Consider the following 118,599-nt stretch of genomic DNA (forward strand, 5'->3'; position numbering starts at 1 on the left):
ACAAACATGGAAATGGTCTTCTGTTACAGTCTGGTAAATTGTTGAGCAACATTCACAGTAGACTATTTTATAAAATGGATTGTCGGCCATCTATCATCGGTATTGTGAAGAGCAAACATCAACTTGCTGCTTGTTATTCAGAGGCCTCCAAACATTTGCTGTGACTGCAGACTCCATCTGTCAGTACAATGTAACACCTGGTATGAGATTAGAAAGAGAGATGGGGTGGTCAGTCACATGAACGCTCTGAAATGAAAGCCTCTGCAAAGAGCCTGTTCTCGTCTCATGGTGCACTAAACTTGCCTGCAAACCTGAGATGGCAGCTATATTTGAGGGCAAACAGTGACTGAAATTATTCTGAAGAGAAAGGCTGCTCTTGCCCAGCTTGAAAGTGCTAATAACCCTCATAACAATGACTGCGAAATGGGGTTCCTGAATGTCTTAGTGGGAAAAGTGCTTGCTCCAAGCAAAGGATTAGCTTTATAGCCCAGATATTACTTGTTAGAGTCTGAACTATGCCAATATTCAACTATGAATATAATGGAGGTGAATGGGGGCTTCCATTAACTAGGTTATTAAGATCACTGGCCAGCTGGTGAGGTGCCTACAAGTTATTAAGATTGTTGTCAGTCAGAGATGTTCTGCTACTCCCATAGATGCTAGCTCTCCTGCAATACAGCCACTGGCATCATGGCTGAGAGTACTAAAGGAGTGAACACACTTTGCTTTGGTGTTTCCTACGTAGGTGTGAAAAGTGTTGCTGTGAATTAAAAGGTTCATCATCAATCATGATTTCAGAGTTGTGGGGAAAGCACCACAAAAATATTGACTGACAAATACATCTTAGAGGTAAATCCTCCTGGGCGAACTGAAACATTTGTGCTGCTTCCAGTTCATAAATCGATTTGCACTGTGAGTAAGTGCCCAGGTACTGCGTAAATAAAGTTCAACTAATTCGGAGAAAGTAAAAATGTGCAGGGCTTATCCAGAGAGCATGTCCTTCATCTGACTTCATGGTTTTTTAACTAAACTTCCAAACCACTTCTTTGTTTCACAGACCCATACATGACACTGATCTCATATCAGGGCTCAACAAGGAAGCACAGGTGTTCAGCTGCAGAGCACTGATCAGAGATCAGTGGTCCTGAGAGAATTGAGAGGCAAGAAGGGGTTTGCAGAATTTAGCCTGATTCTCTCTGTATCAATGACTTGGTGGATGGTTTACCTGCCATCCCAATCTCATTCTCTGGCTGATTTTTTAGCCAGATATTTCAGGAAGATAGGCTTCCAGGTATGACACACAGAGACAAAATGTCAAATACGGAACTTAATAGCTGCCTCCCAACAATCTTCTGAAATACAGATTGTATTACACACAAAATGTGACAGAGCACTGAGGACAAAATTACAACGGTCCAAAGAAGTATCACTCAGATCCTTGCTGTAGCTCAAACTCATGAATTGCATTTGTGCATTACATGAGAGACTCTGACAAGCATAAAACAAGCAAAATATATCCTCAAAGGATACTTTTACTTGTTACTACTAACATAAGAGGCATACAAGGGGATCAATGCAAAAAAAAAAAAAAAAAAAAAAAACCCAAAACATCTGTGTTTACTGGTAATGAAACGAAAAAACCACTGGCCATCAAGTCACACCCTAATAAATCTTTCAAAGAAGTGCGTTAAATCGACAAAATCGGAATACTCCTCTGACACATAATTTGATACTCGGGACACAATAAAACGAATCTACAAAGAGTAGCGCATCCTTTTTGTTTATAGGAAATACGCATAATTCTTATTTTTCACATATTTTGAGCAGAGATCATGCCGTTTGCGATACACGATCCCTTCATGAGCGGAAAAAATACAAATCGGTGCACGTATCCAGATGCAAGCAGAAAATGCGTTGTGGCTCAGTCGCCGAGTGGAATTGGATATCTCGGAGCTTCCTTGTAAACGCTTTTTGGGGCTGGAGATGCCATGTCAGCAATGCATCACGTGTCCAGCTCTCTCTAAGCTCTAGCGCCGGTGTTTGCGAAAGCCTGCCTCTATGGTGAGCTCCAGTTTCACCATAGACTAGTTTACGTGAGCCGCATCCCCACCCTACTCGCACAGCCGCTCGTGTTACCAGAAGCGCTCTGGCAGGGATGCTGAGAAGAATAGCAGTAACCATGCATCAAAGACAGCGATGGTTTTGAAGCATTTTATCCGAAACCTTAGGTGTTCATCGCTCCGTCGTGTATATTTTGCGTTTCTGCTCCGGTGAAATCACAAGAAAGCTCCTCAGGTGTTTCGCTTTATTTTATTTTATTTTGCTTCGCGTTTGCGACTTCCAGATGCCGTTATTTTGACACCCTTTCCTCAAAAGAGATGACATGAAGAGGATATGTTTGTTGTCACATGAATATTGTGGCACTGTTTCGACATGGACATGGAATGTCAAACAATGCAATCGTTGCGCGGTGAGATTAGACAGAGTACCTGATATGTAACCGCATTTTTCAGATAATTTTGTGTTCGTTATGTTATGATGATTCGTTGACGCCTTTCTTGCGGGGGTCATGATAGACACCAGATACAGTCGTTGACACTCTTGGACGTGTGTAGTCGAGTCCGAATTTTACAGAGAGCGGAGTGATTTGGTAGGCACTACAAAGTGAGCAAGGTGCTCGCGTTTCAGTGACAGATCTTGCTATGTTTTCTATTCAGCCAGACTGAGGAGCGCCTCCCTTCGCTTGAGACCCGATCCTTAAATGACCCATTGCTGAAGGCATTGTGATCTATTGCCCAGATCATGGCATGTGGCTCATTCCATATTTCTGCAAGCGCGGCGCTGACGATCAGTAGAGAAAATGGGGATCAGGTCCAGAAATGTTGGTAACGGTTCGGAAGAACAGCGAGAGAAGAAGGCAGGCTTGCCCGGGGACTTGGACCAAGGGGCTGGGGCAGATAAAGATGGAGCCCTACTGCTTGTGGGACCTGGCAGAGACGATTTCAAAAGAGGGTCTCAGAGTATTGGACTCTTAGCTAAAACTCCCCTGGGCTACACGAGACCCGTAAAGAGGAATAACATCAGAAAACGAAGAATTCAGAATCTGATATACGACGCGCTCGAGAGACCCAGAGGATGGGCGCTTCTGTACCACGCATTTGTGTAAGTAACCATGATTCCAGTTCGCCTTTCCAAGATCTCGGACGCTTTACGCTGCAGATTTTAACTTCTTACAGTGCAAAAGTAGGTGTACGATGCCTTCGGCTCAAAAGCAAAACTCTTCGCAGATATTCACGATTTCATACACAGGACATAGCCTTATTATGCACTATGAATAAACGCCCGAACTCTATATTGAAAAGAAGTTTGAACTCTACCTGAAATGTACTCAACTCAGTCCACGGTCGTTATGTAAACACAACAACAAGTGACAAATCCTTTAGCTAACACAACAGCACAAATCGTTTACAAACATGTCAGGTTGTTAAACAATAAGTGCTTTCTTGTTTTGAATTTTATCTATAATTGCATTTCCACGTCGCGGGGTAGCAAGTAAAAACAGTGGCTCCAGTTTGTTATGTAATATTAGAGACTTTGCTGGTCTTGCATTTGCGAATGACCCCTTTTCCATGTTTACCTACAGTATACCTGAAGTGAGCCCGGGATTGTCACGCACTTGGTTGCCCTTCTCACAAACAAAAGGTTATTTGGGCAAAACGGAGAGTTTATATACTGTGCGTTGTTTCATAAGCATCTGCTTGTTAACCCATTCTGTGAGTGAAATGTTCAAATAGTACAACGTGTGCTCTTAGGGTGGTAAACCCTTTCCCTCTATCCAATAAGAGAACTGTAACACTAAGGTGCGTCTTATCGGACGTATACTGGAAAACCTGGAACTGGATCTGAAGATTTATCAATTTTAAAAATTTTATCATATGTGAAGCGCAACACAGAAAGGTGGAAACACAATGATTTAGTTGGCTATGATGGCTACAAATTTGGACTGATTATCTTTTTTGTTGTATCCATTTGTAGCCCTGTTTCCCTGTTTTTTTTTTTTTGGAAAGTTGCTAATAATGTGTTTTCATGGGTAGGACAGAGTATGACAAAACAAATCTTTTTGTTTGAATGGATTCGTGTATTGTGACTACGCATCTATTCCTCAATACACAACACTCAATTAGTGCACAAGTATAAAATTATCAACATCTAAGTCACAGCAAACTTTGAGATGGACTGTATTTAATATCAGGGCTGGGTATTATGGTGCCCATAGCCCACTATGTCATTTTGGGGAATTCGCACGGGACAGACTTAGGTTAACAAACTGCCCCTAGAGAAAACAAAATACTCTGTTGCTCTCTTGTCAGAGAACTTGGAAGCGTTCATAACGGACTGAAAGAGAAACAGAGAGAGAGAGAGAGAGAGAGAGAAAGAGGGGAGCTCATTTGAGAAGGATGAGTAGAGGCGGCGTGTGGCACTTTGAGAAACCAATCCTAACTCTTGGGAAGGATACGGAGATCGCCCGTGTGAATCCCATGTGCTGCCGGAATACCGGGGGGACTGGAAACGCAGACAGTCTGAGCTCTCTTTCTCTCTCTCTCTCTTTCTCTCTCCCTCTCTCTCTCTCTAGGATCATGTTACAGAGCTAGGGAGCATGGATTTCTGCGAGTGCCCTCACCGAGAGTAGTCATGCATCAGCAGTTTTGTGTTGGGTTAAGAACGATCTGCAGCTTCCTCCTGGTGTCCAGGCAAATTGTCTTCATTTGCAGACAGGAGGTCTGGTGCGCCACAGATTGCAGCGCAGACAGCTTTCTGATATCTGAATGGCTCTTTAAAAGGGTGATTACCACCTTCTGCTTCCAAAGGCCAATTTATTGTTCATCTTATTTTACTTATTACACAAAGAGGTTTTAGAGGCAGTATATCTTTACCGTATCTCTCATATATAACATTCAGGCCAGCTAATTTGTCCTGGTTATTAATTATTTATAATTCCTCTCAACTGAATAAACATCACTTAATGGTAGGTATATAAATAATGCATTTGAAAAAATAGGTTGTATATATAAATAATCATTAATTATAATAATTTTTCCTGGCACTTTGAAAAACCAATCCCAACTCTTGGGAATGGTATGGAGATGGCTCTTACCTACTCCCATAATTGCCAAAAGTATATTTTCCTAACAGATCCCGGAAATTACCCAATTGGAATGAGTTTGTTTTCACCGTAAACAGGGCTAATCCATAGTGCATGAATTATTTAAGAAGAGGTTCTACCTTCCAAAACTAAGATTATTGCTAGTTCTTTGTCGGTTCAAAATGTTTTAGGTGATACATTTCCTGTGCTGCTGTCTGATTATGAATACATGGAGGACCACAATGGAAATAACAGTTAATGCTTTATTCCATTACCGCCTGTCATGTTCTTCTATGTATTTTTAATGTAAATTCATCCAAATCCGATCAAACCAAAAGCTCATGTGAGGATTTTATGGCATGGCCACAACTGTGTAAGAGCCGCATTGGATGATCTATGAACATGAGGAAGAGGAGTTGTATTTTGGTGAACCCAGCTCTTCTCTCAGCCTTTAGCTTTGTACTCATTTCAACACCATGCTACTTTTTGCCCAGTGACAGCTGCATTCGCAGCTGGATTTAGAAAAGCCTGTGACTCCTGGTGGTGTTCGGTTGCCTCGGTTGATGCTGTCTGAAGGTGTGAGGTCATACGTTACAGGTGTTTTCCTGGGTCAGCTTACACAGATACTGCCCTCCATAGGATCAGGTTACTTTTTCCTGTGATGAGGTTAGAGGAAAGGTTCATTAGAGGCCAGCTGAAAAATCAATGGGAAGATTTAGTATGTTTCGCACCATCCATGACTGTGTGTTTGTCCTCCGCTGGCATGTTTTGACAACTCCTGGTGTTTGCAGGGATGGTGATGTGATGGAGCTTTTTCCAAATTGTAATGGTATGGTGAATTTCACACAAATGCTTTGCACTGATACAGTGTTATACCTACTCAGACTCATGTAAGAGACTACAGCCTTTCCCAATGCATCCCTAATGTAATCTTGAATCTATCACCACCACCACTTTTCCTTCGTATGGAGAAGTAAGGTCAGAAAATGAAATATTTGTTGATGTGAACTTCTAAATATCTGCTGTTAATAGCAAGCAAATGCCTTTTGACTGTACATCTTAGATACATTCTCATGAGGTTGTATTTTACTGAAATTAAGTATGCATGAACGCGCACCTCTGAATCGAGTGCTAAATCAATTGTGTGCTCAATCAACCAAATGTACATATCAATTAAACAGCATGCAGCTACTTTTCGGGCATGTTGTATGGGTCTGTCAAGTTATGTCTTTACAATGATGTCACACATCTTATTCGGTCCATACATGAACTCCTAATATGCGGATGCATATGCCTTCATTAGCTGGTTATGATGATGCAAGTGAATGGAGAAATACAAACCCCTGTCAAAATGTTTTTTCTCTCATGGACAGCTGGGAAGACTTAGAAACACTGATAATTATGTAGAAAAAAATGTAAAAAAAAAAGATTCTTTGCATACAGGAAGGCATTCAGAACGTATTTTCTTACATGCGCAAAGCCATTAGCAATGTAGGTCAGCACAGAAAAATTGTGAGGAAAACCATTCCATTCAGAATGGCAAAGTAACTGGTAGAGGTTTTCTTTGTCTTAGCCTTTCAAGCACTCAGCTACCTGTAAGCGGGTGCCCAACAGGGAAAATTATGACCTTCATTAGCATTTTATGGGTCTCTGAGTTCTGTAAGCATCCATTCCCTCACTTCCCTGTATCTCCTGATTGGACAGGCACTCTTGAGCAAACTTGTCTCTGATTCAGCAAGGACAGTGTGCTGAGCTTATAGTCTGAAGTGCTCTTTCCTTTACCAATTTACAATAAGCAGTAATGTCATGTCTACTAATCTGATATCGTCATTTGCTCTTTGTTTTATTATGGTCAAGGAACATTTGTGTGTGTGTGTGTGTGTGTGTGTGTGTGTGTGTTTGTAGGTACACTGTGCATCCCAAGAGGATTGCATCAGAAATTGAAACACTGGGGTGTATTGCCAATTCAGAAATGAAAAACAAGTGAGCAAAACATTTCAAGCAAAAAAAAAAAAAAAAAAAAACATTGTATTGAGAGGGAGAACAGGCAGACACTGCTTTTTACCTCTCTGATAAGCTCATGTGTTGACTCAATTTTAATTTGTTTTGGATTGAAATAGTGATGGAGCAGATGTATTGCATTCATACTGATTTGCACCTTTATACTTCTGTTCTGAATTTAAATGTGAACTTTATAGATAATGACAAGTTCCTTTGGGCCTCAACATTTCTAACAACTCTTGCGTAAATTTGACAAGGAGACCAGCTCTATGATAAGGTCAGTGGTGTTTCAAGTGACAGCAAATTAGGATTTCATCACAGTAGTTTTTGAAACATTTACTCTGTGTCTAAAATGAGAAGGAGATCATGACTGAGGGGATTCTGGCATCTGTATGTTGATCACAGATGCAAGCAATTGCATGTTCAGTTCAGTTTGTGCATGTGTACACATGGAGACCAACTGCATATAGAGTATCCTCACAAACAGACACACATGCATGCTCACATGCACGCACACACACACACACACACACACACACACACACACGTCTCCATTTCACAGCAATGAAGTCTCAGACACCAGTGCTAACTGAATCTCAATATATTATGAGCCATCAGTAGTCGCCTTCCTTGGTTATGTGTCCAAGCTGCCAAAACCCCATAGGCTCCACCCAGGTCCCCAGCAATCCTGGAGGCTTGGCAGTTGGGGGCGGAGGCATGCTATTTAGACATGTCCATGCAGTGAAGGGACCCCTTCTATATTGTGCCAGTCAAACTGTCTAATTTCTGTTTTCTATGATACCACCCTCCATTTACCCTGGGAATGTTTATAACAACACATAAACACAGTCATGGAAAATTCCCAGATATTTATCCTCTAGCGTGTGAAGCACATGCAACATCTCTGTTTTGGCTCTGTGAGACCAGCTGTAGCTGAGATGTAAAATAGGATACTCCTAAAAGGGGCGGTTTGATTTGTACAACAGGAGGCCTTGATTGCCCAAGCTCTTCGGCCTGGTAGCCCGCTGTGAGGAAGTGAGTGACAATCAGTCCAGAGCTCTACTGGAAGCAAGGCATGATTCCCCCTCCGGTCCATCAAGAGCTGCGAGTTGCTACGGACAGAACTAAGGAGGCGTGAGCTCAGACTGACAGTTTTAGCACTAAATCAGAAGATTGCTGTGTGTAGAGTTCTGCTGCAGTTTGCAAGCACTGCGCTCGCACCAGTGTTACGAAAGAGGAGCACATGCAGTATGTAAACCCATACAGAGAAATGGACTTCATTCCCTAGAAAGCACTGCTCAGGCCCATCTTCTGCCATCTTCATACTAATGCTTGCAAAAATGTCTTTTAAGGCAGGCCGATGCAACATATTACTATACAATTAGCTTGCCTCAAATAACTTATTTCCAAGAGGATAGGCTATACAGACAGCCTATTTGTACTAATTTGGCTTATTTGGGAAATAATTAATGCTCATATATGATGTGTATAATATATTCATATAATATTATTTGACAGTGTGAAGGATTGCCTTAATTGCTTTTCCAATTTTTTTTGTACTGACAAAGACAATTCACCATATGGCTGTTTTTATCAGGCCATGACAAATGCTCTGTACATATAGTTTTCATTTGAGTCAGACCTTTATTGAGCTCCACAATAGAGATGTACAGCCCCATATTTCATCCCAATTTATAATTACACCTAAAGAAGAAAAATCAATAGCAAGCAGCATCTTTCCACCTGCATATATTAAGTTATGCCGTGGTACACTTATACATGGCTTTATATATTTTTTTTCTGAAGCACAGCTTTATCAGCAGAATCCAGCTGAAGTAACATTAGAGACCTAAGCAGTTTTATGTCTTTAGAAGGACACCTGTGATGGATTGTGAGAGAGTGGTCTCTTCCTGTAAGTTTCCCTTTATGTAATAATGGCTACCTGCTGTTTGTGGTCAGTGCCAACCACCCTGGTATTGTTAGATCATTTGCACATGCAGTTTGAGGTATCGACACCTAAAGAAACTGTCTCCTTTGATAGACTGTGTCTCGGCGTATCCACCTCCCTCCTTTCTCGGCTACTCTGTGTCTGCAGGAGGAGAGCCAAATTGGGGCAGGCACGGGGAGACTCCCAACCCAGTGAGCTGTCACCGATTACACCTGCCGTCTCCCCCCACCAGATCAGACTGTGCCCGGCAAAACAAAAGAGGCTGCCCTGTTTTTCCCTTCATCAGGAAAAGACTCAGTTTGCCTACGCCCCACCTCAGCCACGGCGTGAAACAAAATCCTCTCCCCCCCCATCCCATGGTGCATTGCACTGTTTTTCAAATCACGCTTGTGCGCCGAGGGGGAACAAAGAACATGCGATGGTGTCTCATTATGCTGGTGTGTGCTGCAGACCAGGCAGTAACAGAAGAAACCCATAGGGATGTGCAGTCTGCCTGATAATGGTATCAGGATGGGGGGTAGTAGGGGGGGTTGGCTTTGTACCTGCGAGGTTAATTGCCATGTTTGCCTTATATAATTGGGGTGTTTAATTACGCAGACTGGGTGTGCAGATGGTGGCGTTCACCTCAGTGCCAAGCACCCAGGACACCCAGGCCAAAGTGAGAGAAAAGAACTGAGTGCACTGGACCCGGAAGCCTCTGTGGTGCTGTCCACAGAGCTGAAACAGATGCAGAGCAAATGGTGGGCCTTTAGATCGCTGTCCGTGGTCCTGGAACAGCCGCAAACCAAACAATAGATGTTTATGTCCCTCTCCTTGGTGCTGAAACTGCTACAAATGAAAATGGTGGGCGTTAATGTCCCTGTCCGTGGTTCTGGAATAGCTACAAACAACTGAGCACTGCTACACTCTCCACTGCTGTTCAGAATCAGAATCAGAATCAGAATCAGAATCAGAATCAGATTTTATTGGCCAAGCACTCTTTTACACATACAATTTAACTCCGGTTCCAGAGTCTGTCGTAGTGCTTTCATATAAAGTCAAGGTGACAACGACAAATACCAAACGACAGTAGTGATAGAGTAAACAATAACAGTACTGCAGGACACATACATGCAATAAGGATTCCCCAATTGTTGTTATTCATGGTTCTAAAATGTCTGCATACAGTATGAGAGGTGTATCTGACACTCTTCTTGGTGTGCAACCTCAGGAGTGTCAGCGTGGACCCATATCCAGTTAGAATCATGAAGTGGCTTTAGAATGATGCATATTATCAATGCTCTTTTCACTGAAACCAGTGCACTGCAGCTGAATGCAAGCTCTGAATGGTAAATTTTACCCGCTATTAAATTTAATTCCTAATGTTGCCAACAGCCACTGGAATCCTTTTACGGCTTCTGTGTTTTGGGTTAAATGAAATCCATGGGCTGAAAATTGCTTTATGAATCATCCCGCAGTTGCTATTATTCTTTTTTGTGGGGTTTGTTCAGGACCAAGGACAGCACCACACTCTCCCCTAAGCCTCTGCCACAATTCCCAGGCTCCTTTTCTGTAATTGAGTTCCATTTGTTTAAAACCACCAAAAGCAGACTGACAACTAACAAACGCACTATCTGCCTCAGGCGTACCATGTGACTCGGTTTGGCCTTTAATCTCCATTGTGGTGTTTATAATGGAACAATGCAATCTCCTCAGAATATATTTTTCTCTCTCTCATTTCGCCACATCTGCTCATGAAAGAAAATTGTTTGTTAAAGCATCTGTTTAAATATTTAACAATAGTGTTCTTTTTGTAATTTGCCATTATTTGGCCAGTCATCTCAGAAAACAAATCTCAGAAACATTTGATCATTATTTTCCACTAACACGCATATCTTTTTCTGTGTCATGTTTGCTGATAGCGGGAAATATGTGAGCCAGCGTAGTCTGTCCTGACACAGAAACCTTATTCAGAAGAGCTACTGTGAGAGCACAGATCTGCAGTGTTATGTGGGACAGGGCGGGGCGCGCGTGCCTGCATGTACCAGGGAACTCGCTCCTAACCCCGCCCATCCAAAACTGGTCCAGCTGTCTGTCAGCAAAACCAGAAGGTAAGGGTTGCCAAGTGTGTGAGCTTTCACACCTCAGTGTGGATTTCCACATCTGCAGGCTGTGTCTGGTGCCCTGCCTTCATGGATCGGCAGCAGTCTAGACTAGATTGCCCTTTAACAACGCTAGGGGGTGGGGGTGGTGCCTTTGTTCGTGAGAAGCTGTGGATTGGTGCAGTGGAGCGGAGTCAGCCTTATCCGGCTGGAAAGGGGATGGGTGGACAGGGAGGCTGGAGTCACTCATGGCAGGCTGGAGTCGCCCCCCGTCCTCCAGGCACTCTCCTTCCCCCACACATCCTGCTCTCTAGTGTCCCCGCGAGTCCCATCCCACCGTCCCCCTCTGAGCAGGAGGGAGAGATCGATAGTGTGGGGTGCGGGAGAGAGAGGGGCAACAGAGGCCCTCTCACCCTGAGGAGGATGTGTTTACAGGGAGGAGAAAGGGGATATGTCTTTGTAAGGGGAAGCCCTCTCCTTTTCACCAGAAAACAGCGCCACAACATGGGGCAGGAGGCAGCCTGGAGTGAGACACAGCACACAAAAAGCCTCTGGTAAATGGTGGCACAGGCTATAAAGGATCCATTACTCAGTTTTTATATTTTATACTTATACCAAGGAATCGCTGTGGTAGTGCATTTAAATCCAGTTGTGAATCTAAATGGCCAAACCCAGGGAAGGCTTTCTGTACATTCCTGGTGGAAATAAAAGGCTTCAGTACTGAAATGTCCCAGCTTGTGTTGACACACCTCATTTGCAGGAGCTGCTAGACTCATTCCTCATTCTGACCGACTGGATCAGATGATTCTCGCACCCCTCCTGTCTTTTGAATTTCATCTCTGAGAAGTTTGTTGTTCCTCGGCGCTGCCCTTAGGTGTTCCCAGTTCTTTCTGACCTTTTTTAAACCATCACAGTCTTTGACAACACAAATTCTAGTGCTTCCACAGAAATGACTCTGGATAATATAACTGTGCTGACCGACCCCCACAAATCTTCCCATGGTCACACCCAGCGTTTGAATAGCGTCACGCTTAGTGCGATGCAGAGCATCCACCAAAAAATGTTGATGCCAGTCCTCTGTTATGTTATGCCCCTTTTCATAGTCATAACCTTGCTGTGGCTCTGAGAAGTGGGACGCATGCAGCAAAAGGCTGATAAGAATTCCTACAATACCCTGGAACCTCCGCAGCCAAAATACAGTTACTGTGCAGTCAACGGGTAGTGGATAAGATCAGGCCTGGAAAAAATTCCTGCTGTAATTTGGAAGGTCATGGATACTCTGCGCAGGGGTCATTTACTAAGTGGGGGAACAAAATAAAAATACTGGCTTCCTGAAAGTCAGCTGCAACGTGACTCGATTGTGTTTTGAGGCAGGGCCATCACATGATGGAATAAAATGAAATAATGGAAATGTCGAGAAATGTGAACAGAAAAGACTGTAGAAGTGAATTGGCTTCACCTTCACCGTACTTTCTTATGCATTCTAACATGAGCTTTGAAGGCTAGATGGGTCTGTCGCACACCTCCCCGTCTAGCCTTCCTGGATCCACGGATATAGGATTACTAGATTACTATGCCATTAAAAGCTATAGCTGGACAGCAGTTTAATTGAATCTTCATGAGATTTAAATGGAAAACCAGATCTCTGGCAGTGTAATTCTATCTGTGCCACTAGATGCTTCTGTGATTTGAGAACATCAGGCACCTGTTTCCGGAGAGTGTGTCCTCTCAGGATGTCATCACTGATAAAAACACTGTAGTGCAGTATCAACCTGAACATCGGTACAAATCTGGCAGTTCTACATCTACGATGCTGTCAGCTGAGTGTGTGCCTTTCAACTATCCTTACCCGGCAGTGAACCTTTGCCTCCCCCCCATTGTGTGACTCCATGCTGTGGGCTCGTAGCTGTTTTCGCATTCAGACTGCCTCTCCGGCTTTGCGCGGAGGCTACGATCCCGCCTGAGCGAGCGTTTTAATTGCGGCTCTTCAGCGTGATCCTGGCGCAGTGCCAGGGCCCGGCATTTTCGAGCAGAGAAACGCATTATTATCTGTTAAAATTCCGATTAGCATCAGGCAATCCCCCTGTAGTTTTTTTTTTTTCTTTCTCCTTCTTCTACTGCAGCGACCCTCATTATGAAGCGCTCTGAATTATTCATAGCCTACGAGGGACTTGTTGGAGCGGGGGTGATAAGAAGCTTCACGCCGCGATGTATGGGGGAAGGGGGGTGGGTGGGTGGAGTACCGCACTTGGGTAGAGCCAGCATGAGTCCTCTAAGCCAAGTGTGCTGCTCCTTTGGACAAACTGGACAGTGCCAGGCCCAGTTCGAAGATAATTAACCCCCTGCAATCGCTCAAACAGGGCTGGGAAACGTGTCGCTTGTTCCGTTAGCGGTGATTTAACTCCCCCTGTCACATATTCAAATTCGGCAGCCACGGGCAATCTCCCTGTGTCACTTACTCAGTAGCCCCTGAGCAGCTCAGAGCCGCGCAGCACAGAACCCTGTGGTACTGCATCCTGCCGTGTAAGGGAAGTGCTTGAGAGTGTGTCGCCATGGTGATTGATCTGGTGATCATGCGCATTAGCCTTAGCTGAATCTGTGTACAGTATACCGCTACACAGAGTATTCCACATACAGGGGAAAAAAAGCTCTCCAAAACACTTCTGAACAAATTACAGAACAGATTACAGAACCATGTGCAGGGGTCACATTTCCTGAACAGACTCTGACATATTAATGTTTCAAAAGGAGTGTTTTTTTAGATTGATGCTGAGCTCAGGTAGGATGTGTCAACCCATCGCCTGGGACATCCCGATCCAGGATAACGGAGCAGCAGATGCACCCCGTTCCCTGTTTGACGGAGCCTGCTTTGCCAGACATGGGCCTCTGCGCGGACAGTAATTTGCTCCCGATTTGTGCACCGGTTCCCCCCCCTGAGATCCTGGCACTCGGTAATACATCAAATTAAGGGCACACACAGACAGGCAGTGGAAGGAAGGCTTTGTCACTCCCGCAGTGCCTCCATCCGCCGTGCCGCTCTCTGCTGAAGGACAGCACAGTCCCCGACCTCCTGTTCTCCGGGCAAATTCCACATCAGGGATTGATGTAGGTGCCCTTCCCCCCCCCCCCACGCACATTGCCATGATTCCTATGTGCAGCGGCATGGCTAATTGAAATTTAAAGAACTCCTCTAATGGGCCAATAAGGGTCTTTGCCAGTAGTTTAATTTCAGTCGTCATTTGGATGAGGAGCGTGTATCGCGATTAAAAGATGAGGGACAGATGATGGATCTTGCGCTTGGTGTAATCTACCCCCTAATAAAGTTACTTCTGCAGAGCCACACTGTTCCTAACTGTTGGGATCTGTTGGAGGCTCTGCTCCAAATGTCTCCGTGCGACTTATGGAACTCGAGACATGGATGGTTTTGTGCTGGCAGCACTGGGAGACAGCTTCACGTAGATTTTCGATGCCTTGACAGAGTGTGTGCTTTGCTAATTAGCATGCAGCTCCCATGATGTCCTGTGAAAGTCTCTGTCTATAAAACCTCTGCTTACAGATATTAAAACACACGCAGTGCTATTGTGCTATTTTGACACTGGTGACCGAAATCTGCCTGAGTCCAGTCTATTGGGCAGCTGCAGGATTGATCGCCAGCGAGAGGATCCACGCTGTCTCCTCTCATACACGTTGGCTGAGTGCATTTTACATGCGTCAGCCTGGAGTCACGCAGCACAGAAGCGGCTCCATGCCCTGGACCTTGTCTGTACGATGGCGGGCAACTGCAGACGATGATGGATGTCTTTCATGCTCCGGCCTGCGCCCGCTAGATCGGAGCCTCGCTTACTGAGGTAATAAACCCGCTTCAGGCTCCTCCCCTTTGAACCGTATCCACAGGCAGCCACATCTGTTCTTTCTCTCTCTCCCTTTCTCTCTTTCGCATTCTCCTCCTCAGTGCTCTTAACAGCTCCCTCTGCACTGCCTGTTCCCCAGGATCTGCTTTAGTAGAGATGCTTGCCCCCCCCCCCCCCCCCCAATCTCCTGTTTGCCTCTTAATTCCATTCAGTAATTAACCTGGCAGTTTCAGGCAAATGTACTCGATTGCCTGCTTCCCTTGCAATGGTGCTCAGCACCAGCGTCCAATCAGTGGGATAGGCGATTGACAGAGTGTCCCTTGATAATGGGGCAGGTGATTGTGCACTTTCCTTGGCTGCCCCAGTGGGAGCTTCTCTAGCTGCTTGTCCTTCCTCAGGTCACCACTTCCCCTGTGGGCTGAGATGTGATGTGTGTGGGGGGTTGGGGGAGTGGTCAGATCGTATGCGTGTACCAAACCAACAGCCGTACATAAAGCATTTACGAAAACTGGAACTTTGTTAAACCACATTACATTACATTATTGTCATTTAGCAGACACTCTTATCTAGAATGGCTTACTTGGGTTACAGCTGTTACATGTTATCCATTGATATTTGCTGAGGCAACTTTGTGTTAACTACCTTGCCCTGCTAGGGTTAGGCACCTTGCCTGCTAGTACATGTTAGGTACGTTACCTTTGCCCTGCTCACTTAAATGGAGGTTTAATGTTTGCTTTTCCCCCTGATGTCATGTGAAGCTCAGAACAGAAGGAGTATCGCTTTGGGCCTGCCAAGTGCTCACCCAGGTGATCAGCGCTGACTCAACCTGGCTAACTGCGGCTGGGGTGTGGAAGATGTGTTTGGGAGGCGGCTGTGAGAGGCAAACGCCAAACGCCTGGGATTCACCAGCATCCCGGTTAACATGCTCTTTGCTTTCGCGGGCCCTTTTCCCAGCCCAAATGAGGAAGGAACAATGCTGATGCTCCCTCCAAAAACGCTGCTCATCACCACATAAAAAACAGGCCTGTCATGTACTGCGGACTTCCTCCTGTTTACGCCTACCAGTGCTGTCTGGAGTCCTGTTTAGGTGGATGTTGGACAGCACCAGCACTGCGGCAGAGGATCTCTTCCTCAAAGGAGGACAAGCTTTGAGGCGGTGTCAGCTTTGCCACCAAACGGTCACCTTGTTTCGGAAAGAGCGGTGACGCAGAGAGGCGCGTTGACGCCTGCTTTTGGAGATAGGCCGGCTCACTCTGCCATGGCCCGCCACCAGGGCTTCCCGCATTCCAGGAAAGTTCAGCCATTTCTGAGGGCCGCTGATGCAGCCTGATGCCTCATTAAGTGCTCCCGGAGATCCACCTGGCTGCTTTCATAAAAGCCTGGGTGATGTAATATTGCCAACAAAAGGTCGTCTTCATTCCAGGAAAGATAAATAAGAAAACACACACACACACACACACACACACACACACACACACACAAAACAGCCGCGTTCAAGTCTGAACGCCTGCAATTCATTACAGCTCAATAAGGAAAATTAAATCTTTTTTTTTGACTGGAAACTGAGCAAAAGGGCTTTGTTGGTTGCTTGTAATATACGCAGTACCAAAGTCAGTATAGCAACAGCGTCAGAATGGTCACTTATTGCAGGGCGTTGTCCTCAAATGCTTTAAATAGCATTGTAAGGTCAGTGATTGCAGCATTGTTAGTAACGCTTAAGAAAAAAAAAATAGGTACACTTAAGACTCTTCCTGTTGTTAGTCATCTTCTGATATATAGAAGTAAATGTACCTGGTTTCAAAGGGCAGGGTGGTTGGCATTTACTTACGAGCCTGGTAAATGAATATGTTTACCCCATGAGTTGTCCTTGTGGATACTTAGTGTTGCTTTTTAAAAATGATCAATAGATACATGTTATCATGTTGCATATGTTATCAGCTAGAACTTCGAATTCATATGAAATTTTCTTGGTAAGGTCAATATGGGGAATTCTGGGAAATAATTACATGGATATGCACAGCGCTCCCTACGTTAATGGCCCTTTCGGTGTTGTTTCATAACTTAATCTATCCAACCTTCACTCCTCCATCTGCTCTTATTTATTTGTTTGTCCTGATTTACTGTATGCAAATTATTTAATTAATTTATTTATTATTTATGTATTATGCTTTATGAACCCTACTCTGACTACCCTTTTTCCAAAGAGGCTCTTGAAAGTGAAGGTGAGCCACTGGTCCTCCACATGAGAAAGGTAAGACAATATTTCAGAGTGTTCACTGACACCGTCTGCGCAAAAAATGAAATAAAATAAAAGGAGTGTATTTTAAGAATGAAATTAATGGTTGAAACTGGATCGGGCTTCGGGACGGTCCAACGTGAGGTGTTGACAGATGGCAGAGAGTCCGCGGAGTCCCAGGTCGGCGTTTTTCGGCAGAAAGGCGAGAGGACACAGCCTGAAAGGGGGTGTGTGGGGGGGGCTGAGAATCTAGGGGCGCTGAGCCGACACTTTTTTCCCCAGCACCTCACGACAGGGAAGTGGTGTTTAGCGGGTGTGGTGGTGGTGTGAAACGATTTGGAAATGAGCATTAATTAGATTGCATGAGCAGGAGCAGAACAGGATGCATTGTGGGTTCATGCATGGTGAGCTTTGACCGTTTTAACTTTGGTGGCCTGCATTCATTCACGTGCAGTTGCCATTATATGACAGCAGAGTTCCAAATTACAAACTTTGGGCTGTGCAAATTTTTATTATCTTTACATAAAAAGCACCTGCCGGAGCGGCTCTTGACCTTGCAAGATTTTTACCAAAGAGAAAATCTACCCACATTTGTGGGCTGCCGGGTGTTAATTGCAGACTCTGGGACAGTAATTCCCATTGAGCCATCTCCAAAGTAGGGTATGTGTATTTTATAGAATGTTCCACATGCATTAGTGTGGCATCTCCATGCTGACTCATGCAGCGTTCCTAATGCTGCAGTGACGTTACAGCTGTGAGAATGCTGTGGGTTGTCAGCTGCTTGACCCTGCACCGCAACACAGCACTCTTGGGACAAGATGCATGCAAAGGAAATGGCAAAGAGGACATTCTACGGAGGCTGGAGAGTGTTATTTGCAACAGTTTATGAGGTGTCCATCACTCTGATGATGTCAGGGTCTCAGAGCATATGATGAAAATAACCTCTCTAGCGAGCCAGTGTAACTCGTTACAATTAGAGTCATCTAGTTTTGTGCTCCATTTTACCACTCTGTACTTGGTGCTTTTGATATGACAATTTCCTAAGCTGTAATTGGACTGGTTTGATTCCTCTACAGCTACACAGTAGAGACATTAGTCAGCGGTAACTGTGCTGCCTTCATGGTAATTAAACATGCATGCACACGCACACACGCAAGCACATGTGCACAGAAAGTGAGGTCCTCGCACCATTGAAATCCCCTGTTGCGAAACGTAATGGGATCGAAATCAGCCACAATCCTACAGACTACATATGCTGCCATCTCCACCCCACCCCCCCAGCCCTACCCCCACCCCCAGCGGGGAAGGTTTTCCCGACAGGCTCTTCAACTCCTCTTCATTCCCTGCAGAACAGCTGTCACATCTCTGGGTCTGCCGTGGACACCCCCGCCAGCCGGGTTGTGGTCTCTCCTGGCACCCCATGGCCCGCAGCCCTCACGACGTGGAGCGGTCCACAGCAGGGGCCACACCCAGCGGCCGAGGGCTAGTTTCGTGGAGGAATCGACATGCCGTGGGCTGGCCCGCTGTGTTTGTTTTCGGCAGCTTCAAACATCATTCATCATTCAAGAGCGCGAAGAATCATCTGACATTTCAAGAGCTGGGCCGGGCCTGTAAATTATTGATCAAAGGTGCGGCTCTTGAGGCTCCCTCTGTCTGGTATCGCCACTGCCACTCTGATCCCAGGTCAGTTGCTGAGCTTAATTACAGGGAGTGGGTGTGTGTTTGCTCCTTTTCTCGCCCAGAGTCAATAAAATCCTGCCCCCCCCCCCCACCCCACGTCGGTCCTCATCTACCACCCACAGTAAGGAGGGCAGGGAAGTGTCCTGATTCCACAGGGTGCCTGGACAGTTGTGATCATCACTGAAAGAGCCAAGAGAATGAGTCTGGTAAACCCTTCAGCTGTGCCCGACTCTGAGTCCAAACCCTGCGATTCTGTCATCTGTGAGGACCGTGGGTGTTTGTTCTCGCCTCTGAATCTGGGCAAGTGGCTGCCTCTTCGTTGCATTATATATGCAGCCATTGCACTTCAGTCTTGGCTGAAGACACTGAAGGTATTTCTTGTTATTCAGGCTGTGGCCATATTCATCGAGATTGCTTTGTCTTTGTCTGTGGCTCTTACAGTGGGATAATGGTCCAAGAGCCAGACACCGTGTTTTTCCTACCGGAATGGAAAAATACAGATAATTTAATTCATTTTGATGAGAGAGTCAAAACACCCCAGCAAACAGCTTGAGTCAAAATGAAAATAAGAATGAAGAAACGCAGAAAACAGAAAAGGATGAGAAATCAAAACAAGAAAGCAAAGAATGCTTTGATAGACCTGAATTCATCCAATGCTTTACAGTACACTCTACTTGCAATGTACAGGATGAAAACATTTTCCACCGCCGGGCAGGTCCTAATGTTAATGAGGATTCGGACTGAGAAAATACCCCAGAAAGCTGACACTAAGTCTGATTTATGTTGACTCTGGTATTTGCTATACATTGGTATAAACTCTAGCATTAGCAAAACCCTTGTCAGTTGTTATTCTTGCATTCATTAAAGTATCTGTTTATTTCTTCAGAAAGCTCCTTAAATCGCTAAGGTCAAATCATCACTGTCAACATTTAACATCTTACACAATTAAAACAGCAAAACCCTCCACAGAAGCAGCTTGGGTTAAGTGCTGTAGATTTCCCAAGGCTCCAATAGCAGCTGTGCCTGCTAAGCTGGCCACTGTTATTGTTTATGGTAATTATTATTAATATTACTCTCATCGTGAGCATGATCATCATCACAATCATCATCGTCATCATCATCATCGTTATGTCATTTAGCGCACTGTAGTTTGGATAACCCTGACTCATTTGACCGGCTGGGGCTCCTGTTGTCTGCTCGGTAAGAATTACATTTTCTCCTCATCTCAGATAATTGGCTTGGAAACAAGCTCTGGGGAGTGGATTAATTGCGCGGCACATTACGGAGACAGACAGTGCTTTTTCCGCCGTCACCTTATTACACAGCGCCGGAGACGCCTGGCGAGAGAGGCAGGCGCCAGCGACAAGTCCCCGCGACACCGGGGGGAGCTGAAAGGGAGCAGCCCTGACCTTTGACCCAATCCACCACCCATGCCTCCACCCCCCACCTTTCCAGCCAACCCCCCCCCCCCCTTTTAGCTGCGTACAGTGTTTGTCTCCGAAGCCTCCCCTGGCGTCCGAGGCGGAGATGGTGCCGCGTTGCCATGGCAACGCCTACATGGAGCGAGCCCGTTGGCGGCCTGCTCCCACACAGAGCTCGTTCTGGGGCTTTGCAGCTTGTCGATCCCCCCCGCGCTGTTCACCCGGGTGCCGTCTCCTCGCACGTGCTCACCGCTGGGCTGGGGCTGGGGATGACGGCTCGCTGTGAACCTGCACACAGTCACGCCGTTGCACGCTCCCTCCCTGCTCGGGCGTCTGGGATGCCGGGGAGGCGGACCCACTCGCTCAGCACTTGGGAAAAACACGTTGGCTGGATGATTTTTGTATCCATGGCAACATAAAATGTATGTGACCATATTAGAACATAAGAAGAGGAGATCATAAGTTCATGTGTTCTTGTCCTCATATATGTTACATGTTTTTACATACTCAAATATGATACATTGACAACATATTCAACATCTTTAATAAATTCTTCATTTTCAAAAAGAAGGCTTTTACTGGTACAGTTTTGGCCAGGATTGGGGTGTTTCTACATTTATTTTTATCACTCTTTAATATTGTAATTCATTGATTTGGCACATGCCAGATGGTGAATGGATTTAACAGGACCAACAAGACCAGCAGGTACAGAGGAACAGAACAGCCAGTTACACAGTGATTGAGCACTGAGGCGAGAAACACTTCTGTAATATAAGCATAGGGCAGTAAATGGTTTTGCACTGTACACATGGTGCCACAGGCAAGGAATACATCCAGGTGCTGGAAACCAAGGTGAAGTTCAAACAGGTGGGTGTGCACTTGACGCTGTGAGACAGTGAACAAGTAGTTCTTGTTTTCATTTCTGGAGTGGGTAAAAAAAAAAGCAACTGCCGGCTGACCGGAAGTTGCCAAGCAGAAAGCTCTTGAAGGAGTTTAAAGTCTGATGATGGATTAAAGGTCTTAGGGAGCTGTGCAATTAATTGCCTGTGTAGAGAGGGAAGGAGAGGGAATATTTGGGGAACTTGAGGATCAGCCTAGCAGCTGTGTTGGGAGTGAGCTGAGCCACTCTAGTGACTCAGGTAGGGAGCCTGGCCAACCGAGGTCTTGCAGTAATCCAAGCTGGTCCAGGCACTGGTGATGAGAAGAGGATGGATTCTAATGTTGGAAAGCAACCTGTGGAAGTGAAGGGAAGAGAATGTAGACTCCTTAGGGGAAAGGAATGTGAACTCATGGAGTTGTGAAGAGGCCTTGGATATGTGTGGTTTCAGTCAGCAAGCAGAGAAGATCTGTCTTGGAGAGACTGAGTGCCAGATGTGATATGACGTCCAAGCAGAGATCTCTGTATGGCTTGTGATAACGCATGCAGAGACCTAAGGGAGGGGGGAGAAAGTGTTGAGTGTCATAATGGGCAGAAATAACAGCTTCAAAGGAGAATAGAAGAGGGCAAAGAACTGAGCCTCATATAATGCTGACCAAAGGCAGAGTAATGAACTGTGCATTAGTGACACACAGTCACAGTCAGATCTGCTCTTGCAGACGGCGAGGTCCTTGCACTTAAGTTATTTAGCAGCATTGCAGTGACAGAATATTCCAAAAAAAAAACAAACAACCAACTCAGAGAGTGTTTTTGCATTATATGCTCTTTTAAAGATTTAAAGATACAATTCATTTTCCCATTATTTACCTTTTAAAGGTATGGTCTGTATTTGGTCCATTTGCAGTTAAGGAAGCATCAAGAATTGCCTGTGTTAACTTGAAATGTGTTAACCAGAAATAACAGCTAAAATCCTGCAAACCTATTTAAAGCATTCAAGTAGTCCAAATAATAAGCACAGTCTCGTGCCACTTAAGGTGAAAAACTTCAGACCATTAATCTGTAAAGGAGATTATTTTGATGAATATGTTCAAGCTTATACTAAGCTTCTGAACCAACATTAAGTTAATGCTTAAATATGAAAGGGTACCTTTAAAATTAGCATGCATCATGTATGAACATGTGTTGCATTTATTACTCCCCACCCTCCACCTTCGCTCCCCTCCCATCCTGTGTACGGGTAACTGTATTTGGAAAATTTTCGTGTCTCTGTCAGCTTTCTGAATATCTGTTTAAAAAAAAGCAGCTTTCTCTGGAACTGAGCGGCACAGGAAAGGTCGAGGACGAGGGTATTTTTAAGGATCAATTTGTCAATAACACAAAAGGAAAGATGACACTGAACACACGGTGGCTGTCGTGCTTTTCAGCCATGTCATTTTTCTTTCTTTTTCTTTTTTTGCTGAATTCACCCCCTTAGGTTTGATACACAAAGCTCCACCAACGATGGCTGTTACCTTGGCAACAAATGGAGCCAGAGTGCCAGATTTGTCAGCCAGCTCTAATCTTACTATAAGGGGAAGCAGGATTTTTCACAGTCTATCATAGGCTGGTGTGGGTGGCAAGGCGTCCGCTCTGAAGGCGTGTTTTCAGCCTTGTTGAAAAGCATTTATGGTTGCATATTTGCACATGCATTTAAGACGTTGGGTTAAACTAGCACACCAATCATAACTGAAGCCTTTACCTTTATGATTAAGGATGGAGGTATTATGAGTTGGTTGATGCCTGTGCCATTTCATTCCATGTAATCATTTTTTAAAACTCTTGTGGTGCAAGAGGGAGACTGAACTATATTTTACTTTGATATTACATGTTTTTATTGAAATTAATGTTGTTTATATTAAAATTTGCACTACACAAATGCTATAAAGCCATCAGTAATGAAACTAGGATGTACAGTAATGCCGTGTGTTTTCTGTAAATTTCCACATTCATCAGCACATTGTAGTCATTATATTAAATCATGTCTGCAGTGCAGTACTCGCAGTCATTAGTCTGCACACTAACAGGCAGATTCATAATGAACAAGCCCCCCTCTGGAGAGCTGGAAATTAGATTTCTGTGTTCAAATATACCTTCGGAGAGTAATAACCCGAATATTGTCAAACATGAAAGTGAATTGATGCACTGCTGCAATATTCATTATGGAGGGGGAGGAGAGATTATAAAAAAATAATACCCAGGGTAGCCAATTTTGACCAGCTCTCGAAATCCGGGTGTATAACCTTCAAATATGCTGATTGGCCCCAGCAGAGGAGTTGGAGTTCACAAGGCATCAGATCCAGTTGGCATCGGGACAGTGCAAACTCGCGTAGCCAAGGACCTCTCCGCTGTCAAATTTAATCGTGCGAACTGTAATATAATTTCACAGAGTTTAAGCTTCTGGGTTATCTAATAAGGGCCGAATATGTTTGTTTTGAGACCTGAAACCAAAACAGAATTAGCGGCAGTTAACGTAGCAGTAAGACAGAGTCAGCTTCTCATCGGGCGTGTCCACTTTCGTGCGAGAGAGGAAGGGACAGCCTGAATCAGTGTGTCATCGCATCACTGCGTCACAGAGGCACGGGGAACATTTAAAGCTGTGTTATGACAGGCCATGATTAAATAGTTTGTAAATGAGATTTGTGTTTGTTGCGGCAGCGGTGATCAATGGCTCCCTGGCACCAGCTCGTTGTGCAGGTTACCACCGTATCCTGTTCCAAAGCGCCCTCCCCTTCCTGCCGGGAGCTGAGTCCACCTGCGAAGCCCGCTGTGTATTTCCTGCGTGGCTTCACAGTGGTCGTCATTACCTTAGCTTGGTGAAACGTCACACATTTTCATACATGCTCGCTGCATGTTTGTTATTGTTAGAGACGACCGTCACTCCTGATAGGTTGTATGCAGATTTACACTGTACATTACAAGCATTTATCCGATGCTCTTATCCAGAGCAACTTACATAGGTTACAATTTTCAAATGCTATCCATTTACACAGCTGGATATTTACTGAGGCATTTCTGGCCCAAGGGAACAGCGGCAGTGCCCCAGCAGGCAATTGAACCAGCAACCTTTTGGTTATGAGTTGTGCTCCTTACCACTATGCTACACTGCCACCTCAAAATCATATTCATCACCTGCCCCTTTTCAATGCTCTCTTACCTCCTTTCCTGATAGCTGCCTCTAACTTAAAAAACAACAGGAATGACATAGAGTTAGGCTGACAGACTTCCTAAAATTCCTGTACTGAAACATAAACACATAAACACATAAAACCCCAGGAACAGAACCATGTTGTAATACACAGTGCGGTGGTTCAAACATAGCAGTAGGATCAAAAGAAAGACGAACTGAGAACATTGGCAGTTTTGGATTAATGCAATGGGCGAATACTGTGCAGATGGCAACCATTTAACTTCTCCCAGGTTTCCTGGTCTGGAGCCAGAGGAAAACCCGCTCCAAGCAATGGGTGCCCTATGAGCAAAAGTGAAGGAAGGGCACAGCTTCGATTTAATCAGGTTCATAAACTAAGCCACCGAGTCCTATCGAAACGCGGCGTTCATTAACTGTCTCTTTTTTTATCCCCCAGAGATTTAGTGACTCGCATGGAAGCGCAACACTTAGTCATGTCTGACATCTTAATTTTCCATGCATTTCCTTCTATAAAGCAGTTTCTGTTGTAAACAACTCGGCGGCGAAAGGATTACCAGGTGTATTGGTAGCCCTGTGTACAGGAAATTTGCCATAATGAAAAAGAGCGTTCTTTATAAGTGATGGGAGATTGCTACGCAGTAGGGCAAGTGAGACCGTGGGAGAAAGCTGTTATTTATCGCTGCCCCTCTGAATTTCACGGTGTGCGTTAGGCATTACGCCTGATTTTTCTCCCCGTCCCTTTGCTCAAACCTCCCCTGTTGCCGTGGCAGGTGAACCATACTCTGAGCAGATTGCAGATGATGTTTAAGTCTTTATTCCCTTACAAGGGCGCACATGTTTTGTTCGCCTGGGAATACTGTGGTTAAAACTGTCCTCCTTTGACAAGCCTCTGAGACATACATAAAGATACTGTTAAGAAGATATTGGACTATGTTTAAAACCGAAAGTTTCTGCCATGCATATGGACATCCTGAAACAAATAAACAGCAACCAAAACTCCTAAAACAGCCCAGGAGGTAACCGGAATACTGTTGTCTCCCCCAATGATTAATAATCTCTGGTACTACACTGGTTACATTACTAGCTACTTTCAGTGTTGTTGGATGTCCATACATTACTACTGTGTAACAAGATGTATGAACATTCTACCTGTATATGTAATTGCACAGGTACAATATCACAAAAATCTGGTTACCCTTGTATCATGAGTTAAAAAAAATGAAGGTTTCATTGTAAGAGGATGACAAAAGAGATGCAGTGCTGAACAGGGAGGGGTTTACAGGCATATTGCATTGTTGTCATCAATATTTTTACTCCTTTCCAATTTTCCAGGGCTTCTTCTTTTTTTTCCATAGATAGAGATAAATTGCACACATGCTGTCAACAATGTTCGCTATGCAAGGAGTTCAAGTATCAGTATTGATGGGATGGGGAGTGCCGTGTGCTGTGCGTTTCTGTGTGAAAAAAAAATCATAAAGCGCTGATTTATTTACAGAGTCTGGATTGCAGTGTCTCCTGCCGGCATCAATTCTGTGACCCGGGTGCTGCATAATTCACCAGGCTGTCTCATACATACTTTGCTTTCTCCGCTCAGATATGGATTGGCAGAGGTGGATACCCCGGCTTCAGAAAGTAAAAGTCCTACCATGTATTTGTTCTACCCATTGACTAAACAGCTCCTCTACCTGGCTGACGAGTTGTGCTAATTTAATTCAGCTGGTGTAGCACATGGGTGGAACAAATACGCGGCAGGACTTTTACTTTCTGAAGCCAGGGTTGTCCACCTCTGCGGAGTGGCTAAGGCAGCACTATCTGGACGTTTTCACCTTTTTCCTGTGTGAAAATGCAAGGAACTGTGGGCTCTCTCTTTGTAAGTGTTAGATTGTTCCCTCCACGAGCTCTGATGGCGATATGTGACCTGAGGCACAGGAAGTGAAAAGCCTTCCCTTTTGTTCATGAAGGCAGATTCTAAATGCTCACCCTTCAAGGTTTGCCTTAGCTGATGAAGGCCTGATTACACTGAACTAAAATAGGACAATGTCCATTTTGTTCCAAAGAGATACTGAACCGTATTGCAATTTGTGTTACTTCTAAAATGAAAATGAAGGTTTTTTCTTTATTTTATTTGCTTCTGTTTTTTAACAAGAGGTGCAGAGGACCTCCAAACTCTTAGCACTCAAGATGTGCCCTGTTGGATAAGGGCATTGTAACAACTCACCAGGGGGTATATCAAAAGACCCATTCCCCTTTTTGTCAGACCTCGCTGAGGCTCATGACAAGGTTCATATATAAAGGTCTGTCTAATTGACTGTGATGTGGGCTGGCCTGTCTCTCTTTTGTGAGGACTTGCATGTCGGTGGGTTTGAGGGGGAGACTTGGAAAGCTGATCAGGGAAGGTGAGCACTTTATGTCTTGAAGCGTTTTAAATGTCTCAGTTGAATCGCTTGGCCACCTCACTCCAAATTGGCCACCTCACTCCACTGAAATTGGCATTCAGATCGATTTCCCACCTTCTTCGGTCTCTGTGATGCAGTCATGACACCTCTTAAAAGCCGGCTGGACAGTAAAAGCATGTTGCCGTACTAGCAGTTAGCAGCCCCCAGCTCCCGTTGCTGTTAATCTACTCTGATTGGCCAAGATAAAGGGAGGAGAGGAAAAAAAAAAAACACAGGTAATGCCATGGTGACCTTGAGGCTGCCACACCTGTTTTAATTCACTCTCACCTTGTTTGTGGGTAAGCAAGTAAAAACCTTCCTCTCCCTCCACTGCAGCTGTACCCCCCTCCCCTGAGAGACTGTCCTCATAAATAAGTCATGGTGCGGTCCGCTCCCTCTGTTAGCCAGAGTAGATTTTAAGCTCTTGAAGAGATGGGAAATGATCCTGAAGTGATCTAGCTTGACCATAGCGTTGGGTGGAGGAGCTAAGCTTAGGCACTGGCTCCCAGGGCACTGTGGTGGCCGAGGGGTATTAGTGGGATATCGGTGGTTTGAGGAGAGGCTGCTAATGGAATGGTCATGTTCTAATTCCGGCAGGGTTAAATTGTTGACCAAGGCAATGACCCTGAATGGCTACAGCTGACAACCAGCTGTACATCAATGGGGAAGTGTATATAAATGTAACCATATATAAATGTGAAGTCTCTGTTATGAGTTTGGCCAAGATTGGGAAAACTGAACATGTTAGCAGTTTTTCTGCTATGTATGTGTTTTTTAATCATCTGAAAAACAATGCCAACCTCCAGAAATCCCCTTTGCTGACAACAGAGTCTGTCATGCTAAGACTTTGTAAAGATTGGTATGAGTTTCGGCATCATGCTTGGGTTTACACAAACATGGAAGTGTGTACACTTCCTGGGGTAGATTGCTGCACCAGCTGCCAGAGTTGATGGATGAGTGGGTTCTTTTCAATCTCCAAGAGGGTGACTGGATCCATTTTTTGATCCAGGCAGTAATTGGGGGTTTTATTCCAACCAGTTCCCCTCTAATCTCTAAACAGTGCTCAATGAGTAAACATCTAATACGATTAGATATGAGAGTGGAAGAGGGTGTAAGGGAATAGGGAGTGAGGGAGAGGGTTGGAATAAAAGCAACCCTTGTACACTTGATTTAGTGCAGAGCACTCTAATGATGGGTTGGGAGACCTATTAGTAATACCACCACTGTGACTGTATAATCATTGGATAGCCAAAATGAAATTTAACGTCAGTTATGATTTCATCTCAGATATGAGTGAACACTTAAAGAAATAGATGGCAGGAGGGAGACTTCCCCATTCACTCATCTGTGAGGCTTTTTCAAACTCCTTTTCGATCAGTACCATTGTGGTTCTTCAAAAGCCTTCCTCTGTAACTGATCCCAATCCCCTCTCTTATTGCAAGAGGTCCTTATATCATTATCTGCATCAGTGTACAATTTTAGCTGTCGGGGGTAAAAAAAAAAAAAAAAGTTCTATAAAGAGTGTCAGAGAGGAATACACAGTGTCATGTAGATAAATGCAGCAGCTAAACCCCAGATGTGGCTTTTCATCTGATCTCTGTACATGTATAACACGTCACATCCTTTTATATCTCACATATACAGTTTATATCTGCATCTACCCCTGCTGCCCAACTATTGCCTTTCATCCATTCCATAACCATATCCATTTCAAAGGCATTTAGTCAGTCTGTTCATCAAAACAAGCTTTTTATTTCGCAGCTGTATAGTTAAGAGTACTGTGTTCTCATCTTTTTAGGTCTTCTACTGTGTTCTGTTCGCACTGCATATTGCAGGGCAGGTTTGGTTTTATCGTGGTGAAAGGACTGACAAATGGCAGTATGCTTCTGGGCAAACTGGACAGCCATACTGCCATAGCCAAAGAAACAGAGAGGCCACATACAAGTCCCTCTGAGTCCTGTACCACAATAGAAATGATCGCATTTGCATCCTGTATGAGACACGGCACTTACTGGTACCATGGGCCTACATTCCTCCCAGGGAGCAGACTGTAAATATGTTGTTGCGGTGAAGCATACTGCCGCAGTGTCTTTTCTAAATCGGCACTGACGCCCCCTCTCTGGTGTCAGTGAGGGATGTGGGGGGGGGGGGGGGGATTTTTCAGGCCGCAGAGAATGCTTGCTAACGGACAGTTCCACGTGCAGCCCATTTGGAAGAAACAGCTTTCGAATATGAAGCCCCGAGGCTGTGGCTATGGCCGGCTCCCCGCCTGGTATGGCTGCTAAGAGGTCAGACCGAGAAATTGGCAATGCTTCGGTCAGTTGGACCTGAAGACCAAGGGGCCTTTTGCGCCCTGTTAAGCACACACTTGCAGGAGGGAAAGGTTCCTTGGATGAGTGGGCCACTTGATTTGCTCCACATTGGTGTGCGGCTTTGGGTAGTTTTCAAAGTGTTTTGTTTTTTCTTCTTTTTTTTTTAACCTTTGTTGGCAAACGGTTATGAGAATCAAGATTTTATAATCCTTCTTGAAAACTAATTGCAGTCCACTATCAGGAACAGAACATCTTTGACCCCAACTTTGGGGACACACTGAACTTCCTCACAGGGGATAATGGCTTGCTTGAATATCGCTGCATTCATGCTTTTTAATCCAGTTGCTTGTAGATGTGATGTGGAGAGAAGGTGCAGAGACTCCATCTCCCTGTTGTAGCTTAAGGTAGAGCTTAAGCTCATAGATTTATTCATAGATGCCATTTGAATCAGCGGGCCTCAAAACCTCACCAGGCGGGGCGCTGAGTCCATCTCATCACTGAATGAGTTGAGAGTGAGTCTTTGACGTTGACGGAGTGATGGGTGGAGGTAAAATCAAGGACGTTTCACGTCTGCTGCGATAACAAGCTCCGGCATAATAAGCCTCTCTCTATGCCCCCTTTTGTCAGCATTTTATTAATGACCCAGATTCTCTATTTCAGCCCATTATTAATGCGCCCCCGAGAATGGATATCCATTAAAGCCAAAAAAAGCCAATTATAGCGTATGTGTCTTAGCTAACGATGGTCTTATGGAAGCACACTCGAAACATTTCTTTTTTTGTCTTTTTGTGTCTTTATAGTGGTTAAAAAAATAGATAAATGAAATAGGACAAGTAATTCCTGGAAGAAAGCACCATAATTAAGTTATCCTACAGCTGCTTGGGAAGGGCTGAGTGTCATAATACAAAGCGCATCCAGGAAAACAAGATGTCAAACGTATTAAATACAGATCAAATGATCAAAATGCACCCTCGAGTTGTATTTGAAGCCCTTTTCTGAAAACATAAACTTGTAAAACCTCAACTTTTGCCTGAAGTACTTTAACACTTAAAGAGAACTCAGAGCCCATAGCATCAATTAAATAAAAGAAACCATAAGAAGAGAATGAAGCTGGGTTATTATGAAGCTTCTACCATCCATTTGCCTGCACTTAAAAATTACACAGGAAAACTAACAGGAAGTTGGAATAAATTAATACAGGTGGTAAATTGGAACACATTCCACATTAATCAAATAAAGGCTGAATTCATCACCTGTTCAACCGGACATTTAAAATCTTTTAAAAGTAAAAGCTAAATAATGAGCACCAATGTTCCATGTTCAGTTACCACATTAGAGCACCCAGCAACAACCCATACAGGCATCATTTATGGATAATTTAATAAAATATCTTGCAGCATTGTGCCCTCTCTAGCTGGCTGACATTCATATTCATTAAGTCTGAACCTATTTTTCACACTGTTGGCAGTGACAGCATTGGATCTTCACAGTATCTCAAACGGGAAGTGTGCTGTAATGCTGAAATGGTTATTATTAAAATGGCTGCAACTGAAAAATTTTTACCATTATTGTCATTACTGTTGTCAGTGGATATTTCATGCTAGATTCACATTAAGCCTCCCTTACTCTATGGAACCCAAAAAGTTTTAAATTAGCTTCAGTCTTGCATATTGCAGCATAACGATAAGTGAATGCAGCCACTGTGGATCAAGAGTTTATGATTTACCCCTTTACACATTATTGTTCATTCCAGTTACTCCGTCCACAATGTTCGCAGAAGATGTGGTGCATGTCTGTCATTACTTTATGTTTACAGAGCACTCGCTGGTTGTGCTGTGTAATGTATGACCTTTATTTGACCTAACCTGTTTCATCAGAGTCTGAGTATGGAAAAGTTTCTCTGCAGCAGATGCTCGGCCGGGCACATTATCAGATCCAGGGGTCACTCGGTGGTTCCGACAGCTGCTGCGCTTTGAAGGAGAGCCAAGAATCTGCGCACCCTGAAACAAAAATCACCTTGGTGCATCCGTGCAGAACAGGCCACACTTGTAGCACGCCCACTCAAGGATTGATCTGAATGACGGGTTGTTTTTTTTTTTCCTTTTGCATGAACTCCCTTTTTCTGCAAAAGCTGACAGCTCGCACGCCATCACCTAGCCTCAGCAACTGTAGATTTTTATAAACACTGGCTTGTTCTGGATTTTACTGTGTTTCTGCTCCTCTGAAATTGTAAGATATCTCTATACATGCATGACATATGTAAAAAGTATATAGAGTAGTTTTCTATTGCATACATATGCATCAACTCTCGACACTATCAGATGTTTATTTATATGCATGTGATGTCAGTTTATTGGAAAATTAGTACATATTCTACAATGCGTGCATAAAAGTGCCAGTGATTTATACATTTCAGTTTATATAGCAGATACTTAGAAAGTGGAGCTGGAAGTTGTCTACAGTTGCAAGTAAGCAAAAATGATCAACTGAGTACAGCTGGATAGAAGCACAGTGTTCCTCTAGTGTTGCTGTGATGTGGAATAGTCATCATTGTGCATCTCGACAAAAATGTCTGAAGAGCATTATAGGCTCGTGAATGAACAATGCGAGCATGTCAGTCATCGTGCTAAACCGGTAAAGCCACATCATCGTTGGGTGTCCACAGAGCGGTGGAGGAACCTGAGCGGTAATCCCCCTCGGAAGCCCTCACGCTGCTGAAGCAGCCGTTGTGAGAAAGAGATCTGCCGAGATCTGCTAACCGAGAGATCTGCCACGCCAGCAGCGGACTGTCGGCTGGGCTAATCCCTCCCCTGGACTGATGCGCTGGCCGGGCCGCGATCGCTGCCGAGCGAGCGGAACCGTCTCCAGCGATTTCTCCTCTCCCCGTGCGCTTTTCTTCTCTCGTCATGAATGATGCACGTCTGGCCTGTTACTGGCGTGTGACTGCGTGCGCGGGCGTTGCGTTTGTTCCATGGTTGTTCCTCGGTGCTTTGGATCCCGAGTGATTTGCCCTCGGTTCGCGTCTTTGACCATAATCTTGTTTCATTCATCTTGGCAGTGGGGAATTCTGGGATTGTTTTCCATTCCCTTGAACGTGGATGGGGCCTACAGGGTAAACGCAATCATTTCCGTAGTCACTCCCAGCCGCCCTCTCTCATTTCCAAGGGGTTTTCTTTTTATATTTCAGATAGTTTGCCCCCTTTTTCCTTCTTGTATCATTACAGAAATTACCCTGGAAGCCTATTGTTTCTGTATGTTTCCAATGGTTTTTTTCCCTGCCTGTTTTTCCTTCATGCAGTAATTCAACTCGCATGACAAAATTAGAGGTCAGAATGCTGAACTGTTCGGTATATGCGTTGTTCAGTACTTTTTGCCGGTGGCCAAAAAGCAAAAAGTCAGATATGATAGTGTTTGGTCATTTGACCTGTGACTTGTGACAAGCATCCTCAAATGTCTCAAGCGGGTTCAGAATGCAATAATCTGTAGGTAAAGGAATTGAAAGTGGTTGAGTCAGATGGCTCGGTTGCCACATTATGCCTCTTTTCATTACGGCGTATGACAGTGAATAGAAGTTTATGTGACTATGGCCATCTCCCCTTCTGCCACTCACATAACCATCAGATATTACAAATAGTCTTCTAATGTGACATCAGTGCCTTCTAATCTTGCATACTGTATAGGTTTGTAGTTTGCCATCCCTTAGATACTGTATGTACAGCAGACATACATTGCTGGTAGGTGATACATGTGCACAGACACACGCACGCACGCACGCACACGCACACGCACACACACACACACACACACACAGAATATGTGTATAAATAAAAACAAAACAAAACAAAATAAAAGAATAAGTGCTCCAGGGATTTATTTGACACTGCCATGTCTTCAGAGAAATACAGTATGTTATAATGATCAGACTCATGCCCAACTCAAACAGCATTAATTGCTGATGAAGCACTTAACAGACAGGGTTGTTTGTTCTTAATTGGCCAGAGTAATGAAAATGAAAGGAGAGTATATTTCTGGAGGTCTGGGAGAAACAGATCAGAGATTTCCACAGGGAAATCGGTAGGTGATAAACATGCATTCAAGTTACTAAGCTGGCGGCAGTATCATTGTGCGTAATGAATTTGTTTGTTGTGTGAAAGTGATAAATTTGTTGAGATGTGTTTAAATGATGACAATTACAGGAATTACAGTGTTCAGTGGCAGATGATACATGTTTCTTTGTAATAATGAAAACTGCCATCACAGTTTTGTTTCCCATATTCATATGAATATGATGCTAACATTATGAGAATTGAATTGCAAAGGCTTTACTTACTAGAGAAAAATATTAAATGGAAAATACGCATGTCAGAGTTTTATTCTGCATCAAAAGCTGCATTGTCATTTCACAGACTATGGTATTGAATTGGCTGTCTTAACTCACCAAGTATGAGTGTACCTAGCCAATGAGGCCAGCCATAGTGGAGTTCTGGTCTGATTTGGACAGTCAGAGATGATTATTCACTTGTGTGGAGGAGTTCCTGAGTTGTGAAATATAAGACTTATGGCTTGTGAAAATTTAGAGAATTGATGAGAAATTGTTATTAGATACATTTAAATGCTAACAGTGTCCAGTTTCCAAAAAAAAAAAAAAAAAAAATTCACATTTAAACAAATACTTATATAAATTTCTTAAGATATACAGAATCTACCATTTGGTCTGCATAGTCTGATGATAGAATAATTTCTTTTTGCTTCTCACTCACAAAACCATATTGCCACTTAATAGTTACACCCATTACACTGCAGATATTAGCGAAACATAGGCCGGTTTTAGCCAACTGTATTTTTATCCATATGGAACTCCACTGAAATATGATACGTCGTTTGCTCTGAAAGTGTGACTCCCATAGCGGAAAATGTGGTCTTGTGTTGCATTGCAGTTTCCTGCAGCTTGCCATTTTCTTCTTAGTGCTGGTTAGGAATAATTTATTTGTTCTACACGCGTGTCCACTGGACATACACGTGCGTGCCCCCGCTTTCGTCGCAAGGCTAATCATGCTTGGGGCTTCCGCGCCACGGCTATTTCCCGGCGCATCTCGCCTTGCCCTTTGACGTCAAAAGATTTCCTTAAAAGCTCTTCAGATTGATTAATTGCCATTTTTTCTATCGCTGGATTCAGTGTCACGCCGCCCTGAAATTACGGAATAAAGCCGCTCCTGTTCGCGGCAGCGATAATCAAGAGCTAATAAGTAAAGTGAATGATAAAACGTCTCTGGCAGTAGGCTGCTGCCGCCGATGCTCTTCAGTAGATATGCCCGTCACTGTACCCGTTTGGGAGACCAGGGTAGCAACACATGTACTGTTATCTTCCGCTACATACTTGCAATATGTATAAACTGTACATCAGTTTACAGAATATTGCATTATTGCATCCCATGAAGATTTACAAAGCAGGCTACATTCCCAGGCTACACTGAGTCACAGCAGTGTGAGTCCTGCTTGCCAGGAGGGCAGAGAAAAATTCAATGCTCTCCTGTCAGACAGCATTTACGTGTAGAGAACTGAACAGCAAAATATTGTGATGTGCGCTAACTGTTCTTTTAACGATGCTGGATTTAACTTGGGGGTTGCCTTGCCCCTTATGCTGTATAGTAATAGTTTCATGTAAAAGGTTTCTACTGTAACTCAGTACAAGTTTCTGCTAAAATTCTGCTTTAGTTTTAGGCAGTGTGTTTTCTTCACAACTCATGCCAAACCCATTTCCATCACGTTTCACAATCAAAAGGAATATGACATGCTGGCTGGAAGAATAACATGGCTAGATGTTCAGCCGAGCAGGAGAGAGGTGACAGGAATCAGGATCAATGGACCAAATTAGTGAAGTCTGTGAAGGTCAGTGCCCCCCAGCACAAAAATTGGTAGCAGCTATACTGGTTTCTATTTGACTTTTTATTACATTTTTATTTATCCAGTCTGGTTGCTATGATTCATATAAAAATTTGCATTTGCATAAGAATTTGAAAGCCCGGGGGTAAATCTTTTGTTTCTATATTGGTAATTCTCTTGTGAGGTTTCTGTAGTTTAGTGTGTGTGTCAGGGAGAGTGAGGGTCGGTACATTCTCAGTGTCACTTTCCCACTGCTCTTTTTGTTGTTAGCTTGCATGGACTTGTCCCCTCAGCTGTACTTGCTGGTAACACTGTAGCTGGGGAATGGGTGGAAGGAGGGGAGGGGAGAGCAGTAATACATATTGATGAGGTCAGAGTTCATGACAGGACATGGATGAAGGAAAAAGAATAGGAGGTGGTGGTGGTGTGGTGCCTAAGCAAGTGGCATTACGCAACATTGTCGATTTTGCTTTGGGCTTAAAATCTTTTTCATCTTAAGTGTGCCGTTGACACCCTCCACTCTCTGCTCATGGGTTTTAGCATGGTAAGTGCTACAGTCTGCCTTGCCCTCTGCAGGGACCTAGATGCTGTGGCAGAGAAGAACAAACCGCCTTATATACCATGGGGAAAGTCAATGGACGAACACTGAGTGGAAGAGATTAAGTGTATTTTAGGTGGTTCATCATGCTCTGGCTGTTTTTTTAGCCTTCATTTCTTTTGTTCTTTAATACAAATCCAGGAGATCTGTAGATCTGAAGAATTCCTGTTTTTTTCTTGTTGCGGTCCCAAAGATCATTTCCGCTGACATCTATTCCTCCACTTGCTGCAGGAGTGCTGCTGTTTGTTGTGTAAAATTTGGCAGGCTCTGAGGGATTAGTTAGGATAATGTAGTTCCAGGTTTGCCTTGAATCAGTTAGGTGTGACCTGCCTGCAAAGTGGAGGAAGTGTCAAGGAGGTGGTGGTGTTGTATGTGTGTGTGTGTGTGTGTGTGTGTAGGGGTCCCCCAGGACCCCTGATCTCTGTTTCTCACAATCCCTTATTAGCACCTACACTGCTCCCCTTTTAAGGAGATTCTGTAATTGTGGGCTTTAGTATTACAGGCTGTCGGTGGGTATGGCAAACCATTTCCACAGTGAGATAAAAAGGTTTAATCACCAGCATCCTGGAACATCTGTGCTGCTTTAAAGCACTGTAGCTTAGCTACATGGCTCTCCTGGGTATTCGAGGAAACTCAGGCGGTTCCTAGAGCCTCCAGCCACGGCACCCAGTTGTTGGCACATCTATATTGCACGATGGCGGCCCCCTGGGATAGAGTCTGCACAACACAATCCATCCCTGTTCCTGGGCCAACATGCTGATAAATGACCTGCCTCCTGTGCCAATTCCCCTTGGCTCACTTTAGGCAACAGGACTGGCAGCACGGGTAAGGTAAGATGAGGTCAGGTGAGATAACATTAATGCAGTCTGTAAGTGCTGAACATGTTGGCAGTGTTAAGCTCGCATGTACATTACAACTCATCCTTCAAGTGCTGTTTGCTACAGTTGCTCTGAATATAACCAAATCACATCTGAATTCATGCCCACGCTAATCACAGCAACGCTCCACTAAATTATGTTACGGCTGGGTGTCTTAGGCAGGTAACTTTACAGCTGACATTGAATGTTCTCACAACATTAGAATGACATGTGAGCAGTATTGCTGTAGCATTGGATATATTTTGAGAGTGATTTCGTGCCACCTGGGTGGGTTTAGTCTTAACTGACAGGCATGTGTAATCTTGGTAATAACAGTGAAACTTTGTGCTCAGTGTTGATTGATGTTGCAAAGTTTCCTCATTATTTTTTTTGCTCACACCAGCTATTAATTTCAAAGCTGCATAAGGGAAAACATGAGGAAGGCTTTAGAATCCCACAAAGGAATTCATTTCATTTGCTTCCTGTAATCACTCTGTGCAAAAGCTTCCACTCAGGAAATAACAGGTGCTGTTTTGTAATTGACAATTATCTTCCGCCTGTAGTGCCGTTCACTGTCAGAATATTAGTCAATGACCCAAAACGCGTCTCACTTTCTCTTTGAGAATTGATTCCCACAAGGTGCAAGACTGGGATGACACGCAGTTGTCAAGACTCAGGTATACGGCACAGGTACTGATAAGTATAATTGCCTCACGCCTTTACCCAGTATGAATTTAGCGTGCCAGCCGTCTGCCCAAAATGTGATGTGGATTGATAGCGCCCACCAAATTTGCCCCTGGAATCAGGAATTAGGGTTTGGGAAAATGGATTCTGAAGCAATAATTGGGCACAGGGTTTATGTAATGCTTTTTCTCTGTTCCATTCTGTGGTCTGTTCAGTTCATTCTCCCTCAGACGCACAACCAGTTTATCATTATGCTGCAGCATTTTTCCAGAAATTCTGTTGCGCACTCCTATGTCATCTAATAATATTTCAAAGGATGCATGTTTGTGAGACACAGCTGAGCTTCTGTAATCCATTGGCTTTGTTTTTTTAAGAAGACAGGTCAACACAATAATCAGCTCTGGGTATGTAGGTTTTAACCTACACTGTTACACTGTTATGGCTATGAGCAGTAGGTGTGCAGTGCCTAAAGCTTATTGGTAATAATTTATTTCACTGCAACTTGGTGATTATTAGTGAATTTCATTGGTTTTCAGTGACAATATTTACCAATGCACCCGATGATAGCCTTGTGGTTCATTAGCTCAAGATTCTGTTGCTTCAGCAGGTCTTGCTAATGGCAGGATGAATAGAGCAGAAAGCAAAATGAAAGGGGTGGTGGAAAATCCCTAGTTTTTGTCAGGCAGGCCAGATACAATATAAAAAAAATACAAATGGAAACCCATCACAGTCGGAGGGCTTGCTCAGCTACATGTTACATCTCAAAGGTATCATGCTCTGCTCAAGACTCAAGTCTTGTCACCTCCAGCAACATTGATTTGAATAGGATAAAAACCGCAACATTGATTTGAATATGAGCTTTTACTTTGTGGTTTGTTTATTACTCACTGGCCTTGTTATGGTGTATATCCGAGCGTCTCCAATCGGGTTCACCCAGGAAGGCCTGAAGGCCTATATTATATTGATACAATACATATATAAAGCATATGCCTAAGATACTCTTAGAAATGACATTTTCAAAAAAATCTTTGATGTCACATTTTTTTTCTCTTGACTTTTTCCAGCTGTATGTTGGAAATAATAATAAAAAAAAAAAACGTTGGTATCATGGTGATCTTGAAATGTGTTTTTGCTGCATTTATGATGTAATGTCCTGAAGGTTAAATGAAGTGTGTGCTGTTGGAGGGTGTAGCATGTGGTGATTGTCTTCAACAAAATAATTCTCATAGACCTATTCGGCATAGAGCGGAAGCCTGTGACATTACATAGACGGGCTTTCAGGAAAACAAATTGAAGCTTATTGAGCGCTTGTTTAACAGGCTTAGACAAACTTTGGGGTTTGCACTGCTCCACAATGCTAGAGGGCATTCAGTCCCTGTCCCTGAAATTGACAGGATGACTGCAGTCACAACGGAGGGTGGACCTCAGCAGGAAATGGGGCTGCTTCCTCCAGGCTCTTTGGTGTGGCTCATGTCAGTCTGTGGAGTTACTATTTATAATGGAAGAAACATGGATAAAGAGCCATATACATTCTGAGCCTCAGCATAAGCAGCAGACATCTCTCTGGACTCTGAGGATGCAGCCTATATATACCTCCAGCTAGTCAGAGTCAGCTTGGAAACACCTGCAGGACTGGGGCGTGGCCAGGTGTTTCTTTAGTTCAGCGGTGAACAGCTCCCTCTTGGTGTAGTGGACAGCTGAGGTCTGCTGGTCATGCACTGGCTTTGTGCAACACCTGCACCCTTGCCGCACCGCTATACCGATTCATTGTACTCTTGATATAAAAAGCATTCTTTGCTGGGTATTTATTGAGTGATTTATGAACTACTCATAATGTGACCAGGGCAGCACACAAGCACGGGCATCACATAACAGACATTCATACATTTCCGACATTGTACCGCTGAAGTGTATGTATGAATTTATTTTTACACACAGTCATAAAAATGGAATCCACATGTAAAGATTGTCCTCATTTATTTCAATTTAACCCTTTATATTAGAAATGTAAAGTGTTTGAAGTCACAGTATCTAATTTAGTGTTTTGTGTGTCTCAGACAGCACAGTTAATCATGTGGGAGAATTTAATTCACATAAATGGGAGCTGTCTCCATGTTGCTTTAAAGGCAGAAGGGATCGTATATCATATGCCTACCTCCGAGGTGAAATTCCCCATAAAACTGTAGCCATAGCGGAGGACGCATTTGGAAAAAAGGAGAAGGAGCTGGTCGTGAATGCGGGGGGAATGGTGGAGTTGCTCTGGAGGGCAGGTATTTTTATTGGAAGTGACAGAAAAATTTAAGGGCATCATGGGGGATTTTCTCGAGGAGTCATGTCCCAGGCCGGGGGGAAGTGGAGGTTTCTCTGAGTTACAGAGGCGACGGTAATGAACCGGACGATTTACGCCAGACGCCCTTGCGATCTTGCAGCGAGGATTTACGGCACGTAACTTCCCGGCAGCCTCGATTGTGCATGCCAGCTTTGATAGAGCTCCGGGGGATGGACAGACGAGCCGAAGACGAGGGCCCCGAGTCATGCCATGACCTGTCACCGGGGGCGACGGACGGAAACGGAAGGAACAAATGAATGTAATCTCTCAGGAGCATGCCCCGGCATGGGTTTCTTTTCTTTAAAAGCTCCCAGCCACACCAGCAGTGATGGATAGCCTGTCAATACTGACTCCTCTGTTATAAAAGACTCCCAAGCAACAGGTCCGGGATTCATTTGGAAAATTCCATGTCATTGGGCGAAGACTGTTAAAAAATAATCCAGTGTTCCCGCAATAGTGTTATTGGTATTGACGCTTGCATTACAGACAATGAGAGGGCCATCGATTCGGCAGCGCCATGTAAGAACACCAGTGCATCAACTCCCAGAAGCCGGGTGTTATTTACTCTGTTTACATGGTGAGACAGTGGTGGCCTACTTCAGGCCTGAACTTGCTGTCACGAGGCGGTGAAATATGAGGCTGGTTCCTGCAGAAAGATTAAGCCAGGCCCGTGACCTCTTGCAAGAGCTTTCTTTTTCAGATCGACCTGGCTGTCAATGAGGCGTAACATTGGTTTCCATCTTCAATGTCTGACCGTATAATATTCCACAGTTCAGACACAGTCACGGTTGCCATTATTAAATCACCGCGCAGATGATGCAACATGTCCAGGGCAAAATCTCTGGTAATAATGGCACCAGTTGACAACCATCTGCATTATGGGATGGAAAGAATGCTTTACCTCTTTGTGAAAAGAAATACCAGCCAACGGCATCGCTCTGCTTGATTGACAGGTCATCAGCTTTGTACATGTGGGCGTGTTGGTGAAAAGTCGCTTTCGTGGACGACAGTAGGAACAGGGTTCACCTGCCTGTACTAGTTCATGTATTCCAAGAAATAACTCCCGAGGCTCCACTGACCCTCTGAATCTGCAGTTACTGATGTAATTATCATGGAAAACAAAATAAGAGCAAAAATAATAACAGAGGCTGCCTAAATCTCAGGCCACAAAGAGCGTTCTTCTCTCTCCATATCTCTCTTTTTTTCTGCACCCCTCCCACATGTCTGCCATGTTTGATCTTGCCGCTGGCTAATGGAAATAATTTGCGCTGCAGCACGACACCAAACCTCTCCAACAGAAGCAGAGTTTACCGATAAGACTGAAATGTAGGTGCGTTCGCTCTTCTACGGTGCGTTATCTCGATACTGCCGGTCACAAACGATTCCTCACCCGTTTTCCTTGATAAGGAGGGGAATGCCTGTAAATCCCTCACGTGTGACAGACGGGATGGATGTCTGACACATGATGAGGAGCAGGACTGACAGTGACAGATGGCATGATACTGACTCAGGGTGTGTGTGTGTGTGTGTGTGTAAGGCTGTCTGGAGTGACAGTCCATGAATTACGTGTCCCGTTGAGATGCTGTGTGTATGCAGTCAGGGCCCTCTTTTGCTGTTTGCTCACTGAAAACGAATGGTCCTGTTACATTAGTGGGATTCACATGTCAGCAACCGGAGGTGCTTTGTTCTATGACAGCCTTGTTTAGACATCTTGACACAATTGAAGAGGGACCATAGACAGTTAATAGAAGGGGGTCATACTGGTTTAGGCTAAATTTAATTAATTAAGTGTTTTCATTTCCTACAAAAACACTGCGGTACAAGGTACATTTAAATACTTAGTAGGTTTGTGATCATCTGCTATATCATAAAACAATTATACGTAGAGTATATTTTAATGATTAAAATATGATCAGAGGATGGAGCAAACACAGCGCTTACACAGTTTGGACCCTCATGCTAAACTTAATGATTCATTCTTCATTTCACAGGCGTGTGAATTACTGCATACAGTTCCCTAAATGTACATTTATTTCATTATGAGGATCTAAGGAGCACCACCATGATAATGAAACAAGACTCATTTTACAGTTTTAGGTTAAAATAGATCATATGAGTGACGGATGAAAAGCTCATACTGGTTGGAGATTAATATTGAGGTATGCCCCCTGGACAGGAAACCAGGCCACGCAAAGAATGATCATTCTTGAACATATACATCTGCAGTGTCCATTGCGAAAAATGACAACACTTATGACACCTCTTGTGCTAGGAGTTCCGGGATTATATTTTGCTAAAAAAAAAAAAAATCCATCTTGCCAGACCATGGCCACCTGGCAGTGACAGTGACACTGCCTCCGTGTTTTATTAATGGCATCTTCGCCCTGTGACATCTGTGTGCCATCGACATTGGAGGCTTTTCCGTGTGGGTGAGCAGAAGGGATCTCCAAGGGGAACAGATGCTTGAGTGTGTCTCACCCCCATTTCCTAATGGACCCCCCTATAACAGTGAGGAAAGTCGTTTATAAACAGGAAAATCCATCCGGGCCAAGAATATAGTGAGAAAAGTTTGGCGCTTGATGCAGTGGAAAAAAAAATGTGCATAGAGAGAGAGGGGCTGTAAATTTTAATCTCTCGTGATGCCTTTTGGAGCTGTAACCACCCAGGACCACTTTTTGCCCTCTCATCCCGAGCTGCACATATTTCGGCTCCATTTCGATGACGTGAACAGCAGGTGCTCGTATACGATGCAGATGTGCCATGGGAAAGGGATTGTGGGAGTGGAGGGAAGCACAATGAGGTGACATCGTTAAGGGAGGGCAGGTAAAAAGGTAGAGCATTCGTCCTCTTTTGCAGAGAAAGACCCTCAGGGTGCCCTTTCGGGACTGCTCCTCTCCCTCCATTTGAGGCCCACACAGATGTCCTGTGATTCACCGGACACCCCTGTCGGATGCAAGCTGCTGTGATTAATGTTCATGCTCTGAGTGGCCTCCCATCAGAGAGGGTGAAGATAATTATGAGTCCTGGTACCTGTGGACATGTGTTGCCCCCGGGACCTCTGAATAGTCATAGTATACCCTTTCTTGTAGCTTGCCAAGAGTCAGTTTCTCACAAGGTAGTTATTTCAACATGAGATCATACGTTTGTCTGCCCTTTAGTGAATTTAAAAGCAGGATCGAGCCCCATCTGTTGAATAATGCTCCTCTTTGATTAAAATGAGAGTATTAGAGGCTTAAGTCTGAAATTTTATCCAGGCTTGTTAAATAGGCATGGAGGTTTCTGTAGAGGTTTTTAAAGGACAGCTTTCATAACTATGTCAAGAGCTGCTCCTTGCTACAGCTCTACAAGCAGCTTTGTATAATTTCTCCCGTTTGTGTGCCTTGATTCTGAGTATTGTCTGATGTGTGCTCATGTTGATTGAACCATTTCACTCCATGTTTAGAAGGCCTTGATGCCTCATCTTATTGAGATCAGCTTGGCAGTGGCGACATACGTCCGCAATCATGCTCGCTCCTGAAGTGATACACTGTCTGACAAATAGCTCTGCGTGTTTGAGTGCACGCTGTACTGGCAGGCACTGAGAAATAGATGGGACAACTTTGCCTTTTCTTCAGGGAAATTTACAGTACAGCTACGTGGAGTGGCCTGTGTTGACTTTACATTAGGATCAGAAGTGTCTGAAAGTGTCATCACTTGTGGAAACCACGAACCACAGGTCCAGTGGGGGATCAAGCCATGACAGCTCCAAGTGTTTGTGACTTTTATCAGCTTCATTTATTGTTTTGCTCAGGTTGGATAGTCTAAGGACTCTTGATAATGTTCAGCTCTGGCCTACCAGCCTGTGGACCCAGCTAAAGGCATATCTCGAGCGATTTCAGGATGCTGCTAATTGGTTTGTTCTAGAAAAGATCAAAGGAATTATTACAATCTGGCTGTGATTAAATTTAAGATTAAAAACAGAAAAAAATTCGATCAGATAAATTAATTCTGTGCTGAATTTCATCATTTTTCACAACCACTACCATGATAACTTTACTTTGTTATGAGGGCAACCTTAATGGTGAGGCCATCCAGGGTGCATGTAGACTTGAATAGATAGCCAAAAAGGAACTTCTCAGCTTGTATTTTGCTGGGAATTTTGTATCACGGTGTAATAAATGACGTAATTTGTCAGCCATGGACCATGAAGGAATGACTTGAGATTTGCAAATTGCATTTTCTAAGGCATCAGCAATTTTCTTTTTTTCAGTTTTGTGTTCAGAAAACCTGGCTGTGTGACTCACACAGGTGTTATGATCCATATCTGCATTTGCCAGGATTTGATATTTTAGGTATAAATGCAGGTGCAAGGCTAATTTTAATGCTAACTTCAAAAGATAATTGACTAACCATAGCACATACATCTTGAAAAGTCCTATATTACAGGAAAGCTATTAGAGTGTAAAATCAGTGCATCTCATGATTGGTCCACTGAAATTGTGAGTTGAATGAGAGCATGATTATGGTCCAAAAGGAATACTTATTTAAATATACCATGTGAAATTAACAGATAAACCAGAAGTCATTCCACAGGAAGAGCCTAACTGAGCTGAGGTCATATCTGTAAATCACAGTATTAATGATCATTAAAGCAATGCTCTTCGGTCAACTTAGTCACAGTTCTGCTTTATTTAAATTATGACTTTTACTTCCTGTGTGGCACCTTTCATTAGAGCATTTCTCCCTGATCAACCAAATGCGTCTCTGTGCCGGATGCCATAAAAATTACTCTCTAGCCTCCCCTTCTATGTCTGCCTTTTGTCTCTGTGAGTTTGCGTAATTTCCTTTGTCTTTGTCTTTCACTGTGTTTTATAGTGGCCTGATATAACTGTATTAGCTGGTATGACATTTTGGTGCAGGCATACCAAATTGAATCAAATTCTTTCCCTCCCAAGTGCGTTCTGGCTGTGATCGAACATTAATGGGAAAGAGTCTGGACCGTGCTGAGTAAGCTGCAATTTATAGCCTATTATATTTACAGTTTGCTCAAGGAAGCTCCCAAGAACTCCAACAGAGCTTCATATTGTGATTTAACATGTAAGGCCTTGTCTTTCAAAGACATGCTGCTAATGCATAGATGTTCTGAAATGCCACATCTGATGTTTTATTTCATTGAAATGTATTGTCAAAAAGCTTAATTCTTTAGCTATAAAAAGTGGTTCTGTTTTGAGATGGGATGGAAAGTTTTATTTTGTCATGTTTGCTAAGAAACCTCTTTGCTAAGAACAAATTCCCACTGGAAAGTCCTTTCATAAAACGTGTGTTCTCTGTTCAAACCTTTTCAACTTTAGGTTTTCTGAAGAAACTGAAGAAAGATAAGCTTTCAACTCTCTGAATCCAAACAGTTTTAATTTGAGAGACAGGAGAACCCTACCCTGAGTGGCAACAAAGCTGAGTGGCTAACATGATCATTTTAGATTTTGACAAGAAGGATGTGGACCAGCAATGTCAGGCAATGTGGTCAAGCAATGAAAAATTATGAAATGCCAGCGTAGCAATTATTTCAACAAAAGAAATATCTGGTTGACGTTGGTGTGCAGCCTGTGACAGACAGCAGCCATGCTCCCATTTGGACACATGCATTCCTTGTGCTGCCAGTCAAGTTAATGGTGGAAGCAGACTCACCGATTGCATCAGGCGTCATTCCACTGAAAGCACCTCTGCACAAACAAGCAGACACGTGCAAACACATCTGCAAAAGGGCTGCCCGCTGCATATTTGTGAGCCCAAGCCAGATTGCTTGTAACGCCTTTGCTACAATAGATTAGAATTGAGGCTATTATCCTTGCTTCCTCTGGGACCATGTTAGTGTCACAGGAAAAGACAGGAGGAACAGAGACGGAGGTTGTTGTTGTGTTTTTTTTTCCATTAAATGATTTCAATCCTAATTAGACACATGGAGCAGTCCAGCATTACAGTGATAAACAAGACTGTGATTATGTTTCACAGGTGAATGTTGTCATTGTGCCAGTATTTATTTGTAATTATTTTATCATTGCAACTGCCGTCTCAGGAGACAGTGCTGAAATCAGTGCACTGTCTGGTGCCTACACTTTTCCAGTCCCTGTGACTCTGCGATTGATTTCTTGTTAGAACAGATGAGCTGTAGACATTTTAACTGGTCATCTTATACATGTGCTTCATCCATTTATGTCGCTAGACTTTCACTGCAGCAATTGAGGTGAAGAAGTGGTCACCTCCAAGGACTCGGACCCAGCACCCTAACTATGATTCCGCACAGTTGCCATGGAAACTGTCTTCTCAGATGTGGTGTCAGTGAGTGGCCCTCATGTCCAGTGGCAGGTCCTCACCCAAATGGACACTTGAATCTCTCAGCACATGGCGCTGATTACTTCTTGTCCCGCTTGGCTGTCTCGTTGGTGATTTGTGGAAGCGTGGCGCGGCTGCCTGCGCTCTCTTAACAAACGGCATTCTGGGAAATGTTGCCGCAGAACTGCGGCCCGAGCAATAGCTCATCCGCAACCGAGGAATCGGAAGGACAGTTTGGCTCACCGGAGCTTCACCTGAAGTCATTTACAGCCCAGGGCAAGCAAAGCATTCGGAAATAAGAATCACCTGATGCAGAAACTTTACTCGACACACCCTTAATCCCCCCTGGAAGCATCCTCCAGCGAGTGACGTGATGTCACCTTCTCCCCCGGTCCTGTGACGCAAAGCCGCGACGCTCTTTCTTTTTTTAAAGAACAGAGATTAATGGAGCTCAGGCCTTTAAGTTAAGCCTGTAGGTAAATCACATTGTGAGCACTGTCAAATCAGTTCAGTGGGGATCGGCATCACCAGTACCATCTCCTTGTAGCTTTCCTCCCAATTCATTATGAAAATGGGGACTTTGGAAGCCCATTACCAAACTCATTTCTTGAAAATGACCCTAATTATACACGAAGGTAATTTCAGATAATTAATTCCAAGCCTCTGAGCAGATTTGTAACCCCCAAAAAATAGGTCAATGTAAAAAGAAGTTTCATTTTTTTTTTCCTCTCAGTAGTTTTTTGGAAACGCTTGCCAGAACTTAAAATATCACACGGCACTGCCAAATGCTTGCTGGATCTTTCAGCCTCCAGAGGAATAAATCCTGGTAGACGACACCTCTTCCTCCCACTCTCCAGCTGTGAATAACTCACTTATTCTGATCCTTTCCCAGCTCTGAATTTCCCCCAGATCTACAAAATTCTAATTCAGAGCATGCTTCTTTCTACAGTTTTATGTAAAGGATAGAATTGGATTTGGTATTGTTTCCACATGGAGATGAGAAGATGAAAATTTTAGGCTGTTAACATATTCTTGTGTCCTGTGGACCAGGGCCAACCTGGGAACCAAATGGAGAATTGTCACACAATGTATTTGCGAGTTCCAGGTTCAAATCCTGAGTAGGGCACTGCTGTTTTAAATTGAAAGAAAACTGTGTGAGTGTCAAGCTGCGTAAATGAACACTAAGTCATGTACATCGATAGTGATATGGAGGTGAGCTAGCACAAGTTAACGAGTTAACTTTGGACTGAGGAGACATACAGTAGTAAGAAAGTGGCTATGAATACAAATGGCACCATTTTCCTGGAACCCACAAAGCAGTGCTGTGACACAGATCTGTTCAAATCGACTTTTTGTTGACTTTTCCATCCACTTTTACACTGACTTCTCCCGTCGGCATCACCATTCTAAGCACGCTCGGTGCCGAACCTCACAGTGAAGCATATCGACTGTCAACCTGACGCAACATCAATGTTAATGTTCAGTCGCAAAGAGCGTGGAGTTAGAGTGTCTCGCTCGTCTAGTCCCGACACAATTGATTTGTTAGGAAATCAAACCGAATCCCTCCCAAGTATGGCACGTATGTACCCCCCTGTGTGCCTTTTTCGGATGACATTCAGCAGCTAATATGTACATGCCTGGAAATAGAGGTGCAATGGGACCCATGTTTACTGCTTTCATTTCATTACCTGGCAGGTCACGGCGGCGGGAAAAAATCAATCTGTTACCATGAACCACGGCAGGGTAATGAAAAAAAACATGATTTATTTTTATAGTGTTTTATGGTATGGGATTTTAATGACATGTTTGTGGAAGTTGACATTAGCGTTTACAGTGTAAGTGTGCTCAATTATCAGAGGAAATAAGGTCTGTAGTCTATTGGTTCTTCCACTTTATATCAATAAACGTGACACCATCTGTATTTCTAACCATGACCACACCCCTAACCAAATACCAACCACGACCATATGCACCTACTGGTCATTAATGCAGTTATCTGCCAGCAGGCAGGCTGATGTAAGGCATTATATCACCTTTACATCCTCTTGTACTAGTCAGACACTTGTCGCCATTTGGGAGATTGCTATTGAATGCAATGTGAAGCAAATCCACTCCTCCAAACCAGTGGCATATTTTTACCTGCCACTAGGGGGCACCATGGTTAGTGAAGAGACTATGCTGCTGATTTTGTCATCTGCGAATGCAGAGTCAGTATTGCCTTGGCATGGGCACTGCATCTCTGCCACTGACACCCGCCTATCTCTGAGCTGCGCCAGCAAAGTGAGATGGTTCCCATTGGGTGCGGCTCCTGCAGCGACCCACATTATTTCCACAAAGCTGTCAGCTGTCGTGTCCTATCTGGCGCGGGGGAGCCCTGCAGCTCTGCCGCGCTCCGATGTCACTGGGGTCACGCCGTTCCCTGCCGCTCGGGCGGTTTTGCACTGTCAGCAAACTCAGTCGCGGGCGGGTCTTGCTTTCCCGCCCGGCGGCCAGGGCCCTCACGTGTAACAACACGGTGGCGTAAATCAGCAGCGCGCCGGGGCCCTGGGGGACCTGTGGGGCGTCACCGCTCCGCCCCTGTGTCACATTCTCGCTCACGACGGCCTCAGCTCACCGATTTGGGAGGAAGGGGGGTGCTAGCCCCGCGAGAATGCACTTGTCCCATTTCGAAAGCATCAGTAAAACAGCATTCAAAGTCAAATTCAAATTCAAATTTCTGTTCCACTTGTCCTTGGCAGTAAGAGAAAGAACAGATGAATTGTCTACATTTGGAATATTCAGCATGTGCGTGCATGCGCACATGTGTGAGAATATTTGTGTGTGTGTCAGAGAGTGCCCTATGCATGGTTATATACCACGGTTTTAAATGTTTCTCCTCTTTGCATGTCACAAAGCACTTAACAGACTCAGTAGTGATCCTTATTGTCTAAATAAAACTGAATTGATTAATTGATTGAATGCTGTGTCTTATTAGTCAAGCACACTTTGTTCACAACTGACATATAAGTAAGTAGAGGCCATTAAATTTAGATGAAGAAATGCTTGAAGGGCTGATGGCACCACAGAAGTGCTGTAGTACTGTTCTCATTGTTACCTAATTGCATTTATCTTGAATGTCTTTGAGCAAAGACAGTATTCTTTTAAAGATATCCACAGACACACCCAGAAATGTCAATTTTCCCTTTCCCCCACATCTTTCTCTGACATCAGTTCAGTTAGAGATGAAGGTAATGAGGCGATTGCCCGGGGTCTTCTTGTCTGTGTGGTCTCACATTTGACAGCTTCATCTCTGGCAGATGGTAATATCTACTTCGTCTGACTTCTAAACTCCCAGTGCCCAGAAAAAAATAATTTCTTGTTCCTCCTGAATCTAATTGACAGAAAGTACCTCCTTTCACCTTTCATAGGATTATTGACCGAACTAAATCTCTGTGTTTGGCAGATGCAATTTACCATCCTTTTTTTTTGTTCCACAAACAGTTTTGACTCAAAAAGGACACCGCTCCCCAGGCACCTACTTGAAAGATGCCTTAGTTGGCGGAAAAGGAAAAAGCATATCACTTAGTCATGAAGGGAATTGGAAAAGACATGAGGAGAGCGAAAATTATGATCAAGAGCTTTTGATAAATAACCTTACGTGACCCTTAAAGTGTCCAGACATTCAGTTGCTACTCTTCTTAAAAAGTAATGAAAGTCAATATGGTGAGAGATATTAAGGAATAAAATAGGACTACATATGTAACACCAAGAGGCAGGTACACAGTATTGTACATTCTGAATACATATTTGTGGAGAACAAGAAATCTCTTGTGGTTGCCTACAACAAAGGCTATTTTTAAAGGATGGACATTCTGGTCCTGCTTATCAGAGTGATTACTCTGGGGCGGCTGAACTCCACTCTTGTCATTCAAGAGCCATCAGTGGCACAAGAGGACCAATTTTTCTCTCTTTTTTTCTCCCTCCTCTGTGGCTACTGGAAAATATCTACTAAGGGGAATCATAATTATGTGTTTCTGTTTTTAGAAGATAAATCCTCCTTTATACAAATAATAAGAACCCCACTTACACATATAGCACACATAATCTATATAATACATGTAATCGTATGCATGCTACTGATCATATCTTTATTTGCTTATACAATAAACCAGCATTGTGATTCCTTTCCTCTGTTAATCAAAATGATTTTCTCATTAGTTGAGGTAGTTGGGTAGTCAGACTTCTGAAAAGTCAGCCATTTATTACCGGATATCACAGGACATGTACGCTGAATTTCCTAATCAGGGTACAGGCTCCCTCAAGAGACTGAGATTTTTCTGGATGGCTTCAAAGAGGGTCGACTCGTTAAATGTTCAGGAATAAGCTATGTGGGATGTGACTGCGTCATGTGTTCTACCGCAATGTAAAAATCTAAACCAAGTTGCAGTCTGCGCCTATCTGCAATGGGAAGAAAAAAAAAGAGAAAAGGGAATGAGTGAAGGAGAGCCACAGCCCACGCACTGCTGCTTCAGAGCGCAGAGCCAGGAGATCGACAGGCCCCTCTGAGTCAGCTCTCCGAAACACGCGCCAGGCGACCGGGCCGCCCTCACACTTCCTCGCTTGTCCGTGTATCACACGGCCCTGCGTGCTCCCTCTCTGCCTGGTGTTGTCACGTGGTTTCCATCGCCGCATTCCATTGGACGAGCTCTACGATGTGCTATGACAGAAGAGGCTGATGGGTGCTGAAGTCCAGAGCACGAGTAGGCAGTGTGCTTTATATAGAATATGGACTTCATTTTCCATCAGACTTTCAGTGAAATATTGTGGGGCTCTTCCTATTGGACTCTGGTTATAGCCTTTGCCCATTACTGTCAAAATGTAGCACTGATGTGACAGAATCTTGTGTCTTAATTGGCCCACACTTCTATACGGGTATATCAAATGACTTCTGTGGCTTGCTTGTCTTACAGGACAATGTGGAATGTGAACTGCGAGGTCACAGCGTAGAGCGGTACAAGCCATTAATTTGTCAAGCTTCAATATAAAACGAGCAACTCTACACTTTCAGTTCACTGTCAAGACACATTACTGCCAGAAAATTGTCAGTTTCCCCAAAAGCTGTTATGCCCACCCGTTTGCCGCTAGTAGCACTTGCCCTAGGCAAGAAAACAGTAATCTTACATAAGCATGGTAATAAGTTATCTGAGCTACGATTTTAGACAAATGTCTTGTCATGAACTGGTTGTATGGCATCACTGAACCTCTCCCCCTCCTGGGTGACAAAACACTACCCAAAATGTAGACCTACATTTAATTTCACCACTTGTCCAGTCATTGTCGGTCTTTAGTGTTCCCTCCATCGAAGTGCCTCTCAGCAAAGGAGCATTATGTCAGTTGTATGTGACGTAATCGCTCTACCTGAGGGTCTGCATCGACGCCCGTCTCAAAGGCTTCTGGCTGTGGTGATTTGTTTGCACACTTGTTTGTTTTTCATTAGCGCGCTAATGCAGGAGATGCAAATCAAGGTGTGTTCTCAGCCTGTGCTTGTTCTGCCATGTCTCACTGTTGTTGAGCTGTTTTGTCTCTTGAAATTACAAGCCCGATGTGCATTGATGGGAAAGAGCCCCAAGAGATCACATGCTAAACCCCGGATTCAGTCAATATTTGTCCTCAGCTTTGACTCGCAATTTAGTGCAAGTGTTTTTTCCCTTCTCAAGCAGTTTAGTGAGTGCAGCAGTCATCATAACTGATAGAATAAAAATGTGTTTGTACTCTTATCAGTGAAAGGTGTTGATTGAATCCAGGGCTTACTGTTATTATTGGATATTTTTGACAGCACTGCCTCACTTTCAGTATATCAGCAGGATACAGGAATTATTGATGTAAAAATAATTTTTCTTTCTATAAGCTGTATATCTGGAGCCATAATTTATGCACCTACCACAATGACCTATACCTGCTATGGTAAACAATGAAATATTGATTTGAGTTTTTGAATGTGAATTCTATAGAATATTGTCTGAGATAATGTAATATGCTGGCAGTATTATTTTGGGTATGAATAAAGCTATGAGAAACTGGTTTCAAATTGGATAAATGCTATACATTTTCTGTCCTTGAAATACAACATAGTTTCCATCTATCTATATTTCCGAGCTTTGAAATACACAGCTAAGAATCAATTCCTATGTTGGGACAGCTCACTTGTTTTACTAAAAAACAGCACCGCCAAAATTCAGAAGACTAGAGAAATCACAGCCAGTTTATACTTTCTACAGGCTCTTTATTTGTGTAAGTCCCTGTGATGCTACTAGGTCATATTACAACCCTCTGCAGCTAGTTCTAAATTTCAGCAACTAAGCTAGTTTCTGTGAGTCAGATTACAAATTTCTGCATACCCTTTATAAATAGTGTGGAGAAGCTGGCTAATGCTTCCCTCATAAATGGTTTTCCTTGGAAAAAAAAAAAATAATAATAATGGAGACAAAAACTAAATGCATAATTCATTATAAATAAAGAGGACAGGTTAAAACAACAAAAAACAGGGTAATGTAGAAGGGATGTAATGTTTAAAACAAGAACTAAAACATACAAAACCAACCCCCTAAAACAAAACCCAACCCTTCCTAATTCTGTCCTTGCTTTTCTTTTCCGCTCTTGCAATCATCCTCTCATATACACGTCACCTGATTGGAGGTGTGGCCAATCATTTAAGAATGATTGTCATTTGAGAATGACAAGAATAACAATTTAACCAATTATCCAATGCCTTCCCAGCTACGAACACACATTCTCATGCTTCGAAATTGATTGGGGTTGAAGCATAAGAAAGAACTGTTACTGCAAGGTTTGATTAGTTGAAATCACAGGGCCCTGAACTCAGACATTCATAAATACAATCAGAATGAAATATATCAGTGGTGAAGACTGGGACATCTTCAGAAATTGTCACATATTATAGAAAGTAATTAGTATACTCGCACAGGAATCAGTATATGTAATTAGTATAATTATGTAGCACTACATGTAATTATTCAAGTATACTAGCAAACATTCTTGCCATTATATATTTTTTGTACACAAAATCTCCTGTTTTTACGGTAACACAGTGGTATTGGATGGAATTGTGGAAATGTGTGAAAATGCACTACATTTTTTTTTTTACCAGTGAGTTTATTGGTGGATCTCGAGTGTACATTGCCACCTACCATGAAGATTGTGACCCGAAGATTGTGAACCGCATTACTTTCTACCCAGAATTCATTTGCTACCAATTGCCAATCAGGCATAGTGGGAGAGGACTGGAATTCAAATGTCCCTGGTATGCTTGAGTTTCACATGAGCCCCCGTATTTGCATTCTGAGAGCAAACGAAGGACCATTCGAAGGACCAACCCATACAGTAGAATTGCAGATTCCTCTTAAAGTATACAGGGAAAGGTAGTGTGTTACTGAGTTGTACGTCTTATTTGGTGGCAGAGTGGGATGTTCAGGAGCTGAAAGTATCAATAAGGGAGGCGGAGGAATGTTTAAACAATGAAGAAAATAAAGTAATTATATTGTATATTATTATATATATATATATAAATAAAAAAAAAAACAGGAACACAATGAGGTTTACTCAGTGGAGAAGTGTGGGGAAACAGCTTTTGCTTTGGCAAAAAAGCAAAGTTAGAAGGATCACATTAACATATGAAAGCTTTTCAGCCTAAGAGTCTCTTTTTTTCCTTGTGACATTACAAAAGCCCTCAAGTAAAAAAGAACAAGAATGTTTTTTTTCCCTCCCATCAGTCAAGCAAAGGGGTTATACTTCTGTGTCACAGCTCCCTTTCACAGTTGATGCAGTGATAAGTTTTGAAATGTTTAAATGTTACTCTATTAAGTTCTGACATGAAAAGAATATGGAGGTGGAATTAATGGAAGGAATACAGGAATGGTGTGGGGAGAAGGGGGAGTTGGGATGTCGCTTTAGCTATTTAATGACAGGTACTCCTATGTGAAAATGATGGAAGATCCAAATATTACAGTAGGTATTCTTTATTAATTAGAAATTGAAAATATGTAGCTCAATTTATTAGGCAGGACATTTTACTAAAGATCTGAAGTACCAGTGTCCCATGTAGGATTCAAACCAATATGCAAGTGTCCTAACCACCACTCTACGGTTCAGATCGACTTATGCTGTGGTTTGTGTCTGTTTAAATATTTTATGTGGGGATACTTTCCTTCTGGCCAGTACCACATGCTGTTTTTGTTTCATTTTTCATTCAAACAATTGACTTAACTGAGCTGTGGTCCTCTGTTAAATTAGCCAGCATTACTATTTGTCTAGGGCCTTGAGCAATTGCAGACTTATACAGACTAATAAAGTGAGGATTTCTACATTTTAAAGTGTTGGCTGTGTGCATTTGTTAGAATCAGAGTTTGTGCACAGAGTGATTAGGAAAAGATTAGGAGCCTAATGCCTTAATGCTAACCCTGTTACCATGTTCTAGCAAGGTCGTACTGGTGATGTCCTCTAGCCCAGTATTTGCTTACTGCACTGCAGCTTCATCGCTGGAGTGGCATGTGGTGCACTCCTTCAATCCTTTATTGAATCTACAGTGCAAAGTGGCTGTCAGGAATTCCCAGGGGTGATATAACAGCAAAGAAAAAAAAAAAAAGAAAAACAGCGAGGAGCTTCTGTGTGTAAACACGTCAATACTCACAGGCTGCGTGTGAATGTATGACATGCACAAAGAGGGAGCAAGGAGGCAAGCTGGGTGTTTTATTTCATGTAGCTTGTTAAGAGTTGGCTTTTAGCTTTTACTTTCTTTTCATGCTACTGAATTTATAGAACCAATTCAATGGGAGATTGAGGGTACAAGTCATTTGTAACCTCACTTAGCGCTCTCCTGGTCTTTTCCTAGCCCTTATTTTGTTGCCCTTTATTAGGAGTGGGATTCCAACTTTTAATTTCCTTATACTACAGAATTCATAGAACAAATGTGGTGGAAGTCATTCGTATCTCTTGTTCATTTCTTAACCATTATTATCTTGCCTTTATACCTGAAGTTAGCGCATTTAAATGCAAATTCATCTTCCAAAGGGGTCATTGTGGTCAAACTTGTTTTACAATGGTAAACTTAAAGGCAGTTGTGAAAGCCTGGGAACACTGCATATTATTGCTTATGTTCAAAGAATGATTAATAATGAGAATTGTCAGTAAGCTGCAAACTGATGATGAAATGATTTTTGCTGACTGAAGTGTTCTTGCTTTTCTTACTGAATGGATGACAGGTCAATCTCTCTAATCAAAGCTGTTTGGAAGGATCTTTGCCACATGTTGGAGCACCCTGACATTTCAACTGTTTATTTCTGATCCATTACCAAGTGGAATGCTAATTGCTTGTTGCCTTTGGCTTTTTATTTGTTCAATATTTCATTAAATGCTTATGATTATGATCTTGGAGGAAAACGATTTTAATATCCTTAGATTAAATTAAGTTTTCTCTCTGAATTATGTCTATATTTATTTTTGATATGAATATTGGTCCACTGGCAAGCTTTGAAGTTAATAATAAGCCAATAACAAAGGCTACACAATGTTCAACTGAAAGCCACCACACTGGAGTATTTATATTTTTCATTACAAATGCAATGCTTTGAGTTTGGGAGGAAATGAAGGCCAGGTATTTTCTTTATTAAAGAAAAACATCAGGCATTCATATCCCTAAAGACATCTTAATGCTTTAGTACTGAGATGAGGCCTTCTGGACTGTTTATACATAGATTTGTTGCTCTCTTAAATGAAGTGTTATCACAGATCTATCGCTTTCTTCACTGAAATGGTACCACAGGCTGTCTTAACTGGAGCAGCACAGCTTTAATAGCAAAGGGCTCCCACTGAATCGACAGGTCTTTCCCAGCAAACCGATATCAGCATGTTCTGCTCACCATGGAAACATGGAACTGTTTTCCCTCTCTTGCGGCATGCCTTGTTTAACGGTGTGGCGGGGAGGAAATGGAACATAAATGCACAGTGGCTCTGGACGAAAATCCATCAATAATCCCTCATTGCCTTTTTCCCATCTGCCCAGAGCTCGGCCGCTGTGAAAAAATGTCACGGGGGGAATATAAAGACTGATTCCCAATAACCGGCTGTTCTTCTTAGTAGGAGGGGAACAGGCTCTTCTTAGCGTGGCTGGTTATCGCTGCTCTCCTTTGGGGGGAGAGTGTGTGTGTGTGTGTGTGTGTATGTGTGTGTGTGTGGGTGTTATTGCTGGCCATAAAAATTCACTGTCCATTGAGAGTCTGGCATGGTCAGTGTGGCTGGGAGTCTGCATTAATGCTTCTGGGAGATAGTGGTCGTGTGACACAGTGGAGTGGTGCACAGCGGTGGAGTTCTGCTCACAGGGGCTGAACGTCAGGTGAAACGTTGCAGTTGTACTTTGCTTAACTCTGTCTCCACTGTACTAGTAAACACCTACCTGTATAAACTGGCTACAGAATGCATAAGATGTACAATTCCAATGATCTAAGAAAGGATAAAGACATCTACAAATGTAAATAGCATAATGCAATGATGCAGAGCATTTTTGAGGCAGATACAGAGCTGGCAGCAGGGACAGAGAAAGAGAGAGAGAGAGAAACAACGAGAAAAAACAGAGAGAGAGAACAAATCACAGGCAGGCTTTGATGAGGGCAGACAATAGCTGTGATCCATGGGCCCCGCCGATGTTGTGGAAATGCGGCCGCCGTCGATCATCAAACGCCCGCCGTGGCCATGGTGAAAGCCTTGAGGGGCAGCTGCATGAACACGCGGGAGGAGAGCGGCCTCCTAACAAACAGCCCCCCCCCCCCATCATCTGCCCTCCTCCAGCGCTGACAGGCTGAAAAGAGCGCGTAGGCGAGCGGGTGGGCGGGAGAGCGCCGTGTTTTTTGGGAAGATGCTAACACTCACACTCCTACGCCCACTCCCACCCTGCCCGCCCCGCTGCTCCGACACCAGCACACGGATGGCCGTGATGCACTGCTGCACGGATTCCTCGCTCCCCGGTCTGCCGACTGTCCTCACCTCTTGCACGTCACACCTTGCATCAGTCTGGAGGCCTCGTTTCGTAACTCCGCCTCGTACAGCTGGAAAGAGCGCGCAGTTACGTCTGCACAGAAGTACACAGGAGCGATTAAAACCAAGCGCTCCAGCAAAGAAATCGAAGCTCTTGCGTCTCTGCTGAGTTATACAACACAGACATAACAGTTGCCTTGACACAAAGGGGGATTATCTCTTATGTAAAAGTGTACACATTGAAAGTTGCTTTGAACAAGGCTGTATGCTAACCAATTAAATAATGAAACATAAGGGACAAACAGTCAATTCTGTTTCTTAGACTCTGGGTCACACAGTATTTGTTATTAGTGCAGTTATCATAATCCGTTGTTCTTGGTGTCTTAGTCTGGCGTCTTCTTGTTGTTCTGCTACATGAGGCAGTTTCTACACAGCGTAGGTGAGAAGTGTAGGTGTGTGTAGCTTCTGAGGCACCAGAAATGAGCATCAATCAACACATGCAGAGGAAGATTGACTACACACTGCAACTGAAGCGCAAATGCTGTTGCCCTATGTGTCTGTCTGCTCACGAGCCACAGTTTCACGAGCAGACTAGCCTTAGATAGTGACCTAAACGCAGACGTGTGTCACCCAGCGGATGTTCGTATATTTGGTGCCACAGTGGATCCATGTGCTGTGTGACTGGTCTCACTGAAAATAGCACGCTCCGCTACAAAGCGTTTCCCTCATTGCCTCTGACCACTGACTCAGATAGTTTAACCCTCCCTGTTCAGTTCCTGCAGGGTCCACAGGTCTGTTTGAGACCTATTCTTTGTGAGGCCGCTCACAGAAGTGCTTTAGAAATCCTATGAACAGACAGTCTTTGTGTTCGCTGTGGTTTGCCGTGTGGCTAAGGAGTCCCAGACGAAAGAGGTGCAGGGATATTACTGTTGGCTTTGTGAGGCTGTGACACTGTCTGACATCCTGTCTAATCTGTTTCAAATGTAACTGTTGTTTGTCCTTCAAAATTAAACATTCCTGCATTGTATGACTAACCCTTTAAAACAATGTGTCTGCTAGGGTCAGATGGTGTACTATTAAATTTCACAGCATTTCGGTAGTGTCATTCTAAGTCATATGTTGTACAAATATGAGTATAGTGCCGTGTTTTCACAGGATGGTTTTTACTTCTGACAAGCAACCACGAGCACATCAGAGCAGCAAATGCTTGTGAACAAGTAGCCTTTTGGCACCAGTTTATTTTCTCTTTGAATTTCCATTCAGTGGTGATCATACTTCCAAGCTCTGGAGGTGGTGAATAGTGGCCAGTCCTCAGTCTGTATTGCAGAGAATGCTTCACAGAGACATGCAGCATATTGCCTCTGACCTTTAATAGATGTCTCTATTGTGGAAGACAGCAGTCATTTCTTCTTTGCCATGGTACTGTTTGGATAAAGTGATGGGAGCACGCTAAAGTCAATTTTTCCTGTGATGAGACAGTATGGGGGCGACCCTGTTCCCTCTCACTCTGTAAGTTTGGCTTTTTTGACGATAAAATCTGAACCTATCTCTGAAGGGCCATTTACTTTGAGTGAGATAGCAGCGATGCAAACCATTTTCTCCCATTGTCCAACAGATCCATACACCCTCCTGCTCCCTGAATGGGACTTTTCCATATGTTTGTACACACAGGATGTCCCCCCCTTTTAAGGAACTGTGAGTGACAATCTCTTCTGAAATTGGATTGCAGGCCTCATTAGTTCTGCTAACGCAACATGAAATTGACTATGACAGCAGGAACATCCAGGACACAGTGTTTACGTGACAATTTCTTTTTTTGTGTTTTGAAAGTAATCCTTCAGAAACCACTATCATGAAGAGCCACTTTGAGAGTGCATTTCAGGTTTCCATGAATTGCGTCTGTTGCGTGACCCCTATGGGCGATGCACACCAACTTGGTTGCCGAGCAACTGTAAGCATCCAGCTATTCTAAAGACAATTTAATATCTCTGTTGAATGTTGGAAATTCCCAGTTGGACTGTAGCCTGTTCCCTTTCAGGATAAGCTTGAATCGTGACATACTGTATGTTGAGATGGCGTTAATCATCTCCTCTTGTAAATCAAAACCTCAGACACTTCATTTGTTAGGCATCTGATGTGCAAAATCCAGTGGCAATGTTGTTGGAAATCTGGACCCTACTTTGAGGCGCATGTTGACCAAGAACATCATTGTCTCTCTCTGATCCTACATTATTGCTGTGGTTTTTTCATATCTCAGCATCAGAGCTCACACGTCTGGCTCAGGAACATCAGTGCCTTTTGTGTCCAGGTGGGCAGGAAGATGCCTGTTTCTATCTCCGCTAGCAAAAGCTTGGATTACGGCTACCACCTAGCCTGCCACCCATAGCATTTATGTGTCTCCCTACCGCTTCTTTGTGTTCTACAGAGGATGAGGTAAAGTATGACTTACTGAATCATGTTGGCGTGGAGGATCTTTATCGCAGAGAAGACAGGTACTGGTTTCTCCATCTAGCACATTCCTTACCACCACAGACCATGATTGTGAGCAGCTGAATCTTAACTTAATTTGAAACTGAAAAGCATGTATTGGGGTTTTAAACTGGAAGAAGCACTCTATTTTAAGCAAGTACTGTAAGCCGCACATACAGAATAATTACTTTGCAGTTTCACATGTAGTCACCCTGGAGATCTGTGACCAAAATTAGAAAATATTGGGAAGAAGGCTAATGTTTGGGATGCATGGTCTGTGATCCACTTGGGGTTCATATCTTTAAAAAAAAAACAAAAAAAAAAAAAAACAGCTGCTGTGCCCTTGAGAAGGTTACATCACCTGATTTGCTCCAATAAAATGGCAGCTGTGAGGAGATTACACCAAATGATTCTGATTGCTTGTTTGCATACAACGTTCAGATTAAAGCCAGCCACTATCTGATGTATTAATTTTGTGCAGAGGAAGGTGTGAGAATTTTAATGGGGTTGATATTGGTTAAATGCTGTCCATTTATAGATATACTGTATGACATAGTCTCCAGTATTGGACTGTAGGTTCAAACACAAGGATACGGTTCTCAGAATCACACGATTCCTACAGGTGCTTAGTGTGCTCAAGACAAATTGCCTATTTAGAGGAATCACACCCAAAATCCTGCTTGCTTGCTCTCTTCCATATGAGACCAGGCATGATATTAGTTCACATTATGACCCTGCACAGCTAATGCTAAATATCAGGAGCTGTAGGATATCTCAGTACTGTGTAATTAAAGATGTCCTTGTGCCTATTTGCTTATTTTTGACCTCAAAAGCATGGCTTGTCTCAGTGAGGTGCTTTCTCATCAGGGATGCTGAGCAACTAACTAACTAACTATCTATAGGATCTATTGCCATCGGTCACAAGCAGGCATTTTGTTGTGTGTGTGTGTGTGTGTGTGTGTTGGGGGGTGGGTGGGGGGCGCCGGCAAGAATCAAAGAGGAATTGAGGGAGCAAGACAGAAGTAGAGGTGGCTTCAAATGAATATTTAACCCCCATATTTAAATCTTTTTCATTTATTTCTGGCCTTGAACACAGACTAGCATTACATTATGCATTTCCTTATGATGATAGTCTTCAGTATTTTTAATCAAACGGGATGGTGTTGCCACCGTATTGTACTGCCATGCATTAAACGGTGACACATAATACATAATTAATGAGGATGTGATAGAATACAGTGTGGAAACAGGGAACTACCAGCCAGAAGAGGTTTCAGCAGGCAGATTACAGCAGTACAATTCAGCAAACTCCCAGGATTCTCCTCGGGGTTGATTTCATCGACATCACAATGGGTTTTCAGTCAAGCTATCTAGTACAGCTCCTTTTTAAGCAATGAGCTTGGGAGATTTATATTCTTCTCTGACACCTGCCCATGAAAATATGTAGTACACAATGTTTTGGAACAGGAGGACAATTGAGTGGCTCTGAACAACCAGTGCAGTGCTTTCACTACCAGTATGACTTTGCTCATCCTGTCTGACTGTTCGGCAACTGAAACACAGTCCTAATGCAAAGAATTGTGGGCAGTTTGCTTTGGTGCATGCAGCCTCTGTGCCGGCTTCCTTGAAGGATACACTTGTCATGTACTTATCCCAAAACCTCCAAGGCATCAGCAAAGTATTAATTCAAAACAAAACCAAAGCAAGCCTTCCCAGATTAATGTGGTGTCACATTGCAGCAAAGGGACCTTTTTGCTTGCAATGGCTTGGTGGTGTTGATTTAATCCAGATGTCACTTCATTGTCATATTTAGTGCTGGCTTATTCTGGTAATGTGTGCAATTTCACTGTTTGAAAACAAGCAGCACTTTCCTGATTACTTAATGGTATTGGATTAGATTCTGGGTTGTCCTGTTATGAATCCAGGCCTCAATATTTATTTTTCTGCCAGCTGCATGTTCACACTTTAGCCTGCCTGCCCAGCCTCATCCTCTCCTTTATAACACCATCTCAAGTGCATGAATTACTTGTACAGGCTTCTCTGTGCATTAATCAGCAAGAAGTTACTTGATTGCAGTTGACGACTGTTACTAGGCAACAATAGAGAAGGTGGGATTGAAAAATGACCTATATATGTTTCCTTTTTTTTGAGGAGGCTGCAGGAATAGTCGGCATGTTCGTGCTGAAACCAACCACAAGCTAATCGGATTTTGTTTCGTGCATACAACGAACAACGATGAAAATGTTTTCTGTGCCTGCGAGCCTCCTCCCCCCCCCTTCACCGAAATATGAATTTGGCAATACATATTACTGTGGCAAACTGGAAATGAAATATGAGATGAGACAGGAGCCTCAATTCAATTTGGCCTTCAGCTCCACAGGTGCCCGTCACGTAACGCTGCACAAATGCTGTTCCCTTGGTAATAGGCTCGTATTGAAAATAACATGCGCTATAATTTGCCTGGGGCTATCTCTGGGTATAGACTGCTTGTGTACCTTTTAAGAATATATCAAAGAAGTCACTCTAAACGTACAGTGGGTGCTTTGGATAGGGAGTCTCACAAAATTGCTTTTCAGTATGTAGCAAGGACACAAGTTCATTAGAAGTCTGTCCTCCTGTTTCTCATGCTTTTGTAAACTAAACTCAGTAAGGATCGGAGATGCAATAGTTTGCGCACTCTTTGTTCATAACCTAGCTCAAACATGCTTGGATTTTATTGCATTATCCAAGCAAACATGCTTGGATTTTATTGCATTATGAAGATACTAATGTCTAGGAGCCACAATGCTCATTTCCAGGAACCATGCAGAGAAAATGGTTTAAAATTGTATCCACAGAGTAACGTTAAAGATGTGAGGCAGAAAACAAAATGGCTTCTCAGGGAGAAATCTGCCAAGTTAGTGGGGCTGCCCGATGGCTTGGTTTTTAAGCCGAAATAAAATACCAGAAAAAGAGACAAGGAGAGAGGAAAAAGAGTAGAGATAAATAAGCATTCATAAAAAATTAAGGGCTAAGGACAACTGACATTTCACTCAAGTGATTCTGGTTGTCTCCAGCAATTATGAATGTCATGTGATCTGAACAGGTTATATGACTACCTCTTCCAGTTTACAAATTTGCACACTTAAAGCAATCTCTTCTCTCAAGAGATTTAGGTGTTGCCACTACAACTGATTTGATTGCCTTGTGAAGCATGCCTCCCTCTCTGGATTTTTTATTAAAGGCTACAGTTTCCTCAGATTTGACTATGGAGCATGCTTACTCTGTCTCTGAAGCCCTCCTCTCAAGACCAAAAGAGTGGCAGGTTGTTTCTGTGTAATAGCTACGTGTTTAATGGGTCTTCGCATTGTTCTGATTGTTTCCGCATGATTTGCTATTGGCCAGTTGGGGTCGATCTTTAACTTAGGAGGCATCTATTAGTGTATTCAAACAGAATATAACTCGGGTCAGAGGTTCATTACAATTAATTGCTGATTTGATCCTGGTGTCTTGGCTTGTTTAGCACCTGTGGCTCCAAACCACATGGACTTGTACAGCTTCAGGCATACTTTAGTGGTGTCACAGACAACAAAACCCACAGGTGCCACAATGAGTAAAAAACAAAACAAAGCAAAAACATTATTAGTACTTAATTAGAGCCAATGATTGGCTATCGGCTTGAATTGTGTGCTGTTCCAGGGGTTGATCACACACAGTTTGTGAGGCGTCTGTAAGACTCTCAAGACTGCGGATGAGTAAACCCAGGAATGAACACTGCTACTTTGGAGCATGATCTTAGGAACAGGATTTTAATGACATTAAAATACTGTGGAATAGAACAGGTTTTCAGTATTGTGAGTGAATTTAGTGCATACTACGTATATTGCATGTACCGAGGCTAACCCATAAAAAAAAGGACATCCAAATGTGCTTTACCCAGTACTCTCTAGTCTTGTTCCAGGGACCCCTTTGTTTGGTTTTCATTTCACCCGAGCTCAATTTATCAGGTTTTATTGAGTTTAATTCAATCTGGGTTTAATCTGATCTGGATCTTACTTGATGTGGTAATTATTGACATTTATTTAGTATTTTCAGGATGTAAGAAGTAGCTGGAGATGTTTTTTGCTTTAATTGGAATTAATTAATTGATTAATTAATTAATTGTTAAATGGTCATGAAGAATTAAACTATTTGCCATCATGGAGTGAACAGTCTTTCTAAATGTCTTTGGGAAGTGGAGAGACGTCTGTTGAAGGACCTTTTTATTGAACCTGGATCCATTCGATTCCCGTGTGTGTGTGTGTGTGTCCAAAAGTGTCCTTTTGATGGAGATTTTTTTGCTCTGTGACTATTTGATATGGTGACCCTTTGATTCAGTCCATTGATGATGTGCCGTGAGCACACTAGGTGCGGCGCGTATTGAACAGATTGTTTGAAGCCTGAAGGATTTCACCTCCTCTGTCCTGACCCTCTTAATCAGCCAATCCCTTTGTCAGCAGATGCAGTCTATAGATCGAATTTCACTCCATAAGTGGGCAAATTTCTTTTGATTGAAAGGTATAGGACTTCCATTTTTTTCTTATCCTGCACACTTATACAAGGGAACCCCTGATTCCCCACAAGTTGGCCAAAGCAGAGACAACCATGAGGAGGATTGGGAAGAGAAAAGACACTCACCCAAAGTTGCCACTGCCACAGACGTGACGTTATCTTTCTCTGGCGTTCGTCTTCAGAAGACGGGCTGCGCAAATGACCTCAGCTCAGCGATCCTTGGCTGTAACGCTCTGTGAAATATTTATTATGTTTTGGTGTTCTGCTGGGAAGGTTATTAGACGCGCTGCCTTTGCATAATGGCAGCACAACAAGCGCATGAATTATTTACCCCACTAACAGTTATTGAAAGTGCTGAGCGTTTAAAAATTAAGTGGAATTCAGCGCCACGAGGCATCTCTGTGTTGCAGAGATCACCGTCAGAATGCCATAGATCGACACATATCCTGGGAGACGTTAAACAGGCGTGTGGTAACATATGTACACACTGCATAGCTGAAAGCGTGCTGCATTCTATATGAATGTGATTTCATCCAGAGACAGCCTGTGAGCAAGTATTAGAGGAAGCAGAGAAGAAGGTGATAATTGTCCTGAACCAGATTTTGGGCGTTTTTCATAATTAACAAGTTTGCCAGTTTACTGAAGTTCAGTAAACAAAGCTGTCTGCCCATCAGCAGTTTATTCCTTCTTACTTAATTGGGCCTAATGTTGTACTGTAGTGTTACAGCATGCGCTAACATCATTAGAAAATATTCTAAATGAAAACAATGAGATAGGGATACACAGAGTAATTTAGTTTATTGTCGAAAATTTGGGGTTTGGTTCAAATGAAAGGATTTCATGTGAAGAGTATAAAATAACGCCATGGCAAATGCAATCAAGTGGAAAGGACTCAGCATCTGATAGGTGAACAGATCTGCAGGCCCGGAGGTTGTGCAAAACAGTCAAAAGCACATTCAGCATAATCTTCCTCTCTGGGTAAGCATAAGCAGCCCCACCACACTTACTGGTGTAAGCTACTTTTCAGGCATAATTGTATGCAAATATACTGCATATTTAGTTGTCATAGGTGATGGCAAGACTGCATATACAGCCCAGCTCAAGCTTAAAAGTACTTAACTTGAATGTTATTATTTGGAATACATTGGTTTTAAAGAAAGCATGTCCTTAAAGAGATAAATCAACAATATTAGAAAGATAGCCATGACACTACATTACATTATGAATAATATAGTATTAAAGAAATCGAATAATTTCAACACTTGATGAGAGCAATAATAGGAATGCAAAGGTGGTTAATTTTGAGCGTTTTTCCTTCATTAATTCCAGCAATAGTAATATTATTGTAAATTTAAAGAAAAATAAGCGTTTACATATGGCATTCTAATTACAAGGGCAGCTCGCAAAGGAGGAGGATACCATTACAGGCCCATAGCTATCAAGTGTATTGTATCTATCAAGTTTGCTTACTATAAGATGGTCTTTATTTTGCTGAGGTTCAGTGAAATTCCCCAGAAATAATAATCCTTCACAGTGAATGCTCACTTAAAACTTCATGTGAATACAGACGGCTTCCCCTGTTTATGGTTTAGCTGTTGTGCGGTTTAATATCACGGTCTACCGTCAGACGGGACTGCTTTGAATTCTCGTACCATGAACATTCGGAGGGCTTTTTTTAATTTATTTTTTGAAGGCTTGGGTTTATTTTCTGGCCCAGAGCAGCTGTATCTTTTTCATCTCACATCTGCTCGTGTTATTCTGCTGGGCAAAATATCCAGTGGGCCCTTTGACTCGGTCATCTGTGATCAAAGCGTTTATTCTTGTCTGTCGTGTTTCTTTGCCTATCAGTCGGTTATTAAAGCCCTGAAATTTAAGCGCAAGGCTTTTCGTGTTGGTGGCTCAGTGACCCAAAATAACCCCCCCCCCCCCCCCCCATGCTGTTTTTCATTATTGGGTGGATCACAGCTGCCTCTGAGGAGGGTAGGCAAACAAAGCCGTTATGTAAAATTTCACCCAGAAAGACTGGAGCGTGCCGCTGGGTCGTTTTTCTTGAGGCTCTATTAATTATGGGACATAAACACGTGCCGCATGGTGACATACTCGTATGCTTCACTGTCACCTCTGAGTTTAATCAGTGTGGAGAAACAGGCTGCAATAAGGACACTGTTGCTTTAAAAGACAGGTCCTGCCACCAAAAATGTGTTTTCAGTGGTAGTTCTTTGGTTAGTGTAGCTTTGCACCATGACTTCTTGGTTTCTCGCTCCACACTGACCCCAGTGCAGTGATTTGGTGAGGGTCTAGACAACGACAAATGAGCATTTTGGTTTCATTCAGCATGGAAATATTGCATCTACCGCCCCGCCGGGTCCTTCCACTTAGTCTGTGCAGGGAGAATGAAATTAGCTGTTCGAAAAAGTAAGATTGATTTTTAATATTAGCTGCTTGGTTGCCTCCTGTCATTTTTTTTACATTTTGCAGGTCTTTCTAAATAACAGTTGTTTTTTATGGGTTTTCCTGTGCAAGGTCCAAGTCCTCCTCTGTTTTCCTAGAAGGAGGGAACGCCCAGCTACAGAGCTGTTGTGTGTTCAGCTGTTAAGGACCTCCCTTGGAAGTTAAAATGGTTTCCCTGCCACCTGCAAGATACACATCACTGTTTCCCAGTGTGTCCCTTGCATTTCTGATGGGATCAGGACTGCCAACTGAGTGCCCTGGATTTCAAATTGAGAATGCCGGCAAAGTGTAATCAGGTGTTTCCCATTCACCTGCAACTATTTTATTACACTGACTGGTAGCCGGGACATGATGATTTGATGTAATAGGAGCTTGAGGTAGTGGGGGAGTAGGAAGCTTGGATGCCCCACCCTTGTATTGTAGCAACCTGCCTCTCTAGCCTACAGTTTAAACAACACCCTTGCTGAAATGATTCCTGCTCTGTTAGTCTGTCTCCTATCTCGTAACAGCCAGTAAAGCAGGGTGTTCTGATGCACAGACGGCTGAGTCCCTCCGACGTTGGAGATTCTGTGGGGAGCGATGCAGCCGTCTTCCCAAAGATTAATCTTGACTGTCTGACTCTGCCTGGCTCCCTCGGTATATGAATAATTCTGAGGGGCGCGAGGCGGCCGCATGAATACAGTCATCAGGCAGCTCGCATCAATCTGAGAGGCCGCCAGCTTTCGCGGATGTTTAATTGATAAGCTCCCCCTAACTGTTGACATTACACCCCGCGTTAAAACTTCACTTTCTGGGGCAAATGGGGGTACGCAAGAGGGATGCAGTGATACCTCAGGCCCCGGCTGCTGCCTCTGTGCAGGTGTTGCCCGGGAGATAGGACTGACGAATGGGGCGAGTGGGAGTCACGGTCAATTCGGCCCTTTACCGGCAACGCGGCCGACGTGGCGGAAAATTGCCGGGCAGACGCTCTGTTGAGTGCCGTTTCCTGAATAGGTTCTTAAACGTCAGTAGGACCTCTGCTGCTCTCTCATAGCCTGCTTGCACTGTCTTTAATAGGTCAGGCGTGAACCCAGGTGGAAAAAAACCCAGCCCCTGCAAACGGAGGCGCAGGTCTGAACCAGACGTGGAGCATCGCACACTGACAAACCATCTCTCGCCCGACACCATCCATCAAGCATGGCAGCCGTTAGCCGGCGGGGGGTTGATGAAACGGCGCGGAAATGGCGGGGCGAGCCATCTGCCCACAACTGATAATGCTCTGGAGACGTCCAGCCAGCGGGGGGAGGGGATGGGAGCTGGATTCGCACCGTTCCTCGGGTCCCTTCTCAATAATCGTGAGGGTGTCCAGAAATGTGACGGGAGAATGAGGCCCAGGCCCTGCATTGCCGCACCGCTGCGCTACCCTTCAGCTTGGTACTTCATCCAAAATCCTCCCACTGAGAACCAGCCTGAGCATGCTGCGTAATGGTCTCCTTTATTGCACACATTTACAACAGTGACTGCTGGCCTTGGCCTCCCAATTCACTACATTACAGCCCATATTGTGCGGAAAGAAGTACCTTTTTTGTGATCGGGCTGTCTGGGTGAAGGAGGAGCAGTGCATTGCGGACACGGTCTGTTTGAAAGATGACACACATTCACTCCAGGTGATTATTGTGTGTTAGGATTGATTTGGATTCAGCCAGCCCCGGGCTGCGTCTAAAGCCTTAAGCCTACCCTAATGGAAAAAGTTGGTAACCGTGGGAAGACAAGGGTGTCTCTGTAAGCAGTGGATTATGTAATACAAGATCGACACAAAATCTAAATTATGTAAGTTAAAAATCATGGCCCATCGTCACAGAAATCTCTCAGATGAGGCACTAAATGTTGCAGTAAAAAAAGGTTTCTGACAACACAGAGCCACTAAATTTTAATGTTAATAAAAATGTATTGTATGATAATGTATTGTATACACAACACATTTATTGTTTTCTAGCAGAAACTGTGGTATTTTGAAATGTGTTGAATATGTTGAAAACATAACCATTATGTGGTTACTACTCAGATACTTAAAGGCCACTTTTTTCTGAAAACATGTCAGTAGGATGTCTCACACCTGCATTACATATGCATGAAATTTGCTTTTGATTACCTGGAAAACGGTGACATTTATTTGAGAACGAACCCCAGGGGGCCAGTGTCTGTACCTACCAAGCATGTACCAGTTAAATAGCCCTTCCAAGGCCTAGATTTACATATGCTTATACCAATACTTCACACAGCTGTCATGGTCTCACAGACCCAACCTGCCCTAGGTGCGTGTTGCTGTATATTCACCTAACTGGGACTGTCCAGAAGGCTTGCTTGATACAGGTTTGCTGAAGCACTGGTGCTGACCACAGCACAGCTGGGTGTTGAAACAGAGAGCATAGACGTGGTTCATCCAGCTGTTGTGAAATTTGCAATGACATGAAATACACTGACTCGAGCCTGTTCGAGGCAGACGAGTCATCGGGGGAGACCCACAGCCTCTCTCAGCAAGGGTGTCCCTGATTCCAACGTCTCTGCTCTGTTAGCTTGGTGCGCTTTAGTCCTGAGTTCCTGCACGCTTTATGTTTCCTTGGCAAAGTGCCCCTGGGGGGACTTTGACAGGCTGTCAACTTCCTGTGTGTGAAGCGCAGGGGTTCCAGTGGATGTATCCTTTTCCTCTGTGGCAGCAACTCCAACGAGATGTCAAATCAAGCAGCGTTAGGATGAAGCGTGGCAGCCAGATGTGCCTGTTCCCTGGCGCCATCTTGTGGGACAAAATTGTAAACGCTGCCTTCAGAAGTGGGAGTGTTTACTGTATGTGATTATATGAATCATGTATGTATGACTATATGACTATATGTGACTATATGAATCATACCTATATATTATATGAATATATAGGTATGATTCAGAGTAGGTCTGAATAGGTTAATGCATTCAACCTCAGTCTCGTTTAGATCACAGAAAATTCCTTGATTTTCATTGATAGTAATTTGTGGTTTAGTGAGGAAACCAGAAACAAATGTCAATATTTTTATCTAGTTGTGATCCTGGCAGCTTAGTCAATGTGCATTCAGGATTGCAAAAGTATGGGATAATCATTGCCAGAGATGCGGTTCTTGACTGTCCAAGAGAGCAGGGCACTCCACTGGAAATAGCCAAGGAGCAAACATGAAAGAGCCAATGGCTTCAGGTGACTAGAAGAGGAATCACAAAGAAATGGTAGTGTTAAAATATTATGAGCACAGCATTCTGGGATATCTCCTGCTGTAGCATGTACCATAGCTGATACCTGTCACACCTACACTGCCTTTGTATCAATGGGCAAGGTGCCTGAACTGCTCCCCAGTAAATTTAAGCCCTGTCATTTGACATTGACAAGGATTTCAGTTAAGCAAATCAGTCATGAAAGCCAGAATTTAGTTTGATTGTCTGAAAGAAATTGAATTTGTTCATAAAGTTTGAGCTTCATATTGTGTGCAGATCATGCCAATCTCAAGTAAAGGTCTTAAGCTGGCTCAAGGTCCCAGTTTTAGATGACTCATATTTCATAAACATAATCTTTCAGCTCGATTGCACTTTTTGCATGATGGCAGTTGACGGCAGCAAAATTTCAGTTCATCCCCCCCCCCCCCCCCCCCCCCCTTCCCCCTTGCTCATTAAAGAGCAGGTATTCTTAGAATTGAGAACATTGAGGTATCTAAGTGAAGCACTGAGCAGTAGAACCTTTTTCTCCCACAATGCCTTGGTTTTGAGACGGCAATGCGTCTGGCACGCACCTACCCTCTCTCCTCTCTGCCTGCCGGACAGTGAAGCATCCGCAGTGTCGGCTGACAGCTGAGCTGGCCCTGGTGCCGGCCAGTGCCGTGTCCTGCGGTCGAGATCGCTGAGTGCGGGCAGCTGGCTGCGCCCAAGTCCTGCCAAAGCTGTCACATCCGAAACTGTCCCCTGTCAAGAGGCTTTTGCAAGCGCGCTGTACCTCTCTCTCTTCTTCTCACGCAGAACTGTAACCCTCTGCACTGTAAGATTTAGACGGTTTCTTACAGGATGTTCAGCTCTGTAGTACAATATGGAGTTATGTGTTGTACTGTGGGCCATGTTTGTAATAGCCCTTTACACAATGTGTTTTGGATTCTGTGATATAGTGACTGATGTGTAGTAGTATGCTTGGCTTCCCTTGTCTAGTCAGGTTGCAGAAGTTAACTTGTGGTAGGGCTTGAATAGTGTTCTGCTCATACTCACTGGTCTGGGAGTGTTGTTAGCCTGGTCTGACACTTTTTCCTCATTCAACTTGAATGGATACATTTGTGTTCTATTGTGCTGAAGGTCACTCTGGATAAGAGCATCTCCTAAATAAATGTAATGTAATGTACACTTCATTCCAAAAGTAGTGTACTTATCTATGTAAATATGTGTGTACACTTACAGCTCCTCAGTGCTGTATTTAGTGATCAACTGCATAATACAATCTTCAAAAGTGACTCTCTTGATTTTGTTGTGAATCAGTTTTAGGTTTGCAACACTTCTACTTGGAGATAAAGTAGCTGCATATTTATACCTGCAGGTGAATACAGATTCTGCTTTAGAGCAGAATAGTTTGTATCTGCCTGGCCAGATGCTGGACATTTGGATCTTTGGGTGAATAACGGCATAGTATTCAAAGCCAGCCAATAATGGATTGAGATCTTTAAAACTGTCAGTTTACTTGATTAGAAAGGGGCTTATTACATAGGATATCACATGTCACATGGTACTGTTTACTTCATTTACTTTACACAGAAATGTGATCTTTGCAGCATATTTTACAATCAACATATTAGAATAATCCAATCTGAAAATTCAGAATTGAAGAGAATGATCCCCCTCTTGTGGTAGGATAGAGCGATGACATTAGATACAGCAATTGCTGTGTGCAATGTTTGTAAGCAATAGAAAAACAGGGTTTCAGACATCATATGAAGATACCATATGACTCAAATCCATTTACGGTTCATAATTCCCTGATTAGAGGTACATTAAACCTGATGATGCAATTTAGTGTCATAAACAGTGAAGATAATATACTACTTAATTAACAACAATCATGTTTTTCTTTTACAGATTTTTGGTTGTGCTGGGGTGTTTGATTCTGGCCATATTAACCACTTTCAAAGAACTTGAAAAAGTGTCAGCTCACTGGCTTGTGATATTGGTAAGTTGTCTTTTTTAATATGAACTACAAATGTAGTTTAGAAATTCATTTTTGTTGTAGTTATGTTGCTGTTGTTTCCACTTTTTTACTGAAAATGATCTTGAAAACTTCTCCAGTGACATCTGCTACTTTGCTAATTTGTCCAGGGATGTTTGTTAAATAGATATGTCAGTGGAAATTGCGTGTGTGTTGAAATACTGTCTTTAAGTGTGTTTCCATTGGTGGCTCTGACATCTCTCAGGAAACCTTCACGATATTCATCTTCGGGGCAGAGTTTGGATTAAGAATATGGGCTGCTGGCTGCTGCTGCCGGTACAAAGGATGGAGGGGGCGCCTCAAGTTCGCCCGGAAGCCCCTCTGCATTTTAGGCAAGTGTATCCAACGGGACGTGGGCCGTACAGCCGCAGCATGGAGTGATGCATTGTGGCCAGGATTGTTGCGCTTTCCGCATGCTCGATTGTGGTAGCTCACCATCCCCGCATTCTCTGTAAATAAGCTCTTTGAAACGGTGGCTGAGTCATTGGGTTGGGAAGGGCTGTCTTGTTACAACTATTCATTTGGCAGCTTCCCTTATCCAAGGTGACTTATAACGCTGACGGCTCTTACGTCTTGCATATTCGTAATCCTATCTATAAGCCTGAAGCTGTTACTGGAGCGGTTCATCTGAAGCATCTTGCTAAAGGGTGCACCTTTTGGGATTTGAATCCGCTACCTCCAAGGCCAAAAGCCACGTAATGGTAATATTAAACATTCAATCAAATGAAGTGATTATACACACAGTATTACTAATATGGGTGTGTGTGTGTGTGTGTGCAGCACAGGGGACAGTAATGATATTCAGTTGAGACACTGAATGGTGAGACACATCATGCTGAGATCATAGATGAAAGGCTTATGGAGACCGCAGAGTGAGACGGTGTGAGATCTGTGTGTGTGATGACTGTTTAGGTGTGATATCACATTGCAATACAGTGTGATAGGCTCTAAAATGGCAGTGTGATTCTGTCTCATAAGGTGTGATGCTGTGGTGCGGTACAGTGCGATAGGGGTGCAAAACGGTGCTGGTAACTCTCGCGTGCGGTCGCGGTTCTCTCTCTCTCTCTGGCAGACATCTTTGTGCTGATCGCCTCGGTGCCGGTGGTGGCGGTGCGGAACCAGGGCAATGTGCTGGCCACCTCGCTGCGCAGCCTGCGCTTCCTGCAGATCCTGCGCATGTTGCGCATGGACCGGCGTGGCGGCACCTGGAAGCTGCTGGGCTCGGCCATCTACGCCCACAGCAAGGTACCGCCGCCCTGAGTGCAGCCCCCTGCCCTCCCACTCTCACTCCATTCACACTCCCATTGGCCAGACACTTGGCCATCTATGCCCACAGCAAGGTACTGCCGCCCTGAATACGGCCCCCTGCCCTCCCCCTGCCCTCCCACTGGCCAAACACTCAGCCATCCAAGCCCACAGCAAGGTACCGCTGCCCTGAGTACCACCTCCTGCCCACCCACTGGATATTTACTGAAGCAGTTCAGGTATCTAGCTTAAACATACAACAGCATGGTCACAGTAGGGATTTGAACCCATAACCCTAAGGTGTAGAGTTCAGTGCTCTAACATCTGCATAATGTACAGCTGCTAAGTGCTGGGTCTATATCAAGAGAACAATGGAAGGGAGTGACCTTCATAAGGGCAGCATAACTCCACATTAAGGCAACCTGTAGCAGCAGTATTTGTCATGGTGCATATTGTTACGTGGCAGAACATGAAAAGCCAAACAACACCAGAGTGATTATTGTATGCAAGCTGAAAGGAAAAGACATACAGCTGGCACTCGGTGGGATGAACCCTGATAAGCTAGTCAACACCCAAAGCTAAACCTCCTCTGCCTCCTCCAGGAGCTCATCACTGCCTGGTACATCGGCTTCCTGTCCCTGATCCTGGCCTCCTTCCTGGTGTACCTGGTGGAGAAAGACGACATCTCCGTGGAGGTGGGGGAAGGCGAGAACCCCACGGGCCAGCCCACGCCCCAGGACTTTGACACTTACGCCGACGCCCTGTGGTGGGGCCTGGTAAGGAGGGAGCCCGTCCCACACACCTGCTCCGTTTCCTCTGAACCGTCCTGTGATAGGTTCATTGGGGAGGTGAAAAAGTAGAGGTGTAAGAACGCTGGTACAGCACGTGGGCAAGACACTTAACCCAGAATTGTGGATAACATGTAAAAATGTAACCTATGTAAGTCACTTATTTTTAAATGACAATGTAATAATCTGACAATAGCCTGCATGTAGTGCTGTATACTGACCGAACACTTCTCCTCTACACAGATTACTCTGACTACCATTGGCTACGGGGACAAGACCCCGAAAACCTGGGCTGGCCGGCTTCTAGCTGGCACCTTCGCCCTCATCGGAGTGTCCTTCTTTGCACTGCCAGCAGTGAGTGAGATTCTGTCTGTCCTGCCCCATTTCCAAAAGACAGGGTACGAAAAAACTGAATCAATGTTACTGTTCTGCAGTACATACTGGAGAGGCAACCAAGTAAATGCTTGCTGGGACTGTTGTGAATACTAATACTAACACTAATATTAATTGGTAGTACTATAGATCAGAAAAGTAATATAGCAACAATAAAATAAAGAAGAATAAAAGTTCTTTTGGTCTAGTTCTCAGGACTCAGGACACATTCTGTAATTTCATACACATTATGCCTGTCACGCAGGGATGTGGGTATGGGAATGCAACAGGAAGTGGATCAAGTGTGTCTCTTTGCCAGGGTATTCTAGGCTCAGGGCTGGCTTTGAAGGTCCAGGAGCAGCACAGGCAGAAGCACTTTGAGAAGCGCAGGCACCCTGCAGCCGGGCTCATTCAGGTCAGAGTTCACCTCCTCCGCTACCTTTCCACCTTTTCAGACTACTCTCAAGCTTCATTATTGATCCAGTTTTATACACACTAAGCCCTGCTAACTGCAGACCTGGCAAACAAATTGGGTGCTATTCATAAACCAATACACACATAATACACGTATATTAAAATTACCTCCTGATATGGCAAGAGGTGCTTTATGAATAAAACCTATCACATCCTTTCACAAAGCAGCTAATACAGTAAAGGGAATTTACATAATACATCAAAGGTGAATTTGCTTTTGCTGTTTTGAAACTACTAAATAAGACAACTGAAGTGGCAGGAAATAAAATTTAAATAAAGTTAACACACACAGCTTGCATTCATTTTGAGTTTTGTTAGCTAAAATTGATGGCATCTTTAAGAAAACAACACTTTATAAGTCATGGCCAAGGTTTTAAATATGAGAAACAATGTTTGTGTGCTGTGTTGCCTCACAGAAGTAATTTGACGCAAAGCGTTCATGTGTTTATTTCTGTAATAAGCACCAATAACCATAATATCGTTACATGTGGTAGAAAACTAAACGATGATGGTGACGGTCAAAATCGGAAAGTGCAATTCTTTTCCATGGCTGCCTGCAGGCGGCATGGCGATATTATGCCACCAATCCCATGAGGGAGGACCTCATTGCCACCTGGAGATTCTACGAGACTGTCATCTCGCTTCCCTGCTTCAGGTGAGTAATTAGCACCCCTTCAGGGGGGTAGAGTAAATGGCGAGCCCCACGGTTCTTATCAATTATTCATGTTTTGATTGGCGGAATGGAAAAACGCTGAACCGAGGCATTGCAGACAACATGGCTGATCGCAGTGGTTTAAAATTACACTGTAGGTTTTTTCACTTTTTTTTTGTTTTTTTTAGGAATGCCAGCATTCTGTTGCCATCTAGATCATGCATTTGTAATCGTGTCATGTGCTGTTTTTATCATCCGTTTACCATTCGTGCCTCCATCCTCCTTGTGGATATTTGTTTTTTGCATGAGCTGAATTTAGCTGAAGTCAGAACTGTTGTTTCCATAGCAACACGGTTTCCAGCCACAAAACCAGACCTAAACTGCTTGAAAGGCTTTGAAAATTGTATTATTTATTCATTTATTTATGTTTTTTTTTTTTTTTTTACCCGTGATATTGATTGGCGTTGCTGCCGTTTTATCATTTCTTCATTTTTTTTTGTTCAGTTTGCATGCGTTTAAGTAGGCTGAAGTGGACGGTTTTGTTCCCATTGAAACCTGGAAATCTGCCACAAAACCAAGAGCTATATCTGGAAGGTAATAAAGGTGCCATCACATTGAATTGTTGCTTCTGTATGCGTTTATCAGTCCGTTTCAGTATGACCATTAGGAAGAATTTATGTTCATTTAGCGTTAAGGAGTGGAGCTTCAGTAAACTAGAACTGAACTGCCATTCTTTTTTCAAAATTAAAATGCAATATGGTTGTGCTTCCCTTTATGGTGAAAATAACATAAGCTGTGCTTTGGGGATCATTAGTGTGATTTAATGAAATGTAAGGACGTGTTTTCTCTCAGTGTTTGGAAAAGGCTGAAGTTAATCAGGTGTCTTCCCTGCTTTCTCTCCATCTAAAGGAAGGATCATTTGGAAGGAATGGCAAGGTAGGTTTATATCCCCCCCCCCCCAATGACAGCAAGATATGCTCTTTTTTAAATCCACACAGATGTGGGTAATGTCTCTTCAAGACCCAACAGAGCTATTTCAGATCCATGTAAGTGTTTGTCCATTAAGTTCCTGAAATAAAGTTTTGATCTGAAGATTAATTAAGTTCCTAAAATACTCATCTTTAAATAACCTTCTATATTAATCCATGCCTAACATGTCTCTAGTAATGAATAAGTGGTTAATGGCCATCATTAAATATGTATCAAATATGAAATAGAGTCTCACATTTCCTTTTTAACTAATGAGAAAGCCATTGCTGCTAATTAAGCTTCAAGACTTGCCTGACATTCCGGACTCCTAGTTAGTATCTCAATTACCCCTCCGCCCATGATGAATGGCAGTAATGCTGTCCTAAAACAGTGCCTGGGGCTCAACCGTATATTCGGCAGGATTTATTAGGGCTGTAATTAGCGGTCTGGTCCCGCTGTAAACGTCCCCCCACGCAGTTCTTCCCAGCCTTAACAATGAATCCGGACACATTCACATTCGGATCTGTCATGGCGGGAATTGAGGACGCAACTGATTTATAGTTATGAGGACTGGGGAATTATGGCTGCCACTCTGGCGAAGTTCGCCCTCAGATGACTCTGAGTGATATATAATCCTGCCAAGACTGGATATGAGCTTTGAGTTACTGATGTTAACAGGCTCAGTTAGTGTCTGCCTTTGACTTTTTTTCCTTCTGTCTACGAATGGTCTTCTGTCTAAAGGAGGGTGTATGTACGCCTGAATATTCTCAGCAAGATGCTGAGAACACCGCCATAACCTTAGGGTTCCTGTAGAACACCCAGTCAAGGAAAAGCTGAGAATTGTTTGCTCCCAGTCAAAATTATATGTTTAGTTATATCTGAGCACAGTTTTTTGTTGTTTTGTTTTGATGAGCCCATCAGAGGAAAAGTTATTTTCCTAATACATAGTAATAATCAACTGCCAATAGTCAAATGTCAATGCAAGCTGCCGGCATTGTTCTTGAAATGGGTGGAAGTCTTCTTTTTTGAAATGATAGTCTGTGGTGCCTAATTCAACATATAGATATCTATAAGCTGACATGATACAAGCCTTACATCAGATTTTCCATTGATAATCAAAATTAGTTTTGTGGTGACCGTGCGTAAGGCAACCAGCTTTCAACTCTATTGGTAAAGCAGTGATGAACAATTTACGGTGTAAGTGCAGATATATAGACCTAAGTAGGTGCTTAATTTGAGTGACTTTAACTACAATTTCTTCTTTTGGGGGTGGGTGGTGCTGGGGTGGACAAATGCTGTGTTCAACTAACCAGGATTTTTTTAAATAAAATGTGTGTCAGCAAAATTTTACACATTTGTAAAATTTTATACCTTCGTAAAGTAATTTATTTAGCTCCAGAGCAGGTGATGTGAGGTTCCTTGCTCTTGTGTATGGCAGTAAAGAACAAGCTCTGAATCAGATAGGAGACCCACAAGCCCAGGGTTAGGCCTCTCAAATCTTGGCTGTGCTTTCTACCACTGCACGTTCCTTGTCCACCATGTTCGTTTCCTCTACCATCTCAGTTTGCCCCCCCCCCCCCCCCCCAACTGCCCCCTGCCCAGTGCTAAAAAGCCCATTACGTGTGGACCAGGGCTGAGTCATGCTCCACTACCTTAGCCTACATGCTACTCCTTGATTTTATTTGCTAGCTTCCCGCTAATCCACGCTCTCTGCCCGTGTTGAATTACCTTCAAAATCCGTGTTGGCAGGCGTTCTGAAGTCGAACCGGGAGACCTTGCCAAGTTCAGGAGAACATGTGTTTTAAGCTCAGGCGATAGCATCTGAGAGTGGGGAATTAGCGGCTCAGACACTATCGCTGCTCCTCTGAATAGCCTGTCAGAGATAAATGAATGTTTTGCCTCGTACCGGCAACAAATGAGGCCCGAAGAGACGAACAACATAGGGCGTGAGTCACCTCTGCCTCTCTCTCCCCCCCTCAGCCCATCAGAGTGATTTCTCACTCTGAGAAAGCCTCCCTAAACTGAGCTGTTTAAGAAGCTTTGAGAGGAACTGCACCAGCACAGAGAGTGAACTGTGGAGCGGAGAAAGGGTGATCTTCGAAGGCTGCCTCGTCTGACCGAGGCACATGAGGCTTCAGCATTTGCGCCCACCGCGGCCACGTCTAATTTTCCCATCTTTATCCCGGGCAAGAAACGGTCACCGAGAAACCCTTTGTTCCCTCTCCTGTGCTTCCCCTATTCTCCAGACTCTCAGCACCTTAATCTCTCGCCTTTATGTCGCTCGGGAGATAGAGGAGCATATTGTGTCTTCTCTGTGGGAGCGGAGAGAGTCCAGAGAATACATTTCTGGGTGCTCCCCCCCACTTCCCCCTCACTCCCCCAGTCAGGGAACAGGGTTTAGTTTTACAGGGGCTTCAGTCACTGCCAAATATCGTCAGCGATTCCAGAAGAAAGAGGTCCGCTTTCTGGCAGCCTTTGAATCTTCCCTCGGTACACAATGAGCAAGTCCGCTCCGCCAGAGCAGTGGACTGTAATACCCCTGTGAAGCTGCCTAATCCTCTGCATCGCGCTGTCACCAGACAGGCTGTGGGTTCGATGAGGGTCCTGCTTCCAAAGAACTGATCTGCTCTTAACATAAGTATCCAACCACAGTGAGGTTAAGAAACCCAGGGAAACTGTTTGGCTGGACTACCAGATGCTAATGATTTGATTTCCCTTCATGAAAAGTTCATGAAAAGACAAACACAATATCAATGTCCAGATTTTTACATTTTAACAGGACACCACCTATCAGTTATCCTTCCATGGACTGATCAACACTTAACTTGACTGTGGTGGGATACTGATGTTAAGAAACCCAGGGAAAGCATTTGGTTGGACTACCAGATACAAATGCTTTGATTTCACTTAATATAGAGTTAAGGCAATCAGAAGATCAGTATGATTAATTCCACTGCTCTAAAAGCATGTATTAAATGCAATCAATCAGCTACATGCTGTAGTATAATGGCTGAGAAGGATTAACAATGACTCATAGTTTGGTTATAATTATTTCTACGCTATCTGAACAGTAGGACAAAATAGCCTGGAAATCAAAATGCCAGCAGAATCCCTCTCTGCCCTTTGTTTCAATTCTGATTTTATTTCAGATGTCTAGACCTATTTGTTTATATTTGCCGAGGCGAGAAAGGACAGTTTCACTCATTGCACTCATCCAATTATTTCAGAGTGACCTTAACAAAGGCAGCAGGAAGCTGCCTTGAACTTTAGAGGTGTTGTGATCATTTAAAAAAAAAAGGTTGAAAAAAAATCATGCCCAAATTGAGCCTTCATTCAAAGTGCCCTGCCCTGGTTAATTACAAATCGGTAGTATCCTTCCACTTAAGGTATTCAGTGGTTGCTAGCAGCCTCCAACATGTGGTTGAGAACAGCAAGCAATTACAGACCATAATGCCCTGACCTTTCTGAGTGACTAAAGGGATGGAACAACAAAGGCTGCATACCTTATCAGGATACCATTATGCAGAGATAAATATACACTATTAATTACTTCAAAGGTTACATGTTCATTATGAAAAAGGGCTGCACATGAGCACTAACCCCTGATTAAAATAACCCTGCATGCGAGACAGATAGTGCTCATTTGAACCACAGGTCCATATTACAGGGTCTTTTATTCTCCAGGAGTTCAGAACTGGCAGTGATTGACTGATGGAGTGTAACAATGTGGTGTATTGATGTAGGTCATGGTACCACTTTACATTAAGAGAGACCGACACCCATTCAATTACAGTGGACATTTAAAGGATGTTCACTATAGGTCTAGCAGCTGTGTAAGTACCCAATATGAGAAAATTAAAATCAGGGAAAGTTTGGGTGTAATGATTTTAAATTCTTGTAAGGCCTACAAACTTGTTATTCTGTTGAATGGTGTTATTGCTATTGACTTTTTCTCTTCCAAACTTAAGTTGGTATTTAATTTGAAATAAATTTATAAAATTGCAATTTTAAGGTAAACCACTGATGTTTTAGAAAACAAACATGAGTATGTTTTAAATGGATCATGAGACATATTGTGTGTAAATTGAAGTGAGGGCTCAGGTTGCATTTAAGGTTAAGCAGGATTAAGGGAAGCACAAAAAAAGCAAGAAAAAGCAGAAAAACACTGAGCAATCCCAGGAGGCAGCTGCAGTTGTAACAATAGCCAGCACGATCACAGTGTAATCACACAGCAATTAAGGACACTTAATGTAAACTAGCAGGATCAAATCACAATTCCAGAAACCAAGATAAGTCACCAAGAGCCCCATCGTAAATGAATGGTCTTTTGTTTGGGATTCGACAAATAAAAAAAAAAAAAAAAACAATTGAAATGATGCCCATGGTGCAAAACTCAGCTGGAAACGTGTCCATATACGTAAATCATTCTTTATTCAGAGAACTAATGCCAAGTGTTCTTAAAATGCTCACACTTGCCTTATCAGAATAAAAGTTTTTGGGGATTATAGGAGCAGTTGTGTGACACTGTGTGCTCCATTTGACAGTATGCCAGTACAATTCTGGCATTGTATCAGTCTTATATTTTCATGGCCGTTATTGTATTGGATTAGTTGAATGCTGTGCAGTCCCATTCATTTATGATGTCCATGTACATACTGACAATTGCTAAGGGACATCAGATTAAAATGATACTGTAGTCAACTGGTATCAAATGTGGAAATCTTCTATGTGAAAATTATTTATGGGAAGAGGGGGTGGATCATAATTCTATGACCAATGACCCACCCCTAGCCAAAAGCTGAGCCTTCTGGAACGTGTGCGCCTCCCCAACCCCCGCGCCACTGCTGTGAAGGGCAAGGTTCTGGTCCCCGTGAACCCGGACTCCATCCAGGAGAGCCCCACCAAGGAGCCTAAACCGGCCGGCTTCAGCAACCGCGAGAGGTTCCGCACGGCGTTCCGCATGAAGGCCTACGCCCTCCGCCAGAGCTCCGAAGGTAAGGGGAGCCCCGCGCTGCTCTCTTTGACCCCCAAACCCCCCCCCCCCCCCCACACACATGTCCCTGTCTCCAGCTACCTCCTCCCCCTGGCTCGGATTACAGCGTGGGGGTGCGGCGGGCCCTTTGGGCTCGGGGACTCTCTTAATCTGTGATCCATCTTTGCTTGCCTGCCGGTGCTGAGTCACACTGTGTTTTGATGTTGTTCTGTTTTTTTTTTTTTTTTTTTTGCATCGCATTTCAGGGAGGATGTAGGTCACTGCATACTAATGAAAACGACGTGCTTGAACAGAGCAGCTCTCTGCCAAGCTCTCTGCATGTATTTGCAAAGAAATACAAAAGGAAACTGCAAAGGGATAAGCATGCCTTATTAAAGCAGTAGAGACTATTTAAATTAGAGTCAAGACATGCTATTGACAGCAGTTAGACACCAACCTGGAGAACTACAATTTTCTCTGGCATTTTGTTCACACCCTAATTATTGAACCTGATAAATTATGCATAATCAATCACAATGACCACTTCCTCAAGTTTGTCTGTTAAGCTGGATACATTGAATAGCTTTTGATAAAACCAGACCTGCAGCATACTAAATCATACCTATTCACCCTGCTTTACTCTGAGGTGCTCATTATGTGGCCTTGCTCATTTTTCATTGGTTGTCCTCAGATGCTGGGGCTTTGCCTGACCCCACATGCGAGGAGAGGGGTTTTCCCCCTGACATCCTATTGGAGGAGATGATTCCCACTTTGAAGCTGGTCATTCGGGCTGTCAGGTAAGGGTGCCTTTGTGCAAGTAGCCTATGCATCATCAACGTTCGATCACTTCTCGCATCATCAGTGTGTGACGGGGCTGCTAAACAAATGCAGTCAGATGCTTGTCCGTTTGGATTCAGATTAGGCCACGTCCCCAAAGATATTAGAAATGGAGCACCGCTGAATTTATTCAAACACATTCTTGAATGAGTCATGCCCTATAAGTCATGCTCTATACGTAAATCTTATAGAACCAGTCTCATTTCAGCAATGGCACTTCCAATGCAGTATCCATGTCCAATGTAATACAGAGCTAAGGCATTTAAAGCTGATTTACATTTACATTTACATTTACATTGATTTCTGCGCTGTCTGCAAAGAAGCCATACATTATAATGTGAAGCAAAACAAGCTGCCAGGCTATATGAGAGTCAGTTCTTATTGAGCCTTTTAACTTGGACAAAATAGACCCAGCATTAATCTGGATAGGCAGGATGTGTGGAGTCATAAACAGAATGGCCTTTGCTTAGCTTCAAATACAGGTTTGACGATCATATATTACTTACAGCAGTAATTTTGCCTGAATAAAACATACGCTTCTACCTGGCAGCCTGCCCTATTCTGTGTGCGCCTCGGAGCCTGTTTGGGAAAAGCTATATAATGCAGATTCCACGGAAGGTAGTGACCAAGCCAGAGTTAATTGCAAGGAGCTGAGTGATTAAAAAATCCCACCACCCTTTGAAGATCTTTCTCATCCTGTGCTTTTCTCTCCTGGTGAAAAGAATCTTGAATGGGTTACGCTGTTCTGTAGGATTTGATTTCGAGTTTGGTTCCCTGCTACTGTTAGGAATTGAAGCTCCTCTAGGATCAGGCACTGTTTGAAGGTGTCACATTCGAGCAGCTAAAGATTTCCCCGCTTCCCCCGTCGACAGCCGCGTGAAAGACCAGGCCGATCAGAATGCCGGTTCTCAGTCATCACAACCCATTGATGTTTTGCTCGCTTTCTTGTCCCGTGTGTCCTTGTCTTTCCTGGGTGCTTGGACGTCCTCCGTCTGTCCCGTGTTGAATGGCGTTTGCCGCAGGATCATGAAATTCCTCCTGAACAAAAAGCGATTCAAGGAGACTTTGAGGCCTTACGACGTCAAGGATGTGATTGAGCAGTACTCTGCGGGGCACCTGGACATGCTCTGCAGAATCAAATACCTCCAGACAAGGTGAAGCCAAACGGAAGGATATCCGACATGCAAATCTGCAAAGCACCTTGTAAATCTGCATAGTGCTTTTCATCCAAGGATCTCACCTTATCCAGCCACCAACATGCAACACTCACACATTTATACATCTGTATGATATCTGTAGAGATACAGTAGTCACATTTAAGCTCATGAGCAATATTTAAGCCACTGTGATGCTCATAGCACACGTACATTGTAGCTATTTGTTACATCTTTATTATATCGCATTTAAACTTACTGACTCAGATAATGCAAATGTGATAATGTGAATGTGAATATGACCTATAATCCTTTAGCTAAAATTATCTAATGTATAGCTTGCTGAGAGTTAACTGTGATTTTGTGGCTTCAATGGCAGGTGCTATCCAGTGCTATCCAGTCAATAATGTAGATAAAGCAGATGAGGTCTCATTTATTTTTGTGCTAGCTTACTGCACCTGATTTAAAGTGGCAAGGCCCAGCACTCTGATAGCCACTGAACCTGGTTAAGCCACATGGCTTCTACTCCTTCTCCCTCCATTGCTGATGTAATGTTTTACAGCATTTGGATGATATCAAGCAGACCCTAGAGTTACTTGAAAGATTAATGCTCTAATTTTTCAAGCCTGAAATGTTTTTTTGAAAGTGTTGACTTAAACAGAGCACTGGATCCCTACGCACTGATGTGGGTTATGCCATTAAACATGTCTTCTGTCCTTGGCACCTTACAGAATAGATATGATCCTGGCCCCTGGTCCGCCCTTAACCCCAAAACACAAGAAGACCCAGAAGACACCTTTCGCCTATCCACCCCAACAGTCTCCCAGGTTCAGCGTCTCCTTCATGTCTTCCTTCCAAATGGGAACTTTCCTGTTTTGATCGTACATCCTGTTGTTTTTGGACATGACCGGTACTGTCAGATACAGTGTTGAATCATTTGATTGAATATATGTGTCACTGCCTCCTCACCTCTAACTATATTCAACGTATTTCTGACTCCTAGGCATGAGCCCTATTTAGCCAAAGCATCCATGCCGGAGGCTGAAGACCAAAGCATGATGGGAAGATTTGTGCGGGTTGAGAGACAGGTACTGGTGCGTGTTTGAGCCGGGGTCCCCGGTCCTGCCCCGGGTTGTTGGGAGATGTGCCAGCGTGTGCTTGTCATTGCAGGTGGAGGACATGGAGAAGAAGCTGGACTTCCTGGTGGACATGCACATGCAGCACATGGAGCACCTCACGGTGGACTCCGCCGGCGCCGCGCGGATGACCATGGAGCCCTGCGACCCGGGCGCCACCGACGCGGAGATCCGCCGGGTCTTCTTCAACTACGCCGAGGCCTGCCCCCACATGTCCTACCAGGTCCCTGTCAGCAAGGTGGTGCCCTTCTACAGCTGCCGGCACGAGCCCTCCGGCAACGGCCTCCTCGGGGGCCATGTCACGCCCACCTACATGGAGCGGCCCACCGTGCTGCCCATCAGCTCACTCCTGGACACCCGTGGGGGCTCCGAGGGAGAGGCCCAGAGCCCCTACCAAGACCTGGCCTCCGAGGGCCAAGGGCGGACCATGGGGCGGGACTCGGACACGCCCCTCTCGCTGCTCTCCGTCAACCATGAGGAGCTGGAGCGCTCGCCCAGCGGCTTCAGCATCTCCCAGGAGCGGGACGATTTGACTTTTGGCACAGCGGGTGCCGGGAACTCCAGCTGGATGAAGGAGAAGCGCTACCTGGCAGAGGGAGAGACAGACACGGACACGGACCCCTTCACCCCCAGCGGACCCCTCCCTTTGTCCTCCACGGGTGAGGGTTTCCCTGACTCTGGGTGGAACACACCCCCTTAACGCCACCAGGGTGGGCGTCACAGATGGGCGAGCTGCCCCCCCCCCACCCCCCCACCCCCATCGGATGGTGGAGACAATGAGTAAAAAGCAAAACAGCCACTGCGTGTAAAGTATACAGATGTTGTACAGAGCATTCATTGCAAAATTATACAAATTATACAAAGGAAAAAAAAAAAAAATCACCCAAAAGCTTTATCGCTGCAAAGCAAACAGCACTGCATGTAATGCATGCAATTTTAGTGGTAGGCACTGCGAAGTTCAGGTAACGGAAAAAAAAAGAATACGAGTTCAAAGGAATACTTTAAATGCTATGCCATTTTTGTAATACCTATTTTTTAAAGAAACAACGTTTCAGTTTTTTGTGCATGGTTTGCATGAAGCTGCACCGTTTAGGAACGGCTGACGAATTTCAGCCATGTTCAACCGCATCTCTCCAGCTTAATCGTCCAGTACGTGTGGCTTAGTATGTTTGGGCTAGAACAGAAATATGTATTCCGTTTGCTGTTTTGTCATACATGTTATGGATAATTTGAGGGACTTCCAAACCTTTCTTATACAGTTGTGTAAAGGTTGATGAGGTTTTTGACTGCATTAAGCTGTAAAAGGAAACGTTATTGTCCTCTGAGAGCATATTCTTGGGAATTTCACTTTAAAGTTGCAAGAAAGAGCAATTTTTAAGAATATTTTATTTCAGAAAATAAATATTTTGGTAACCCTTTACTTTAAGTAGCCAGTATACCTACATGCCACTGTAGTTACTGTGTAACCTCTTTGTAAGTACTCTTTGTTACACAGCTTCTAAAATGTAACACAATTAGTCCTTTCCCCAAACTTACACTCCAGCTCTAGTGTTGAAACTAGCCACAATTCAAACCATAACCCTTAATGTGAAAACAGAATCAATATGTAACAATGTGTACTTGCAGTTACACAGTGTAATTATTTGTACAATTACACTGTAATTACATAGGTATATTGCCTGCTTTATTCAAAGTGTGACCAATTTTATGGCACTACCAAATGCATCCATATAAGATCCCATCAGCTTTGAATTTTTGAATGTCACCTGCATTATCAGATATGTTGACCTCTTGACTCATTGGCTATTTAGATACACAGATGCTATTTCAAAATGACTAGAATATATAATGGATATAAATATAAAAAATATGAAAAATGCATCTTCCATTTTCACAAGTTTTGACAAATATATGAGATATAGAAAAGCTTTGGTGTCCCATAGACAATATTGCCCTTCAAATTTTATTGGCCCCATTTCGTATTTACTCTCAGAACACTAATGGCATACATAGCAGAATTTACTGTCAAAGCTGTGCGTTGTCTGCAGTAAATAAATAGATCAGAAATGTAGAACATGACATCAGATACGTCAAAGCCGTTGTGAACTTCAGCAGAGCATATCCAGAAGTTGTACTTGGGAAAATACACTGAAATAGATGTGTCTGCCTTTATGCACACATCGGTGAATTGTGCATTCATCAGGAAAATCAAAGCAAATGTGCATAAAATGAGAAATATCAAATTTAGGCCTCTGCTCAATCTGCCTGCTGGTATGCTTTATCCTTGACCTTGAGTGTGAAGTTTTTGCAGGTGTTGCTGTGTTCATCATAAAAAACAAACTCCAGGAAACACAATCTCACCAACTGTTTCCAACAAGCAGCTTGATGTGCCTGAGAGAGTAATTATTATCGTTCATTGGACATGACACAGTGCCCGACCTAAAGTGTCAGGCTAAAGTAGAATTTTAGCGAGCATGCGCTGTATTTCACCATGAATTGTGACAAAAGTTGTAGCACACACAAGAGCAGTTAAAATAGCTAAACTGGTAATGTATATACCAGGCATAATTGTATCAACTCTAACCTAAACTCATTCTGCAAGCTGATACAACAGTGTGCATCTGAACTACTTGTATTATTATGAGAATACAGTGATATTACGCAGGCATCAGGGCCAAGTGATGTAGTTACAGCGGCACCTTAAGTTTATATTCAATTACAATGCTGCAGCCACTGGAGGCACCAAGAAAATTTGTTGGGCAAGAATAAAAAAAAGGTGACAGTTGTAATTGGCGTGGGAAAGCAAGGCTGTTAAAGGGGAAGTAGTTCATGGTGAACTCTCTGGTGACATTCACTGCTGACTGTGCCTTTGGAGCTTGTGTTCCTCTTGTTTTTTCATCCATTTCATATTCACCATAGTACCCTAGAGGAGATTCATTATTATTATTTATTATTATTAGCTTGGCAGATGCCTTTATCCTGGGTGTTTTAGTTTAGGTTGCCATTCATTTGCCCCATTAGATGTTTACTGAAGCGATTCAGGTTACTTTGATGAAAGGTATAACAACAGTGTCCCACCCAGGAAGCAACCCTGAAATCTTTTTGTTCTGTTGCCACAATGCTACATGGCCACGCTTGAAAGGTATCAGTTATGTTTAAATATCTTCATAGGACCAAAGGATTTTATGTGCACAGCCTATTTCTCATTATTTTGCTATGATTATGCGCTCTTACATCCATAATAACACATTACTAGATCCCTGTATATCACTGTAGTTTGTTTTCCCTGAAAGCTCAACATTAATGTCAACCTACAATTAGACACACCTTAAACCCTGACCCTTTTCCAGTCATACACACAGATGAGCTTTTCCTAGGTTCATCCTTTTTTGTGACGTCATTTCCTGCGGACCATCAGTGTGTCACATGACTCGTGAGACACATAAGGGAACAGACGAAATGAATTTCTGCATCTTCGCTCTGCTCATTCAGTCTGAAATCATCATTCAACTGTAATGTGATCCTGGTCCGTGAAGATAAAGTGCTCTTCGAATCTGAATTGGCATTTTCTTCTCTCATTATTGATCTGCGCAGCAAGTTCTTCCTGAGTGTATTTACCCTTAAATTGTTCAATTCTCCCCTACAATTTGTTCCTGCTGTGTCAGTTAAGTGCATCAAACAAGGGGCTGTTATTTGTTCATTGCAAATCACATTGACGGCTAACTTACCATCAAAAATGATTTGTATGAAAAGGTGGTATGTGTTATGTTAGAATATTAAATTCAGAAATATATTTTCTTATTATGTTAACATTCCATATATTATGATTTGATGGATTATTGGCACTTGTATGTACTGTATAACTGTATGCATATTGAATTATCTATTATCTTGAACATGCATACGTTTACAAACAGAAAATACATGTCTGATCCCATATTTCTGAAGGTAATGGATGAGCAATTGTTTATAGTACTTTTGACAGTCTTCAGAACTGAACTGTTAAATTTGCAGTACATTTATCAGTTTTTGCTGTTATTTTCCATACTCATAAAGAATTGCTTCAACTCCATTACCTCACCATTTGACTGATTCTAAACTTAAATTTGTTGAGCTGATTTTTTCCATAGTAGACTAAACTAAAAAGACTGAAAAAAAAAAACTTTCATCATTGAATATTTGGCTACATCTCACTGTTGTTTATGACAAAATCATACTTGGAATTTCAGTTTATAACCAGTGAAATGGAAGTGACTTGAAGTGAAGTTAGACTTTGATGTTCAAGAGATGAAGTAATGAATCATCATTGTAATGTTAATGTAAATTTTCTAAAACTGATTATTGTAATAGCAGCAGACTAAAGGCATAGAATCAAATAATGGGACTGTACAATGTAATCAGGGCCACATAAATATTGTGTCCTTTTTACAGTCTTTTGTTTTCATATTATTTTTCATACCAGGGATAAATGTCATTGAATTGATAGTAAAAGTAATAGGAATTTGATAGATATGGAGATAAATTTTAGACCCTCAACACTATAAAAATAGAATGGGATGAATGGAAATTATGAAGTTAAATCGATCTAAATTATCAGAAACTTTCCTCCAAGTTATTTTTGTTACTGTGGGAGAAGTATGTCTATGAGTCCAAGCTGACAGCACCAAAAGGAGTTTTTTTTATAATAATTTGATGTCTTGATTTTTTTTTCATGAAATGCAGAAACACACAAGAGACGCTGTTATGTCATCATATTTCAGTCAGTAAAATATGAATCGTATGAGTGAAGGTCTTCCAAAAAATGTTGGTTGAGCAGGATGGATTTAGTGGGGAAATATGTGAGTAGCCATTTTGTAGGATGATTTTACAATAAAGAATACTAAAAAAAACACTATATATTTCTGAAGACAACTAAACCTTAATTCAAGCTTTAAAGCCTTTGGCACGTTGCATACAGTACCTGGTGATAAAATGATTTATTATTTCATAAAATAAGCACCTTTTTGTCAAACAACAGTATCTTACCTTTTCTGTAATACAGCAAAATTCTCTTGTTTTTTTTCCACTGAGATAGCCCCATGGATTCTGTGCTTAAGGTCCTTTAAAGTGGTGCGTTTTGTGATCTGTAGATCTAGTGTGCACATCATCACAGTTATTCAGTATGTTGCAGGTTCTCGGCCTGGTTGATTTCCAAAACAACAGATTTATAAATTGCTTTATGGCAACAGATAGCATAATTCATTGTCAGGTTTATTAGGGTCACAGATATAACTGAGGATTTTCTGGGTCAAACAGTCACTATTAAAAGATTAATTTGACAATCTGCGATTTCTGATGTTATAATAAAAATGCATACTTTATGGGAATCATACAGAACCTAAATTCAGTAAATCTGCCAGGCCTTCAGACTGCTTTCCCTGCTGGTTTGTGTCTCTTCATTGGAAGTTAAGCTTGCACTTTAGATGAACTGACCACTGCCAGACCTCCAACTATGAGGCTGTCATTCTCTCACGAAAGCCCAGATTCGCTGTGAGCTACATATCTTTGTCCGTGTCTTCACCTGAGGGCCCACATCCCTTATCCCCCTCCCTTTATTCTGACTAGGGATGGGAACCCAGAATGAGCAGGTCAGCTGAGTGTGTTGCTGTAGGGCCGGATTGTTAAAAAAGCCATATGAGGAGGTTCGTTTTCAATGGAATAGCCTAATGCTTTCTATGTATAACACAACAGTTCGCTGTGTCATGTCAAAAGGTGATGGTTGGGAATCTCCTTCCCTATCTTACAGGATAAACTGCTGCCTGGTTTTACAAAGTTAAAACCCTGTAGTTTCAGACTTTCATTAGAAAGGTACACATCATGACATGGGAAACCTGTGTGTATGAGGGGGGCACAGCTTGCTTTACTAGTTAAGGTTTAGTTGTCATACTCAATAACACTTGAGTGGTATAGCTGCATACTGTTCAATGCACTAATGTACACACCTTGCATAACCTGTAATTATGGGCATATGACTGATATGAATTATTTGTGCCTTGCCCTCTTAGGAGTTTTTCACAGTATAGCCAATAATGTGTGTGTGTGTCACTCTTCTCTAATTATTCTGCTTATTCTGAGTTGTTTTCTTTTCTTCTCTTTTTCTGTTTTTAAACAAAGGGAACACACCTTTTATACAAGTGGCCTTCAGAGCTATGTATAATTTTCTTCATTGCAATTTCTAAATGGTACTTGTAATTTATATTCCGGATCAGACGAGTTTTAATATTTTCCTTTAATGATATAATATGCAAATGGTATTCTTACTTGATTTTTTATGTTTTGTCTTTACAATTGCACCAGTTATTAATAAAGAGATATTAAAATGCAATTTGCTGCTCTGTGGGTAGTATCAAGACAGCTTGATGGTGTTGCTTGTCTCACAAAAACCACGATTATCACCCCTCTTTACTCCACTGACACATAGAGAAGAGAGATAGCCATCAAAGAAAAAATCCGTATTTGTTTCTTACCTTTGTTCAAGCATTTGTTTGCCTTGCTTTTTTCTTACAATAATGTGAATTTGATCTGAATACAGATAAGTAATATTTGTTGGTAACAACACAGATTAATGGCAAACTAACTTACTGCTGTTGTTGTTCTCGGTTAATATTCATGCTGCATTTTATATCACAATTCTGTGCTCTGATTGTGCTTTTCCAACTTAAAATATCACTGCTCTTGTATTTTCTCTTTATGACTTAAACCACATTTTTGTTCATCTCAGCAATCTCCAAACTTGTAACTTTATCTAGCGTTTATCGAAGGTCCTGTTGTAACACTTGGTTTCATTTTTTCTATAAACGAAAGGACAGATGTACACATACACATACGTACCTACAAATGTTACATATTTACAATGATTTGCCTGGTTGGGGTGGTTGTAGTGCAGCATGAGAAGAGAAGTCTCCTTTCAAAGGATTTTCAGAAATTTTCCCCGCTTACATCATCTTTAACCATGTCTCCGCCCTTCATCTGACCTCACTTGTGATGTACATCTGAACTCCCAGGACACTCGATACAGCTGGAAGAAATGTCTTGAGTAATCTCATCTTGATCTCATTAAGGCTGCTCAGTTAGAACAACCACCCAATGTCCTCAAAAAAAATGTTTCCAGTAAGGAAACCCAAAGCTGGACGAAAGGACGCAGGTAAAGTTACAGTAAAACAGAGTGACCCAAAGAGTAGCTTTGGCCTTTTAAATCCGGCCAAACTCAGGTGAGCTGGCACACTCGGTACTACTGCATATCAATGGAACAGGGGGTCAGCACTGACTCCTCTGTGACTCACACACAACCCTGCGGCCATGGCAAATACAACACTCACTTCTCTGTACAGACACACGCCGCATAGAGAGGGAGCAGCTGTAAAACTATACGCCCTTAGAGGCAACTTCTGGGCTTCTTTGCTCCTGGGACTGTGTCTTAATTTAGTGTTTGACATCTAACTTTGCTCAACTCACTGCTGAGGGTAATGCAGATGTATCCCTGCAAGTGGTGTACATATAAATATGTGTGCATATACACCACACATGTAATTGTGCCCCAGAAAGAAGGTGTCCAAATGGAAGTGTATGTTTTGTATGGGTAAGGTCCATCAAATGGCTGTGCAAGTATTTTTAACTGTACAGTGTATACACAGATATTGATGTCCTTGATACTGAAATCATTTACTGTATTAGTCACTGCATAAGTCCCCCTACAACATCTTGTTTTAAAATTATGCCACCAATGTATAATAACAAAGCATAATTGTTTTCCATTCCAAAAAATCCAGAAGCCTTACAAATGGGGTGCATAATAGCTACTCTTTTGACTGTAATAGCTAATATCTCAGCAAGATAACTGTTTATATTTACAGATATCAGACAAATTTCCTACAAAATTAAAACTAAAATTTGAATATTTCAACATCAATAATACAAAGGGAATATCTTTACATGAGAAAAGACCATTTCCACAGTGAGAAGACAGGGCCAAACTTGCCAAAGAGCTGTGTTCCCCGTCTGGAAAGGTTAAGTGAGGAAAAGGGTCAAGGGCCAAAAAAAGTACGGAGGTGTAGAGAAGCAGAAAGGTAAGGGTGTTCCTTATTTCAGCGTGTACCTTTTGGCTTGTGAGCGTGGCACCATTAACAGAACTGCAGGAGACTGGGCCACTCTCCTCGGGAACATGCTGTAATTACAGTGGCTGCCCTGAATACTCTGTGCCAGGTGTAAGGATACAGATCAGAGGCGGCTTAAAGTGCATATGCAGCAGGAGATGCAAAATGCCAAATACCTTCAATAGTTTATTCCTGCAGTTTCCTCAAGGGATACACGCTGAAACGTTTCCTCCTTGTGCCTCAAATTTAAAAAAGACATCCACTGAAATAAGGTGTCATACTTTGCCTGAGTTAAAAGGAAATCATTGTGTTGAAATATGTTTATCATTTTGCCATAATGCATTTAAAAGTTAAATGTTAAAAGTTAAGTGCTGTTTAAAAGCTAAAAGTGCTCCTAGAATTCCTATTGGCCAGTCTCTGAATCACTCTGTTAAAAGAAGTAGTGCCTTTTACATGCAAATAGTCTAGTCTGTATATAAAACTGCATTCAGGCAGTGGAGTCTGGTCTCGGTTTTCCCCGTGTGAACTGTTTCCCAGGCCCCAAACAGTACCCAAAAAGCCCCAGCCTTATTTCCTACTGCCAATTAAGGCTGCGCGCCTGTGAATCAGAGTGCCACCACTGTGCCATTAAAGAGACCATTCAGTTTCCTCTGTGAGAATAATTGCAGCCACAGAGTTTCATATAACACGCCGGCCTGTTATTACGGCTATTTAGAAAGTGATTGTGAAAAGCCAATGGGACGAAGACCACACTCGGCACGCCTGCCCGTCACAGCTCCATGCCGTCTCCAGAGCCCAGTTGATCTTTATTTTTCTGCCGGGCTTCCACTGAGGATACTCGCAGCCGACAGACAGCCCGGCACGTTCTCTCAGCAGTCGGCGGGGACCAAACAGATGTTGACCAACCGCGACCCTGCCGCACAGCTAGTGGACTTCAAGGCATCACACTAAACATTCAGAAAAGGTGAGTCTGGTTCATTGTTTGCGTGTGGCTGCCAAGATGAAATATATGAGAGGAGACAGTGCTTGGAAACTTTGTTGCCTCTTGCTTATTACTTTGAGGGACAGGTGTGAACATAGTATGATAATACAAATTACAGCTAGGGGAAGTTTTTAATTTATGGAGTGAAATGACTAAATAAATGTCAAGAGTTGTGTTTGTTTCTTTCTTTTTATATTTAAATGAATAATTCCTCAGGCATCCAAACATCCTTCAGGCTTAAAAGGTATTAACCCCTTTGGTACCAGTGATGTGTCTGAATTTTTCCAATTAAGGTGTAAGGGCAGAACAATTTTTTTTATCTTCCAAGAGGACAATAACCTGAGGGTTGTTAGTTGACTTGCTGGTGGGAAATGATGTTGCACCCTTATTTAAACTGCTTTATTAAAGGTCCAGAAGTGTAAATGGGAAAAATAGGGAAGCTAAATGCATTACTCAAATTTAAGGACTAAGTCCAATATGGTTACAATCTGGTCCTTAGCTTTCACGAAATACTTGGGCAACACTATCTAATCGTCTGCTGCCTTGTTGCAGTTTTTCCATTCTCTCACAATGGCAGGCTTCAGGGAAGCGAGAGAACACTATTGGTTATACTTCAAAGCATGTGTAGCTGTCATTCTGCTCACTGCCTTCTACAATACAGGTACTGTTGCTAATCACTTTCTCTTTCAGCAGTGTGCCAACTACTAGCACCTGCCTTTCTCCTTCTGCTTTTGGCTGCGAGATCACTTTGTTAACGTAATCTTGCAAGTACAGAATTTTTAATCCTCATGTTTTGTTTAGTAATATAACATTATTATACATGAAAAGACAATTCTCGCCTCCCTCCACTGAAAAGTGCATCATGAATGCACACTGTCATGTTTGACATTAAAAGAAACAGTTCTGAACGCTTATAACTCCAGTGGAACTGTGTGATACAGATATTTTCCTTGTTTTTTTTTCACTTATTTCTTTTGCCACATTCTGACTCTCTGAACTTGATGCCTTCAAGTTGGCATCAGGATAGCATACACATTTCTCACACTGGGCACTTTTAGGTGGTAATCAGGCTGCCATAGAGAGTGCTGAGATTGAATTTGGATGTACTGTACTCACTCCTGCATTTTTGAAAAGTCTGCTGCCCTGGGCCTCCAGCCAGTCCACTGCACATCGCCACACTGGAGCGCTCCCCTTGAGGGAGGTGCAGAGAGAGGTCACTGAGACCATTGGTATTTCAGCGGTTTTCTAAACACCGATGTCTTACTGGCTGTTCATTTTCTCAGAGACTTTTCAGCCCTTCTACTGTGGTTTAAGCATTAGGAATGTTGCTGAATGGAGTGGTTGATTTAAAATTATTGGTGCTTGGAAGTGATAATCCTTTGCAACATTTTGATGATGCCTGTTTACTATTTATGTATTTAAGTATTCTTGGAATGTAGAATATGTGCCATTTGAGAGATAATACTTTCAATTTATGTTTGTGCACAGTTTGACATATTTGCCATGTGACTATCATTTCTTGCACAGTTGTTACATAAACAACATGTGCCTTTGTTCTCAGCTGTGAGAAATAGCTATTTGAACAGTGTGGAAAAGAGAGAACTTCTGGCATCAACAGGTAAGATGCAAGATGCTAATGATTTTAATCTCCACCACAGACACCCAGTACATTACCTTGATTGGATCAACCACAGACACCCAGTACATTATTCTGATTGGCTTGCATTCATCACATGACTTAAAGGCTTATAGTGTCAGCTCAAACATTCTGTTGGTCCACTATTGCAGTCCTGGCTCACATGCTGTGATAGATCTTTTTTTATCTTTTCATTGGAAAAATGATAAGCTACTACATATTTTAAATTTAGAAATAGCTTGTAATTAATTTTCCACTTCCAAACATTTCACTTACATTGCATATTGTGGTTTCACTGCACACAGAAGTAATTTAGGAAATTTTTTGCTCTAGTCTACTAATGATTTAACAAATATTCATATTTGTTTAATACGTGCAAAGATGCAGTTGACCTACTTGCATTCTGCTACCTTTTCCCAATGTATTTATAAATGTTTTTAAAAATAGCACTAACAACCATATTTTTATTTTTTCCCAGAGATCCCAGTTGAATACATAGATCCTGCCTCCATAGATCTTACTCCCTTGATCAATAAATTAATTAATTCTACACAAACTGGTATGTTGCAAAACGATCAATTACAACAATTAACTCATACAAGTAACCTTTACTGTAATGAAGTATTTCCAGTATGTAATATAATATTCAGGAATACAACGGAATGACTGTCTGAATATAAGCACTTGCGTTGTAACACAGGTCTTAACTGCTAAAATATGTCTATTAAACAGAAAGCATATTGTAGACCTTAACACTCAACAGACAGCACAGATGGGCAATTTACATTTTTGTTTGATTTCATTTTTCTAAAAATGTCCAGTCTTAAACCTAATTCATAAAATATCTTGCGCAGTATGACAGGTTTGAAATATTTCAAATCCACAATGTAGAAATCAAATCTATAATTTTAGGTTTGTAAAGAGAGACTGGTCTCAAAAACGTTTTAAAATATGCCAGGAAAGAGACTGATATGTTATGTAGTAAGTAGACATTAGTATGGCCATAGTGTATTACTGTGGTGGCAGTAAAAAGGCTACATTGCAGTCATTTAAATTAAAAAAAAAAAAAAAAAAAACTTTCTACAACCTTCATGTTAAGACCAGTTAATACAACAATGAAGTGATATTCAGAAATTATAAATCCAGTAATGCCTGCTGCTACCATTGTATAAATGCTAGTGTTAAGCCATGATACATACACTGTAAAATACATGTTATTACAGGATATAGGTCATATATTTTACGTTTTGCAGACATTGCACATTTAGAGAGTGCTGAAATATATTGTATCCCTTTCACAGGCTCAAAGCAGCTATTTAGCTTACTGAGTGTCACTTCCCACAGCTCCCTCGCTCTACATAAGCTCACTCTGCTGGTGTATAACAGTATGTATAAACCTGCATGCTGACGCCCCACCATGAATAAATGAGTCATTTTGTGTGTACTTTCATAAATATATATATATATGAATGCTATCTTTTATATAGTTTCCTTACTGAACAAAAATAAGTAATTGATTGCTGCTCTACAGTTTCCAGTTTCAGAAATATTGAAACCAGTACATATCCAATGAGGTACTGCTATTGTATAACAAACAAGACCAATGACTTAACAGGTGAGCAGATATTTAAAATCCTGTATAACAGAATATTGAGTAAATACCTGAGGCAATATTGTCAAATCTGGGAGCAACAAGGCTACCTAAGTTTCATCAACTCCCACTCTGAATGGCCCAGTGAAAAACTAGTTCATAAGATTGATGTTAACAGAGTCATGTGCCACACAAGGTGTATACAAAGCAAATAATCTGACCATTTGGCTTCTCATTAGATTTCACTGCCATATTGCTGGATGTAATGGGAAATTCCACAAGCTATCTTCAAGAGCTTTTCAAATCCAGCTCCATATTATCAGGTAAGCTACCACAGTTGTCATAGCGACAGAGTAGCAGGACCGGTTGGCATTGAGCATGTACTGGAAGCTAAAAGAACATGTAACTTATAAACGAAGCCTTTTTCCCAGCATGCATTACATGCAAGAAAGGCTCATTTGACCTTTGTAGCTTCTCTAGCTCTCATCTTCAAGGCCCAGGAACCTTGCCTGATGCCTTGAATTCCATACAGTGGCCGTACAAGCCAACCGAGATTGGTGGGACTGGGGTTGTGCTGAAGGGGATAGGTATTTGGAATTGTGGGAAAACATGACTGTGTTAAACTTCTGGTGTGTGCTTGTCCTGAGGATACTCTTGAGGAATGCAACAGTCATCCTGGTGTTTCCCGTTTGAACACAGTGAGCCAGAGCAACATTTCAGACTGCATCTACATCTGCGTGATGGCAGGGAGAAGTGGTGAGTGATGCACACAGATGTGAACCTCCGGTACAAAGTCTTGTTATGCATTGGTTTATACGGAGGAGGTCGTTATGTCCTTCAGCTGCGTGCTAAAGCCTTATCTGAGCTACATTTAAGCAAGCGTGAACTGTCATTACCATTTGCTGTATTAATTCTGTGAGTTGAAGAAATTAGAGTGTAGTGTTGTGGAAATAATGATGAAAAAATCTTGCTCAGACATGCAAGTCAAAGCAGGACTTACATTTCGCCACGGTTTACATAACACCGTTGCATTATGTCCCAACTTGAATTATTTACATTTTGTTGATCTGATCTTATTGAATTGATTTTTAGCAAAAAAGGTGAACTGGAGATCCTAGTAGTGCTTCATAAACATACAGATATGGCAATCTAAGGGCAGAATATATCAGAGTATACGGTAATATCAACAGGTAATTCAATACAGTGATAGCCTACATCCCTCGGCTTGGTTTATCTGCCAAAAGCAGCTGCCATGATCTGAGCAATGCACTTCCATCTTACGATCTCAGTCATTATAACGGCTTTGAACGTTAAAACACCACCTTGTTTTTAGGGCTTCTACGCTCCACCTGTCCCGCACAAAGAAAGTGACATCACTTTGTTAAATTAGGATGATTGCAGATGCACACAAAAAGATAACGGAAATTTAAAAGGTCCGCAAGAACATGAGCCCCCCTCTCCGCCGGACCCGTAATGGCCTCTGATGTTTCGATAAGGGCGGCAGAATCGTCTGTCAGTGTCTGTATGAGGTCTGAGATGCCGTAAGTGAGGTTTTGACTTTAATTTTCTTATCAGTCCGCTCCGGCCTGTTTTGTTCAGACAGAGACCTGTCCCAGCTGTGGGAGATGGATTCCATCAAGCCCCTTTTCAACCAGACCATTACCGGGGACATCCACAAAGGCAATCTCAGCCTGCTCAGCTCCTCGCCAGATAAGATGTTCTCACTCGGGCTCTGGCCCGTGACCTTGCGTCCCTTTGTTCTGCAGGAAGCGACAACGGGGGAAATAAACATCTTGCCTTCTGAGTCCATCCTGCGTTCTCTTTTGGAGCCGGATCAAAAACCGATTAACTTGCAAGGGCCCATTCATGGCCGTTTCATGTTAAAAAATAGAAATAAATAAATAAATAAATAGCTCTCCTTATCAGCCTCAAAGCCAGTATTGCTCTCACAGAAGTGCTGTCTTCTGGAAATCAATAGTGCTTCTCATTCTTTTTCTCCCCCACCCTTTTTTCAGGTAACACTTCAGTGCCACAGTCACCGATTGGTAAGGAGGAGATGTCTTTGATTAGTTTCTTTGCTCACACATGACCCTTAACAGTGACTACTTAAAGTAAATATACCACAATTGTATAATGTTATTTGTTATGTTTATAGGTACATATTAAACAATTACAGTATTATGTGATGCATGTAGTTTTTATTGATATTTTAAAACATGCTACACATGGCTGGGTGCAAATTAATATTTCATGAGAACAGATGATGATTATTATTATTTTTTTTTTTTTTAGAAAAAGTGTATTATTACTACACCATATTTGGCTTCCACAAGTTTTATGGAAATTGTGGAACACAAATAAATGATAGAATTAATATTTATAAAATGAAGTGTCAATGTTGGTATGTCACCTTGTCCTAAAAAGAGTGGGATCACTGGATGACAAGTTCAAGCGTCAATTCCTCCTCTACTTCCACTCAACCGCAGGCCAGCACACTCCACACCACTTTGCCGGGTGAGTCACCACTGTCCCCAGAAAAACAATGAGGTCATGGCTAACGTGCTAATGCGCTGACAGCTTAGCATAGTGTCAGGATGACTGAGCGTGGAACTGCTGCTGGCACGAACACTGTTTTTAGCAGGCATTTAGAGGGAGGTGAAGGCTAAACTACAGTGTATGTCAGCCTTGAGGACCCATTTAGTCCAACAGCCATGTGGTTTGCACTTAATTTTGACAACAGTGTTGCATTTTTGTCACAAAACAATATGACCTCAGCAGTATTTTGTACAACTAGCAAAAAATGGTAACACGTATTTGATAATGAGTCCAGGAAAAATAACACTTAGTGGGGAAAGGAGAGAGTAAGCAAGTCACTCATACTGTGTTAATAAATAAATGCTTCCATTCCATTCTTACGTTTCCATTCCAGGTTAACCTGCATAACATTCAAGGTCAAACCGAATCGCTGTTTTATCCATTTTATTCACAGCACCAACGACCTCCACCATCACCACCACCACAGTCTTGCCCACCACTGCCAGACTGCTCACGCAAGCGCCATTCAAAGAGAGGCCAGGTAGGCTGCAGGTGATATTGCAGGGAATGAAAAGCTAGTCTTTTAATTAGACTGAAAATAATGAACTAACAAAGTGTTTACCACAAGCCTGTCTTCTACCTTATAACAGATAGGAGTATGTTTTATTTGTGAACTTCTTTCCTTTCTTTATAATTTTTTTTCCGTGCGATGATGGATCTTCTTCTCAGAGATGGCAACTCTATAAGTTTCTCTGGTTTCCAGTTCTCAGAGTACACTTTTACACTTTTATTTGAATATTTTATTTGATGTGTTGCATGAAAGCCTACTAAGCTTTCATCTCCTGTTCAAATAAATGCAACATTCGACATGAGAGAATTGTGGATGATATTTAGCTGGGCTTTGCCAGTGGTGTATCATACACTGATGTACAGCATGTGTAACTGCTGTACCCTGTTTTGGAGTTACTGTGAAAAAGTCAGTATGATGATCAAAGACTATGGGGGCTTCTCATTGTAAGACTTACATTATGTTTGTTTAACAGGAACTTTAATCCAGGTCAGATTACATTTTTTATAATATTTATATTATCCTTTTATACTGAGTCAGTTCAGCTTAAACACCTTGTCCAAGGGTATGACAGCAATACCCTCAGATTGCAATTCCATGCATATCACAGTAGTGGCAAGGCAAAGCACCGTGGGAAGCTAATAGCATGTCTGGTGCCCACCTTTCCCCCCCACTATCAAACCCTATCTGGAGTATTTGATTTACAGATGGTTTGCAGAGGTGATTCAGTTCCCACCACAGCAAAGAGCAATGAGCTACAGTGTGATAGTAGCCATGGAAACACAACCAGACTTTTGCAGAGAGCCTCCACAGAATAGGTCAGAAAAGGTTAAAACCAAATTAAGCCTGCTGTACATAATTTTCTGTGGAAAAGTGACTGGCTAACATTAGGATATTGTGGAGAAACTGGCCCAACACTTCCCACAAAAATGAACAGAGAGAAAAAAAACAAATAAATAAATAAATACCAGCAAACAAAAGGAACCAGCCTCAGCACATAGTCAGCTGGGGGGAAGCAAGTTTCTGCTGTCCAGGCTCACACCTGTATTTAATATGCCTTTAATTAGGCAGGTGTGGCTCATTAGGTCATTAGCCATTGCTGGTTATCTAAAATAAATTACACTTAGTGACAATTACAATTAATTAAACACTGTTCAGGTGAAATTGATCAGTGAGCTCAGTTATTGACAAGGTTGAAAATGGAAAGACAACAATCTGTAGACATTTAATAAAGTGACAATTGACCAATTGATTTAATATAAATTAATAACAAATATGTTTTCCATTTTATTTCTGAATATAGAAGGTTTGGATGGTTATAGGTGCAGATTTTCAAATATGAAAAATAATCATTTATGCAGGCTGTTTTTCATTAAAAAAAAAAAAAAAAATCATGCTATGTTAACCAAGCATCAAGCATCCTGCTTCTGCCAGCCCCACCCCTTCTGTTCTCTAATTAAGAGAACCTGCTCTTGATGTTTCCTTAATTGGCTTCCAGAGATCTTGTTACTGGCCATACCTTCATGTCCATAAAAGGATACATAAATTTCATGTTTATATTCTAAACTGTAATGGGATTTTTATTTTTTTAAATTAACAAGCAGTTGACTAACCTTTCATCAAAGCCTTACTAAATAGTGGGAAGATCTCGATCACTGTGAGAGCATTACATTACTGGCCATGTCAAAAGAGATCAAACTATAATTAGTTGGCATATATACATGTAAGGCATGACAAAAAAGCCCAACCCATCAATGCTTACTTACACACCTAGTGTTTACTGATGTAGCTGAGGAAAGGTAGCAGCACCTTGACAAAACCTTAGAGCAGAATTACTTGGGTAGGGAGTCTAAAAATCTGATGATTTTATAATTTCTCATGATGTCTCTAAAACATAACAATTTTAAGCATTTGTGTCATACAGTTATGACCATAGCCTTCACGCCTAGCTTGTCTGGAATTTCCCTCTTTCCCTCTGGGTATTCGTAACTACCCTCCAATTGCTGTAAGCAAAAGTAACACTAGATGGCAGCAGTCGCACATGATTTCTAGTTGTCGGAAAGGATACCTCCACATCCCTGACACAGAAGGACAAGGCAGCAGAGCGTGCTGGTTCTCAGCGCCAAAATGCATTGCAATGAGACATCCTTACTGGCTGTTTTACATTTTAATTGGCATGCTGCATTTTGATACATTGTGTTCACCGATCGTCCTTGAAACGTGTCCGAGTTTGGTACTTGAAATGTCGATAGGTTACGCTGTCACTTTGTGTGCGGCAGTGCGCCTCTTTCGAGATGGTAATCATATCGCCATACACCTGTTCTCTAGCGATTGTTATCAGAGTCAGCCCTCTCTGCAGGAGTTTATGGCGGAGCAGCAGGGAACGTTATTGTACAAGCTACAAACGAGGATGATACGACAATAGCAGAAGTTCTGCATAATGAAAACGAAATACTTTTGAACAAGGAGAGGCAGCACCTCGATTGAAATTGCAATGCAACCCAAAGTCAACAGCGCTGTGTACGTGATGCAGGGACAACAACAACAACAATACTACTACTACTACTAATAATAATAATACTGCAAATACTAGTGCTATTATTTAAAATATTAAAAAGCTCTGGATGTCCATTAGGATGAACGCTAAATTTAAGCATGCAGTTCACCAGGAGGAACACCACATGCATATGTAAATGTAGGAGTGGAGTGGTCAAGTCAGTTCTCTAAGGGCCAAGCCTCTGTAATTAGTTAATGGTGGCAAATCTATTGCGAGGAACAACATCAGTGTTTGTTATACCAAAGGCTTCATTTTGGATTTTATTCCAATGGTCACATTTTATATTGCCCCCGCAACTATCTCCTGAGGGCTGCATTCCAAACCCATCTGATCTCCAGCGGGCAAGTGAGCACTTATCAGTGTTAGAAGTTTTAAATTTAATGTAATAAAGTTTTTAAAAAACCTATCAGACCCTGGATGTCAAGGATAGTGATTGACCACACCCGGGTTACATCATGCCAAATGATAAATCCCCTAAAACTTATTGTAAAAGTGTACTATTGTAGCTCAAGATGCCTGACAGATGTAATTGATTAGAAGCAAGTTCATTAGACAGGACAGATTAGTACTTCAATTCTGTAGAGTGAAACATTGGTTGGCAATGACAGAACACCGTTGAAATCTGATACATACTCTTGTGGTTAAAGGGTCTTTGTTTTATTTATGCTACCTGCAGCTCTGTACATGAATGAATGTAGTAGAGCAAAATGGCAGCTAAGGGCAAATAAAAACTTGTCCAGCTCTCGTCCCAGTCCAGTCGAGCCTCACTCCCAGTTGCAGTCCCAGTCCAGTGTTGAATAGCCGGTTAAGAAATTCGGGCTGAGTCTGTGTCTGTTTGCCAGGCTGCCCATGGAAGAGGCCAGAGCTAAAGCCCCCAGGAGCAGAGAGCGAGGAGGCTCTGCTGGTCACCCCCACCTCCTCCAGTATCTCCACCTCCACTGTCAGTGCCCACAAGCTGCAGCCCTGCGTGCTGGAGCTCTGCAAGTTCTTCTCTCAGTGCCTGTGCCGCGCCTACAGCACCAAGGCCCGGATGAAGAGGCAGGCCACACGCCGCCCCGTCCCCACGACCGCTGGCCCTCACATGCAGTTGCACACTCACACCTATCACCGTGGTGGGATCTCCTGGAAAAGCCTGACAATCCACAAAAAGACTGTGACTGGAATACAGAGGGTTTGGTTTGAAAGGGGCTAAGCTGAGGCTGAAGCCTGCACTCAGTATTAGTGCATTGTAGTTTGTATTTGACTTTGAATAGCCATGTTTTCATACCTTGCAACACATAGTGGGTTCAGCAGAAATTATGCAAAACTATGTGTGAGTGATGATAAAGAGCACAAAAGACCTGCTTTGCTCTTAACTTATTTACTTTAAAGACCAGGTGCATTGAATCCGAAACAGATCGAATTCGAAACAACATTAGGTTTAGTGCAACAATGTCAATATGACTTGTTTCAGAAAACTAATACTTAAACAAGCCAGTCATGAAATAGGAGGTGAAAGTGATGAGATAGAAGGTGATCATGGGAAATATCTCCCTCCCTCTATCTGTCTCTCTCTCTCTCTCTCACACACACACACACACACACATGCACACACACACACTGTATATACACTTTCACTATTATGAGGACTACAATCCCTAAACTAAATCAGTGTGTGTATGTATTACAGGTACTGTGTTGATACCCATCCCTGGTACGTGAAATACACTTCGGAGGTATGCAGGAGGGTTAAAAGAATCACCTATTCAAAAAGTAAGTGCTGTTTGGTGGATCTTGATCTTTGTTGATCAAAGCCCATTTGTGGCAGACTCATGAATTATATGACTCATGAACATTTAACTGATTTGAACTTAAACTGATTTAAAATTAAACAAGCAGTTTAAAAAATGAGAACCATATGAACCTCTATGTTTCTGGTGCTATTTTTTCCAGGTCTGGAGGGCCAGAATGTTTCAGCTGTTTTTATATTTAAGAAATTGTTGACAGATTTATTAATCTTTGTGTTGAGTAAATTCAGTCCTTTCTCTCAAAGAATTCAGACCTTGTTTGATGGTGGCCCTTTTCAGCATACAGCTACCTGACCCATATAAACTTTAAAGCAAGTGACACTTGCATTTATGGAGAACTGCTCCAGATAACTTCTTAAAAGCATTTTCCTCAGACGCATCACTGCAGTTTTTTTTTTTCCTTTCAACTTGTGACATCATAGAGAGAATCACCATCTGTTCACCGGGCCGAGTACGTAAGTCGTTTCTGTTTAATGACCCACATGAAAGCAAAACAATTAGCATGGGGTCACGTAACCCTGTCAGCCACTATCAGTCCTGCTAGATAGTGAAGTCACTGACTTGAAGCGGGTCTCATTAAGCAATGTCAGTCATAACCTAAAAAAGGGGAAAATAAATTAGTGCGGGCTGTTCATTACACGTGAGATTAAGGCAGCTGTTTTTGTGCGTCGGGCATGGAGTTTATGATGAAAGCTGACCTAAATAACGCCTTCTGACTAGGTGTCCTTGAACAGACATAATTGGCTGTTGAAGAATTGCATTGCATAAGGAATAATGGAGTGATGCATTTACTCTCTTTTCAGCCTCACACATGTATGATTCTTGAGCCAAACACCCTCTTTCAGCAGCTCCATAACTTTGTCATCCTCTGTGGCTATATGGCTTGTTTTCTGCTTATCATGTCTTTTGCTATGATGCCTTGGTAATTCCCTGGGTTTTACAGGAAGCAGCTTTCCAGCAAAATAGCTGTCTCTTGTTGGCATGTTGCGTTCTTGTTGGAGTGTCTATATCTCATTGCCTGTTGTAGTCCTTCACGCTTTGAGAAACTCGACACCAACCAAAATTCATTGAAAATTTTCTGCCTGATCGAACATTACGCATTGCGTGAGCGGTTATTGTCTCTTGTACGCTCTTGTCTCATTACTTTCCTCATTACTTGTCTCAGTTGTCACATGCACATGCCTGGCATCAATATTCAGCAAATTCATACCAAACTCATTAATGGGGAGTGTAGCATACAGGGAATGACGCATTTTTGGAACCCTCTTGGAACACTAATACACTTCCAAATCCTTCTTCTTGCTTACCACTGTTTATACAGTTCTGCTCTTCTTTATATTTGATATCTTACTCCTCTGTCTGATGAGATCTGCTGGCAGAATTTTTTTTTTTCACTTTAAATGGACACCAGGGATGAAAGAAGCTTTTGGAGGATTAATCAGAGGTCCTGTGGTGTTACAGGAGGTATTTATTGAATCCACCTCATTATCTTTCCTCAGCATAAGACGCAGTAATGAATCTTGTGAGCAATGCAACAAAGCACAGGTGAAATGATCAAGGTGTAGGTGCTGAATAATGTCGAGGTCTCACTTTGTGCTGTTGCTCCATCCCACAGATCTGAAGCAGAAGTGCCTGGCCAGAATGTGCACAAAGCTGGGACCAAGAGTGTGAAGGATTAATTGGCAGAGGGCAGCACAGGCTGGAGTTCCAAAGTATCCAGAAGAACATTCCTTCAAATACACAGACACGACTATCACCTTATGCCTTCATAAAGCATCCGAAGCCTACATTTCACTCTGGATTTGCTGTCAGCCTAGGGGGTAGGTCTTTGCAAAACAACAACCAAAAAAGGAATAGTTTCTGGTTAAACTTTGTATTTTATTATTTCTTAAGTGAACTCTTTACAAAGATCAACAGCTAAACAAATACTATGTAAACTGCACCCCAAAATGTGAAATTTGTGTTTTTTCCTCATTGGTATGGCCACAAGGTTAAAGAAAAACTTTTTTCTTTAACTTTTTTTCTCTTTTTAAAAGATAGATATTTATAAATATGTTTTACTCATCAGACGATACTTGCCAGTTCCTTGCTCTTGGAGACTTAATGTTTTAAATTCATAACTAGGAGTGAATGGTTGGCTGATATTCAGTATCCCCATTTAATCAGCACTGGAGGATGGGATGCCTATAATGGACTCATTTTGCATCCCATTTTCCTTGCACTGTTGACTTTTTACATTGAAATCTTTTCTTTTATATTCCTGTAGAATGTTAATGTTATTATTATGTTTTTTTTTTATATCTAGCACTTCTGTATTCAGTACAATACTGGTAATTACAGTACTGTGTGTGACGTCAAATGTTCAGATGCGTTCTCTGTATGTTCTGTTGGCCTTCTTACATGCACTTTTGTACCTTTGGTTTGTAAGTCACTCTGGATAAGAGTTTCTGCAAAGGAACTAAATGTAAATCTGCTCCCACTGGTATCAGCTGTGCTGTTTTGCAGAAGCTCATTAATGACACCAGTCAGTGACTCAGAACTCTTTGACCGCACTAGGAGGCTTGTGGAGCAACCAAGGGAGATGACAGCTTGAAAGAATCATTGATAACTGTTAGAAGTCAGGAACCCTTTTTTTTTTTACCTTTGTGAGGCCTGAAGAACATTTTAGCATGAAAAGTTGAGCATCAATGTTGAGCATCATTGGTTGCAAAATTTGAATGACCAGTTAAGGTCTATGCATATTGCTAACAGCCAGTTTTCACTTTTCCCATGTTATCTTACATGATAGCCATGCCATGATTAGTAATCTCTATATTTGTTTGGTAGTGAATTGTGTCCATGACACTTTTCTAAAAATACAGTGCGGTATGACTTAAAAATGCTGACATTCACTAACCATTTTTTCTGCAATGTTCACTTGGACAATTATAAATCTATAATAAATAACTTGGATGATTATATTACATGCATGATAGCTTTGTCAGAATGGTTGTTACGGCAGTTCACTTTAGTCTATGAGAATCATGCAGGGGTGCAGAGTAAGAGATCACTTCATCTGTGTAGTCGAAAACACTGGCCTGTAATACCTATATCAGATATCGTTACAACAGGACTAAAACATTGTCTACAGTAAGCTTATCAAAAAATTTCCCTTTGGTTGCATACTTGTACTTCACAAAACTAAACTAAGCATGTTACCTGTATAATGTAGTATGATCAAAATTTTTAAAGCAAAAGCTACAAAAATGGACTGGAATAATTTTGATTTCAGCATTTTGTTTGCTCTTAATGTAGCATAAAAATAATGTAACCAAGCTCTGTTTTATGCATGCTGCTAGCAAGCTAGCTGAATGCCAGTAGAACATCTGTCATCTTTCTAAAGAACTTTCATCATTTCATATTTTTCATCCTGTAGCTAACCAAACTTTGGCATGCTTACCATGTAGTAATTTGATACGTGTTTGCAAGTGGTTCACCTGCTTGTCAGCAAAGAAATAAGTCTACCACATGCTGTATCATATGCCAGTTTTGCCTTGATCTGACAATGGGTATATTCTGCTTGCAGTAAGAGCCAGTACTTGACAACTGCTTCAGTTGTAACACCGCCAAGTGGGAATAAGAATGGTGTGTGTGCAGGGTATGTGTCATTTAATTCTTCTTGCAGATGGCCAAAAGTTAAAAAGCTACCAGCAGAAGCCAGATGAGGCAGTTTAGTTTTGTCTGATATATTGGTCATTGGTCTATAAAAACTCCAAAATATCAGCATTAACCCTGAAAAAAGCATAACAAAACTGATATTGGTCAACCTGTACACTTTCAACAGCCTGGTTCAGCATCCCTAAAAGAGATTGTGTTGTACTAGATACAAAAGTCTAATCAAACTATTTACTATAGCCTCACTTTAGGTATGTCTGAATGAACAGTATCTCTAGTGTCAAATAACTTTTAAAATGAACAGAACATATATTGAGGGCTTCAACTAGACATATAGGTACAAAATGTTAATAGTATCATATTATTTTTTCAGAGAACAACTCAGATTGTCATGTAACACTATCTAGGCTGTATAGCAATTCTGATGCCAGAAGAAACATGACATGTTATTTAAACAATTTGTACAGATTCTTTGCTTGATATGTTGTATATATTCCTTGTTAGCCCTTTATAATAGATATTGCGAAAGATTTTGTGTAATAAAGGCAATTTGACTCAAATCAAGCTTGCCTCGTGCAAAACCATGAATGCAGCATTTCACTGTGTCTTCGATTTTATTTTGTTGCTGCTTTTACAAAAAGTCTGTTCATGACATGATACCTTTGAAGAGCATAAAATACCCCACTGAGTGCAGAGGAGGACAATTGCTGAAACAACAGATCCACCTTTGATCCGCCTTTTTCATTGCATCATACGCCTTTGGTTGATCACTGCACTGCGAACAATACTGCTGGTGGAGTATTGGTTACCATGACAATACGACATGCTGTGTACCTGCCGCAAACAAAGCAGAATTATTTGGACGTCCCTCGTCCTCCGCGCCGGGCAGCCGAACGGCGGCCTCGCTTCGCTGGCAGCGCATTGTCTCGGGAGAGACCGATTCAGGATATGAGGACAGGACAAGGTTAAACCAGCGGGACGCCCCATGGGCCCTCGGTTCCGTGGCCCCCTTTTTGTTACGTGACCCGGTGTCGATTACAGCGGGGGGGAACGCGGATCCCTTGTCCGAACAACAGTGTGAGCAATTCTTGTTCCCCTGAGAGCCGATAGTTACTGCGGGCAGCAGTGCATGCATTCGGGCCTCTTTGCGGCTTCCCCCCTTTGAATACCAGGGCCTGTTAGCGGCTCTTTAAGCCTTGCCTCCACACCAAAGGCATCCAATGAGGCTTTTAAATATTGATACCTCCTGGCATCTATTGCCCCTTTGTTAACTCCGGAGGTGGAGGTCTTTGATGACATGCTTGGTGCTGTCACATGGGTTCAGACCCTGTGTTATAAACAGCCCGTGGATGATGAGGTGAACTAGAACATAAAATGTGCTGTGTGGACACGTGGACCCGGATGACTTAAAGGTAGGTCTGATTTAATTTATCACATGTGACAGAGAGCACTTTCTTCGGAATATACACTGGCATCTCCATCAGAGGTTAATTTGTAGTTGACCTTTTGGTATATATATTGATAGATGGATAGCTAAAATGTCACCTATATGTGTGTGGTGCAAAATTCGAGGCTTGAGTGCATTATGTTACAATTGTGCCTATTGCATGGCCTTAAATGACCTATTTTTACATTTTTGTCCTCAAATGGACTTTTGTCACTGTTTGTGGCTGTAAAATGGTAACATTATGGAGATTGCTACCCTGATCATCATACTCATGTCTTGTTACTATTCTAACTGCAATCTTGCTAAAAGTCACTGAAGCCTGCAATTTCCTCATTCAAGTAAGTTCAATGGCTGCTGGCAGGAGTATTGGTATTCTTGGCATCTTTGCAGGGAGGCCATTTCTGAAGTTGGGTGTTAAGGAGAACATGAACAGCTGACAGCTATTTAACGAAGTTCATTAATCTGCAGAGGCCCGTTTGAAATGTCTGCCCATAGCGCCAGCCACTCTTGAAAAATGAGAGAAATCACACTAAGTTCTTTTTAGATGACTTTACAACACAAGATAAATTGTGGTGGTGAAACTGATATTGGCTTGGGCGTATCTTTGATCTCCCACGCACAAGGTGGTGGAATCAGAAGCACACGAGATGATCTCTGAGTGCGATCAGCCAGACGGGGGGTGGGGGTGGGGTGGGGGCTTCTCTTTCAAGCACCTTATTAAAAGCCAAGCCTCAGAGGAAGGAGGGACAGTTCTCAGGACTGTTTTAGAATGTGCAAAATGGTAAATTATGGAAACAAGATGGCTTTGCTGGTTATGAGACATCACAAAGAATGATTGGGGCTCATTGCTTTTCATCATATAATTGATCATTTCATTGCCATTCAAATTTTAAACCCATTAACGTCTGCCTTTAAATGGTCATAGAAACAAAAACACTAATATTGTTTGATACCATTTTTCAGCAATGTATCACTGTGTTGCTAATGAATAGGGGCATATCTACTGCTTTTCACACTTTGTATTGTGACGCTGATGACGTATATAAGTGTGCATAGTACGGAGCTTGAATCACAGAGTGCTTTTTAATTTACATTTACGTTTATTCATTTTAATTAGTTATCAATAAAATGCTATGCTGTTGGGTGTGTCAAACTGATTTAAATCTTGTTCTTATAATCAGCCAAAGTAATTTATTTTATGAATTTGTGTGTTCATGTTTTGTTCCCTTCAGTAAAAAAAACATGCTGCTAACCTCACTTATAATGCTGTCTTCCATTCAAAATGGTAAGTAACATTCCAGCTGAAATTCACGCATACAAAGTTCAAAAACACACAAAACAAAAACAGCACACACCTGAGTATGCAAGTATTCAAGTACTCAATGCTCCATTTGTTTTTCAAACTCTGAGAACTAAATGAAATGTTGTGCTGTCATTGTTTGCACGTTGTTGAAATAGAACTGTCTCTTTAAATGTGTTATCCAGCCAGGGCTAAAGTCATCTAGAGGTCACAATCAGCTGGAATTCAGATGAAAACACATTGCATCTCGGTCACTGTTGTCTGGATTAGCATCAGTACACACTGTCAAATAACATCGGTTAGAGTGCCACTGCCTCCGCCAGATGGCGTACATTGATAGCTGTGTTCACCTATCTGTCTGAGTTCGCTGGAACTTATGTAAAATCATAGATTTTTTTCTGCTTGCACTAAGAAATAGTTCCTTAACTCCTTAAAGTATTACTGCTGGCATGTGGAAACCACACTATCACAACCAAACAACTTCACAGTGGTTTCAAGTTATAGAATGTCCCCTTTTTTGCAGTGTCGGACACAAAACAAGAAAGAAAATTGGCTATTTACAATGTATAGGGGGAGGCACAATGGGTAGAGCATCAGTAACCACCTTCCAGTGACATATTGAAGCTAAACTACCTCTTAAACTATCGTCATAAATTATTTTGAGACAATTATGTAGGCTGTCCCTGATCCTACTGGCTGACATACATTAAGACTTTTACAATCTGTATATGAGATCAAATTAACAACTCTCATTAATGTCAGTATAGACTCATTTTTCATTAACCATACTACTTTCCAGTTATTTCCAGCAGTTCCACATTCTGCCCAGAGACAGGTGGCACAGAGACAACACTTCTAATTGGTAAGGATGTTCTCCATTTAACTGTGAGTTTGCCAATCACTCATACATCACAGAAAAGGAATCATTACATTAAAATGTAGAAGATAATTTGAAAAAGCCAGTTCTTGTTGTATTGCAAGCATTGATTCAGATACAAATTCTCAGTTACCCCAGACAACATAGCTTTGAACCAATAGCTATTGGTTCAGCAGTTACAGAAAACACTGTCACACTGCTGAAACATTTAATATTCAAAGCAAATTACATAGGCAATGAGTCTGTTGTGTGTTAAAATGGACAAGTGAAAGATTTCCTTGGAACAGAATGTTCTGAAATGTTAATGGAGAGCCATGACATCTAAGAAAAAATTGCTTGCCCTACAGCGGCAGTGTAGTATAGTGGTATAGTGGTAAAGGAGCAGGTCTTGTAACCGAAAGGTTGCTGGTTCGATTCCCTGCTGGGGTACTGCCGCTGTACCCTTGGGCAAGGCCATTAAACCACAATTGCCTCAGTAAATTTCCAGCTGTATGAATGGAATGTTGCTCTGGATAAGAGCGTCTGCTAAATGACAATAATGTTGCTCTGGATAAGAGTGTCTGCTAAATGACAATAATGTTGCTCTGGATAAGAGCGTCTGCTAAATGACAATAATGTAAATGTAATGTAATGTCTCACAACCTGCCGTTCTGCCCTTCACTCAACTCTCCGGCATCTTCCACCAGACTGCCTCGGCGTGCGCTTCACGTGGCTGCAGGCGCTGCTAGATAACTTCCCGTCCCTGTTCAGCTTTGCGCAGCGGCTGAGGTGCGCCACGCACCTCTGCCCCCGCGACCTGGAGGATTATGGGTGCTCCTGCAGATATGAGGAGGAGGAGGTGCCCATCGACGACATGGACAGGTGAGGTCTTCTCCAGGAGCTGGGGAGAAGAAAGCCATAGCTCCACATTGTGGATTTGTGGAGTTGGGTCTTCAGTTTGAGTTGGAAAATGGCCAGTGATTCTGCTGTCCTAACCTCTGTGGGGAGTTCATTCCACCGCTGAGGGACCGGTACAGACAGACACATACAGGATTGTGTCTGAGAAGAGTGACCCTGTCAGCTCGGGACAGCCAGTTGCCCTGTATGCAGGGCACAGCGCGCTTGAGGGTACATAGGGTTTAAAGTGTGGTCTTAGGTATGAGGGAGCTATCCCATTCACGGTCCTGTATGCCAGGACCAAGGTTTTGAACTTGATGGGAGGGATAACAGGAATCCAATGAAGTGAAGAGGGGAGTAACTTAACTATGTTTAGGGTGACTGTAGACAAATCGTGCAACTGCGTTTGGGATTAGTTGTAGAGGTTTTACCACAATGCTATACTGCCACCCACATGCTAAACACATGCTTAAAGTTGTTATACAAGATTAAGGAAAAAGTGCATTTATGAATTGAATTTGGACCTTGCATTACATATTCCATGTAAGACACATGGAAAGCTACTTGCATGCAATTATACCCGCACTGATCATTAATTGAATCACTCCATACTCATTCTTGGTAAACCAGCATTGAAAGAAAATTCATTATTTTCCTGTACCTTGCAGCTGCTGTTTCCAGCACAGAAGATGCTACAAGGATGCGGCTTCAAAGGACTGTAGATTGCAGCCTGCAAGACTTTCACTGAACTCCAACTGCACTGATGACTACACCACCTGTGGTAACGTACTGGGACCAATGCTTTGCAACAATGGATGAGTCATTGTATTGTTTGAACCTTTGAAGTCATGTGGCTGAATTACTTCAGTAAATATCTACTGGTATACGTGGGTCATATTTAAAATTAAATCCATCCAAGTTTCCCTGGAAGAGACAGAATGTCAGGCGATAAACAATGTGAAATATAATATCACTTGTGACAACATGACCACAGGGTTAGATCCCAGCTCTTATTAGCCTGTTCCGAATGCCTTAGTCATGTTTTACAGCAGTAAAGATGTCACCAGGGTCTCTGTGAGTAATATTCCAATGGTGACCAATGCAGTCAAGCAACATGCAAAAAGCTAGCGCCATCTGTGTGGCCTGTTTGTGGCAGTGAATCTATTTGGGCCTCTTTTCCTTCTTGCAGACGTGTCTGACTTCTGTGAGCAGCTGTTCTGTCTGTGTGACAGGGCTGCCATTGATTGCATGGCTCACTCCACATACAACCCTGCCTTGAGACACCTGGATAGCTTATTCTGTCCTCTGGCCACACCAACAGGTAACTGCAGATGCAAGCTGTACGTAAAAAAAATTGTGATAGAGCCCAGATCCAAACCAACTGGACGGACTTTCAGATGAGACTATGCATAAATCACCTTTAGCAATTCAATATACCATTTTTTAGTAATTACACAGCACTGTGTTCAAGAGTTACAGAAATTAATGAAACACATTCTGATTGAGGTAAAAACACGGCTTAAGTAGGTCCGCATTTCCCAGACTTTATGTCAGAGGGCATTGGTGAGTTTAAGTAGATTTAAACTGGGTTGCCATCTTCCTTTCTTTTATGAAAGGAACAAGGCTAGGTTAGATAGTGTGCAAGGAAGGAGGAGGCAAAGAACTTATAAACAAGAAAATCAACAGCAGCCTATTCCTGCCTCTCACATGGGAACACAAGAGGAGTTCAGCTAAGATTCAGTCTGATCACTGCACTTTGCCTGTAATGCTGAAGAAGACAAGATCACTTTTACTTATTTTAGGGACTGACAAACTAATGGCTAAAGTTGTGTTGAAGACAACAACAACGACAACAACAGACCATTAAACATCTGCTTTAATGTCTGGCTCGATTTACTGCAGACCTTCCTTTCTGTTAAGAAAATGAATTCTTAATGGCCTCTATCCCGTCTCATTTGTCATCCTCCGTCTCACAGCTTTACCCAGTGACGGCACTGCAGTCAGCCCAGCTTTTAATGGAACAGGTAGGCAAACTTCAGCAAAGTTCCCCGGTTTTGTGTTAAACCGCGAAGGCGTCGCCCACAATCAGCCCAGGCGAGTCACACTTTCTGTCCTGGTCAAGCCAATTAGACGAGTGACCTTTGCATCGGATTCGCCAGGCTACTGTATACATGCCCACGCATGTCAGAGGAAGAGAAGGCTAAGGCTGCCTTGTGGTCCTTTTGACCCCTTGCTGCCAAATATAGAGGACCGGCTTCTGGGAGCACAGCTCCCCTTTGTCAAAGGCGTAGCATTTTTCTTTAATGAACAGCTTGCTCTAGACATGCAAGACACACACAAGATCGTAACAAAGTCCGACCTTAAAAGTTCTACAAAGTAGTGCAGCAGTCTTCACACCTTTCATACAATACGAAATGGCATGCAGGAATGCATTGCCAGGGTTGTTTTAATTTCTAATGAGGCATATTCGTGTAGTGAAACAACAGATCACTTGGTACCAAAAGAAAGGCAAGGCACATCACCAACGTGGGTTTGTTGCTTTACAAAATATCTCGGTCTGTTTATTTTTGACGTCAGAAAAATTCATTATTCATTATTCATTCATTATTCTGATTATGATTCATTATTATTGTTTCACAAAAATAAATTCCAGAACATCGCAGTTAATCTGATGCAGGATTCTGGCCAGGGAACAGATCATTTTGCATTTTAGAAAACATATTGTACTGTATTTGGTATTAGTGAAAGCATTTTTAAGGTCACATTAGCATTCATATATATGCGCCGCAAACCCCAATAAATGCTGTCAGTTATCAGTCAGTGTTATTGTGGTATGTAATGAGAATATTATCATTTATGGCCCCAAACCTACCTGAACTAGTCAAAATTTTAAATACATTTGTCTAAAATTTGTCTAAAATGATCAAAATCAGCTAACAAAGTCCTTATCAGCTCATTAATAATGAGCTGATAAGGACTCTACTAAATACATATTGTAACCATTCACCATGGACCATGATTCTTTCACTTGAAAGGGCTAATTGGCTTTGTTGTCTTCCCCATGCCTGATATTTAGTTTCTGAGCCACCTGGAAATAATATTACACATATTGTGGAGACTGGGGACCCTCAGCTACCTAATGGACTGCTGCATTTCCTCACTGAAGGTGAGAATCTTCCCACCTCAAACTTGGACCTGTTACCCTGTTTAAGAACTGAGCCAATAAGTCCCATGATGCTCTAGGTCACTGTGTGCCAATAGGAGTTATTTCTGAGTGTACATTCTGTACCAGATGAGGCAATTTGGACCATGTTTCTGTTATACTGGTCTGTTAGCACTAGAGATGTGCAAAATCTGGAAAAATGGAAAAAAATTTAGTGTTGATACATTTCACAATCTGAAACATCAGTTCTGGTGTTGTCCTTCTTTGCTCTATTATGAATAATAGGAGTGAATATATTGAAAAATATGGGTTGATAAGGAATACACATTTTGGAATAGATCTACATATACTTCAAAATATATTTCAGATTGTAATTTAATGCATGTATCGTACAATATATTTTACAATATATGCAAAATATGAAATTTGCAATAATTTAAGAGGTTTTGTAAGAGGCAGCATATTTTGTCATACATTTGAAGTACCCTGACATACTTTCTAAATTTTAGAGAATATTAATGGAAAAATATTAATGTATAATGTGTATTACTTCTATGTAAGATGTAACCAATGATCCAGAAGGTAATACATAACATATGATCTATGTAAATTCCTATGTATGTGACAAGTGTGTAATTCCTCGTTTAATTATAGACCCGTTTTCACTAGAAAATGAGACAATGAGTAACAGGACTGATGTCACACAAGCAGAGAGGAATGGAACATCACTGTCTCCTGATCATTCCATGGACTCTGCTACAGAAGGTAAGACGCAATTAGAGCCATCCTTTATGACAAAATAAAGAGCAACCCCTTTCTAAACAAAGGCAAAGTGTTAAGGTGATGTAGAGAGGTTTATCATCATTGATCTTTTCCACCAGAGATGCCCACGTTCGTGCAATAAAGTGTCTAGACATTTTCAGGTTTTATAACCTGACAAATATAAACCATTCTCGTAAAGCTGTAGCAATATGACCATGGTCAAATAACGTTACAACCATGCAATAAATGTCTTTAGAGCTATCTGTCTTTCTCTTCCGTTTGCAGTGCTCGGTGAGACAGAAACAATGGAAGTTACTGAGGAATCAGAGGCTGAGACAGAGACTGCCACAGTGGGTGTGACGGAGGAGAATAAAGCAGAGACGCAGACTGGCATAATGGCCGTGACTGAGGAGGTAGAGACTGAGTATGAGAACGAAATGACGCGCGTGGGTGAGGGGACACAGACTGAAACCATGGCTGTTACCGAAGAGGTGGAGACTGAGAATGACCATGACATGACGCGTGTGGTCGAGGGGACACAGACCGGTATAATGACTGCGACCGAAGAGACACAGAGAGAAACGGTGGCTGTCACTGAGGAGATGGAGGAAGAGACAGAGACAGAGACAGAGGAACCTTACACGACACAGTCTCCCCATCATCCTGTAGCGGTTTCCCAGGAGGGTGAGCATACAGTATTCATCACATCTTCAAATCCCAAGCTCTTCTGGGATATATATTTATAGTTTTGCATCTTAGCCTTATGGATCCCCACCGCTCAGTTACCATATCTAACAGGTAGTGGCTTCTCCATGAAGCAGTAATTTTGTACTTTTCTCTAACAAGAAGGTAATATACATATTCCCCATGTGTGTAACTTTAAAATTCAGTTTTATTGGTTTATTTAGCAACAATATAGGCAGGCAAGATTACCATGGCAACTGTGTTCTCCTCTGACTGGTAGCTGTGAAAATCTCTGAAACCAAACCAGGAGTCTAGCCCCAATTCAATGGAGCTGGAGGAGTATTCCTCACAGGGTGAATGTGTCTTCACATCAACATTCTGGCCCTCATTGGCACAAAACAACAAACTGCTGGTGTTGACAGTTGACAGAAAAACCCTGTCAAGTCTTCAGCACATTTTTGTTTTTATGCAAATAGGAAGATCTATGTTCATTTCCATGCTTTGTTACTGCCAAGTTGCCAAGTACTTCCACAGCTAATAAAATGGTTTCCTATCACCCATGATAAACTTGCATTATGCACTGACATTTTTAATGTATAGGACAATCAATTTTGGGGGGGGGGTGGTGTTCGCACCAATGTGATTTTGTCATTAGCGAGGAACTGATTGATTGATGTAGCTACCGTGTAACTGTTCATGAGCATTATGGATTCTTTGTTTCCTTTTGCCATCCCTGGCGGTCAGTCCTGAATCATCCTGTAACAGAGCCAATGGCTGTAACCATGGAGACAAAGCAGTCAGACACCACCCAGATGATGCAGTCTGCCCACGATTCATTAGAGCTGGGGGAGTCTGTCACAGAAGGTGAGAATTTTTTGACAACAACATTCCTAACATTTCTGGCCTTTCTTTGTGTTCCTTGCATGGTAGCGGGAGATAAATTTGCTGTAGGAGATAACATACTCCTGGCAGCAGGTGACCCTAGCCTAATGGCATCGATTGGCATCGAGGTTGAAAGGGATTTTTGTCTCTCTTGTTTGCCAGAATGTGTGTATGTGACACATTTCAACAAATTCTTAAGTGCCAGTAGGTTGAGCATTTGTTAATATATCTGTCCTCCTTTGCTCCTTCTGATGTTTAGTTAACATGACTTGTTATACAGTGTGGTGTCAATTACTAGCTCATTTGGGTTATGGCACTGTGATTTGGTGACAGCTACTGATCAAACGGTGGCTATGTAGAGTGCTGTGTCACATCCCTGAACCCTAAACGTATGTAAACAGCACAGTATTTATGGGGAAAATGCATTCATTTGCTCTCATTGCTTGCCACTCTACTTAAAACTGCAGGTGGAAAACACATGTCAGGGCAGGAGATGACAGTCACAACACCAAAACCAACATGGCTGCCCTCAACAACGCCTGACGACATGTCCGAGGAGAAAGAAGTGGAGGAAAAAACACCCTGCACAGAGAAAGTTCCACTCGACAGCTCACAGGAGAAAGAAGCCAATGGTAGCCAGCTTGCTCCAAATGCAAATGGAACTAAGGAACATGACAATGTCCCTAGTGTGTTTGTATTTGACATTCCTTACAGAACACTTTATATATTCTGAAATCAACATATAAGATTTTGACCACAACATACCATAAACAGCATAAATTCTCACAAAGAGCAGTATTGCCCCTGGTTACTGACTTGCATTTATTGATGTATTCAGTTAGTACTGAGTTTTAATTCGCCTCTTACTCACTCAAGAATGTAGTATTTAGTGTTATGAATTTTTCTTGAGTGTTACATAAATTACGGCATTTCCCAAATCCATAGCATGAATGTATTTTATTTACTAATATTTTGGATCGCTGTTTGAATAACCTGACAGTTGCCAAGCACATAAAGCATTATAAAG

The 118,599-nt window shown here is 42.5% G+C and overlaps 2 protein-coding genes across 2 annotated transcripts; both read left to right on the forward strand.

Annotated features, from left to right (window-relative positions):
- The first annotated feature begins 2,154 nt into the window (after positions 1-2,154).
- Positions 2,155-84,876, forward strand: kcnq3 (potassium voltage-gated channel, KQT-like subfamily, member 3). Its single transcript, XM_036519209.1, has 15 exons — positions 2,155-3,162; positions 71,414-71,504; positions 71,746-71,872; positions 72,613-72,785; positions 73,388-73,561; positions 73,817-73,927; positions 74,265-74,360; positions 74,980-75,074; positions 75,981-76,007; positions 80,832-81,034; positions 81,704-81,809; positions 82,872-83,003; positions 83,735-83,830; positions 84,007-84,091; positions 84,174-84,876. The coding sequence occupies exons 1-15, from the start codon at positions 2,861-2,863 to the stop codon at positions 84,837-84,839; spliced, it is 2,484 nt and encodes an 827-aa protein (XP_036375102.1). The 5' UTR covers positions 2,155-2,860; the 3' UTR covers positions 84,840-84,876.
- Positions 84,877-91,279: 6,403 nt separating this feature from the next.
- On the forward strand, positions 91,280-105,598 carry LOC118771555 (HERV-H LTR-associating protein 1). Its single transcript, XM_036519563.1, has 13 exons — positions 91,280-91,322; positions 94,815-94,871; positions 95,368-95,448; positions 96,191-96,274; positions 96,421-96,504; positions 96,720-96,803; positions 97,180-97,236; positions 98,080-98,219; positions 98,967-98,994; positions 99,470-99,556; positions 102,983-103,178; positions 103,810-103,892; positions 105,543-105,598. The coding sequence occupies exons 1-13, from the start codon at positions 91,280-91,282 to the stop codon at positions 105,596-105,598; spliced, it is 1,080 nt and encodes a 359-aa protein (XP_036375456.1).
- Positions 105,599-118,599: the final 13,001 nt, after the last annotated feature.

This window comes from Megalops cyprinoides, chromosome 24 (genome assembly GCF_013368585.1).
Source record: "Megalops cyprinoides isolate fMegCyp1 chromosome 24, fMegCyp1.pri, whole genome shotgun sequence".
In the NCBI taxonomy this organism is placed as follows: domain Eukaryota; kingdom Metazoa; phylum Chordata; class Actinopteri; order Elopiformes; family Megalopidae; genus Megalops; species Megalops cyprinoides.

Coding starts and splice junctions, on each gene's coding strand:
- LOC118771555 (XM_036519563.1), top strand. CDS start 91,280: ATGTTTCCAGTAAGGAAACCCAAAGCTGGACGAAAGGACGCAG. Junction 91,323..94,814: donor AGCTGGACGAAAGGACGCAG/GTAAAGTTACAG, acceptor CTTTGTTCTCAG/CTGTGAGAAATAGCTATTTG. Junction 99,557..102,982: donor GCCATTCAAAGAGAGGCCAG/GTAGGCTGCAGG, acceptor TCTGTTTGCCAG/GCTGCCCATGGAAGAGGCCA.
- kcnq3 (XM_036519209.1), top strand. CDS start 2,861: ATGGGGATCAGGTCCAGAAATGTTGGTAACGGTTCGGAAGAACAGCGA. Junction 81,810..82,871: donor CTGGTCATTCGGGCTGTCAG/GTAAGGGTGCCT, acceptor CGTTTGCCGCAG/GATCATGAAATTCCTCCTGA. Junction 83,004..83,734: donor ATCAAATACCTCCAGACAAG/GTGAAGCCAAAC, acceptor GGCACCTTACAG/AATAGATATGATCCTGGCCC.